General features: G+C 41.5%; 4 protein-coding genes across 4 annotated transcripts; 1 reads left to right on the forward strand and 3 right to left on the reverse strand.

Moving 5' to 3' along the window:
* Positions 1 to 18,030: 18,030 nt before the first annotated feature.
* Positions 18,031 to 25,312, forward strand: DYNLT3 (dynein light chain Tctex-type 3). Its single transcript, XM_083855459.1, has 5 exons — positions 18,031 to 18,121; positions 19,052 to 19,093; positions 20,875 to 20,998; positions 21,943 to 22,020; positions 23,089 to 25,312. The coding sequence occupies exons 1-5, from the start codon at positions 18,092 to 18,094 to the stop codon at positions 23,163 to 23,165; spliced, it is 351 nt and encodes a 116-aa protein (XP_083711585.1). The 5' UTR covers positions 18,031 to 18,091; the 3' UTR covers positions 23,166 to 25,312.
* Positions 25,313 to 34,238: 8,926 nt separating this feature from the next.
* On the reverse strand, positions 34,239 to 56,669 carry CYBB (cytochrome b-245 beta chain). Its single transcript, XM_083855769.1, has 13 exons — positions 56,573 to 56,669; positions 53,868 to 53,963; positions 52,255 to 52,365; positions 48,846 to 48,930; positions 47,775 to 47,920; positions 46,820 to 47,010; positions 43,147 to 43,276; positions 42,151 to 42,243; positions 40,582 to 40,835; positions 40,144 to 40,306; positions 39,187 to 39,333; positions 37,892 to 38,016; positions 34,239 to 37,176 (listed from the first exon to the last, which is right to left on the reverse strand). The coding sequence occupies exons 1-13, from the start codon at positions 56,615 to 56,617 to the stop codon at positions 37,050 to 37,052; spliced, it is 1,713 nt and encodes a 570-aa protein (XP_083711895.1). The 5' UTR covers positions 56,618 to 56,669; the 3' UTR covers positions 34,239 to 37,049.
* A 10,872-nt stretch (positions 56,670 to 67,541) lies between these two features.
* On the reverse strand, positions 67,542 to 82,565 carry XK (X-linked Kx blood group antigen, Kell and VPS13A binding protein; the record flags this gene model as incomplete). The annotated part of the gene is made up of 3 exons (XM_083855836.1): positions 67,542 to 68,989; positions 73,999 to 74,261; positions 82,321 to 82,565. The coding sequence occupies 3 exons, from the start codon at positions 82,563 to 82,565 to the stop codon at positions 68,163 to 68,165; spliced, it is 1,335 nt and encodes a 444-aa protein (XP_083711962.1). The 3' UTR covers positions 67,542 to 68,162.
* A 7,857-nt stretch (positions 82,566 to 90,422) lies between these two features.
* Positions 90,423 to 121,017, reverse strand: LANCL3 (LanC like family member 3; the record flags this gene model as incomplete). Its single annotated transcript, XM_083883945.1, has 5 exons — positions 90,423 to 90,728; positions 91,758 to 91,965; positions 92,922 to 93,119; positions 94,185 to 94,308; positions 120,472 to 121,017. The coding sequence occupies 5 exons, from the start codon at positions 121,015 to 121,017 to the stop codon at positions 90,569 to 90,571; spliced, it is 1,236 nt and encodes a 411-aa protein (XP_083740071.1). The 3' UTR covers positions 90,423 to 90,568.
* Between the last annotated feature and the right edge of the window lie 879 nt (positions 121,018 to 121,896).

Here is a 121,896-nt window from a genome sequence, read left to right on the forward strand (position 1 = left end):
ATATGTATTTAGCTGAAGCCTTCCAAGTTTGCATGTGTGTATAAGCACCTGTTAATCTTGGTATTAATATCCTATTTATTTTCTTAATACTGTGAGAATGGGAGTTTGGATCCTTATTTCCTCTATTTTTCTCTTTCCTGACTCACCAGGCACCAGGGATTTTGTGCAAATATTCAGGACAATGAATGAGGTTTTAGAACCAATAATAACTATAACGCTTCCCAAGACTGACCTTCTCTTGAGCTCTGCTATGTCTGCAGAGGTAAGGAAGTGAGCTCAGATTCAAAGCACATAAAACTGCTCAAAAAACCATCAGCTGTGTCATGCAGTAGCTGCAAATGAAAAATATACTCTCCAGGTGACAAATGGCTTGCTTTCAAACACCACTTTTTTCCAGATATTCAATAACAGAATCCTTGGGAACAATGTTCCTGTGGTCATGGAACATTTTCTTCCACATTATCCAGGTAACACTTGCAACACTTTTATCATACACATAAAAAAAAACCCCAAACATCTCCTCCAAGCTCCACTCCTGTTTAAACCCTGGAAACACACTGGTGCTGTACACAACTCCTGCATTTTCTCCATCTCTGTATATATTTTGTAAATTATTTAAAAATTTGGAGACCCTCATGCTGTGAACATGTTTTCTCCCACCTGTGGATGCACTGCCAGGCACAGTTTGTACAGGTGCAAGTTGGCAGAGGGATCCAAAAGTCATTGGAGCCCAGGTGAGAGACACAGTTACATCCAGCTGCACACAGATCATAATTCATCCCCACACAAAATGTTACCACTCCTAAAGAGCACAGGCTGTGGTGAAAGATAATCCCTCACACACACACACAAAAAGAAGTTCTATGTCCACAATGAGGGATGCCTCAGGTAATCTAAGTATTCCAGAGGTGCACTTAAGTGGAGGTGCAGAGCAACTCTCTTCAAAATAAATAAAACGTTCATTTAAGGAGCTTCCTGTTAATACTCATTTGTGGAATATAGTTCAAACCACAATGGAATTTTGTTTCATTTCTGATTCCATTTCTGTTTCTAAGCAATACAAAAAGCATACCCAGGGAAAAGTTATGAAGAAAATAAAAAGGTCTAGATTAGAGTAATTGAATATAGAAATTTCAGTGTAGGCAGAGAAAGATTTTTTAAAAACCCAAACAAATGCAGTTCTCAAGCAGTTGATTCTGTCCTGAAGCTGTGCCCCAGTACATGGAAAGCCCCATAAAATGGAGTCACTCAGTCACACTTAGGACAGACTAAGAGACAAACTTAAAACAGACCTTTTTTTTTTAGCAGACTCAGAGTGTTTGGAACAGAGAGAATGCAGAAAGCTTCATTGTTATTCATTGTACATATATGTTTATGCATTCCCTCAATATAAAGAGCTGAGAAAAGTTCCTGTGAAATTCAAAGAAATGCACACATAAGAGCTTCCTTTGCCCACCACAAATTATCCCTTACCTACCACCCTTAGAACCAAATTCATGCTGATCTTCAAGGTCTGTTCTTCCCACTCTGCTTACCTACGTTTCCAGGTTCTGGGACGACACACACACGAGTGTGCTCATCTCTGGTATGAAGGAGGTTTGATTAGAAGGCAGAGTAAATGTAGGCAAGGCAAACAGCAATAAAACACTGGGAGACAGACCTCAGCCACAACACAGTCCTGCACTGCAGATGTCTTCAGCCATCACTCTAGAATCCCCTCCTCCCTCCACCCCACAAGACCAAATGTCTTACTAGAAGAGGGTAGTTAATCATCAGATATGAAATTTATCTCTCTTGATAAGGAGACTTAGAACAAGTCCAACAAGGATCCATAGTACATTACGTAATGCAAACAAGTTTTTCAGACAGGCAGACAACTGAGTGACTACACCATCACACTGAAAATTGTTTAATAAGATCCTTCATGCCCACTGTCTTTCCACCACGAAAAATACAGCTCCAACCCAAAATTCACATAGAATTTTGGTTAAAAAAACATTTCCTCATCCCTAAAGAACTTAAGATTTCAACTACCATAAAATCTAAAAAAGCCAAACCTGCAACTAAGTATTTCTTCAGGGTAAACATAGTGCTGAAGGCTGCTTAGAAATGTTAACATGTTAAATAATTTCAAATGTTTAAACACTTTGATAGTGTCTGGGAATTGTACCCACACCTGATCCTTACAAACCATATTCCTCAAACCTTACTCAGATCTATGAATAGCAACCCTCATTTTCCATAATTGTGTAGATGGAAAACAGAAACATGGAGACCCCTGGATCTAATTGCACTTGGGGAATAACTTATATTAAAGATACACAGGAAAACCTATAGTGAAAGTTTAACCACTGATGTCACAGAAACACAGAATGGCTTGGGTTGAAAGGGACCTAAAAGGTCACCCAGCCCCATCCCTCCTGCCACGGGCAGAGATAGTTTCCACTGGATCAGGTTATTCAAAGCCCCATCTGACATGGCCTTCCACACTTGCAGGAATGGGTCACTCACAGTTTCTCTGGCAATCTGCTCCAGTACCTCACCAACCTTATGGTGAAGAATTTCTTCCTCATTCACAACCTGAACCAACCCTCTGTCAGCATAAAGGCATTACCCCTTGTCCTATCACTGTATGTCCTTGTCAGAAGTGACCCTCCAGCTTTCTTGTAGCCCCCTTTAGGTCCTAAAAGATGCTATAAGGTCCCCCCAGAGCCTTCTCCAGGCTGAACAACCCCAAACCTCTCAGCCTGTCCTCATAGCAGAGGTGATCCAGCCCCCTGATGATCTTTGTGGTCTCCTCTGGACTGGCACCAGCAGGTCCATATCCTTCCCCTGTCAGGGGCCCAGAGCTGGATGCAGCACTGCAGGTGGGGTCACACCAGAGCAGACAAGAGGGGCAGAACCCCCTCCCTGGACCTGCTGCCCAAGGTGCTGTTGATGGAGCCCAGGACATATTTGGCTTTGTGGGATGCAAAAGCACATGGCCAAGTCATGCTGAGCTTCTCATCTACCAACACCCTCAAGTTCTTCTCCTCAGGGCTGCTCTCAGTATTATTGAGCCCTTTTACATCAAGGAAGTTGGGAAGCAAAGGAAAGAGTATTCATGGAGATTGTGCTCTCAGAGATGATGGAGGTTTCCTGATCCTGCTCCTAATCGAGGCAATAAGGGTTCATTATGATCACTTGTTCTGGCCTCTCTACATATAGCCCAGAAGATTTCCCCATATAAAGTCCTGGTATAGATAAATCTGCCTTTACAAAAAACATCCCTGATTTAGTTTTTTAGTGATCAAAACTTCTAAGAATTTAATAGACTGATGAGTGCTTTTATTAAAAAAAAAAAAAAAAAAAATAAAATAAATAAAAACCAAAAAAATAACTGCCCTCTCTGTCTAGCCTCAAGAGGTCCAGCTTCAATTTTCCAGCACTGGCTGTTGTTAAACCCATTTTTTCTTAGCTAAAGAGGCCATTTCTCACCTCAACCTTTTTAAGGAAGGATCCAACCACTTCTTCCTTTTGGATCCACCAAAACCAACACATGCTCCCAGCATCTCTGAAACAAGGGTCTTTAAAATGCTTAATGGGCTGCACCTTGAACAAATCTCTGAGCTGAAGTGCACACAGCAGAACAGTAACACTTGTGCACCTCAGGAGTAATTGCCCCACCTGCTCCTCTAGCCTCTCTAATTGAAAGGGTTACTTCCCTGGCAGTCACATTAAATATTTCCTGCCAAGGCTTTCCAAGAATCCCTGACTCTGGGGTGCAGAATCCCTGGCTGTTCCCATGCTATGACTCCACACCTGGAATACTGAAATGAGTGGCAGTTATCTCAATTCAGGAGCTATCAAGTATCCAAAACTACTGTGTAATTGGTTCTCAGCCTCCATCTCTTATTCTTTTCTTTGTACAGCAATAAAATAAAATTAAAGTTATATATTATTGTATTTAGGAATAAGTAACTATACTTTTTAAAGGAAGAACAATTCAGGCAGCACACGGCAAGAGCCGATCTTCACTTGGGCGCCCCAGGAGCCGCTCAGCTGCTCAGGGGCGAAGAGAAAACTGCGCTCCCGCTCATTGTCATCCCTCCCACGGCACAACAACCCCAGACGGCAGCGCTGACGGGGAAGATCCGCCACCTCGGATTTTCACAGGAACACATTGTAGAAAGCATTGTTCAGAAATAAAAACCCAACCAGACGTGCGGGCATCCCCTACCAGGTTATTAACCCCAAAGCACCCGGTGTCTGCGGGGGGAGCCGGGCCAGGGCTGGAGGGTCCCCACCGGCACCGGGCTCAGGCTCCCTCCTCGGGGTAAAGAAAAGGGGGAAAAAGAGAACAAAACAGAAACATCCTCCCAAAACAGTTGCTATTAAGAATGATGGACTCACCAAGCACCTCAGCAGGAGAGGACAAATCACGTACAAGCAGCACCATCTCCGCCGCCGCCGAGGGCTCCTCCTGCTGCTGCTGCTGCTGCTGCCAACTCGGCAGCCCGGAGGGGCCGGCAGGTGAAGTCCCTGTCCCGCCGAGCCCTCACCGAGCCCCGACAGCCCCGAGCCCAGACGGAGCACGGGCAGCTCGCAGGGACCCCGCGGGTCTGTGACAGACCCTGCGACAGCCAACCTGTCACCCCTCCCGCAGCCCGGGGCTCCCGGGGGTGGCTCCAGCCGGGAGCGGAGCCGCCTCCACCGCGTCCTCCTGCACCTCTCCCGCTGCCGATCCCGCCCCGCGGCCGCGCTCCCGCAGCGCCTCTCGCCGGCCGGGAGCCGGGCCGGGATACAGGGAGAGAGCGGGACCGGGATGAGGGGAGAGAGCGAGACCAGGATGGGAGGCGGGAGCCGGGCCGGGATACAGGGAGGGAGCGGGACCGGGATGGGAGGCGGGAGCCGGGCTGGGATACAGGGAGAGAGCGGGACTGGGATGGGAGGCGGGAGCCGGGCCGGGATACAGGGAGGGAGCGGGACTGGGATGGGAGGCGGGAGCCGGGCTGGGATGGGAGGCGGGAGCCGGACGGGGATGCGGGTGGGAGTCGGGCCGGGATGCAGACGGGAGCCGGGACCGCCGTCCCGACCTGCTGGGAGCGCCTCCGCAGCGGCACCTCTCCTCCCTTCTCCTTCCCCCCTCTCCTCCCTATTCCTCCTTCCCCATCTCCTCCCTTCTCCTCCTTCTCCCCTCCCTTCCCGCTCCCCTCCGCTGCCCGCCCCGGGCTGTCACCGCCGTCCCGTGCAGGGGGGACAGTGGGGACCCAGGTCAGGCCGCCCCATCTCCCCGACGGGGATGGGAAGGGTGCGGATCCCCTTACTCTCATCTCCTCGTTTTCAGCGGGGGTTTAGTAGCGCGGAACTGGCAGCTCAGGGGGTGATTCTGTGATTTCTCAGGAAGGGTTTGGAAAAAAAAAAAAAAAAGTATTTACTTTACAGTTTTACGGGTTTTCAACCTTTATTAAATGACAGGAGTGTCTGCGCCAGGTGAGGGAAGTTTCCAAAAGGTAGAACTGTATTTAAGAGTGAAATAAAAGGCACTTGTCATAGCTGTCCTCCTTACACCCATAGGCAACACTTATTAAGCTTTATGGCTATCGCTTCCAACAGTTCAAGTGAGCTGGATTTATCAAACAGCTACGAGTATTACAAAATATTCCAAAATTCAAAAGTAACACAGTGAAAACCACATCTCGATTAATCCAGATGAATTGAATTATTCATTCACCCTCAGGTACCTGAAGAGCTCACATAGCAGGCACCTAAGAAAGATAAGGAAACTAATTTAGCACTTACATGCACTTCCCTACATGTTAAAATACTATTCTGAAATCGTTGGAATAAACAGAGCTAAGCCACATGGAAATAGTTGAGCCTTTCTTTTTCACAGCTGTGAAATTTTATCACTTTTAAAAACTTCTGATGTGTACAATCAGAATCTCTGGGTCAGGTTTCACATTTAAAAAATCAGCATTAAAATTGTAGTTTATGTTCAATAGCAACGTGATGTTGCTCACTGCCCTCAAACTATTTTTAAAAATTTGCTTGCTTTGTGTTATTCCAAATAATGCATGTGTAGGAAAAGTTTTATTATTGGGAGGTACAATAGTTACTTCCTAGTATATAAATACACTACCTTTGGAGCATCGTTTGAGTTTGCTACATGTTATACTCACAACATTGTTTTTGAGTTGTTCAGGCAAGGCTATAGACGGGACCTGCTCTAAATTGAATGCTCAAGTACATCCTCTGCCTGCAATTACTAGAATAACACATTGCTGTCTATAACAGAGAGTATGAATCATTATCAAAAAAGCTACCCAAGTGAATATATTCTGTAATGCATTATTTAATTTAAAGTATTAAAGCAACAGCTCCAGATTTACATGAGGTTTTTTTACAGTTTCACCTCATAAATGTTGTTGGGGGGGCTGGTGAAAGGAAGGGCTGACAGCTATTTGCACATCAAGGGCTCAGGTGCAGCATCACCAACCAGATATCCAAGCACAAGGAGAATTTCTTAGAAATATCACAGAGCTTTTCATGTTTCTCTTGGGACAGAGAGCAGCCACTCATAGAAACTGAAGGCCCCATATAATTTAGGCAGCACTGCCCATACCAGCCCATATTTATTAATCATTCTCTGTGATCCATAACAGACCACATGAACCAAGGGATTTGTAAACCAGGATTACAGAAATCTGTGGCCTATTTAGAACAAAGATAAAGTGTTCTCGTTGCTGTTTCTTTGGTGACTCCAATCTCCATCAGTAACACTTGCATTGCTGTACAGAATTAGCCAACTGTGGTCCCAGGCTGCAGCTTTATTAAGGATGAATTGCTGTGTTCATGGCCCTTTCCTAGAGTACTGTGACAACTATCTTGTCCTCTGGGACAGTCAGTTTTTTCCTCTGGATACAGAGCTGTTAATTCCATGCACCAGAAATCAAGGAACATCACCATTTATTGATATCCTGGTTCACACAGCCACAAGTTCTTCCAAATGGGAAGAACTTGTGCAAATTACACAGATGTGAGTTCAATAATATTAATGAACAAAACCTAATTTGCTTCCATTTCAGGTAGCACTGAGTGCTTCTATTTCTCTTCACCTTCAACTAATCTACCAGTAAATATCAGAAAAATAAGCTATCAGTGCAATTTTCTAAACTTAAAGGTTTCAAGTAAGAGATCATGTGCCATGAAATGGAAAAGAGATTTTTGATAAACACCCAGAGCTGTTAGCAGTAAGAATTACTCTGGAATATTTACATTCTTCTCCTGGATAACACGTGTACTAGGAGCAGAATTTGAAAACAAAATTAAAAAAAGAGAAAGCATTTGTGGAGGAAGCTGATATATGCAAGTTCTCATTGTCCAGTTGAACACTCCCTGGGCTACTTTCCAAAAGTGTAATTGCAGTCATCATGGAGAGAGGAGTGTGCATTTTGCCAACTCTGTGCTCAAGGTTTTGAGCTATCACTTCCTGGAGGTATCAATAAAAAATTAGAGACCTCAGAAGTACCTTCTAGCAGTCAAAAAATTAAGGAAGATATTTCAACGAAAGTGTTCTCTTTCTGTGGTTTTGGTTTGTTGGTTTTTTTCCTGTGGTTTGAGATCTTGTATGTTCTGCATTTTAAATTAAGGACTTTTTGGCATTTCTGTAAAAAGACTGTTAAAATTTTAATGTGGCCTGTGATACTGATGTGCTTCTTTGCACTTCCAGCTAAAAGGGGGAAAACCTCAAATTTGTGTTTGGAAAAAAATCCCTGGTTTGATGCATTAATTAATGAAAAGGCAAGATAACATTTCTAAAAGAAACACAGGAACTGCTTGAGGAGAAATAACACCATGCTTCTTCAAACTATTCATCAATTCACTCAGAGCTCCTTCTCGAAAAAAGCTAATTTAATTTAATCAATGTTATTATGCCTGCTGAGTTAATTTTACTTAAAAACACATTTGATTTCATTTCAGACTGCTCTTTCACAAATCCTGCTTGGTGAGCGTGTGTCATACAGGGTTTGTTGGAATTTGACATAGCCCCAACAATCTTTTCAGTGTACTTCATCAATCTTCATGTGATCAGTACAACCAAGTAGAATTGTGATCCAGACCCACCTGCTTTTCTTACGACTTGGATTTTGTCTTTGTTACATTGGCACTGGGCTGCAAGCCAGGGGTTCACTTGTCCCTGAGCTTACTTGACCCACTGTTTTTACTTTTGTGACATGAAGATGTTTTCCTATTACAAAACCAAGCTTCCTTCTGAAAGAAAATGGCATTTTCCAAGCTTCATTCCAGTTATTCACTGCCACCTCAGCCTTCTCTTCCTCTCCATACTAAGCAAGCATTGTCAAAACCAAGATGCAGGAGATGTTATACAAGAAGAATGAAGCCTCTTGTACAGGAGCACAACATTTTGAAAAGGTTTTTTTAATGTTAGCTACTACACCAACAGAAAAATTTCATGTCACAGACTTAGAAATGAAAAAGGGAGAACTGGTGACATTAGCTCTTCTGAGATAAGGCCATTTCTGTTTCAGCCACTGAAAAGATTTAGAAAAGCAGGTGTTTACAAAAAGCTTTTCAGAGTAATTACAACATCCCCTGTTTCTTTTAAAGGAGAAGTTAAAAGCAGACTCAGAAAAATAAAATGCAGCAACACATTTGTGCTTCCCTTTCTCACATAATAAAATGAGGAATCTATTTAATTTCTCCTGCTTTTCTTTAGTACATTTAAAAGAAAAAGAGAAGGCACTAATTAGTTCCTCACTGTGCTGCATGAAGCCAATATTTGAATTACTGCTTAGAATGGACTAGAATGCAAGCTAAGGGAATGCTCTTACAAACCCCATTACTGTGTGTACTATTTATTTAGACAATTATTTTGGTGCCAGCTATACCTTTTTTTTTCCTACAAGAAAGAACTGTGCAAAGTGAATCAGAGCTGTGGAATGAACTGCTGCAGAAAGAAGGGTTCAGTTAATATCCAGGTACCTGGTGTTCCATGTTGAAAAATATTTCTCCAGGCAACAGTGAAAAAAAATTGAAAGAACATTTATGATGCACCTGCAAAGCATAGACTGAGACCCAAACATATAATTTAATCCTAAATGTATCAAAGTACATTTTTAGATTTACCATTTTACTTCAAAATAGCTAGGTAAAATTTCACTAATTAGCAAATTAATCAGTAAAATAATTGTGTTTTTCCCAAATGTTTTATTGCAATTAATTTTAATGGCCTCTACAAACTTCAGAAATGTTTAGTGAAACCAGCTGATTCCCTATATATAAAATTTGTATGGTTCATCAGGAATATAGTTCAAGACAAATAAATGTTAGTTATCTTCTAACTGTCAGTTGACAAGATTTAGTACTTTTTAGAAGATGCAATGGAAAAAAAACCCCAAAACACCTCTAAAATTCCACACAATAGAGAATGAAGAGAAACCGTTTTCTCCTAGCTCCCTAAGTTTTTTGGGTTTTTTTACACTTAATCTCAATATTTTTGCTGGACCCATGAAGGGTTATGGCGTTTCTTCTAATAAAACCTCCCTATAACTCTACAAGATGACTACAGTTACTTTGCTGAAAATGCAGACACAGACCTTTAGAGCCTGTCAATAATATCTGGATTGCAAAAATTTCTGGGGATTCAGACACAACTCTTCCTTTTCCTCTGTTTGCTGCTACTGAACTACTCTAAAGCCAAGATATTTCACCAATGTCTTTGCATCATCCTGACTCACTGAAATACTTTGGTGTAAGCCAACCAGAAAATGAGTCTATAGAACTGCAGGATTTTATTAAATTAACATGGTATACCAACTCTTTGATGCTAAATTTTTCTTTCTTTGGAATTATTCAAGCAAAGGTACTTGTTAACATCAGCAACAAACATTTAAGACAAGTTTTATTCATCAATGCTTCTCATTCTGGTCAGAAACTGAAAGGACATTTTAGCTCAAACAAATTGACTCAACTTGTCCTTGACAAGAAACACTGCTTAGGAATGGAAAAACTGTGTTCTGCATTTAAAACAGGGTTTGGAAAAATAATTAGGGTTACAAACACACATCTGCACAGCAATAGAATTACTCTCTGTAATTTTTTTTCCTTTCTTCCATTTATTTTATAAAATAATTCTTCACCATTTAGAAAGCTCAATGACCTGGAAAAACTCTTTAATTTGTTTTTATTTCATTTGCATGATGTTTTGCTAAATGCACTTGTTCATGGTAGTACCCTTATGAGGTGATTATTGCTAAGAGAAAAGCTGTACCCTTAGAAGGGGCTCTGAGCAACCTGATCTAGTTGAAGGTGTCTCTGTTCCTGACAGGGGGTTGAAGCTGGATGGTCTTCAAGGTCCATTCCCAATCAAAACCATTCTATAATTCTGTGATTTTACGATCTTGAGTCAAGTGCTTCTTCAACGTCATTTAAGTGACTTATAAAAACAGCCCAAATGTGTTGCCTTGAACACTTGTAGGGGATGCTAGGTACCCATGAAAGTCCCTCTGTCACTCCCACCTCAGCTGGACAGGGAGAGAAAATATAACAAGAAGCTCGTGGGTCAAGATGAGGACAGGGACGGGTCACTCACCAGTTACTGTCACAGGCAAAATAGGCTCTAATTGGGTAAATTAATTTATTTCCAACCAAATCGGAGTAGAGAAAGGAGAAATAAAACCAAATCTTGAACGTATCTTCCTCCCATTGATCCCTTTTACCCAGGCTTAAATTCACTATTAATTTCTCCACTTCCTCCCCTCCTAAGCAGCACAAGGCAGGGAACAGGGGCTGGACCACTCTGTCTGTTGGCACTGAGCCCTCACTCAGGTTCTTGTGGTGTTCACTCCACCTTAAAAATAATGTATGTTTGGTGTTTTTCCCAAACCACAAGGAAAAAAAATAAAATCACTGATTTTAAGTGCATCCATGTAACATTCTTGCCAGTTTTTAATTCAGCATCTTGTGGTATGGCATTTTGTATCAGCTATACCAAGAAAATGTCAGAAGGGCATCCCTGTCCTATAATGGTTATTTTCCTGTCAGTAAAGCAAATAACAGTGTAAAAGATAAGTGCACTGGTCATGGTAAAGAGCAACATGTTTTATTTAATTTTCATGCAATTAAGGTCTTGCATTCGGAACAGGATAGCAGTGTGCCTGCTTTTAATGCTGATACTAAAGCAATTATAAAAGATTGAGATTAAGACTGAGATTAAGATCTTTTTATGCACAGCACATTATAACAAAATTCACAGGCTGGATGTTTTTAAACAAAACCTTTTTAAAACAGTCCCTATTTTCACTTAAATGTTTATACATCATGAAATCTGGCATCTTCAAACACACACGCTGTGGGAGTATTTGGGTACAAGCTCTCAAAATTTATAATATTACAACAGCATTATGATGACCGCTTAAATAGCATTTTAAACAACACCATATTCCATGTATTTTAAGATATTGTCTAATATTATTTACCAGAAGGAAATAAAGAATTATAAACATGTGAATAGCCTTGGTACATTCTGATGTTTGCACAATGAGGTCACTGAAGGTCATTTTTTTTACCACACATGACTATTTACAGAAATCATGACAAGCAAAACAGTTGTCACAGAAATCATTCAAATTTATCAGCTTTCATATGAATATCCTCAATAAGACTTATTTCTGGTTCTCTGACTTGGGAGGCTACTCTTGTATTTAAGTAAATCAAATAAATTGAGATTTCAATATGGAGATCACACATTGCTCCTAAACCATCTGTGGTGAATTTGGATTTGTAGGAGGAAGTAATTGTTCATTATTGTTCATCATCAAATTGTTCAATACATTTTGAACAAATAGATCTGGAGCCCTTCTCAGTTGAAATCAGCCAATTTCTGGGTTAAAAAAAAGTTCATAAACTCATGGAATTTATTTGTTTTAAGACATTTATTTTTAAATTTTGGTCACTAGAAATTTCCACTAAATTGCTTTGCGCATTGGTTTGCAAATGGCTTTGGAAAAATAAAATATATTCTATAGCACTCATTTAATCTACCTGGGAAATAGTGTCTTTTCCAGCCACACATACAATCATATATTGAATTTCTGAATCCCAAGTTACAGCTATAATTGGTCCAAAAATGTTAATACACTATAATACTTTACCATAGATGTAAAAACTAGTAATATGTCTGAAATGTTTGCTTTGGTGAGATATATTCTCATTTCATTATCTTACTGGAACAAAGATGTGACTTTCAGAAAAAAACCCCAAGTAATAGGATGGAGAATGCCTAGTCCTGTGATATGTGCTAGGCCTTTCCTCCAGCATCCTGCTCCTGAGCTGCTCCTGCTGTTCCTGCTCTGCATTTATCCCATAATGAGGAAAATGACTGAAGTGGAACAAAAGATAATGCATCTTCCTCTCCTGCTCGAAGAAAGTTGATATTCAAAGGCCTTCAAGTAATACCTGCCACCCTGCTGCCTTTTTCTGTCTTTAACTGCTGAGTATCAGTGAATAAAGTGCTGCTGACAGGCAGCAGCTTGGAGAAAAGTGCTGCTTTCAGCTGTGATGTGCAGAGGGAGCTGTGACCTGCCCTGTGCTGGGCTGAGGCTGATGTGCCCAGCTCTGGGCAGTGCTGAATCCATTTCCAGGGAAGCTGGAACCAGCTGTGCCTGACATGGAGGCAGCTCCTGGCGTCTTCTCACAGAGCCCAGTCCTGCAGCCCCCCAGCCTCTGCCTGCACATTACCAGGTGAAGTCAGTACAGGAGGTTTGTGCCATTATTTGGGACCTCTATGCCAGCACAGAAGGGAACAAAGTGGGAAATCCGATCCCCGTGTTAAGCCATAAATTTGTTGTTCTCTCTGTAGGCAAGAGTTTGCCTATTTCCTAAAAGCAAGGGAGAACTGTTCTCAAGGACCACCACTGACAGTATCAACAACCCTAAGACCCTCTATCTCTTTATTTGAAGCTATACATCTATATTTGTATAGATTTGTATTAATACATCTATATTTGAAAACTGGAAAGGCTGACATCATCATCAAGACACATCACTAAATTTTCTTCTGTTTGGTGCCAAGGTAAATAATGAAGAGCTGGTTCCCAGGGCAGCTCTTCTTCATATCCTTTCCCCATTTTTTTCTCCTCAACTTTAGTTTTGAAGATGCTGGAAGTTTATATGAACATGAAAATCCTGAGAACATCTTTAAGGACAAGTAACAGCTTCTCCTGAGGTAGTTCACTGCACTGGTTAATCACTGCCATGCACAGCAGCAATCAGTTCTTTAGACAATTTCTTTCTATATCTTGTTAGTGCCTTGTCCTACCTCCATCCAACACTTTTTCTTCTTCATTGCCATATTTGCTTGCTGCTGGCAGGTGGCTCTAGCTCCAGTGTGTGCCTGCAGTGTGAAAGAGTGCAAGTTGCTCTTATCAAGGCTTGTTTTGTCCTGTCATGGAAACCACAACAAACATCTTGCCTTCAGTGAGCAGGTGAGCAGTTCCCAAAAAACAGCATTTCATTCAAATTTCTGCTGAAACTCCAAGATCTGAAATGTCAGCATTTCCTGTGAAATAGAAATTTAAAATACCTATTGGTTTTTATCCCCAGTGTTTGTACATATTGTACATCCCAGTATGTTTGTACAGTTTCCTGGACAAAAGGACAAGACATGACTCTGTCCACTTCCTGCTAAATCAAGTTTCAAAGCTTAGGAAGTGATGGAAGCTGTGCTCTGCTCTTTCCCCCCTCCAGCTCAGTGGTTTCTGTTTCAGTTGTCATGTTGTGTAGCAATAATGCTTCTGACTTGCTGTGTTAAAACCAAGATTTTTTTCTACACAATTGTTCAGTGGTCATTCAGCTCTTCAAAGAACTTCTACCAAGTCACTGCACTAACACAAAAACAACTCTCAGAAAAAAAAAAAAAAAAAAAAAAAACAACCACAAACAAACAAAAATCCCACAAAACCTCAGAAAAGCAAATAATTAAAACTTCTGCTGGGGTCAAGCATCCCTGATCTGGGCAGCAGAAGGAGTGCCATATAGATTATCCCAAGGGCCCATCTGATCCCCTGTTCCAATCCCCGTGGTAGTGAGTGTGTAGGAAGAGAACAAAAACAAGAGCACGGTGATTCTTCTTCCAGCCACGTGTAGCTCAGCAACTAAGTCAGAAAAATTAAACAGAATTCTACTGATTTTGTATTTCACAGCTCAACGTGGATGTGGAGGTTTAAATGTTTGCTACAATGTAAAGGATAAATCCAGACAGGAGGCTGATGATTTTGGCTGCTTTAGTATTCACAATTTTTCCTGGCTGTGCTCAGGCAGCGTAGGATCTGCATAGCCTGCACAGACTGCCACCTCTCCAGAGCAACAAATCCTCTTCAAATATTTGCTTTTTAATCAACAAGTAATTTCAACCTCACTGTTTGTTCTCTTTCTTGTTAAAAGCTCCTGTTCTGCATTTGCAAATTGAAAGCCTACAGTTCTTTCACATTTAGGGTTGTATTTCTGAGCCACTACTTTCAGCACTTTTCACATTTCCTATCACAGTTATCAGAACTGATTATACTGCCAACCCATTTACATTTTCCAGTTTGCAATTTACAGTAGTGTAATAAGGAATTAAGCAATGTTATCAGGTAATTCCTCCTAAGGAGAAGTGTGCTAGATCCTTGTTAATTTTTCTTTATTTCTCTTGTGAAACCACTAAGAGCATTAGTCATTCTCATAAAAAAAAAAAAAAAAAAAAAAAAAAAAAAAAAAAAAAAAAAAAGGAAAAGTAACAGTGATTTATGGATTTATGTGATTGAATTTAGATAAGAAATAGTGAATTTATTAGGAAAGAAAGGAAAATAACCCCTCAATAGTTGTGAAAGTTGAATAAATTTGTGTCTAAAATTAGCTCAAGCACTATTTAATACTTCCTCCTCTCTAAAGGCCACCTAGATGCTTGGCAGATGTTAACAATATGTTATTGATCCAGAGGAGGTGATTTCAAAAGCAGGTCTGCTTCAGTGCTTTATTATTCTCATCCTTTTATTATTTTTTTTAAATATTTAACATAAATCTCCCTCAGTTCTAATTAAAGGCATTATTTCTGGTCCTACCTTTCATTGCACATCAGCCCGTTAATCACCTTTTGCAGTAAATCTGACTGTGCAGTCAGAGTCATCTACAAAGAAGTCTGGGCAAGGGTGATAAAATAAATGCAGTTCCTCCACAAATCACATTTTCTAAGCTTCCTCTTGGTGCTGCCTTCAGGAAGAATTACTCTTCTGTCTGTCCCGCCATCACACTGGGCTGAGAGTTGCATTCAATGCCTGATAAACACCAAGCAGAACAAAATGACTGCTTTCTGTGCCCTTCATGGTACCCTTCAATTTATTTACTTGTTTATAACATCATACTTGGATTCCTTTTTGTTGTAATTACATATTTTTCTCTGCAGCACTGCTGCCTAGACAATTAGGCCCCATTTTGTAGTTGTGCATTTGATGTCCTGTTTTTTATGAAATCTCTCGTTGTTGTTTTCTCCGACCTATTCAGTATTTTTAGTTTTGATCCTGTCATTCAGTGTGCTTGCAACTTCTTTCAACATGCTGTCAATAACAAGCTTTTATGAGCATCTTTTTATTCCATTATTGAAGTTATTGTGACTAATACTAATTAGCCCTTAGAGCAAAAACCCACCCATCTTCTTGCATTTATTCCTCCTACTTTTATAAGCCTTTATTAGCAATGATTGGTTAGTTTTTCCCCAGATTACACATTCTTATGTGGGAGAGCATAAAAAGACAAATTTACTACAAAACAACACACCTATTCTGCATTTCCTCTTCATCCATTGAACCAGCTGTCCTCCCAAAGAATAAAATCAGATTATTTGACATATACTCTTGACATATCCGTGTTGGATGCTCATGGGTGATGCTGGGTGTTTATTTGTAAACACTTCCTGCATTAATATTGTTTTGTCATTTTGTTATTTTTCTAGTGGCTCTCTGGATATGGAGCTGAGCCTGATGGACTCTGCATTTCCTTGGACCTCCTGCTATCCCCTTATCTACAAAGTGTAGCTGGAGAGGAATTTTGCATTAGAATCTACAAACACTCACATATACACACATATTCATAATCATTCAAGAACCCTTTTTATTTTCCATGTGATTCAGTGGCATAATTATTGCTAATATTAAAAAAACCCCCAACCTTTATTTCAATATTTCTAAACAGAACAGAAAACCGCCTAGGAACTCTTTTTGTTTTATACTATACTGCATCTAAAGATGCAGATGTAAAGATGTGAGATCTCTAAATGATACAAAGGATAAAAATATCCACAGAAGGCAAGGATAAGTTATTTAAGCACTGTTAGCTTTGTCTACAGGATGCCAATGCATATACAACAAATGCTTCCACTAGCTTTTATTTCACTAAAAGCCAGCATGCAATTTCATCCCTAGCTTAGCTCACAAAAGTACTGCAGAGGTCACAGAAAAAAAGGAAACTTTTATACTGCAGGAGATTTTCTTTCCTGTGTTTTCCTATGACCACATCCCTCTGCACTTGCTCATAAAGATTTGCTTTTGAGGAGGTTTAGTCTTCACCTTCAGTTTTCTCCTTCCATGGCCATTAGCAAATACTAAACATGAAAGCTATGTCAAGAGCAAGGCAATAAAAATGGCTTAATTTTACTTCCTTCTGCATTTCATGCTTTTCAAACACAATCTTTCCAATGAATGTATAATTAAGACTAAACAAGAGACCCTTTTGTAAAGTAAGTGTCTACATGTCCAAACATATTCCACTGACATTGGAACTAGAAACCTAGGTCTTCTCTGTCATGTTTAGTCTGGTTTGGAAGTACAGGAGAAATGCAGGAGAAATCACAGGAAAAAATCTCCACAAGATTCCCAGATCCTCCCCAGTAAAAATAATAGTAATCATTTAAAAAACCCACATTAGAACAACAACAAAAATCCCACCCTTTGAAAACTCTGCAGTTTTGTAAGAGGTGCCTTTCCTGTTTCCCAGGCAACTTCAGAGACACAGCAAAGATATGATGTATTTATATATATATGTGTGTGTCTGTGTCTAGGTATTGAGTGAAATGAAACTCAGGATCAATTACTAATGAAGTAGAATTTAAGGAACCAGAAATTAAGTTAGCCCTTTTTTTCGTACCTTTGGTGGCAACATTATTGGTAACTAATGGTAACTTTGTATGGATTAATTGACACTGATTCATTCCAATCAGAGGGAAAAGGGGGGCACAGGAAGGCAGAGGGGTGTGACGGCTCCATTGGAGAACCCACTCCTGGGGGAGCTTTGCACGTCCAGCAAAGGATTTCCCAAGAGTAACAACACAGCAGAGAAAGTTTATCCGCTCTTGGAGGGACGGTGCTGACACACGGCCCGGCAGTGCCGAGGGCTCGGAAGCGGCTGCCCCGCTGTGGATCCCGGGGAGGAGCCCTCGCTCAGTCAGTCACAGAATCATAAAATGGTTTGGGTTGGAAGAGACATTAAACACCGTCCTGTTCCAACCACCCTGCCATGGGCAGGGACACCTTCCACTCGAGCAGGAGTTCGGAGCCCCATCCAGCCTGGCCCTGAACACAGCCAGGGCTGGGGCACCCACAGCTCCTCTGGCAGCCTGTGCCAGGGCCCCTCCACCCTCACAGTCAAGAATTGCTTCCTAACATCCAATATAAACCTACACTCCCAGTTTGAAGTCATTCCTCCTCGTCCTGTCACTACACGCTCTGTAAATAGTCTTGCCCCATTTTTCCTTCAGGCTCCCTTCAGGCACTAGAAGGCCGCAATGGGGTCACCCCAAACCCTTCTCCCAAAGCTGAACAACCCCAACTCCCTCCTCCTCTCCTCCATCCCTCTGATCAACTCGGTGTCCACCACTGGACTCTCTCCAAGGACATGTCCCTGTCCTTGCTGAGCTGGGGACCTTTCCACCCTTCCCTTCCCTCCCCGGCCCCTGGGGAGCCCCGCCCGGCCCGGCCCGGCCCTGCCCGCCCGGCGGAGGCGGAGCCGCGCAGGACTCGCTGCCGCTGCCGGAACCGCCGCCGCCCGCGCCGGGGCCATGGAGGAGTTTCACCCCCACAACGATGAGGTAGGAAGGGCCGCCGAGTCTCACCCTTGCTGAGCCCGGGGCCCTCCGTGCCACAGGGCCCGGGGGGTGGATGTTCCCTCCGGGAAGGAGCCGCTGCCGCCGGGGCTGTCAGGCTGCGGCCATTTTTCCAGGGAAAACTCCCATTTCCATGGGAAAATCCCAAGGAGTGCCGGGCCCGGTCAGCGCCGCGGGCTGGTCCTGACAGTACGAGCCGAGGAGCCGAGCCCTCCCCGGGAGCCGCTTCGGGGCTCTGGCCACCGGTTTTCACATAAAAATAAATCAAAACTCCAAACAACTTAAACGTTAATGCCCTTGAGGTTTCCGCCCCTGCCCGAGTGTTCGGAGTTCATGGCTGTGAACACAAGGGAACGTGTCACGATTCCTTTGTGAGCCAAGCCAGGTGCCCATGGGCAGGAAGGGAAGGAGTAGGAAATGCCATGGGCAGGAAGGAGTAGAAAATAGGAATTAAAACCTGCGCTTGACAAAGGTATTTGGGTACGGTAATGACTGTGCAAACCAGTCTGTCAGATATTGGGTTTGTTAACTGTGTGTTGTTGCCCTTGGGAAACAAGAGGTAACCTGTGGCTTAGCAAGTTTGTGACTCCAGTAAAAACACAGATTAGGACCCAGAGGAAAAAAAATGTCGTTTAATTTTTACTGGAGCATATTCCTGTGACAAGCATAGATATGGTGGAATTTAATCTTGACAGAAAATGTAAAGTAAACCTGTTTCAAAGTTCACTGTGGTCTGAGCTTTTTGGCCTCACTTAAACATCACTAGAAGAGCAATGCTAAATAACAAATGTATGGAGCCGAGGAAAAAGAGTAATATTTTTAAATTGTAATAACAGACTACAATGCAAATAACTAATCATTATGTGTAATTTGTTTACTTTTCTGACAAATAATAATAATTCACTTCTGTTGCAGATGATCTTCAATGCTGATGAGGCCCACAACATAGTTAAGGAGGTAGGTTTTAGCTAACAGCTGTATTTCAAAGAAATTCTTTACCATACTTTGCACAGTAGTAGAAGTAGTTATCCTTCTTGACTATCCCAGATAAATATAAAATTAAATAGAATTAGTATTTATATAAAGACAGAATATAACTTGGAGCTGCTTTAAGCTTCATCTTATTGCTGTCTTCAACTACCTAAAGAGGAGAAGGTAGATGAGAGTCACGATGACAGTCACAAGCTGCAAGGGAAATTCACTCCCAATTTACTTTTTCCCATTTCTTCAGCTACAGAATCACTGGAGAGGTTGCAGGGACAGCTTGCTGAGTCTTCATCCTTAGAGATTTTTAAAACTTGACTGGACAAGGCCTTGAACAATGTTATCATACTTGGAAGTTAGCCTCGGCATGTGTGGGAGGTTGCACTCTATGAGCTCCTTGTTCTAGCTTTTAAAATATTTTTTTGACAGAGAAAGAACAGGGTGAAAGTGAGTAGCCTGATAGTCTAAATTAAATACCTAGTAACTAAAAGTGATTAATGAGAAGCCTGTGGCTCCCAGATGCTCTCAGGTTTTGCAGGAAAATAGTGTTTTGAGATGGAGGTTTCTAGAGGGACTCTGCAGGTCCTTTCCCACCTGCACTTTCTGAAGCTGCTCCAGTACTCTACAGCCAGCTCTTGGATGTTAGATAAACAACAATTTAGCCCTTTATGTAACTGTCCCTGCCTTGTAAAGCCAAACACGGTGTGGCACTCCAGACACTGGGAGTAAAGCCAAACGTTTCTGCCTCTGATTGGAGGCTTCACCAGGGCCAAGGAACTCCAGCACTGGGTACATCTCTGGAAGGACCAAAATCTCTGAGGGGTCTTGTCCCTCTTCTGTCTTCCATTGTGTTTTGTGACTGTTTGTTTCCACTTTGGCCAGCTTTGTGCAGTGTGGCCAGAATTAACTGGGCTTTTCAAAATCTGGGACACAGGTCTCTTACACAGCCTGTTAGTGGGGGATTAGTGCATGGGATACATCTTACTGAGTCAGAGGAGAGCACAGTTTTATTTCTCTTACCTTTTCCAGGTGTGTGTTTCTTAAGTGAATTCCTCAACTTTAAAAAGCATCCATCAGCACATAGTTCTGAATTTCTCAGGAGCAGAGAATGCAAAGGTTACAGTTTGAGAGAAGGATTTTTGTTCAGTCATTTTAAGTTTAAGCAAGTGTTGGCCAATCTGTAGCTGTGGGAGAACATCCAATTTTCAAGCAGTTCAGTTGTTTTTTATGCTGCAAGATACGACCCATGAGTATCTTCCCCATCTTTTAACAGGGACGTGCATTTCACTGTTGCCACTGTATCCCTGAAGGTTTTGGAATTTTGCTTAAATGCTCTGAAAGGTTGGCCAGCCCAGGCTGATACTATTGATTTGAGTAGTGCCATCCCCATTACAGCAGTTTCTGAAAGGCAAACTGGGGCTGGCAGTCATTAGGAACAGTAGGATGTGTTAGGATCTTCACTGGTAAATAGATCCATTCACTTGGTATCCAAAGTTTATGGCTAAGGTCTTTCCTGCACGAAATGTTTAGTCAGACCCTCATTTTTATACCTGTAATATTGTGGTAAATATGTACTAAAGATAAATTTCCAAGAAGGGTAATTTTACTTCCCATTCAGCAGCTGATACCTAATGAACTCAAGTGATTTAAGGTAACTTAACTGCCAGAAAAAAATCCCTCAGATTATGCAAAACATTTTATAATTCTACATTTTAAAGAGTGTTTACTGTAAGTATTTTTTCCCTCTGTTCTAGTGCATAGAAAGTGTTTTAGGCAAGGCAGATTATAATCAGAACAAAGTCAACCAATGGACTGCTGCTATAGTGGAACAGTCGCTGACCCATCTGGTGAAACTTGGGAAAACCTATAAGTACATTGGTAAGTACAACAGCTGTACTTGTAGCACAGGCAATCACAATAAATAATTCCTGAAAGGTTCAGGGGAATGCTATAAATAAAACAGAGCAGGTACCTGAACTCTTCTGTTACACAGATTTTTAGTAATACCTATGGTAAAGCTCTGGCAGTTTTACCTGGGCTGAGCATGCTGGCAACACTTAACACAGAAGATTACATGTTACATGGTCTTTCCTGATTGTTAAGCTACTCCAAGACAATTATATCAACCTATTAGTATCAGTTCAGGAAAAAAATTGCTATCATGAATAATATTTCCAGTCAGATTAGGCCTCCTCTAAATAGAAACATCTGGAAGACTTTAGACCTGTACACAGAGTCATGTCCCATTCATTTATGTGCATACCTGTGGAAGGAAAAAAAGGTAAATAAGAAAGTAACCCATTTTGGTCCTTTTGTGGAGTTTTGATGTAATAGCAAGTGTTTGCATTCTGTTCTGTTTTGAAAGTCTTGGATTCAGGTTGTCAGTGGTTTTTTGACTGTTGCAGGTCAGTCTAGAAAAGCTGCACATTACTGGGCTGTGGTTTCAGAGAGGGGTCAACAAGTATTTTTGGGAAACAACTCTCATCAAGTGTGACTTCTGCTGTACCTGTGAGGATAACACCTGCAATCCCATTCCGAGGGGCACAAGCTATATCTAAGTAGTTTAAAAGATAAAAACCATAATCCTATTAGCCAGTGTTTTGTTGAAGCTGTTGTCTTCATGTGGGTAAAAATAATCATGAAATGAATAACAAGTTCTGGAGAAAAATACTGGGGCCAAAGGGATTGTCAAAAAAAGGTTTTGCCTTAGCTGAATGCCACATGCCAGTCCTCTGAAAATGTAATACAGGCTCGAGTTAGTAAATGCTGAATGATTCACCTCTTCTGCTGTAATTCCCTGGTTTTGTGCCTGTGCCTTGCAGTTACCTGTGCGGTGATGCAGAGGAGTGGAGCTGGTCTCCACACAGCGAGCTCATGCTTCTGGGATACCACAACTGATGGTGAGTTTCCCCATTCAAACAGACAGTTTGTAATAAGAGAAATGTTACTTCTTGCTCAGTTGTAGTAGTTGGGTTGAACATTTTGGGAGTGACTGTGGAAGCAGTAGTTTTGAGGATGAGGTGTTTGTTTACCATCCCAGCAAAATGTTATCAGTCAGTGCTGGCATTAGGAGCAGTTGTTTTGTAAATTATGAGAAGCAGGAATAGAAGAGCCTTTCATTCTGAAACAAGAGTCAAAACATTTAATCCTCTCAGCTGAAGAGTCAGAAAACATTGCTCACAGTAAATACATGTGGGTAGCCCTAAACATACCTGCTTGCTGTGAGGGGACAGCTACTTTGGAGGAGAAAAGAACTTAGTGAAAAATAGAAATAGTTTGACTTACTTACGTGTTTCAGCTGTGTAACTGTCAGCCAGGGTTTGGATACATTGTATTGCTTCAAAATTAGTTCTAAATAGATTTTTTTCACAGGTTGAGAATATTACAGGCAAACAAAATTAAAATAATTTGTTGTCTGTCACAGATTCAGAAAGATTGTTTTAGAAGAGGGTGCCATGGTTTAAGTTTAAAAGAGAGAGGGCCTCAGAAAGTCAACCAAGCTTAAAAAGAAATCATAATATAAAGTTAAATAAACACAGTTTAATCTCCATGTTTCTTTTGCTTGTAAGGCGTTGATACAACAGAAGAGCAAGAACAACAGAAAGTAAAATACACTGGAATATATTTGATCCAGTCCCTTTTCTGATTTCTTGTCTGATTGTTATACCAATTTCAGTATGGGAATTTCAAGGATTTTTGCAATTTCAGCTTTTAAAGAAAGTTACTGGAATGGTTCTGTCCTGTTAACTGTCTTAAGTTTACAATGCTCACATTAGGTAGCAAACAATGTATAAATTAATGAAAATGTTTTGAGGATTTTAGTTTTTTTACAGTCAAGCTGACATACTACTATTTCTCTTAAGTTACGACTTAAATGTACATAGTAATCTGGCATAATTTACACTTCAATAAAGTGACTGTAGTAAAGACAGTGGAACTCTATTTTAATTTGTAATAATCTCTTCCAGGAACCTGCACAGTGAGATGGGAAAACAGAACCATGAACTGCATTGTCAATGTGTTTGCTGTTGCTATTATCCTGTAGCTGATTGGAAGAGAAATAGGAGCAACACCGAAGCCTTTAAAAAAATAAATCATCCTAACATATGGCTAAATATTTCAAACTATTATTTGTTTCTGTATGAGGAGCATACAGAATTTCTCTACAGAGAGCATACAGTCTAAGCCAGTTCTCATAGATTAGTTATCTGAAAGCTAGCAAAAGAAATGTAATATATATATATGTATCTATCTAAAGAGAAAAATTTAGTAATTTAAATATTTACAGGTATGTTAATGAAGAGTTGCCACAAAGATCAGTAGAATTTATGTCAAAGCTAATATCAAAGATATTTTATTCCAGAGGATAAAAACACATCAAAGGAAATGTCAAAGGGCAAGCAAGACCTCTCAGGATTATGATGCCTTTGGGAACAAATTATGAACACAATTCAGAGTGGATATACTGTAAACAATACTGGTTCTCCATGCTTGATTAAACAAAGCAGACTCTCCTTTGGAATGCTGGTGCTTGTGAAATTGCATGAGCATCACTTTTTGGTCAAGCATGGATGTTTACATGGACACCAGATCCAGGTAAGCTTTTCCCCTGGAGGCAGAGGAGAGTTTTGCTGGGACAGAGGTGAAATGTACCCAGTCCTAGCAGAATTCTAATTTGTCTTCAAATGAAGAGCATAATATTTGTTAGCAATTCAGGGAAATGTGCTGGGGATCCGATACTAGCCCTTAATTCATAATTTATAAATCTGAAAACATTCTGAAGGTACTTAAATTTGATTTTATTCCATGACTACAGAATTTGTGACAAGCACTTTATTGATTCCTCATGCAGTAGCCAGGAGCTAGGGCAGTATGACTGCACCCATGCTCCAAGTAGGATTAAAGTGATCAGTGGGAAGGCACACACATTTCTAGAGGCTCTTGTTAGCTTTGAAAGTATTTATCAAAGTAATGTATATGTTCTTTTATATAAGAGTTTTCCGATGTTCTCTAAGTATAGAACTGAATCTTAGTCCTGTGAAATAAAACAGTTAAGTTTTCTGCACTAAGAATTCCCCTCCTTTAAAGATTTATGCAAGTGCTTAACTTTGCTCATCTGATGAGTCTTAACTTGAAATATTCCACGTGGAAAAAAAAAAAGCATTTGCACACCTGCAAGTATTTGCTGGATTGGGGCCTACATTTTTGTTGATAAATGCACAAATTATATGATTAAGAGATGTATCAATACCAAAAATGCCTAAATGATTGCTGCCACTAAGTGGCAGCTGCATTAAGTTGTTTTCTCAGATGCTGCTTAAGGATAGAATTTTTTGTTTATGCTGTATGTCTTTGAAAGAGACTGGTAACAGCCTAACAGTACTGTGGGACTGTTTTGAATTTTAAGAAATGAATATTAAAGCACTATCATGCAGTTTGGTTTGGTTTGGGTTGTTTTTCAGGTAACTGACTATTAGGGTATGAAACAAGTGTCCTGTGCAAAGAGCAAGCTAAAGAATATTTTACTGCTTAAATTGTGTGTATGTGTAGCTAATGTGACACTACAGAAGGAGCCCTGTGTATGTGTAGTTTACAAGATGTTCAAAATATTTTGCTTTGCAGACAAATAAAATTCTGCTTTTACCGAAGTGCAAGTAAAATTAATACTGTAATACTGCATTTGCCAAAGGCAAGTGTTATGTGAAAATGTGTGTGTATATTGTACTGACCTTCAAATGTAGATTAATAGTTAAGCATTATTTGGATTATGATAGAAATTTCTGAATTAGGTTCCAGCATCCAAGAGCAAATTGTGGAACTGACAAAAATACAGTAATTTCCCTCATATTTGGGATTGTGCAATGTGAAAAAGTATGTGGGGCAGCACCTGGAAAAAGTTTGGTATGATCAGTATGGTTAAAGAAATGGGTGAGTAAAAGCAGTGGTGGCTGTCATGTTCCTGTTGTAGGTATTGAGGTGCAAGTATCAGAAGAAATATTCCACATAGCCACTTGTAATCTTATTTGGTATTTTTGCTTTACTTGAAAACCAGATGCACTTACTAAGACTATCAGTGTAATGAGGCCGGGTGAAGATCATCCTGCAGGAGAACCCTGGAAAGTACTGCTTAATTATATGACTGTTTCATTTTTCTTTTGACCAAAAAAAAAATAAAGTTTTGCCTTAGTTGTATTTTGCTTTGTGTTCTTGATCAATATAAAAAGTACCTGAGAAAAATATTCTTCTTACTTCCCTTCACTTGTCTACAGTAGTGAGAACTTGGAAAATACATTGAAGATGCATTTTAGAGACAAGATCTTGTAGAAGTCCTGTTCCAGGCTTGGCTTAATTTCTTATACTTATATTTCTTACACCACTATTTCTCACACCTTTCCCCTATTGTGAATCTTGGTGGTGCAAATTAAAGCTTTTTTACTACAGAAAGGTTATTATGAAACTCTGGGCAAAGTATTTTCATTCTGCTTCGTTCCTAGTAAACCAAATTTGTTTTCTGCCTTTCTTTTCCCCATCCTCTGTGGGTACACAAAGCTACTTTTAACTCCTAACAAATGCTGAACATTATTACCTGCTTTTCCAAGTAGTCCATTTCAAGGATAAATCTATGAATTGCAGGCTATGAAAGCCCACAGCATTTCACTGGTATTTTCTATCAATACATATTTTCTTTGTGGTGGCAATCAGGGGCATGAGTTAACAATGGGGATCTTATTATTGGTAATAAGGTACAGCCCGTGTAGAGGGAGCTCTGTGTTCCCATGGATGATTTCATGATGAAAGACACCTGCTGTTCTTCCCACGCAGGTTTTGTTAATGTAAACAGAGAAGTGCGAAAGTAAGGGAGCAGATTTGTTACTTTCCTTCTTATTGCCTGCTGGGTGTCTGCCAGCAACTCGTTATCTTTCTGACGGCTGTGATCCCATTACACTCGATCTGTGCCACCAGTACAAAATCTGGTGTGTTCAACTCACATTCATGCAATCTAAAGCACTCACAGAAGCCTCTGAAATCCCAGCTTACAGCTAGGCCTTGTGGAGTTGGACATGAATGTCAGCACATTGATATTTTAAATACACCATAAAAGAAACTTTTAGCTCCTAGTAGCCTGTATGCATCAGTACAGGCAGCTGGGGTTTGTTCTAATCCAGAGAGCAGTTCCTGTAATGAGCAATTCTTACCTGGTTATTGGGATGTGCCTTTCTGCCTCCTGTGAGGTCTGACAAGGTCATTTTGTTCCCATTTAATTTGGAGAGGGATGTTTTAGCACTGTCATGGTGTTAGTGAAAGCACAGAGCCAGTTACACCCCCATGAGAATATCCTGAGTCAGCAAGTTCTGTCTGTGTGCTGCAGGACCTTCCAGGCTCAAAGGCAGCAGCAGTTTGTGTCTCAGGGAGTATCAGCTCAGAGGTGATATCCTGTAAATGCAGCCATAAACCCAGTTGTACCCTGCCTCCAAAGCTGTGCAGTCACCTTTATATTTTGTTACTTGTGAGCTGCTCTGCCTGCTGGGTCTGTGCCAGGTAAAGAGTCTGTGGACATTGGCTGTGTATGGAATGGTTTCTCTCTCCCCCTTCCTCAAAGCTGCAGCCAAACACCACGAGCCCACCGAGGGGGATTTTTCTATTTCAATGAGTAAATCGCTACTGAGTAACTCCCATATTCCACCAAGCATCTGTTTTCAGACACAGGAAACATATGTAGCAGCAGCTTTATTTCTTACATAAAAGTTTTCTAAAAAGAAACAGGGTGGTGTTAGAGAGACAGCTGCAAACACCCCACCCAACATCGATCTAAAGTGACTTGAAAAGGGGAAAAAGAGTCACAGAAACACCTCCCTGATCATTGTGGTTTGTGTCAGGCACCCTCATGCAAAGTAACTACTGGGGTCACAGAGCACAAGTACTTGAAGCAGAAGAGAGGTCAAGGCAAGTTTTGTAGAGACACTAATATTTTAAAAATTTACAGTTTTACTCTATTGATCAGTTAATAATGGAGTTTGTAATCTATGCTTATGAGACTTCACAGCGCAGAGACAACAGAGTTCAGCATCAAAGCCATCAAAATCCCCCATCCAGAGGGGAAGGTGGGGAGATGGACTTGGCTGGCTCAGTTGCAACACATTCAAACTTCTTGGTAATCAGCAGGTTCTCCTCCTCATAGGCCTATATTGGATGTGATTAAAATAATTTCTAAACAGCACCTCCTAGACAGAATGAAATGTTATCATCCTACCTACAAAACATCTACACATGTGTAATCACATTAGGAAGAAATCAAACATTCCCTGCTCTATGATTTTGTAGAGTTTACTGTGATTTTTGAGGCATCTGTTATTCAGCGTTTATTCATGACCAGCTGGGTAAATTTAGAGGTTGGGGGAAGGGGGATGAATGAAATTAAGTCCTTATTTGACAAAAAGTAGTATGATCTTTCTATGGAACTTTAATACACACACACATGTATATATTTCTAAGTGTGTTCATCCCTTTCTATTTATTCATATTCCAAACGATTTTGAGTCAGATGGAGACAATATTTTTCATTTAGAATTTCATCTCTTGCTGCTTATTTCCACTTCACCAATGTCTAGGTATCAAGACAAGTACTCCAACAGTGTCCATAAAAACAAATATCCAAACAGAGATAATACAATTCAGCATTTAGATATTAGCCAGCAGAAGTGAGAGGGTGAGGTAACAGCAAATTTGTGACTGCCTTTAATGGCGCTCACAGCACTCTGCTCCAAGCAGTCATAACTTTATCCAACCTCTGTCAATAACTCTGCGGACTTTTTTTTTTTTTTTTTTTTTTTTTTTTTTTTTTTTTTTTTTTTTTTTTTTTTTGGTGTGTGTGTGTGTGTGTGTGTGTGCTTGTGTGGTCTTCTACAGCAACTGTTGAAAGTGGTCTGGCCAAATCTCACAAGAATCTGCTGCAGGGTTTCAAGTGAGGTAATTTGTTAGTCTGAAATATATTCATGACCATGTAAGAACCTCACACAAGAGTGCTGCAATAGCTGTATAGTGTTCATGCCTGAGTTAAATGTTTTAGGAAATTAATCTTACACAGTAGGCACAGTTGTAGCTGGGTGGTGTGGTGATGTTGTGAGCAAATTGTAGTTGCCTATTTCATTACAGATCCTCTGAGCAGTAGTTGAAATGACTTTTTGTAGGGGAAAAACTATGCAAAAGCTGGCTTTAGAAAGGAAGGAACTGAGAAGATTTAAATTAAAATTTATATCTGGATCATCTGAGGCTTAGGGATCAGAGCTGAGATCTTCAAAGCTCATCTCTTTGTAGCACTGCTTTGACATCATAAGCAACTTACACAGTTGCCTTAGGGGCGTGTGTCTGTGCAAAGTTCAGGCTTTGTTTGAGTAACAACTGGAAAATGCATGCTTTCCATCTTGGTCTCCATGGGTTGCTTCCCATGAAGCAAACCCAGACCCCTCTGAACGAGCAGTTCTGCTGCTGTTCCAGGGACAGCTACAGCAGGAGAGCAGTGGCCTGGGGTGGCTGGTGTGGGGCCAGGCACGGAGGAAATGCCCTGGCTGCAGGCTTAGAAGTTGTAGTTATGGCAAGCAACAGAAATTTGTTACACAACAGCCAGGGGCAGTTATGGTTGTGCCATTCCTCTTGTAACCCATATTTTCTGTGAAATTGTCACAGCCTCCAGGAAACACAAGGCTGCCAACTGCCTGTCTTTGCTGGCTGGCAGATACCCCACAGATGCTCTTCTTCTTTCCCCTCTGGGAATTCCGGAGTCAGGGCCACAGCTGCAGCTGTGAGCTGGGTGTGACAGTCACCCACCCATCTCCTGACTTGGGCTGGTTTGGTATTACCTCTTGAGCCCAGTAAAAGTTTTTGTACTCATGCTTAACTACAGATGTGACATACTTTTGGTATCAGCTTTGCTTCTATTTAAAATGCCCTCCCTTGAGAAGAGACACGGGACTAACATTCATGTGTTAGATCACAAGAGTAATGATATCTATTGATGCTGAAGAGATGTCAGTGAATTAAATATAAATCTGGTGTTGCATATTGCCAACCTCCTTCATTCACCCACTGCAGCTGGTCAAGCAGCTGCACAATCTCCTAAATACTTTCCCTTTTATAACCCAAACTTGAAACTGATAAAAGCAAAGCAGAGAGGCAGTGTGGAGGGGCAAGGAAAACACCAACAGCTGAAACAGAAACTGAAGAAAGAATTGAGCTTCCAATTTACTTCTTATTTTCCACACTCCAACTCATAGAGCCAACCCTGACATGCATCTGAATTTAAAAAAACTGGTCTCTATCCCTCCCTTTTTCAGTAATCTGTTCATTCCTTCAGCTCCTGCCTCATTTCTTTAGGAAAACAGATTAAACGAATAAGCCTAACTTGGTAACTGATCCTAATCAAACTGTAGCCACTGGAATGTGTGTTTCTGGTTCTCCAGAACAGTAGTAGCTGTAGCAGCAGTAGTAGTATTGTTATTCTCACAGTATTATTACTGTATCATCCAGAAGCACTAAGTTTGGAACAATGCCCAGCTATGCTGTATGTTATCTAAACATAAAAGAAAATCCCAACCGCAGTCTCAAAGCCATTCAGTTTGACTGTGGAGAGAAAACCGAAATGGATGGACACAAGAAGTCCTAGGAACACAGAGAAATAATATCAAGTGCTCCAAATCTGGTGGTCCTAGGAATGATTTTGAGTCCAGCAGTTGTCTCAAGATGAGGACAGAGATGAAGTCTCTGAGAAAGGACAACTGCTGAACATGTTGGTGCTGACTGTTGGGAGCAAAACAACTGAGGGGTAGGAACTTTGCTACTTGGAAAATTTATTCACAGCACTGAGAGTCACACTGAGCTAAAAGTCAGACAGAAGAAAGTTCAAGATGAAAATGGGAGAATCAACAACACTATAAAATAATTTTCAGGTATAGATGGAAGAAAAGAAATTTGGTAGTTGTATTAGCAAGAAATTGTTTCTATTAGCTTTTTAAAAGATGAGAGCATTCTTGATTTGGGTGGGGAACAAGACAATGAGGTGAGAGATTCCCTTTGTAGCATGTGTGACATTTACAAGGTATGCAAAGTCCTGGGCAAACTTTCCCATGGACACTTTCCCCAGCAGGAGTAAATACCTACTCGGCATGTAAGGGAGCTCTTTGCCAGCTTGCCTTGCCGGTAGTTCTCTGCTGATACTGTTCCTTAAGCAACTACAAAATAAAAAAGCTGTCGCCATTACCTGCGAACAGTGTAATGTTTTGGTAGGGATGAAAAAGGATGAAAACCTTTTTTTTTCTTTCAAGCTACCCAGTAGCTTAAAAGAAATTAAAGGGCTGTGGACATTACCTAAATAAGGATGGAACATCTGTTACTTCTAAAGGGGAAGTGACATCTTAATGGGTTACAGCTTAGTCTTTGCAAATGACTTGAAAGTGACATGAGGACTTTCATAATTTTCTTGGCTTTGGGGCTGGTTTCTGTTGCTTACATAAATGCAAGTGTGTCTGGTAAATTTTCCTAGTAGTCAGTTGCCTGTATCATGCTCTGACTAAGTCTGAGAAATGCAGATTTTTTAATGCAGTGTGAACAGTTGGGGGATGCTGTTTTTTTTCTACCCAGCCTCAAAAGCTCAGACTCATACAGTATCTGTCATCATGTCAGCCATATCTGGGCTGCATCAACAGCACCGTGGGCAGCAGCTGAGGCAGGGGATTCAGCCCCTCTGCTCTGCTTTGCTGAGACCCCACCTGCACAGGAGGTTCCAGCACAGGAAGGACATCGACCTTGGAGAGAGCCCAGAGGAGGCCACCAGGATGATCCAGGGGAATGGAGCACCTCTGCTATGAGGAAAGGCTGAGAGAACTGGGATTATTCAGCCTGGAGAGGAGAAGGCTTTGGGGTGACCTAATTGTGGCCTTCCAGTGCCTCTAGGGAGCTGACAAGGAAGATGGAGCAAAACTCTTAACAAGAGCCTGGAGTGACAGGAGAAGGGAAATGGGTTCAAACTGACAGAAAGTAGGTTTAGATTGGATATAAAGGTGAAACTCTTCACTGCAAGGGTGGTAAGACACTTTCCTCTGATGGTGGTAAGACAAGTTGTCAGAGAAGCTGTGGCTGCCCCATCCCTGGAAGTGCTCAAGGGAGCAGCCTGGTCCAGTGAAAGTTGTCCCTGATCATGACAGGAGAATTGGAATGATGATCCTCAAGGTCCCTTCCAACCCAAGCCATTCTATGATCATCTCTCTTCAGGATCTCTCCCCAAATGTTACTAGAAAGATCTCCTCTCTAATCTGTCACTGCTCCCTGTACCCTGCTCACTCACAGTTAACCCCCCCACCACCATGGGAGGTTTTAGAACATAAAGCACTTACAGAGGGAAGCTGGGCATAAAGGTCTTTAATAGGATATTGTCTTTTTGCAGAATATAAACAAAGAACAGTGGAAAATGCTGTAAATGCACCAATATATTGGCTCTGTACTGCAGTGCTCAGGCCACACTCACATCACTGTGTTTACCCAGGGGAAAATCTTGGGGGGTTCAGAGTGTTTGCCTGGGGTAAAGCTGCTGGAATGGCTCAGGCAGTGGTGTGAGGCTACACAACAAACCTGCAGTCCCCAGACTGTCAGTCCATTCAATGTGATGGCTTTTACAGTGGGACCAGCTGATCATCTGACAGATTAATGCAAATGCAGGCAATGGGACATTCATTAAATTACCAAAAACAATGACTAACTTGATGCAAGATTCCCTGGCTGTGTTTGCAACACAGATTCAGCTGCCACACAGAGGATGTGAAATGGCAGGGAAATGGCTCCCTTCCAGGTGCAGCAACAGCTGTGGCAGAGACTATAATTTTCAGAGGTTTCCTGTAAAGTGAATACAAGCTAATGCTGGGACACTGAGCATCAGTTAGTCCTCTGTAAGCAGAATTTCACTGCAACTCATGTTGCTGTCCTTTACACACTGTTTTTAATCATAATTTCCTTTGGCTTGTAGCCATATGTCTTTGCTATCAAGTCCTTTATTTATGCATGTGAGATGAACAAGAGTGATGGACAGTGATCCACATATTAACTTAACCATTTGCAGCCCTATTACAGTGAGAGCATTGCATGCATTGCTAACAGTTATTGAGAGGAACTTTCATAATTTTGAGTCAGAAGATGGCTGTTCATAACCTACAGGGCTCTTTTTCTGTCTCCTCAGGGGAATTTGCTTTAGACACTGTTTCTCACAGTTGATTTGCAGTCTTTGCTGATTATTTCCTTTCTGCTGCCTGACCAAAGGTAAGGTTTCAGAGGGCTTGAGCGAATTCACCACCTGAAAAGAGGCTTGAGCTAGCACTGGTTGCTCAGATGAAAGGGAAGTATGAGAAACAGGCAAAGGGTGATAAAACCTCAGCAGCAATTACCTTCATTATTGGTTCATGGGAGCTAGTACAGCTTTGGGTTGTCCTGCAGGGAAATTCACACATGCCCTGGCTCCATGGCATTGCAGGGTAGAAAACTCTTCTGTCTATAGAGACAAAGAGTCCATGATATGAAATTGGACAATTTCTGTGCCAAAAGGCCCTGCTATTTACACTGGTACTGACAGCTTCATTTTGGCCTGCTAACTGCAAGGAGATTACAGCAGTTGCCTTGTTCCTGCTCTTCCCTATGCCATTCCTGCACCCAGGAAAATTCCACCTGAATTTTCTCAGTGCTGTTCATCATTCAGGGCAGATCCCAGACCTTTGCATGGTCCAGTCTAACTCACAGGAGTATAAAATGACAAAACCAACACAGGAAGCATTTTTACTTCAAAAATGACTTGGGCAAACAAGTCTCTGCAATTCCTTTGTTCCAAAGGTCAAAACACTTAAGGTGAATGCTATTTGCGTATTTTCTGGTCTTAAACCCAGTTGACCTACAAGTATAAGACAAATTCAACTAAAGAGTTATTTGCAGGACACTTTGCTTTTAGATTGCTTCCAGAGTAACATCACTACCAAGGGGGACAGATGGTCTGATTCTCCCTTCATTGACCTTTCCATCCTCCATCCCTTCTTCCCTCTATGATGATGATTTGCAATGTGGCTCAGTATTTTGGGGGCAGTGAGGTGGTTTTTTTGGCCATGTCCCTCGTTTCTGAGCAATCAAAATGAAATAAAGGTCAAATGCAGGGTTTGTTTGTTTTTTTTACATAATAAATGTACAAATGTGCTCACGCATGCTGAAAATCTAGAACAGAGCAGTTCATAATTTTCTTTCTAATGTTAAATTTTGGAATTTAACATTAAAATCATTAAGCAGAAGGAGAAAATATTATTGGAGAGGTACAAGAGAGTCTGATTTGTCAATCCAGAGGTGGCTACTGCCTTGGTCTGTAGTGACAGGGGAGGTTGCAGCAGCAGAATCATGTTTTGTGAGATGTTCACTCCAGTGGTTGAGGCTCGGGGTGAAGCTCTCGTGTCTCTCCCTGAACTTGCATTGGGCACAAGAATTTAAAACATTGACAAAAACGTTGTAGGAGCTGGAGGTTTAGAGGAAATTTGCAGAGATTGGGAGAAGAAAGAAAGTGAATGAACAAGAGAAGCTGGGGCAGCAATTAGTAGAAGAAATGGACAGAGAAATGGACAGAGAAATCATTGGCAGCTCTCTGGGTAGAAAGTCACCAGTTTGCCAGGCAGAAGAGTTCCAGAGGAAAGGGAGGGAAAGGGGTCATCAGAGGTGCAGAATGGGACTGGAAAGCATTTGCAATCTTTCAGCAAGTCTTTCAACAATTTTCCACTCCACTATGATGAATTTTGCTCTTAGTCTGGGCTGGTTTGTGTGTGGTGAATGTAAATGAGACCAGTAGGTTGTTAGGGTGTGTACCAATTGCAAAACTGAATGTTTGGTTCATGCCAAGTAGCTACTCTGGCTTGTGTCTGTGCAACTGATGCTGCTTTACACAGTCAGGCATGAGGATCTTGATCCTGCCAACATTTACAACTGCAGCATCTTAATATATGCTCCTAAATGCCTTTGAGCATAGATAACTATGTGTTCAGACACTTGGCTCTGAATTCTACAAGGAACTAATTGAAAAATAAAAAAATATAAGCACTCAACATTAACTTGCTAAGAGAACTCCAAAATAGAGCAGGATCCTCAGAAAAAGTGCCATAATGGGACTCGAATATTTTTTTTGTTGTTGTTGTTCAATAATACCTTGTGTTTCACAGGCAGCTTTTGGCTAGGTGTTTTTTTTTTTTTTTCTAATTTAGTTTAACCCACCATCTGAGAACTGAAAGGCAGAAAATCCCCACCCAGAAGGAAAATATTACAAGACTTCAAAGAGGAAGATCCATTTTGCAACTGGGGTGGTTTCCCACCATGATGGTGAACAGGCAGAGTAGCACTTTTTTTGTAGCCTGGAGCTTAGGAAAACTTGGATTTCATTTGCCCATATCTAAATTTGGCAAATAAGTAGTAGAGAAGTTTTTCTTTTCTTATTTTTTTTCCTTTTCTTGCCCTCAGCAGAACATTTGTCATTTGAGTAGGTAATTTTTCAGCCAAAGACCCAGCTGATAGCAATAGTCAGATTGCAAGCAATGGTATTTGGCCACAAAAAAGGAATGTCCTAGCTCACCTCTAGCCCACTGCCCTTAGGACAACTAGTGTGTTTCTTACATTTGTATTTCAGTGCTATCTATTTCACTCTTGTATCCTAGATTTAAGAAAACGTTCATATTCAGACCATGACTGATAGTGCATGGCTTGCTATTTTAGCAGGATTTAATATAATTAAATTTGAAAAAAACAAAACAAAACAAAACAATACAAAACAAAACAAAACAAAAAAAAAAAAACCAACAACAACAACAACAACAACAAAAAAAAAAAAAAAAACAACTCTCACTTATTCTTTCATATGTTTTATGAAGATAATGATTTATTAACAAACACAGAATTACTATATCTGAGTTCAAGATGACAAATAAGCCCTGGTACAAGTATACAGGTGGTCAGGGAATGTCACTGCAACTGTGTAAAGAAAGAGCGCTTGTGTTTTAAGAACAAACATGGCAATGATTAATGGTGAATTAAAATACATCCCTCCAAAACTCTTATTATAATAAATACGCTGTCTGCATGTGACTCCTTGCAATTCCTCTTTGCCCACTTTATAAGATTATAGAAGCCTGATCACATTTCCATTAAAATCAAGGGCAAATATATCAGTGCTCTTTGCACAGGATGAGACTCCTACTATATTTCAGTTGCAATATTCACTCCACAGAAGAAGTTTCTTTGGCTATACTGATGTTCTGTTATGATTTAATAGGTGTGTTTCAGATAGAATTATGTGGACTTGAATATGGCCTTCTGAGGGAAAGAACTGTAAAATTCCCCACCAAGAGTTGATCTCTGCCAACATTCATTGATAACTGATATCAATAAATAGGAACTTTCTGAAGTAGCATTCAGAACCTGGATAACATTTTAAAATGCTGTAAAGGGAGAACACATATCCTGTCTGGCAAGCTGAGGTGTAAAATATGCTGCATGCAACCAGATGGCTGCACAAAGTTGTCTGAAATTGCAGAAGGAGACCACAGCTTTCTTCTGTGGCTGCAAGAACCTGCCAGGAAAGTCTTGTGCTGTGCAGGAGCTATTGCAGCCCTTTGCTGGGGAGTTTAAATGTCACTAAGCAGGCAGCTGGGATGAATGGAAGTCAAACTGTGACCTTTTCAAGGGTCTTTGCACTTGCTTTTTCCTTTTTTTTTTTTTTTTTTTTTCCTATGCTGCTAGCTTTAATACTTGATTTTTTTTTTTTTGCTCTCTTACCAGTATTAAAAGTTTTGGTTCCCTTTTTCGTTTGTTTTTAAGAACCTGCCACCTGTAGTGTCCACACAGAGGCACTGTGCTGTCTATGGGAGTCTTGTGCACATCAGAAACTTTACTCACAGCAATTCCATAACAGTGAATAAAGTGACCATTGCTTTCTCAAAGCCTGTTTCACCATTAAAGAGGAGCAGTCGAGCAATAGAGCCAAAGGCAGTGTTTGCATCTAAGAGTTCATCAGAAAGTACCCATTAAATAATTCAGCTTTTTTCATCATTCAAACAGCTTTTTTCTGCCTTAAAAACCAGAAATGGCAGTCTTGAGAACACAAAACCCCTTCTTGTATGGGTCTCTGCAGTGTGGGCCTGAAGATGTGGAAGTGAGGGTGCTCAAAGCAGCCGAGCAGTGACTCATACACCAAGTGTGGGAGTTGGGTTGAGTCCACCCTTGTCATCCCTCTGCAGCTGGGCTGCTTCTCAGAAGCCCAGGTGGTTCCTTTTCAGTTCTTTACTTTCCTGAGGAGAAGCAGCTTCTTTTCAGCTGCATTTCTGCTCTCCTGGAGAAGGTGTTTAAAGTTTCTCTTGGAAGCTTGGAAGGTGTTGGTGCTCAAAGCAGTTTTCCTCTGTAAGGAATTAACTTTCCCAGTCACCCTTTTCCAACTCCCCTTGTTCCAGGGACTGACTGCAGCCAGGATAAGCGGCCTCTCAATAGCAAGCATTATGCTAGAATGCTTTATTGTTTAATAGCACTAAGCTTTACGAGTGTGAATTGGGTCCCAAAAACAAATGGCAGCCTCCACTCTTCAGCAGTCATGGCGAATAATAGGAGGATAAAGGCATTTAATTGAGGGAAAATCCCCTCACACGGACAAAGAAAACAGATTTCTACTAAATAGCCAGCACATGGAGGGCAGTGAAAACTCCCCTAAGTTAAAACTTGATTCTTTTATTCTACCAGAGACCCAAAGCATTTCCCAAGAAGCAAAGGGACCTGCGTTAGTGTAGCTGAAATTTAGAAACTGGGCTGTCCTTCCCAGACTCCAAACAGAGAAACAGATTCAGTCTTTCTACTTTGCATTTAATGACTCTCACATGCTCGGAAGTTAGAAATTTTCTTTGTTAAAAATGAAGTGTACTCCTCGTGGATCAGCTTCTGAGTTGCTGATGCTCTGCTTGTTGAGTGTGTCAGCCAGGCCCTCAGGGCCACAGAGAAAAACACCTATTCTGGAGCTGTTAAGAAAATGAAAATATGGTCAGAAACTAGATGTGGAGCAGTTGGATATTCTCCATGTAAATCATTTTTATGTTCTATAGTTACAGGAACTGAAGTAGAACTGGATGTCTATCCCCTAAACCTTATAACCCCTTAAAACTTACTGCTGCTTCTAAAACAAGTGCTGGGCTAAATCTCAGCTCAGCCTTAGTCAGTGAAGACAGTTTTATTGACCTCACTGAATCAAAGAAATAGAGGTTTAAAGAGCTTATGGCACAAATTCTTGAGAGGACCTATTCTCTTTTTTCCTGCAAACTTTGGGTGGTTAACTAAAAGTTCTCCATATTCAGGTTTGGTTTCTAGAAGTAGAAAGTTGTTTTGGAGGCATTTAGACACCACCTGACATTCCTATCTACTTCAGCTGGAAGGATAGGGGGTTTTTTTTCTAAATCTTCTTCTAGTAATTAGGCACTCCAAGAAGTATCTTGTGAAAAAGGTATGATTCTTTAAAAAATTGTAGGTCAAAATAATTTGGTCAAGATCATAGATCATGTCCATGGCTGAAAAAAGAATAGAAGATACCTGTAGGTATCTTTTTTTTTTCTCCTACCTGTAGGTAGGGAAAAAAAATTCTCAAAATTTATCAGCCAAAGGAACAAGACTGTGCTGTATGGTGTGTATGGCTATTAAATAGAGGAAGTCCACAGACACTATAAATTTGCAGAGATTTACCCAGGATGGTTCCCTGCAATTGTTTTGAATTCATTTTCCCAGTTAGGTCTTCCATACAAGGTTTTCTGTTTCAGTCCTGTAATCACATCCTTCTCTTCTTCATGATGTACTGCAAAGTGAGTGGCCTGTGGGAGATGAAAGACAAAGGACAGTTAAATATGGCAGCATTGTGTTCTGGTTAAAAAATAATAATATCAATACTGATTGAATTATTTCCTCAATGAGATTATGGGATTTACAGTGTTTTGCAAGGAACGCTAAGACTGATAAAATCCTGACTATCAGTGTCTACACTTTCTTTCTCCCCAGACTGGGTAATATCAAGAGTTAAAGCTATGAAACATTGATCACAGCAATTAATTGTAGGGTTTTCTTCAATGACCAGGTTTAGTCTAAGAACTCTAACATAGGACTACAAATTTAAAAAATCCTTTCCCTTCAAATACAATAATATGAGTCCCTTAACCACAATAAAATCCTACAAATTTGTTCTCTGGAAGGTTTGATCTGTATGAGGAGGTCTTGCCTGTGTAACCTCAGCTAGACCAGCTGAGTTAAGGAAAGCAAGGAACAGAAGATGTGGTTAAAGGCATAAGTTCAGGCCTTACAGAGTTCTGTAGCCTTTTTATATGAAACCAAGGAAGTTTCAGGTAACTTTATCCCCAAGGAAAAAAATGTGGGACTTTTCATTCCTTTCTGTTTTTTGATATTGCATATGTGATAACTTCCTTGCTGTTCCCCCTCCCTGTCTGTCCCGCTGAGCTACAGCTCTTCACATGGTGAATTTTGCAATGGTGAGATAAATGTAACATAAAACATCACTAAAAGTAGCAGAGTGACAGCCTTTCCTGACTCAATCCCTCATTCTCAAGTGCCTGCTCCTTTGCATCCCCACAGCAACCTACCAGCACATGACTAGAGGACTCTTTAGTCTGAAACTAATATGCTGCTATTGCTCAAATTTTGTGCATTGGCCTCCCTGGTTCCTAAAGCTCTTAATTACAGGCTTGAGGCAGCATCAGCTGTTTTAGAGACTGGTACATGGTCAGCTGAGGTTCCTCCTGTGAGCAAAGCCTGCTTCCCACAGAGCACAGCCAGAGGAAACCAGAAAGGAAGTGAGTGCCCATCAGCAGCTGATCCCATGTAACTTCTTATGGATAACACTTGCCTGCATTCAAAACCTCTGTGAGCCAGATGGATGCCCAGGATAAAAGACCATTTGAATAGTTATGAAAACAAATTTTCTAACATTAACCTCAGTTTTATGGCAGTGATATCCTCCACTGTGTGCTTACCTGAGTTTCATCCCAGCCTGTAAGGTAGATGTTATAGCTCAGAAACTCTGCATTATTCCTCTCCTGCATTTGAGCCTCCAGAGATTGCAAGAGGTCAGCAAACCATTCAAAGGCATGAGTGTCCCTGCAAAGCCAGTAAAAATAAATCTGGAAGAGACCAGAATGAGCTGTCAAGGGACACAGGCACTTATGTGTTCTGGGTTTATGCTGTTGACAGATTAAGGATTATAGAGTTCTTGTAAAAATGTCCTGAAGACTTCAGTAGATGGATAGGATGGTATTGAACTATTCAGGAATTTTGATGCTGAGAATGTTATAAAGCTGAATGACTGACTGCAAGAACAAGGAAATGTCTTCCTATTTCTCTTCCTCATTTTTAGTTTGCAATGTTTCCCAACTTACCTCCTTGTAAAACCATTTGTTAGGACATAAATGATTTAGAGGTGAACTCTCTTTCTGTCTGCTGGCAGACAAGGTAAAGAAGTAGGTAACAAAACCAGTTCTGTTCTCTAAATATGACCATAATTGCAAAGTGTGACCCCCACACCCTGCACAGGGAGTTTTCAGGGACAGGAGGGGAGAGGAAGATGCTTCCATTCCTCTTCATTTATGAAAAGCCTTTCTCTTTGTGCTGGGGGAAGGAATGCAATATTTTCCCAGGCTGTATTAGTGCCTCGAACTTTGTGTTTCTCGAGTAGATGAACACAATTTCCACTGCAACTGGAAATTCCCATGACCACAGCCAGGATTAGCATGTGTGATGGGGCTTGTAGGCTATTTCTCCTTTCATTATATTTTGCTTTAGATCCTCCTGCTTTCCTCCTGCTAACCTTGAGAGGCATCTGGACTCTTCCTTCTTTTAGGACTTGCAAAACTGGAGCCCAATCACCTTTGCTGTACCTGCTTTGATTTGGGCCCTTGGTCTTTGAACAGTTACAGGGAAAGAAGACACAATACCTTCTTGAGCTTTAGGTTGGTGGCATCATGGCAGTATTTGTACCAGACAGACTTGAGGACAGATGCAAAGGGGGTGACCCCTATTCCAGCTCCAACCAGCATCACAGTTTCATAACTGAACACGTCCTCACTTGCTGTTCCAAAGGGGCCATCCACAGCTATCCTGAAATTGAAAGTATGCTTATTAAATCAATAGTGAATGTTTATTAACACTATTTAAAATAACAGTGGAAAGATATTTGTCTGCTACAATGCATATTTGGACTGAATACTAGTCAGCAAAAGGAGAGGTGGAGTTGATAGAAAAAAAACTGTAAAGAGGCATCTAAAACCCACATCTATGTCACTGTTTAAGGTTTATGTCACATCAAATTGCTTGAGCAAAAGTTAAACGGGCATAGGTGTTTGTTGACTTTATCATAGAGACTCTGTACATACTTGGGCAACTTCCATGCCTCCTGGAATTCTTGTTTATCACACCCACAGGCATTGAACAAGCCCTCTGTCCAGTCTCCTACAATACGGACGTGAATGCTGAAGTAATCCTCTTCTGGAGCAGAAGTCAGTGTAAAGGGATGCCATTCCAGTTTAGACACTGCTGGACATTTGACAAAAATGTATTGCCCAACCTCCATCTTGAAGCCTTTTTTCATCATCTGGAGCTCAATTGTCTTGAAGGGATGAATGACCACCTACAGTGAGAAGGGCAATGGGAAGAATAAGGAAAATAAAATTTCTGTATTCACTGATGTATTTGCATCCACCATAACTAACATCATCCTCTGTTATGAGAGCAAGGTAAGCAGGTGAAACTTTACTCCCAGCAGAAGAGAGTGAGGAACAGCACCTGACAGGCAGATGAAAGCCTGCAGAGGATGCTGATGTTTTGGTTGAAGTATTTCTTCACACTACATTTGCAGTCACCCCAAAGGGGACAGGCCAGGCTGGCACATCTTGTAACACATCCCCAGATCTGTGTGTGCATATTGTGAATTCCAGATGGGCCTTACCCAGGGGCACAGAGCACAGAGTTAATGGGCCTGACTGAAAATATAGGGGCAGAAACATAGGGCTGTCCTACAGATAGATAGTACCACTGGAAATAGATGTTTCTTATTTTAGTTGGGTGGGACCTTGGCTATTCTTTAGAAACAATATCTAAGCAAAACCAGTAATTCTGTCACTATAATTTTTAATCCTAAAATTGTCTGCCAAAATTATTTTCATTTTTCAAAAGAGATTTGCAAGAGGGAGAATCAAGTCTTTCTGTCTGTTAATTTTGGTATTAACAGTGATGTTCAGGATTGTGAAGGGAATATTCTGCCAAGAGGGTGCTAAAATAGACACCATAGAAATACAGTGTAGAATATCACAGGATATTTTGGTAAAATTACCAAAAGCACATGAATATTTAGGAGTCTTCCAATGTGTCAGAATCATTACAGAGCATGGTAGAGACACCTAATGTCATCCCCCAAACCCTGCTGTGGTTTGAACAGAGTGTGTCCTCAGGATGCAGGACAGTGTCATGTGAGGAGATGACACTGGGAAAAGCCAGGACAGTTTTCATATGTTTGAGCTTAGTGCTGTGCTAATTTGGCTCTCAGGCTTTCAGGATCAGTGTTAATATCTCTGCAACACACCATGGGAATGGAAGCTCAGCATTACATTTGGATACATAAAATAAATATGCCCTAACTTGTTTTCAGGGGTCACTTGTTCTGTGTCTTAAATTAGTCTCAAGTCTGTGGCATTTCTGCACTGTATTTCACCCAATACAAAGAAAATTCATTTTTTTGCTTAGGATTCAGTCCTGTGCCTTAGCTGACATCCTCCTCTTGCTCACTTTCAGAGGCTACAATTGGATTTTAGATGTTGGCATCATGACAGCAGTCAGAACATTTCTTCCACTGGTAACTTTGGTATGTAGGAGCCTCTGCCTTTGCTGTACCATTTGGAAAAGAAAGTGATGCCTTCCCTGGTATGAAATGCAGCATCAGCACTTACCTTTGTGATAACAACCTTCTGCTGTGACCTCCAAAACCGCACCAGCCGCTCACACAGGTACAGAAACATTGGACCTACCACCCATTTCCATGTCTGTAAGCAGAGGAAAACAAGTCAGATAATAAAGATCACAGAATCGTAGAAAGGTTTGGGTTGGAAGAGATCTTAAAGGTCATCTAGTTCCAGCCCCCTGCTGCCGACAGGGGGTTGGAACTAGATGAAATGGCAACTTAGATCAAATCAAATCCTGGAAATTCTATAAGCAGAGGTGAAGTTCAAGTAATCTGTGTTCAATATCAACAAGACTGGGGAATCCTTAAGATATATGATAGCTTCAAAATTCTGGTCAGAGAGGGAATTCCTTTCCCCATTGAGTGTTGCAGCTGGCTTTTCAGTTTCTACTAGAATTATAGCAAGGTATTTTCCTGTAGGTAATTTTGTCTCTGTCTAAAAAAGAATGTAACCAAGTGAAATGTGGAGTAAAACTCTTAAGGTATTATTGACTCGGGTCTGTATTACTGCAGGAAAGGATGTGGTTTCTGTTAACAGATCAGTCTGAAACATGAAAAAAAAATCAGTCTGGTTAGTCAATAAGAGCTGAAGTTTCAAATTCATATTTCCAGAGGTGTTATTTTCTGCTAATGATCATTAGTCCACTAATAATTTTAAACTATTCATTATGAGAATTATAGCATTTTCTAAATATCCCCAGGAGCCATTACTTTGCAGTTTACTTTTTAGATAAAAAGTTCTCAGATACCATTTGCATTTTTGCTTTGTCTGTCAGTTGTACTTATTTTACAGCACACTGACAGTGTGTTTTCTGTCTGGAGTCCATTTCTGCTCACAGCCCCTTGTGTCAAAATCTCTTGCTTCATGCAAAGAAGGCTGCCACTGAAGAGTGCTGAGTGCTATATGGCTGGTTTTCTATAATTTAAGAAAAAAAATAGCAAACTGTAAACATTTTCAATTGGATTTACACACAGCTGTTCTTACCATAGGAGGATTCCCTGCAAACTGTGGTATTGGACAAGCCTCTGTCTTGCCCCAGTGACTGAAGTTCTTGTGGCAGATCTCTGGGTTATGTTCAGCCAGACTTTCAGTTGTCTGTCCCCGTACAATGCGACTGGGAAAAAAGTAAAGGTCATTAAGGTGATGAAATGAAAATTAAAGTATCTCTTCCTTATTTTTATTCTATTTATGTACTACTCTATTTACATAGAGTTCTTGACTTCTGCGCTGCTACAGCTTTACTAGAGATTTACGGCTCTAAACTACCCACAAAGTTACCATCAAAGAAATAAAAATGGAGAGGGAAGTTTGTGGGATAAAATATTGATTTCAAGATTAGGTAAGGAACTGGGAGTTATGTCCATTACCACTTCCAGGGTGTGGTCACAATTAGAAACTTCATTCTTTTCTGAGTTTTTCTACTTTTTTCTTCAATTAAAAAAACTGACCAAAAGAAACAAACAAACAAAACAACCAAAACCCAAGACCTGGAATAAACAAGTAATCAATTTGCTACTGACCGCTACAGAGATTATTTCTGCTGTTTATTTTAGGAATGTGGAGATCCCTTTCCAACACACATTATTCCTTTGGCCCTTCCTCTCCCTTTAATGCTGTGGAGCAGCTGTTCAGGTGCTATGAATGAATACAGATGCTTTTGACACAAGCAGCTATTGCAGCTGTAGGAACTTGCATCAGCTGATTATCGGGCCTCAATATTCTTGATTGGTTTGGTTTTTGTTTATTTGGTTGTTGTTGTTTGTTTTAGTATGAAGAATCCTGACTGATCCAGTACAACTGTATTTCCAGTGGCAGAACTGATGCAGAGAGGTATTTTCAGTTTCGAGGGTCAAAAGTCTATTCTCTTTCTCTATTTCCTGCCTCTCCCTGGAATTCTGCCAACCTCAGGATCTTAGTAGAAAAATTCAGATTTAGATCTGCTGAATTTTCCCTGGAAACAGTCTGCTTCTGTTTAGGCTGTTCAGTTTTATGCCAATGTGACTCTGATATCTTCTCCCCATGACTTCTCTTTCTGCTCTTCTAGCTCAGTTTCTGTGGACTAGACTACATCTGTGATATTTCAAAAAAACCCCATGGTATCTAAGCCATATGCATGCCTTTAAGTGACAGATTTTTCAGAGGATTGTTAGAAAGCCCCTGCACAGTGTTGAGAGATAAGATATTGCTCATGAATATTACTAATGAACCTCTTCTTCATTAAATGTTTGATTAATATCCTGTCTGAAAAATAAAGGGAAGCAAGTGACACTGTCCCAGCAGCATCACGAGTTGCAATTTGCAGGATCATCAGCAGTTACAGTTCACTTCCCCATTAATGACAACGGGTTCAGCTGAGCCCCCTCTGGGATGACTTACAGGAACAGGAGGAGCCCATTTCCTCCACTGCCCACCCCATTGCTCAAGGGAAAGAGGGCCTGAGGGGTTTTGCCTTGCCCTATGCTCTGTTCAAAGTTTGACAATGTCAGTAGCCTGTACAAGAGAAAGAAAAAGCTTATTTCCCCTTATCAGTAAGTGTAGATGATCTTTCTAGTACTGTAATTAAGCATTCAGCAGTATAGCCTTATAATTACTTCTTTTTTGGCTGAAGGTTTTCCTTTAACTTCAAAAGAGTGAACTGCACTTCTGTACTTCCTCCTCTTTACATTTACTGTGTTGGGAAATCTGGGACATTTTTCTGTGACATGCAGCTCATGCACAAATATACATCAGTGCTTTAGAAGTACTGTAACAGTTTGTAACAGACAAGAATTATTGTAGAGTCAAAGAATTAAATCACACAATGGCTTGGGTTGGAAGAGACCTTAAAGATGACCAAGTTCCAACCTCCCTGCCATAGGCAGGGACAACTTGCACTGGACCAGGTTGCTCAGAGTCCAATCTAACCTGGCCTTGAACACTTCCAGGGATGGGGCAGCCACAACTTCTCTGGACAACGTGTGCCAGTGCCTCAGCACCCTCACAGTAAAGAATTTCTTCCTAATATCTGATCTAAATCTACTCTCAATTTGAAGCCTTTCCCCCTTGTCCTGTCACTCTGTACTCTTGTAAACAGTCTCTCTCCACCTTTCCTGAATCTGCCCTTTTGATGTTATCAATAACCTTTGACTCAGCTTTCTGTATAAACAAGGATGTGTGTTTGTATAGATATATGTGTGACAGCCTTCCCTCCCCTGAAACAAACTGGCATTTATACCTCTAACATGCTGCTTTGAGACTGTCAGTTCATGCTCATTCCATGACATCCACCTTTGCACACTTGAGATGCCCTCTATGAGTGTAACAAGCCCATCTCATAATTATTAGCGTATTTTCTCTGAACTCAATATGTCATTATTACCTTGAAGGCAAAATAAGTGAGGTCACTGAGTTCACAGCTAGAAAGCATCTTTCCCTCTACAGATGAGAATATTCCTATGTATATCTGCCTCCAAAGGATAGCTGAACTTTGCTGACAAACAACTGCTGCCCAAACTCTTTTCATTCCAGTACAATTAAGATGGTGGGAGTACAGTGAACATTGAAGGAAATAAAAATTCAACTTTTATAAAATATATATTCTCCACCAGCCTCTAGAAAGGGCAATGCTTTCTTTCTGATGGCATTGTGTAGTAACTACTGGCAAGTTTGGACATTGTGTCAGTAGCTATGCAATGTCTGCTGCAGACATTGTTGTTGTTTTCCTTCCACAAGTTTTGCTCAAACCATTTCCTTGTTATGAAAGTTGGAATGGACAAATATGCTGGGGGTGATTCCCATCTGCCTTCTATTTTTGTTCTTCCTGTTTTACTTTCATTTCTGTCTTTTTTTATGGCACTAATGGACTGTAAGGAAGTGGTTTTGAATAGTCAATTTTCTTGGCATTTTTAAATCACACTTTCTATTGCGTGTAGTATTTCCTTTAAAATGAGCAATGTAGTGAAATTATGAACTATCAAACTGTAGCTTGGATACTTGAGTCTTTTTTTTTTTTTTAAATTCATCAGTTCTTTGGTTTTATAAAATGGATCTAAGGTTAATTTTTCTAAGTGCTAAAATCGTGTTTGTATAGTACCAAAATTGTTTCATTAGGGTTTTCTTTCAGAAGAAGATATGGAATGAAGCAAAAATGGAAAAAGATGTTAGGCATTTGAAAGTTAGAAAACTTTACAAATGCCTATTTCTAAGTTGAAACAGTTAAAAATCTATTCTTAAATGCTGCTGATATTACAAGTTCATCCAAGCCTGAAACATAAATCTATATTTCTATAGTTTTCATTATCCAATGGAATTCTAGACTCTATGTAATTTTTATACTGAGATCTCCTTACATGTATGTGTGTGATGCAATTCATTTTAGGAGAGAAAGGTAAATTAACAATTAGAAACACAAACCTGGATAAAAGTGCTTAACAGTTAAGATATCAGAAGAAGTTGCATGCCAGTGAGCTCAAGTATGCCAAAGTCACATGAAACCTGCTGTGTGTGGACAGCACATATCAGTGAGAGCCTCTTGACTCTCAGAGCCTCTATTGGCCCATCATTACCATCAAAAACAACTGCTGCTCAGTGACAGAAGTCCCTATACTCCTCCGTGAATAGGGCTTTAAACAAAGATTCAGTAGCTATCAGATATTTTGTGGTAAGTGCAAATACTCACCCAGCACCATGGATGACAAGGCCAATAAAGAAAATGACAAAGAGATGGTGGGTGTACCAAAATACTTCAAAATACGACCTCCGGATGGTTTTGGTGGATGAGGTGATGATGAGGATGAGGGCCAGAGTGATGACAACCCCAGTGATGCCAGCCAAGTATGTGAAAGCCACATAGAGGCCCCCAATGGGATTCTGTGAAATAATTGCACACATTGGTCTAAGGAAGGGGTTGCACCAAGGCAGAGCCATTTGAACCACCACTCACCAAACCCTTTACCTTGTTACAAGCAAAGTCATCTGATGCCAAAATCCCACTTCGTTTTTGTTGCACTGCACTTTTACCTTTACTAAGGTAATTGGAAGTAGAGAGAAAGGGTTTTCCATTAATTAAATCACCAGACATGGTTTCTTACTCTGTCATGGCTCGCAGGATTGGTTTGGGAAAAGTGAATACATTTGCACAGCTCTGGTGTTAAGAGCTCGAGTCCTATATCCAAATTTCAGGAGCTAAATGAAAACTCTTCTCTGGTGTTGCACAGCTGTAGGGCTCATAACTCATGCTGAGTTTGGATGCTCAGTGCTCTTCTGAGGAGCAGAGAAGTCCTTTTCTTTTTCTCCACTGATCAGAGCTTAAGCCACCCAATTTCAAAATTTTGCCTTTATTTCTGCATACTCTTCTGAATGCCATGTCTAAGTCAGAACACTGCTTTACAGGGTATGTTTTTACATAATTTTTAAAAACTGCATTGAAATCCTCAGGGGAAAAATTTAAACTACTACTAAAGTTCGTCAATGATATTACTGGCAAATATAGAAGAATGGATTCTACAAGGTTTTTCTGCAAGATGGACCAAACCCAGACTGCGGACACCTGAAATAGGAACTCTGCTCAAATGATCTTATATAATCACCTAAACAAATATAATGATGACCATTCAGAGTCTGATATCACTTACCCCAATGGTTTGTCTGTAAAAGTTGACATAGCTTTCCCCTGCTTTGTCTCCAAGGCCAGAAAGCACAGCTGCCAGAGTGCCTTTCTCTTCCACACGGGCTTGCACACTCCACTCCACATTGAATAAGTGTGCAATGGTGTGAATTGCTAGGAGGGGCATGAAAGGAATAATCAGCACTGACCACAATTATTGGGTGGTTTTGGGTAACATTTGAAACTTTGTCACATTTGTCAACTGCAGCTTAAAAGCTTTGCTGCTCTTGTCCTCTTAATCAAATTTTCAAATCATTGACGTGTTTAACTGCTTAAATTTACCACCTGAAACTTACAGGGTTTGGTTGGGGAAAGGAAAGAAGTAAAGTGAAATTTCCAGTATATTTTTGTTCAACAAAGGTTTTCAACAATTCAAGTAGTAGTATCCTAACATGCGGGAAACTGAAGCATGGAATGGCTTAAATTATTTGTCAGGATCATCCTCATCCAGAACTCTTGTAAAACAGTCAAGAAGTGAATCTGGGTTATTTTGAGGTCACATTTGCTAGTGCTGCTTTGTTCTCCAGTTTTGCTAATAATCATTAGTAATATTCTGCCTTCAAAAACCTAAACCAGCTGAGGTGTTCACTCAAATTTCATCACATGTAAGTAGGTAAAGTCATACTATGCTTTTCAAAATTTGAACTACCTTCTATAAGCAGATACTTATTTACCTTCAAAACAGGTCCAAGTTTTTTAGATAATTTTTTTTAATAATTTCTATTATTTGTTTCAGACATGCCAGATAAGAAATAAATCCAAACAAGAATTAAATACAGCATATCTGTTTCTTGAGGCATTGCTAAACACCCTTTATTAAACTATCAGAAATAGTACTGACAGTTCAATATAAAGGTATTCCTTCTTATTGTTTGCTCTCTGACAGTTGGCACATATCTGGAAACTGATTTAAGTCTTGGAACACACTGACTGTAATGAAATCAGGTCTCTGCCCATATCCTTAAGAACTTGAATGGCACCTGGATCCCACATAAAATACACAAGGAAGCAATAAAGAAAGAAACATTAGAGTACAAACCCGTGTGAAGGGCGATCATCCAGGCCACCATCTTGTGAAAGGTGAGGTTCCTGTCCAGCTGTCGCCTGATACGGGTAGAGCAGCACTTTGGGTTGAAAAAAAAGGATATTTGAAGACTATTTTTGTTGTCTATAAACACTTTTTAAAGACAGGGACAAAAACAGAAGCTCTGAGCATATTTGTGGTATCGCTAGGAAAAGTTTAAAATTCCAAAATATAGACAAAAAAAATTTCTCCCTGTCTTTCATAAAATTATGTTTTAACACATCCCACTGAAACAAAGTATTTGATAAGGAGAAAAACTTTAACATCTGGTATGACAAAGGAATACCTCTTATCTGTTTTAAATTCCATGTTAAAAACAAAAGGAGGGATCACAGTCTGCCATGGCAGAGTGACTGCTTTGGTAGCACCAAGATCTTATTGTGGTTCACAGTCTAGCAACAGGCTGCAAATTTGGGTGTAACTGTCTCAGGGAGCTGCCACCCCAAATGTCTCCTAACACCTATCATGGCAGTGATATGAAGGCATTCCTTCCCCAAAATACTGGGTTTACTTCCCAAGCATTCACTCACAACCTGGTTTTGGAGTTACCCAAAAAAACCCCAGTAAAAATCTCTGCAGATACAAACCAAAGAAATTAATTGTCAAGAAAATCAGGATGATGTTTTAATTACTAATGATGATGGCCCATCTGAACTGTGCTGCAGTCATTGGGAGTTTTCCTAAAACCTTAAACTCTTGTAAAGCTGGCATTAGTTGTCTCCACACAGTAGAAGGCATGATTGTCATGTGTTGTATGTTTGCATTGCGTTTGCTGACTGGATAAGGGAAGAAAACACTATGCAAACTACCACGAATATTTCCTCATAGGAGGCAAACACTCTGGGGCTGTCGCAATGGCTTCAGACTATAATAATGACCAGGAGACATTTGGACTTTCTGTATCACCTATATTGAGAGACAATACAAAAAGATTGTAGAATAAAATGTAACATAGTGAGGCAATGCTTGACTCCCTTGCAAAAACGACTTGATCTAAGAAGTGAAGGCCAAGCAATGTCAGAGGGCTCCAGCTGCCTTCAGTCGTGAGGCTCATTAAGAACAGTGAATACAGCAATGATGGGCATGCAAAACACAACACAGCTATCCTTTCAATTAAAACCAAGTAATTTTATAACTTTTGATTTCTGTGTGGCAGGATGGAGAGGGCAAGACTTTTCAGTACATCGCCATTGAAAGCTGGGTTTGAACAGTTCTTTCCTCTTCTTGACCCTAATGACATTGCTGTTGGGGAGGTCATTACTCTTCCAATAAGTTATTTGACATTTAAATGATTTTTCTCATAGACTCTCACAGTTGTTACCTGCAGAGCATAGCTAATTAGAGACAACAGCACAACAAGCATAAGCAGCTATGCTAGGGCCACCACAGTGCTGCCACGGCCAGTGGCTCACTGGGCCGTGTGTGTTTTGCTAAAGATCTAAAATTACATCCTGAGGTGTAAATTTACTGCAAAAAAAAAAGCAACTGGAGCTAAACAAGCACCAGCTGTCTAAGAGTCTTATTCTATGCCCCTCCCTGCCCTCCTTGCTCACCCTCAGAGCCCTTTGCTTCCTCATTCTCAGCTATCAGGAGAGTGTGCTGCCAGCCGCAGCAGCAGGAATGGAACTGTATCTCCCTGCCTGGGACTCACTTTTATGCTGGGTGTAGCCCAAGTGACTCTACCACAGTGCCCAAGGCAGAAGGACTGACTTTGTAGCTTGATACCAAGAGGGGCAGCTTTCCTAAGATCTTGGTTAAAAAAGTTAAGTGATGCATGCTAGGAGAGGAGCAATCCAGGACAAGTAGCACAAAGTCCCAGCTAGAATACAATTTTCATTACCCAGAATAAGGTTTTGGCTTTCCAGTTGTCTCCATATGTATCCCCAGCTCTTTCACTGCTTTGAGGTCAGAAGACCTCTGTCCAGCTTGCTTTCACCTGCGCAATCTCAAAAGTCCCTTACATGATCAAGAGCTCGTCATTATTTTCCAGTTGCATTCAACCATAGCAACATTAATTCTTTCTAAATTTATGTTCATTATTGACTTCTGCAGCCGGAAGATTCAGCTCCAGATTTGAGTGATACTTGCTGATCTGCCTTAGGGCAGGGCAATAACAACTTTAACCCTACATATTTACCCTTTTTCCTTTTACATGAATGGAGGGTATGGCTGCCTGTTTTGTAGCATCTCAGAATCTGAAAGCCTGACATGTATTTCCAATTTTATATTCCCAAGTGTTATTCCTTAGAAAGGCTAGAGCAGTGGCCTTGTTCCTAAATGTAATTTAAGAGTTTAATGCGGCAGGCGCATCCCATTTATTCAGCCACACTCATTGTGGGGATTGTGGGGACTAGATGGAAGTACAGCCTGTTTTGTCTCTGGTTATTTTCTTATTGCTTCATATCCCACTTTCTTCCCTTATGAAGGACTCCTGAAACACTGCATCTATTTTATCACTTCCTCTTCTGCTCTGCCTTTTCAGCCCCCACAAGCCGTCTCATTTGCATAAAAAAGATTATACTGGGTTTAGAGATGAAAAACAACTTCTGGGAACTGGTTTTGTTGATTGTGTTTATGTTAAAAGTGTCCAGAAAGAAAGGATCATTATACATTTTGAAGGACAATTTATGAACTTGAGGAGAATATTGCTTTGTCACTGGACTATGGCCTGCATTATCTGCATTATTTCTGCTGTAATAGCCAGAAATCTAGATTTTGGCAGTCTGATAGAGTCAGTACTATCATAGGAAGCCTCTCCAGCTGTCACTTAGGATCAGTTGTCCTTTTCTTAGTGTCAGTTCCTCAGTTCTGTGTATAACATTTGCATTTGGGAGCTAGAAAAAGTGAAAAGGCCTGTGAACTATTTAATCTGAGATGGAAATGCAATTCAGACAAGAAAGAATGTAATATATGAGCCAGCTGAAAAAGTCTCATTCTGAAAGTCTATAAAAGACTACACTTACCGTAAGGACTGAGTATGCAAAGACAGACAGAGGCTAGTATTTCCCTCTCTAAGTGGGTGTAGCATCAGTGACAAACAGTGGACATGTGTAAACACCAACAGTTTCTGCCAGCCAAAAGAGGGACTTTGCATCCAGGGCAGGACTATGCCCAGGAGGCAGCTAAAAAGGGAGGACCCAAAGGAGACTAATTCAAGGCTAAACTCTCAACAGAGCTATAGGTGCCCCATGGGGATTAGACCTCTGTCTTTCTCATAGCAAACTCCAGGCTTATCTGCTGCTTATAAGAGGACATCCTCAAAATACACTATATTTGGGGAACTTGGACTAAGTTTCTCGGTATATTTGCAAGTCTGTGTAGGTTATTATCTTTCATGAATTTTGAAATTCTTTCTTCATCTTACCGCACTTGATCCTCTGAGGAAAGAGAGCAGGTTTCGACATACTGGCAGCAGAATCAGCATGCAATTGAAATTCAGGCAGGCTGCAGGGGCCCTTGCAAGAGCCAGAGCACGCTGTAATTAGAGAGATGCTGTTATTAAAAGCATTACCTTAGACATTATCCAGGGCATGGATAGGCTCAGATTTCATTTATGTATTATATCACAACTTGTACAGAGTGTGAGATCTAGAGTTCACATTTACACTGTGAATGTTCAATGGGATCATGCTCTGGTCAAGTCAGAAACACATGTGCAGGCAGAACACACTCCTGCAGACAAACAGACACCTCCTGTTTGCAGTTTTGAATTACTATGGTTGTATAAAAAGCTCCCTGTTACATCTGGCATTCAACAGTCAAACACAGGTGCAAATCTATGCCATTAGTAGAGTTTTGTGTCCCAAGGCTGCAAAGTCTGTGGTTTCAGTTGGTGGGGGTTATGGTAAATGGACAGCTTATAAGAGAAGTGGTTTAAGTTCTCTGCCAGTAAAGCAGTCTAAGGAAATTTGTTGCCCCAGCTTTCAGGAATCTGTTTCCTTAATGTTGGTCTTTACCTGAACTATTATTATATTGGTCTTATTATATTGTTCTGAATTATTATTATATTTTGGTCTTTACCTGCATAGTTGTTGTATTATTACCTATAACCTGAATTATTTAAGATTTTTTAACTGTTTGAAATGAAGGAATAATGACTATATTAGTCAAAATGCAATGAAGGGAACAAAAATAATGTTTGCTGTCCTTGCATGGATTGAGACCCTTCTAGGTTTTAGACCACAGCTATTTGGGGTTACACTGAGCTCTACTTATCCAAGAACAAGTCTCTGTGACTTCAAAGGCAACTGCACCATGATTGCAAAGGACAGCATTTGATCCACGGAGCAGAAGCCTATGCAGAGTGGGATTTCATGCTTTGTAGAATTAAACCACGGCTTTGCAAACCTTCAGCAAAAAGCTGTGCTCTGTAATCCGAAGCTTAGGCTGATTTTTATGTCTATGATTAGGGTTTTAAAATATGTGAAAAAATATCTTTTTCCTGTCAATTGGTCATGACCTGTGGTAGCTTTGGAAGCAAGTTCATGGTAGGACACATAATGCTGCATTAACCACTTGGATTAGATGGAATAGCCCAGGATCCAGGATCACTTCACTACCTGACTACCCCTCAATTCCTGATGAATATAGGAATGATGATTGCTTTTCAGAGCCAATATCTTTATAAACTATTCACACTCTGAAAAATAATTGCAAGGAGAAATGGCTGCACAACAGTTCAACGGCAGTATTATATTCATGTTTTGCTTAATAAAGTAGCCACAATTAATGCTTAATTTAATTACCAGGAGGATAGTAATTAACTGAAAACATCTTTAGAATGGGATCTATCTATTTTGTTCAGAACAGCTTTCTGTTCAGAAGCACTGGACCTCTGCCTGCATTCAGTTATCTGCTTGCATGTCACTTCTACACTACTCTGCTGCTCCAGCCACTAGATCCAGTTTTGATCAGCAAAAACTATTGAAAACTGTGGTGTGTTCCGTCTGTGCCAAAATAAGAATGTCTTGTACTTACGCCAAGGAGCACTCTGGTGTAGAAGAATTTTGGTGGGACATCATACACAAGATAGTACCACCAAAAGAGGAAGACATTTAAGCCCAGCCACACAAGCTGAAAAAGAATTAAACAGGAAGCTTACAGTTTGTTGTTAGAAATAATCCATCTGAATTTACACATTTCAGATAAGAGTCAGTTACTTCCCTGTGCTCCAGCTTGTGCACAGAGCTGTAATGCAGGGTGTACAGTTTTCAGCAGAAGTGATAGAAATCTTTCTGGTATAAATAGGCTCTGATCCGTGAACACAGGGTACAGGAGGGGCAATAGACCAAAATACAGCAATGTGCAGCTGAAATGTTTCCATAGGTCAAGGAGCTTAGGGTTGGTTTTATCACAACTGTCATACTACAAGTGTTTAATTCTGAGTCCAGTTAAATCTCCAGACACCATTGAAGCTTAGGGACTCTTCCAAATGGCAGTTCCATAGACACATTAATCTATGTGAGAGGAAGAATTGGAAGCTGTGACAAAGAAGCTTGATATCTGAATTTAGATGGGCTAAATTACACATAGGGCTGAATTCAGGAAGAGGGTCTGAAATCAGGCAGCAGGGAATATTCAACACAGGCCCTTTGGTAGCATGTAGACTACTCAAAACCAGTCTTCTCTGTAGCTGTACTGCAGAATTTTCTCCCACTTACACATCCTGAGGTGCAGGTTTTTAGAGAAAGATGTTATTAACTCTTAGGCAACTACAAGATCATCTGGCAAAAAAAAAATCATAACGAATCTGGATATTTGCCTTCCTGGAGCTGGTTGGCTGATTTCACATTCCATATTGAAACAAATCCGTATCACTGCACTCAGTCTAAGTAGTTTTACTAAGTGGTGCATGAACACAGAGAGAAGGTCTGAGAACTGGGAGAAACCCCAGCAAAGGCGACATTACATCTCCTTGTCCTTCCTAACCCATACATTTTGCTAGTTCTTTGGCTCAAATAGCACTGTAAAAAAACTTGGGATTATTTCAGATCTTGAAAATGTAAATAAATACTGGGAAATAAAGGGATTTCCATCAGGATAGGGCAAAATAGGAAATCCCCAGTCCTCATAAAACATCAAGCTCATCTCCAGATTAAGTGCTCAGGATATGTATTAAAAGTGACAGTGGCACACCATGGCAGCATGTTTCTGTTTTGTTGAGGTACATCAGTAGGAATTGTGTCTGTCCTGTTTCTGTCAAGCACTGGACAGCCCTGTGCCTGCTCAGTGTGCAGTAAAGATGTAGAGGCCAAAGCAGAATATTTAGGTAAGGTTTCCAGTGTTAGTTTCCTTCCCTACTACCATGACCTTGTTACAGCTTTGAGGTTCAAAACCCAAATTCCTTATTTGAGCAAAATAAAGGCCTCTTACTTAATTATTTTAATAAAAAAAAAAAAAAAAAGCCAGAATTCACCTCTTGGCAGTTTCAACTTCCTCAAGTCACTGAAGGTGACAGCAAACACAGTCACTCCCTTTCAAAGCACTGAAGTGCCACAGCCATGGGATTATGTTCCTAAATTACAAGGTCATACACAAGTACTGATTGCTCATAAAGCAGAAAGATTTCTTGGGATAAAGATGCTCATATTTCAGTCACCACAAATATGCAAATTCTATGCCTTATTTTTCTTCTGTTAAAAGGGGGAGCTGAACTGAGTTCACCCAGGGTCACTCCCCAGAGGCACAGGCCTGGAACCAGGGGCTGCCCCCTGAGTTACCCGAATAAAACCTTTTCTCCCTGAGCCTCCGGAGTGTCCCCTCTTTTAAACCACGGCCGAGACAGCTAAGGCAAAGGGGCTGTGGAGCCAAAAACCCACGCGAAGGTACTGTTGGGGGTATCACAGCTAGCAGGGCGGCCCAGCTGACGCTGAGCTGACCTGAGAGACAGATACGCGAAGCAACATTCTTCCTCTCAGTATTTACATCTACTAACAACAGGCAGCCACAAAACCTGAACTGCTCTTAAATTTTGGTTTTGTGTAGGTTTTTAATACATATATGTACTTGTACATATTAGATGTATAGAGGTATACCTTTAGCCCTTGTATCACACTGTGAAGTAAAAAAGAAAACACTAGAATATAAACTTAGTTTTCTCCAAGGACTGCTCTTCTTACTCTTTAGCACTTGTAAAGTCAACCAGGATTTTCCATACTTTTAAATCTTGCTCAGAATTCATTTAACCTACTTTCACAGCCCCTCTATGCAAACTGTAAACAAATTCAGTTTAAATACTAGTTGTCTTAATTAAGGATTCATGAATCTCCACTCTAAATTCTTGTATCTGAAATTAATAAGCATTTTATACCATCAAGACACTGTACTTCCAGTTACATCCACTTCTATTCATGAAAGTGCAAGAAAGGGTGATTGTTTTAATTGCTTTCTCTGTTGAAGTGCACATAGTTAAGTGAGTTTAAAGTTATTTGTTTTGCTTAACTAAAGTATTTCTAACAGAGTGAAGTTAATACATGATCATCTCTCAGTTAACAATGAAGCCTATGGGAATTGAAATACCAGAGAGATCCTTGAAAATTATTCCCTTGAAGCATTTCCCTGCATTTGCTGCCCCAGTTTCAGCATAATCAGGTGCATCTTCCATGGGCACAGTGAGAACTGCTTAGCACAGCTTTCTGTAGAACTTTTCACTGGACACAAATCACAATAAAAATTGTACTTACAACGACGAAGATGGACAGTCCTTCATTCTCCACCCAGTTCCCCATGGCTGCCTGAGATGTGTGTGCACAACAGCCCCTCTCTCTCTCTGGGACAGCCTCTACGTCTTCTCTCAGGAGGAAGTGAGAGCAAAAGGTTGCAGCACCCTGTTTCCTTTCTGATTCATTTGGGCAATAAGTTAACCATTTAATAATGACCGCAATTCTGTTTCAAATATGTTTTACCATCTTTACCTATAATGTTTCATAACCTAAATACATATAAACTCTTGAAACAGACTTTTTCATTGTGATACAAAAGATAAAATAAATTGTACATTTGGTCAGGTTTTCTGCTAAAAATGTATCACCACTTTATATAACTTTTAATGCTGAAGTGTAAAGTAGAAAGCACAGAAGAGTTACCTTTGCTCTGACCTGTCTCTTTTTAATCATCTCAGGACTGAAATGTAGTTCATGCTGATCTTTGCTGATAAATAATCACTAGCACTATTTCTCTTCCAGTAATTCAATGTCCACAGAAACTTCAAAGTGTAATCTAACATTCCTCTTTGCCTGGTACATTCAAACCTGGATAAATTCCTTCCAAAATTCCTCTCTGTTCTGGCCAAAACTGAGGACATATGTCACTGGATAGGATTTTTTTTTCGTGGTTTTGAGTCTCACAGAATCCCCCTTGATGGCCATCCCAAATAGATTCCAGAATTATAGAATGATAGAATGATTGGGTTGGAATGAACTTTAAAAATCATTACTTCCAACCCCCTGCCATGGGCAGGGAGGCCACCCACTAACTCAGGCTGCTCAGAGCCCAAACTAACCTGACCTTGGATGCTTTCAGGAATGGGGTAACACTTCCAGGGATGCTGGATGTCATCAGAGGGTCTGGTGTCCATATTTTTGTTTATGGAGGAAGCCTCTGGAAGTTAAACAGTTGGAGTGGCCATGGAAGGAAAGGAGGGGGGAGTTCTGATTCATGGATATCTGTTCTTGCAGAGAAGACAAGCCTTCTCTCCCTGACTGGGAATAGCAGCGTTCTCACTGCCTTTTTCTTCCCCATTCCCCCTTCCTCAGGCACCATAGCCCCTGAAACATGGATTTATTGGCTCAGGAGGTTTCTGGCAGGCTACAAACACAGAAGGGGCTGATCTTGGATCAGTCATAACAGTTGCAAAGTTTGAGGTCCTTTTGACAGCCTGAACAAAGACCATGAAACAGACTATATTTCAGCTGCCCTTGGCCTAGCAATTACCAAATGCAGTAGCTGATCTCTTTGCCTGAACTCAAGAGAAAGGAAGAGGTGCTGGGCCTTCCACAGCCAGTGAGTTCTGGAGCTCCCTGATATTTGTGGGGTTTTTGTTAACTCCAAAAGTCACCCGACAAGCTCAGCAAAATTCACCTGTTGCTGCAAGAGACAAATTTGAGTAGAAATGGAACCAAAACCACCCACTCATCACCCCTGATTTAATTCTGTTTGTTTCACCTTTTAAATGAATGACACATTTTTGCTATTACAAAAACCTGAAGGTTTTATACTTTGTACTAATTTGGAAAACACATCCTGTACAAGAAAAAAAAATGTTGTCGGCTGTGTATTAATTATGTATGAGTGTAAAACTGAAGAAACGGAAAAACTGTAACAGAAAAAAACTGAAGAAACTGTAAAATGGAAAAAATTAAATGCTATCTCATTCTGTTTATAAAATTTGTTTCAAGTTACTTGATTACACAGAGCACTTTTCATCCTTCTTTATGCTGAAAAGTTCAGTGAACACTGATCTTTTTGCAGCATGACTGTATTGCAAAAGCATTCATGTCTCAGGGTTCTTCCTTTCCTCACAGTAATTTTACCTCATTACTTAGGAGTTATTTTAGCTCCTCTCCTGCTCTGCACAATAATGGTCTGTGTATTGCTGCACAAATTTAATGCCAGGTGTTTGCAATAGGTCTGGGGGGTTCACAAATGTCCCTAAAAGGGACAATGAAAAATTCTGCAAGTAAAAACCACAAAAGAGAGAGTGATGTGAAGAACAGAGTGAAAGATCCAGATCCTCCTTCTCATGCAGCAGGGGAAAAGCCAAGCAGAGACCTTGATTAACCTTTTTTTTATTTTGTAGCCTGAAGTCTTTATTTTGAATGCTGTGCAATCACTGTTTACCAACCTTCTCTTGATTCTACTCCAAAGAGGAAGAAGCAAACAAGGGACTTGTCAAGCTGTCTTCCCTGAAAAGACTCTTCACATGCAGCCTGAGGCTGTCACTCTGTGTGCTTGCCTTCACTCCAGGGAATGACACAGTCTGAAGCTTCTGCTCTTTCTGTTTCCTTTAAAAATTAAACGATTCCAAACTGAGAGAGCAGAAGAGGGGATAGATATGAGCCAGGGAAAAACATGTCGATGAGACCCCAATGAGGACTGGCAGATCCTTCTACCTCCTTGCTTTACACTGTAACTCTCAATTCAATTCCCTGCTCCAGTACTTCCTCATGCAGTCTTTCGCAGTGATCATGAGATACCCATGTGCTGTATTAAAAAAAAAAAAAAAAAAAAAATCCATGTCTGATCCAGATGCTGCTTGCCACACCAGTCTTGGCTTGAAGTCAAGCAGCACCACCATGAAATGGCCAGAATGGCTGCACACTGCTGTGTTATTGGAAGGAAGAGACATCACCAGCAACATGTCCCAAGTACAGACAGAAATTTCATTTCATTAAGCAGTCAGTAGATTCCTGGAAGAGCTGGATGAAGCTGGAACAGCATAACCTCCCACGTAAAAGGCAGAGATAAAATTAATCTACCATTGCATAGGACTGAGGGAAAGGGAGCCCAAAGATGGCATTCTTTGGGCAGGGTAGCAGCTTTACGATCTGCTAACGTGGCTCTGGAGCACAACCACTCTCTATTTGCGAGACTTCTCTTCCCAGGGCTGCAGATCCACTTCGTTTACAGGGGCTGGTGACAGCCCAAGGTAACTTTTCTCTGCCTGGAGAGAGGGACTCCAGCAGCGATTTCCCGCTCAAGAAAACATCTCGAAAGATGTGAGCAGAGGGACAGCAGTCTCTCCTGCGCCAGCCTCACCCGGGTCAGCGGTTCAGCAGCCCCGCGGTGCCACCCGCTGGCAGCTCAAGGGGAAAGGAGCTGGAATCGTGCTCAGTCTGTCCCCGGACCTTCCCTCCGTATGCACCTGCCCTCGTGTCTCCTTTCCTGCTGCATTCCTGTTCAATACCATTTTCCTGCTTTTCCCTCTCTCTTTCAGCGCTGGGCTGTCAAATCACATTTCTAATAAGCAAATCCTGATCACAGTCTGGGAAAGGACTTCCAGAGATCGTCAGCTCACTTCTGTTCTTCCTAATAGGATCTGCTGAAGCTGCGTTACTCCTGACACACGTTTACATCCCTGTGCCACAACCAGAAATAAAGGAGGTGCCTCCCAGCCTGCTAGAGCTGTGCTGTGGTAGCTCATGCCCATGGTATCAGTATAACTCCACATTCACAGAATAATTTCAGCATCATCCCCCTTCACACCCAGAAACAGCCCCCAGGTGTGAACACCTGAGTGCCCAAACCCTGCAACACAGGGTAACATTACAGGTCTTTACAATGCTGCAGTTTGTCTTGTGAAATACAAAGGAGTGCTGTGGGAATTCTTTTGCTGATTTTTCTCCCTCCCAATCCTCAGTGTGGAGGTGTGGGGGTGACTCAGCTCTGTCAGCAGATCTGGTCCACAACCAGAGACCGGACACAGCTTTGGTTTTATGTTAATTTTCAGTAATATCAAGAGAAAACACTGAGGAATGATGTCATGTTTAATGGATATGTCTAACCAAGATAACATGATACAATAAATTATGTTACCAAGGAAGAGGCTTTTGCTTTAAAATTATCCTACAGCTGGATTACTAAAAGAGACTTTATCCCTCTGCCAAGATGCAGCATGAAGCCTGTATGCTGCTAAATCATACCTAAATTGCCTTTTATTATAGAATTACACTGCTCCAGCCACACAATTGCTGGATTTATATGTTTCCCTTCAGTCATTTGTCTTGATAATGCTTGTTTACTTCTGGATTTTCCCTGATAACTTGGGCACTTGCCTGAGACTATCTCACAAACCCCTACCTGGCTTAAGTTACACTCAAGAGAAGTTTGGAATTATCCATCCATCTCTTTGGGAAACCCAATGAAGACACAAGCCTCACATAACTTGAGCTTTGAACTGGGATTAATTTCTTCCAGGTTAAATTACCACTGGATGAGTAGTTATTAAAGCCTCCTGTTGCAAGAGTGTTTACTGCAGTTCATTCATACACACAGCCCTCTCCCTCCTGGCACCCATTTTTAGCACTTCCAGAGATGTCACTATGAAAAACAAAATTTTAACAAGTGTGTTAGATTAGGACTACAATTTCCACAATATTATTTATTAGTTTGCTTTCTTGTATTTATGACTTCTTAAGTTTTGATGGTTTTTAATCATATTCTGCTATTTTCACTGTTCGGGCTTTCATTTACCTATTTTTTTCTCATCTGGATTTACAGATCCTCTCACACAGTTTTCTGCCAAAGCTCGAGGAGCTGTGTCCACCTTGATCCAAGTCAGAGCTGTTGACTGCTAATTACAGTGACTCATGGCACTTTCTTTTGCATTAAGGGACACAATGTCATCTCACTGAGACTTTTGCTACCTGGCAGGGAGAGTCTGCCAAATCATACTCTAATCCTGTCAGAAATTTTTCTCCCCATACAAATACACTCCTACACATGCTAAAATAGCACTTAGTTTTCTATTACACTAGAACTTCTTTTGAATGAGTGATACACTTAAGACTATAAACAGTTTGTTGTTTTTTATTTTAGATCCCTATTTCCCTAGTGATTTTTTTTTCCTTTTCTTGCTTGAAGAGACAACTGCTCACTTGCTTTTTGCCCTGGGAAGAACAGTGATGTATGGACTATTAAGATAGCAGCTTAAACACATAAGCCCTCAACTGCTAAAGGACACTATAGGGCAAGTGATTGATAGGTAATGGCTAATGGATTCCTGCTTGGTGCCCTTGGGGTCTTCCATTGCATTTTGGGCTAATGGTAAATTACGGTGAAGAGTCAGCTGTCACTGGCATCTGAGTTGTCTGATGAGTTAATGCTACAGCACCCTGCAGCCTTCCCTGAATTCGCCTTACCATCAATCCTCACTGCACAACACCAACATCCTTGCTGAGGCCCATATTTCATGGCTAGGCAGAAGTAATTTTTCATTTATTACATTCCTTGCCTGTTCCCATCTGATAACCTGTCTCCTGCAAAGTTTTCCCTTCCCTCTGAATCTGAGGAAGCTTGGTTCATTTCTGACCCACACAGCCAAATCACCGTGAACAAGGCTTAGCACAGGCAGTGTCCTGGGATTCTCCAATCAATTACCTTTTATCTTTCTGTAAAGAACAGGTTTTTTTTCTGCACATCACATCTTGTCAGCTCATGAAGAAAACAAGATCAAAGCAGGAACCATCCAGCTACCATGTAGTTTAAAAAAACGACCTGACATATTGCATGATCCATTGTTTTTCTTCCCATGCATAAGGAAGGTGGAATTGTGTAAGTAAACTGCACATAAAATGTCAATGGTAACATCTCTGTTCTGACCATTAGCATTGAAACTGCCTATTTGGGCTCAGATGCAGAATCACACTGATGTGTGCACTACAATATATATCATACATAAAATGTACATAAAATTACATATTTCTATATTTACACGTATTACATATACACAAATACATATAATATTACATATAATTAAGTCTGCTGGTACTAAAGCAGTCAAACAGAAAAGATAGATAATGATTTTTTTTAACATGATGCTATGTCCTAGATCAGGATGACCTTCACAGTTTCTGCCTCACTGTACCTGGATTTCTTTCTGGGGTTTTCACTATGCCTCTCCAAGAGCATCAGTGGAGGAATCTAGGCTTATCCTCAATGCAACATGGTTGTGAGTTGCCAAACACATTTCCATATGCAGTGAGGGTTTTTTTCCATAAAGTATTTCTCTTTCTCTTATTTGGTATTTTTTCTTCTTGTTGCTTAAAACATAAGAAGGGCAGGGAACACCACAATAAACAGGCTGAAAAAAAAACACCTTAAACACCTAATTATTGTGCTTCTGTAGGACTCTCTTACTTTCCTTGTAGCTCCAAAGGTGAAGCTACTTCTTTTAGAAAATTCCATTTCCTCTCTGTTTTTTTTAAATGACACCTGGATGCTTTTGAGTTACTGCACTACCCAGCATTATTAAAATATTTTAAATGGCAATGAAATATTGGTGCATTTCATGAGCTCAGCCCTTTTCATTGCCAGGAATCTTTGGCTCCAAACGAGCAGCCCTACTGAAAAATCTGGCTAAGCATTTCATAGTGCCTTGATTATTGATTTCTATTTAAAATGACCCCCATGAAGCAGCAGAGAGGGAGAAGCAGTGGCCAGGACACACATTCTGAAGAATGTAACTGGTGCTGTGAGGGCCAGTGACAGCAGAATTGAAGCAATCACAAGCACCTCTCCTCTTCTGTTTGCAGTCGAGTCCAGCACACAACTTACTCCATCTGCAAAACCTGCAAATCCATACATAAACACAACAAAATGCAATGCTGGAACCTTGTCTGTAAGGTGCTGTGCTACTGTTTTTGACATATGCTTCCCACTCTAGAAGGCAGATGTGAATTAATCTTCACCTTGACTACCTCTGGCATCGCTCTCCATCTAAATCTGCTCCCGATCATTTTCCAGGAAGTGTCTGTGGCTGATTAAAGCTCTGCACTGACAAGGCACATTAATCAGATGAAATAAGTAGCTGATGAGAGATATTTCAGAAGTTAAAATATCTAACATTTATCTGCTATCATTTTGTGTGCTCTGTCAAAATAGGAATTTCAGCAATTATGAACATGAAGGCACATACCCTGTTTAAGACAGGCTGTTTCTAGTTCATTGAATCAATCACGTCTCACCTTCACAGCCAAAAAGTTACAACTGTGATGTTATTCCAGAAGGATCTCAGTAAGCAACATCCAACAAATTAGCATCTATCCTCTGCTTAGGTGTCTTTTCTCATTAATGCTAGTCTGTGATTAGAAGCCTTTACATACAGATGCATTCACATCTTAATTTCCCACCTGAAAGGTAAAATTTTTATACCTGAATACAGACATTCATCATTTCTGTAAAACTTTATTTCACTGGCAAGAGGCTTTCCGTGTATGTAATTAAAAAAAAAAAAAAAAAAAAAAAAAAAAAAAAAAAAAAAAAAAAGGATACAACTGTCCTTTTTTTCCCAGGATATGAAGTTGTTTATTCAGGGCTGAGATTCAGTAAGCTTCATATTGTAATTTTGAAACACTTACCTTTCATTCAGAGTCTAATTTTGGGATGACCTCAAGACTTAACAGTTTTATTATACTTTTTTTTTTCTTGGTCAGTAGGAAATTCCACTATCCTGAATACATTTTACTTGTCAAGTCTTATAACTCTGGTAAATCAAAGTTACTATCTCTGGCTGTATGGCTTATCATCATCGTACTGTATGTTCGTGTTTCTATGATGATTCCCAAGTGAGTTGACGCTCTCACCACAACTTCATTTTAAAATGCAAGATTATAAGTACTATGATGTCTAGCCTGCAAACACCTGAGTTCAAACTCCTGTTTTCCTTGCTCAAATAGGTAAATAGTGATAGAAAATGGTTAATTGTTTTAGGCTAGATATTACCAGCTACTATGGGGAAAAAATAAAGGAACTGCTTGTAAATGGAAAAAAAATTAAATTAAAATTACAGTTTAGCAGTTCCAAGTATCCACCAATTCCATGTTGTAGGAGTGCAGCTCTTACTAGCATAGAGTAGTACCACCACCAGAACTTCTAAAATCTTTTCTCAATGCTCATGTAAGCAATATACATACATCACAGCTTGTTGCAATGTGTCTGTTTACACTCATATTTAAAAGATGTGCCTATTTTATCTATTTATATTTAGAAACACTTACATGTGTCACAAAGTTTTTGTGCATTCCTATCTCTCCACAAGAGTCCTCAGCACTTACTTTGCTGGATATTCCCAGGGTCAGATATAAGGATATGATAAATCCAGATGAATGTAAAACAAGTGTGCAGAAAAGAAGTTAAAATATTCTTTATATGGTAACAATTTCCTCCCAATTCTCATTGTAAACCAGGAAATACTCTCACACTGACAATGAATAACCTATACTAACCTTGTTCCATACAACACTGGTCTCTTAAACTGTCCCCCTCTTACAAAATGTTCTGCTAAACAGCAATGGAAATGTGGGGGTAAAGAGCTCCTAAATCAATCACCGATTAATTCTTCTGTCAAGTCTTCTTGGAAACATTTCTGCTGCTGCATGGTGACAGATGACAGTGTGCTGTTACCTCTACTTTGGATTTCTTGAAAGCAGCACACTAAGAACTGACACCAACACAACTTGAGGGATAGTTTCAACGTTTTAATTTGTGTTGTTTTACAAGTATAAAAGAAAACTCACGTGTCAGATCTTGCATACTTTTATGCACACAAATAACCCTTGCTGAGCCACCCTTTGTGTGACTCAAGACTACTCAAATGAGTACAGTTTTCAGCAGAAGCCCTAAACCCTTCCATGGAACACAAAGGCCTCTCTAACATTCCTAGAGGAGAGTAAAAGCACAGTGAACTTGCAGCAAGAGATCACTCATTCCTACACAGACAGACTGTACTCACACTGTCCTCTCCATGCAGCCATTGGATGTACTGATAAGAAAACCCTCCAGATTATCATTGTCCAAAGAAAAACTGCCTCTCCCAGCTTTACAGCACACTTCAGAAAAACCAGCTGCTCCTTTAAACCCCTCCTCTAACACAGTATCGTTGTGTCTATGGCTCCTCCCAGCACCTTTACCCCAGCAGTGGCAGCACGGCTGGAAAACCTCTCAGGCTGGATAAACCCTCGGGCTGGTGGAGTATTTGAACTGTATTTGGTTGTTCTGCATGCCTAAGGCAAAACCATAGGGCTGTAATAGAGCCCATATAAATTATATTTTTTTTTCCCTCTCATTAAAGTGGTTTAAATATTCAGCTCTCTATGCATGCACTTCAGGAGACTGGTAAAAAAAACTAAGAAGAAATATGGCACACACTCTAAATATGCATATACAGTAGTCTGTGAGGTTTAATGGTACTCACTGTGTATTCATTCTGAGCTCCTGGCTCTGTAACTCTCCTATACTTGACTTCAGCATTTCACTGTAGCACCAACCTGGCTGAGATTTGTGTTTCACTGTTTCCAAATGGCGCAATCACAACTGCACCACATAGTGACAGTGTCCAAAGTCTGCTTTGTGCCCTCTCTTTAGATATAAACTACTTCTACATATGAAGTTACCTTTTAAATTTTCCCCCAAAGACTAACATTTCAGACATGGGTACATCTGTAGATAGGCAGCCACTATAATTCCCTGATTATTGATACTGATGAGTGTCCAGCTCTAAAGATACACTCAGTTTTGGCTAAGAACATCAGAAAATCTGAACCTATGGGCTGAATGCCACAGGTCTGGAAGAATGGGTTACATTCTCCCTTGCTCCTTTAACTCACTACTGGAAAAGAAAAACCAATAGACTTTTACTTCTAGAAAAGTACAGAAAAATGCTATACTGTACTTTTACATAAAAAGGTACAGAGAAACACAGTCGTGTCTTCAAGGAGTGTCTTCACTATTCTATTCTCCTCAGAGAAATTAGAATGGAGGTGTTTGGTGTCTTCCCCAAATATGAGGTACATTCCCATGGCGAAATCAGGCCAAAAATCCCATTACCACCCACCAATAATTTAATGACATCTACATATACATACCATACACAGACACATATTAAACAAAATAAAAACGTAACTCCATAATAAAACTGAAATATTAAGACATTCATTTACACTTTAGTAAAGAAAAAATAAAAGCAGGTTATGTCTGCAGCACTGTAGGTGACATATTTGATTAAAAATGACCCCAGACCTGAGTTTGAGACACTTCTAAAACAATTATGATGATGTCATCCCTATTAAGAGCTTTACATCCTGCATGATGACAGGATGGAGGCCAAGCTTCTGACACTGGGAGATACTTTGGGTCATCAATTATTTGTTTCCATGAGCAGCCATAATGTGTAACACTCAAAAGAAATGTTAGGAAGGTGCTAAGCAAACAAAGTGCAAAAAGCTTTCACTTAATTTGTGAAAATACATATGGCTTTGTGTATTTTCACTAAATTCTTAGGTGTCCATCTGCTAAAGGTTTCTCAGAAATTTGCAAAATACTGAAACACTTTTATTTGTGGTGATGTATTGTTGAGAACAAAAAGTCAATGACTTCCATTTTCTCTTTCAGACTTCAGGCTTGTGATACTTCTGAGGTAAAGAAATCAGAGGGTTTTGAATTAACGATATTAAACTAATCATAACAAATCACAGCTCAAAAAGAAGGAATCAGCATCTTCAGCATCTTCTATCTCAGTACAAAAAATCAATGAGCTGCCTATCTGATGCACTACCAAACCCCTGATAATCAGGGTAGTGCTCATCTCTCTAATTTCAGCCATCTAAGAGGAAGATGGATAGTCAGAACTAATTGTGAAGGCATCTGGTTAACACTGAGTAACAGGTCTCCAGAGAGTGATTCATATCCCCTACATTTGGAGATGGGGTGAGTCACTCCCTGGAGATGCGCACTGGAGAGCACCTACAGGACTGGGATACACTGTCTGCCCAGCCTCTGGGGGTTTACATAAAGTGAACACCACCCTGACAACAGAACATCACAAAGTATTAAAGAAATAGTAATGAAAGAAAAATGAGCTGTTCCAGACCATCACAATTAATGTGTTAAATTTAATTCCCTTAACTAACAAGAAGTAAACATGAAAGGTGAAACAGTGCAAAGCCAATAACCACTCTGTCCATCCTCAGTGACAGTCACATTTCTGTGTCAGTGCTGGCTAATTGGCTGTTTCATGGCAACCCAGACTACAGTGCATTGTGCAAGTCCAATTCTTCTACCACTGAGAGAAGTATTATCTTATTACTCTGATTAGAGTGTAAAATAGTCTACAATTTGATCAAAGCAGACCACAGCTACAGTCCATACATAGTCCAGGTCTGAGCTCTGTTTCTGTGCTAGGGTGGCATGCTATGGGACATTCTATCTGAAATAAAATTCATTGCCTTCCATCCTTACTCAGACTTCCTGAGTAAGATGAGCATCAGGACAGTTTCTGAGTGTCTCCAATAATGACCTAAAATAAGCATGTGACAATAAACCTATGTGCAAAAAAGCTCTGAAATAGAAATCTACAAACAACAATTGCTCTCCGTACACAAACACACACAGACACAAATACTCATACACTGTCTCCACAAAAACAGGCATGTCAGCCATCATGCAGTGCTACACCTGCAAGAAAGAAATCCTATCCACAAGACACAATGTCTAAGGTACATAATGTTCCCAGCAGGTGATCTGCCACCTTCCAAAGGCACCTACTTGCTTCCAGTTGTACTAGGCATTGGAAGAAACACTTTGATGCATACTCCTGTTTTGAGAATCTATTGTCTTGCTACTGCCCTGTGCCTCATCAGTATTTTCAGGCGATTTCATGGCCACCTTGCCTTTCAGTAGGGTGGATTTGTGATGCTGGCAAATAAGGTAGAGGATATTGAAACAGGACAGCAAAGCTTCGGTAATGCTGGAGGAGAAAAGCTTTTTGCACGGGTGGCAGAACTGGTAGAAGACCAGCATGAAGAAGATGCCCATGCAGTACCCTATGAGGAGCTGCAGGAACAGCATTGGGGCACAGACATAGAGGTAGAAGTCAGTTCTGTAAATGTACCAGAGGAGCAGCAGGAAGGCGTTCTCCATCAGCCGCACGATGTAGTACACGGTCATGCGGTACCAGTTCTGGGACTTGCTGATCAGGTCGGGGTCGCTGAGCTCCACCTGCGCCGCCGACCAGCAGAACATGTTAATGCCGGCGTACAGGAACGTGAGCAGGCACAGGACAATGGTAGTGCCCACCCTGCTCAGCTCCTTCTCTATGTTCTCAGGAAACGGCGACTTGCTGAGCCAGAAGATAACCCATGGGTAGAAGAAGAAACCCAAGAAATTGAGCAGCACGATGAGGAAAACCCAGATGCGAAGGACTGACCCGAAAAGCACCAGCACCGCGACGCGCGTGGCAATCTCGAAGCTCCTCCACATGAATATGCAGAGGTAGGCAGCAGGTTTCACACGGATATCGTAGTCATCATACTTTATCTTAATGGCCAGGATGTTGCAGCGTAAGGCGCCGTAAACAATCGACAGCAGAGAAAGCACCATGAAAATACCTGCAAAGAGAAAAGGCAAATCAGGACCTTCAGCTCAGCAGCAGACATTGCATTGGGGCTGAGCAGGTGCAGTCATCATCACAGGACTCCTGGGGATTGCCAGCAGGGTGTAATGCCACAGGAGCCATTCCCAGCCTATACCTGTGTGAAGGAAATAATCTCTACCCCAGTTAAAGCTAGTACATTACTCTAATCCTATCTCATATTTTGGTCCCCCTTTGATACTTATTCAAGTAGCTAGCAAGAGAAAGAAGGCACTCAGCAGTCATAAGTGTCTCTCCCTCCTCGCCCTGCCAAGGGCTGTTCATTCACAGGCTGTCCTTGGTAATTTCACAGCTCAGTCATAAGAGTATCCAGCTTGCTCCCAAACTCCTGCAGTACTCCACAAGGCACGGGGAGCTACTCCCTTTCCATACAGAAGAGGAACTGCAAAATAGAAGCTGAAACTTCGGAGTAACTTGGACATGCAGATAACTTGGTGCTTGTGAAGTTCTGTGTTGAAGCAAACCACAAATAAGGTATGTGATACAGCTAAAAATTGAAAGCTGAAGGAATTTAAACCCAAACCTGTCTGCATTGTCTCTGACTGTGTATAGAAATATTTACTCACCTGCCTGCATTGTATTTTCCTATATATCAATTTTCTTTATACACCCATCTGTATCATGCATTAAAAAAACCACTCCTATTAAAAATGTCTTTAAATTCAGACCAATCAATTTTCTGTACCTACCCTGAATCCCTGAAAGGAAGGTTTCACATTTAAATTCTGCAGAAAGTGAAGGCAGAGATCAGATGTTACTTGGCACTGCAGGAGGCATCCTGTCTTGCCATATTAAGGTTAAAAATGTACATGAATACTGGACAAAGAGAATAAACAAAGTGCTAACTGCCCACAGGTTTTTTTAGTATTTTCATACACAGTTATATAAATATTTATTCACATTTTTTACTAACATGCTTAATAGCTGATATTGCATCAGATAAAATAATCAGAGTTGGGAATTCTTAATTATGTCAATTACATTTGCAATGGTTAGCAACCAGTGTTTTCTGCAGCCTTCAATTAGTTTGTGTGCCAATATCCTACAAATAAACTGGATTTCCTCTTTTGCTATAGCTATATGGCCAAATTTATCAGGATTTGGGCTTTTTTCCTAATTATAAGTCATCAATTTCTAAGCAATCCTTTGGAAGAAACAAGCATACTTTAAGTTCTCTATCAACTTTCGAAGACAATTTTCTCTATTTCAGCTAATCTCTTTTCTTTTATGATCCCCAAACACCTCTGAATTACTTTGGAAAATAATGAAATCATTGTATCTAATTTTCCAGGGCACTCAGTAAGGTGAAAAGCATTTATCATTTTATATGGTAATTTTGTACATGCCAGTTTGGTGGTGCATATATTCTTTGAAAATGTTTATGTTGAAATTGTTAGTAGGTAGCCAGTAGATTTTAAACAACTTTCTTACAGCACTGAATAATGTCTCCAATAATGACTTATTATAAGCATGTGGCAATAAACCTGTGTGCAAAAAGGTACATGGAACTGGGCATTTTAAATGTTATGTCTTGGAAAAGCATCTGCTGAAAGCAGAAGAGCAGGTGAGTTCAGTCAAGAATATTGCTTGATGTGCTATGGCTTTTTACAAAATCTTTCCTATAGTTTTGAGCTGTGAAAGAACATAAATTCCAGCAGCTAATGAAGCAAAAGAATATTCTCAGAGTTAAAGGAACATAAAGACGTACCCACCAGGGACTGAGTGCTGCTGTGCTGGAACTCTGCTTGCTTTCTGCTTTGACAAGCTGAAACATTGATCTTATTCCCCTATTTCACTTCAGGGAATCAATATTAATATCAAACCTATCTTATAAACCCAAGCTTTCAAAAGAGGCATTTCTCCATTGATAGAAAATAGGTCATGCTGACTCTGATTTAATAAACTAGTCCAGTCCTACTCTTTTCCTAAAACCTCATTATTGTCACCGAACCTTCAGTTCAAACATAATTTTTAACTCTGTGAGAAAGATGGTTTGAAGCAACCACAAAGGGAAGTATGAGAGGGTGACACTGTTGCTTTTACTCATCATGAGCAGGCAAAGAAATGCAAATTTAAAAAGCAAATATCTTTCCCTGGAACAGTTCCAAATCTTTTAACAGTCCTTATAAAGGTGGCATTTTTCTTCTTCCTTCTTCCTCCCAAAAGGCTGTCTTTTTCTTACAAAGCAGAGGTGGACACTCATCCAGGGAGGGAGGCACTGATTTACTTTGTTATGTTTTGTTATTACATCCAAAGTCCTTTTAAGATCTGGTCCTTCCCACTTCAGAAACTGCTGGGACAGTGAATTCTGCTCTAGATGAGCTACCTCACAAGTACCACTAAAATCTATTTTAGATACTGTAGTTATATGTATTCAAGATAAAACTAAGACTCAGATTAGGCTAATACATGTGGATTTCCAATATTGTATTACATCCAACATTTTTACACTTTTGATGATAAACCGTCACCAAGTTTTATGTCACTTTCACTAACCTCAAGAGTTGGTCCTGCTTTTGCAGCTCTCTGATTGTCTTGATCTTACATTCTTGGCAGACTTTGAAATGACAGTTTTGAAAAATGCCAGACACTGGCAAGACCCAAATAATCCAGAAGAAAACATCCAGAGAAATTAATGAATGCCATGAAATACAAGAAATACCCAGAATGGCTCTGGCTGACAAAGGGCTAGGCAAGGATGCGTGCTCTCTTCAGAAGTTTTCAAGCCAGAACTGGAAGCAATAAGGAGTTTCAAACAGATTTGAAAGGGATAAGCCATGCCCCCAGCATGATGGTAGTTCTCAGGTGATACCAATCTCTACCCCTGAACAAGCAGAATTTACACAGAATGATAGGGTATATAGGAATCCAGAAAAATAACAGACCGATGAGGAGATAAGACAAAACATGTGGAAATCAAAATGCAAGACAGTGATAATTATAACAGATACAAATGGAAGAGAGCCTGAAATTTGGAGGGCTCAAATTTCAAAGAACAGGGAAGCTGAAGACATCTGAAGTGAGGAATAAGAACTGGGCTGGCTGATAAAGAGATTGCAGAAAGTTTCAGTATATCAGCAGCTACAATACACACAAGAAGAATATGGTTGGGACTCTGTTTTTCTGATGAATGACCTCTAACAGACACTGACACAGTTGCTAACTGTGTCAGTTGTTAACTTTTCTTTCCTTTGCATTTCTGTATATTAGAATTACATCTGTATAGAGACTCTTCTGAGAAGCATGAAAAAATTGCTGCATCTTCAAGTGGGTTCACCAAACTCTCTGATGAGCCAGCTTATCTCTGGTCATTTCACCCAAGGAATGTCACTTATCAGTTTGTGATTACAACCTAGCAGTGACTGAAAAAGCTAGAAGCAATAGACATTAGAAATTATCATTAAATATGCAATTCTCTGATCATCTGGAACACAGGACTTCTCTTTGGAAATCATGACCAGTAAGGTAAAAACCAGCAATACAAAAAAGAATAAAAAGGTGACCTTTCTCAAGTAAATGCCATCTACAGCAAAGTGACTGGAGATTTTGCTAGTTGCACCGTTCAGCAAAGGATTCAATCACATTGTCCTGATCACACATCACAAATGCCATGGTTATTTGAAGGACCTACCTTAGATATGAAGAACTTAGGAACTGAAAGAAGTAATGTCTTCCAAGAAATTACTGCTATGATATGCTGGTTTTGGCTGGGGGAGAGTTGATTTGTTTTCTAGTAGCTGATACACGGCTGAGTTTGGATTCAGTATGAGAATAATGTTGATAACACACTGTTTAAGTTGCTGCTCAGCAGTGCTTTAAGTCAAGGACTTTTCAGTTTCCCATGCTCTGCCAGTGATGAAGTACACAAGAAGCTGCGAAGAAGCACAGCCAGAACAGATGATCCAAACTATCCAGAGGGATACTCCATTCCACTGGAATGAACTCGGGGGAGTTGTTTGGGAAGGGCTGATTGGTGCTGGGGCATGGTTTGTGCATGACTTGTCTTTCTTGGGCTTTATTCTTCTCCTTCTCTCTCCCTCTGCCCCTCTCACCCCTCTCTATCCCCTTCATTACTACTACTACTACTACTACTACTATTATTACTATTACTATTATTATTATTACATTTTACTTTATTGCAATTATTAACTTGTCACCTTAGCCTCAGCCTCCCTAGCTGTGAAGCTGGTAAAGATCTTCTCAGGGTTGTAGAGATACAACAAGAGCTATTTAGTGTATCAGCGGAAATGCTCCTTCAAGTTCACACAGATGCCAAAAGTAGTTTCTTACATTAAAAGCTGTTTGTCCCATGACCAGCTGGAGATGGTTCTCCATTTAGCAGTGAGCCAGAAAATCAAGAGCACATCATTGAAGTAAGATGCAGAATCCCACAGTAAGAGTGATGTGTCCTGGTAAGTCCATGTTGGGCAGTGCTACTTGGTGAAGGCTTAACAGGTTGGGGCCAGAGATGAGATGACCAGAGTTGCACAGCAGCTTACTGAGTCCTGCCTTTTGATTCCAGAATCAGAGTCTGGCACAAGTAAAGATGGTTCATGTCCTCAGTTCATATTTAAAACTGCATTCCTGAAAGTACACCTTCCCTAAGGCAGCATGACAAAACGTGCTCTGCAGTGTCCCCCAAGGAATTTTCCAGAAAGTTTTGCTCCAAAACCAAAATGGAACGGAGGTAATTTTATTTCTTCTTCGGTCCCTCCAGCTGCCTCCCTCTCATACCATAATGGTCACTTTATCAAATCAGTGTTTTTACAGCAACCCAAGTGTGCTACAGAAGGTGTCATAGTCTAAAACATGATGATATAAACTTGAAAGCAACATCAACTTGAAAGCAAAAGCTATCAGGGAGATGAAACCCATTGCCCAATGCTTGGCTCTTGTGCAGGGCAGCTATAACTGACTGCCCTCCCACCCAAATACCAAAAAGGTCATAAAAACAGCTCCACCTACTTCTGGCAACCGTGACCTCCTGCTGCAGGATACAGATGTAGAGCTGGAGCGTGAGCTGGGGCGCTGAGCCGAGGAAGGCCTGGATGACTGAGGCCCTGCTGAAGGCAGACCTGTGTGTGCGCAGCTTCCCTTCAGCCTGCCCCACCTCCTTCTCAATCTCCTCTGAGTACCCATCCTTGGGCATCTGCCTCTTCTTTGTGATGCTGACATAGGGCTCTTCAACTCTTTCAGCACGGAAGTAAATATAAAGGGCTTCCACACACCTACAAGCAAACAAGTAGATAGAGCAACAGGCAAAAATGAAAGAATGAAAAGTCTCCCCACTTTCTGGTATTTTAAGCAATCACATACTAAGTCCTAAGCCATTTTTTCACAGAGCAAAGCCTGTAGGTTTTCTCCTCCTGGTAAACTTGGAATATGACAGATTTTATGTTTTTAAACATGAACTACATGTTACTAGAGAGCACGAACCTGGAAGTGCCCTTTGCGCTGCTTGCAGTACTCAGACTTGGAAGGAGGTTTAATTATTTTCTATGGGGTGCCCTTGCTCTCTGGTGTCCCATTTAAGTCCTTAACTGCCCATCCACTACAAGGATGCCAAATCCAGGAACCAAACTGGAAGTGTGTTTCTTCAGATTGTCATGTTTTTTTCTTCTAGTTATCTATACATCTGTGACAATGCTAAGGGGACATAGCAATAAACTCACTTTTCATACTTTTACCTTAAAACATCTGAAGAGAGAAGCTCAGAGTACAAGCAGGTGCACACACCTCAAAACTCTACCAAGCAATTGCTCAAAACACCAATTACATGCTAGAGCAGTGAAAAGGAACAGTTTTAAGCCTAAGAACCCTTGAAATCCACATTTTTTTAAAGGCACAAAGAAAGGAACTTTAGTTCTTAAGTGTGTTTACATTTATTGTACTGTTAAATAAATATTAAATATAATCTCACAATAAGATTCCAAGTAAGAAGATACAGTGTTTCCTGTTGCTGCAGCTCTCCATACTTTAAACACAGCGGGAGCCCAACCCTCTTGTTTATACAGGTCTAACCTACTACCTACTGACTTCCAAGGAACAAACTGGTGCAGCCCATACACTTCTCCTCGTAAATGACATATTGTTACACTGTTTGCTTCCTTTACCCATGCACAGAGACAAATCCATACATTTGGGAGGGAATAGAAAGGATTGTCTCCAGAAAATGCTGTAGCAACAAGGACAATCTGGCTCCTGGAGTATTAAAGAAGATAACAGCCCCAGAGAGATATCTGCAAGGAAGGAACAGCTCCTGCAACTTCCTTCCAATGACTGTTTTTTAATTGGCTAAAACATTATGAAAACTATTCTAAGAGAACTACTTGGGTATGAAGGTGTCAAGGGCAGGCCTGGGCATCAAGCAGGGCCCAAAACAAACAGGGAAATATTTGTCCTTGTCTGGGAAGGAATAACAAGAAAAAACGTGGGAACAGGTGAAATCACAAGATGAGGGGGAGGGGAGAAGAAAGAATAAATTTATTTCTCTTTATTTTAATAAACTTTATTTCATTTTTTGCTCTAACTGGACCACTAACAAGTTTCAACTGCCCTAGATGAAGAGCAGTTTTGGGACTGTATAGTACTATTCCTGATTCACTAGGCTTCAGCTATCATTGTGACTAAAGTTATTCAACCTTCCTATTCAAAGCTGCTCTGGATGCTCCATTCACAGAGGTGACTTTCTGTCTTCCCCTCATTAATCTTTTCACTCCCTGTCAATCTTGTTCCACGTGAAAGAATCCATACAGCCAAAAATAAAGTGTGAAAAATTACTAAAGTACTGTGGCTTTATGGAGCCAGCATAGATTCTGAAACCAACAAATTGATTTTATTCCAAAAAGAAAGATCCCAGACCATTTTTGTCTCATTTAGTATTCACAGCCATGCATTCGCCCTGAGCTGAGGGCAAGTCTGAGTATATTATGGAAAACTGTATCTCAGCATCAGGCTCTGAACTCTTGCTGTGTGTGATTAGAAGCAGATATAGTCTAGGGACCTGTCTAAAAAATATGGAGTGATCCCATTAAAGAGATCAGATTTATAAGACTACTGACATTGCTATAACAGCAAACATTATAATCAACCAAACACTGAGTTTTGGAGCAAGCATTTGATTTTTATTTATTAGCTGGGTATTAAGTAGCAGTATAATGTTTATGATGGGGATGTTCTGTCCATACAGAAAAGCACACATAATATGAAATGGTCTGATGAGCAAACCTGAGAGCCAAATGGGGCTTTTACCACTACAACAGAGTAATAAAAAATGCTATTATGCAAGCATTCAGATTACATTGATAATGATGCCCATTTTCTCCCAGGCCCTGCCAGTCCCATGCAAGAGTGTTTCTGGAAGTCAAGCCTTCTGGGAAAAATAACAAATGCATTCAAGATTCCAGCTGGTGCCACTGCCCAAGCAACTGGTTCAAGCAGGAGCAGACTGGCAGCTGACACACTAAAAAGAACAAGCACCAATCTAAAAGTTTAAGGAACGGAGTGTGAGAGGGGCACTTGAATGACCATCCAGGTGAGAAAGGTCCAGAACTGTGATGAAGAGTCAATGCAGATCATGTTGCTGTGTCAGACTGTGACTTTGCCTATGAAGTACCTGCTGAGGGGTTGGGCATCTTGTCTTTAAATGAAACACCTGGCTTGCTCTTTTTTAGCATGAAACACAACTAAGAGACAATGCAAGAAGGGGATTGCTTCATGGCAGCTTTCCTCCACAGTTACAAGCTCCTGCAGCGTGGTGAATTCCACAGAAGACCTCACTGCTGCTCTGCCCCAGAGGGACAGGAGTGAGTGAGAGATCCCAACTTCTGCACAATCCATCTCCTGCAATGATGTTTAGGGCCCCTCCAAAAGCCCTTCACACGGTATCATGAGCAGAAGGAAAGCAGCTGGCTGTCTCCTCTGCATGTAAGGCACTGACAACCACAGCACAGGCTCTGAAGGAACTAAAATTGCTCCAAGGAAAAAAAAGACAGATCTACTTTCTACAGTGAAAGTTAAGAGGTAAGAAAAGGATGGTGCTGTTTTCTCCCCTGCTGCCATATCTTGGCAGAAAGAAGAGCCATGCTTTTTCAGGGATCCTGATGGTGCCCACAGAGAGTGATTCAGCCGCAACACATTTGTCTTCTCCACAGTAAGTAGGAGGAATAATCCTACCCTTGTGTGCTTGCAGAGAGTGAGCACCTCATTTCCTCTTTTAATCATGGATGTGTGGGATTGGAACACAGGCAAAATAATGGTGGTGTGAAGAGGGAGAAGGCAATGAAAACAGGGAACTTTCCACACCCAACCAGCACTCCAAGAACAAACAGCTATTTCAGACCTATCCACACACACCCTCTGCAAATGTAGGGGCAGATTTCTCTAATACTTATATTTTACTAATCCTTCTCTTCAGAGAAGCTTGCAAAAGACTTCTCAGTCCTGCACATTCACTTACCTGCATCAGGCAAAGATCTGTTCCTTACTCATTGCTCTACCTTTTACCCACACTGACTTTGTGTTCATCTCATGGACACCTAACACATCTGCTGAAGAATAAAGGAAAGAAAATAGCCTGAAGAGAGTCTAGACGTATTCTTCCCATCTGGAAAAGAGAATGGTGCATCAACAGTTGTAAAGTTTAGAGCTAGCAGGATCTCCTACAGTGAGGTCTGCCAATGAAGTCCTACAAGGAAGGGAAGTTTTTAGACCTGTTCTATTTTGAACTATTAAGCAGGTCACTAGCAAAGACAGGCTACCCATGAGAAACAAGGCTTCTGCACAATGTCACTGAAGCAGTATCTGCACCATTAGAGTTTATTAGATTTCAAGCTGCAGAATTAGATGCCCAAAACATGAATGACTATTAAAAAATTGGGGGGGTTGTTTTTTCTTTTTACTTCCTGCAGGTCACAGAATCAAACTTTGGCCATAACAGCAGCTCCTCTGGCAGTTTGATGCAAGCTTCTTCCTGCATTTGCTGTGCTGCTATCTACATGGTACATTCAATTGTTTTTCCTTATGCCTTGAGAAACAAAGCCCATTAAAAAAAAAAGAAAAGTCTATTGTTTACATCCTTGTCCTATTATGACCTGAGGAAAACAGTTATTAGTGTTCTATATAGGGGATCTGTTATATTTATTTGAGAAATTTTTTTGCAAGAGTTCATCCTTCTGCTGACCCAGCCCTCCCTTGACTGCATCTCTTCACACAGAACAGGTTGGGCTCACAGTGCGTTAACAGAGCACAGGGGAACAGAGCTCCAAAGACACACCTGCAGTCACTCAAACTTCCCACTCCATGAAGTTGGTACCAGAAAGAAGCAGTGCCAGGTGCACACCAGTTGGTTTTGATGATGCCACTTTAGTACAGCCTTCAGTAAATCAGCTGGGAGGGAACACCTGCATCCAGCAGACTCATGGTCCCAACACCACCAACACCCCCAGTGTGTGACTGCAAGACCCAAATGGCCAAGTCAATCTCTTGGAAATCTGCACTTCAGCTCTTGATCTTTTTATTATTTGAAGAATTGAAAAGGGCAAGCAAGTTAACAAGGAATTCTCTGATGCCCATCATGAAGGGTAAGGACAAAAGGAGGATTAGGGGGAACATTATCACTCTCCACAACTCCTCAGGAGGTTGTAGTGAGGTGGGGATCACTCTCTTCTCCCAAGATAAGAGACAAGACAAGAAGAAATGGCCTAAAGTTGGTCCAGGGGAGGTTCAGGTGGGTATTAGTAAAGGCTTTTTCATTGCAAGGGCAGTGAGGCATTGAAATAAGCTGCCCAGGGGAGTGGTGTAATCTCCATGCCTAGAAATATTCCAAAGGCATGTGGATGTGGTGTTCATGGACACAGTTTACTGGTGAACACAGCGGTGCTGGGTTATTAGTTTAATTCAGTGATCTCAGAGGTCCTTTCTAACCTAAACAATTCCCTGATTCTCTGAGGGGAATTGTTAACACGTTGAAGAGATCTTTAAGTGTAGAGCAGTACATCAGCAAAGCTACATCCAGTAATTATGAATTGGAATTGTAGCAGCACTTAAAATCTCAAGATGACCTTGGTGCTACAAGTGCCATCCAAATGAAGGGAACAAAGAGGCAGGCTCTAGCACAGGAGCAGCCTGAGCCAAAAAGCTCATCATGACCTTCCCTAGAGAAAAGACAAAAGTAATAAACCTCTTGTTAACACTGGCTACTGTTTTAAGTATTTTTTTCCTATATTAATTTACCTAACGTGGTTAAAGAATCTCCTTTTATTAAATAAACCCCAAAACCAAACCTACCCAAACAACATCTTCTAAGCATCCAGACAAATTAGTGCACTCATAAGAAGTGGCAGTGACCTGAAATGCTGCAGGAATCCCCCATGATGCCCAGAAACCTGCAGTCACTTTGTTCCAGCCAAGTCTCTGCAGAGCCTCTGGCACGCCCTGCATCCAAAGGATCACAGCCAGGCCACTAAGGGAGAAAGGAATTTTGCTCTACAAATTGTTCTGAATTTAAAAAAACTCCTAGGGAGTGAGAGAAGAAATTAAAAAAGGGTACATTACCAGCACACCAAAAGTCCTCTCCAGGAAGAGAGATGCTACCTAATTTTAGCCCTTCCAGTGGCAGCAGCAGGACAGCGAGTGCCTCCCGAACAGGTGGAGTGTGGGTGTTTGGGGAAGGTGGTGGCATGCACGAAGGTTCTAGGAGAGAAAGTACTTCTCTCCCATCACTCTGATGATTCAAAATAGGCTGAATCATTTGGCTTGCAAGGCTAAATACCCTCCTTCCCTGCCAAGATATTTCCAAACCATTCCCCAAAATTTTAAAGGGTTTTTTTAAAGGAAAAAAGCAAGGGAAAAAAGATTTCTAGATTTTAAGATGATGAAGAAAAACTCACACAACACACATGGGCTGACAGTAAAGCAGTGCACTGATATCTGAGGATTTAAATCTGAACAGATATTCTGTATCACACCAAACCAAACAGAGATAGTTAAAAAGTTGTTGTTAAGGTTCTTTTAAAGCCAGCCAAAGGTGCCAGCCCTCTGTTGCAGCATGTCATCACACACAGCCTCAAGGTTCTTAAACACTTCATTCCCATGGCACAGGCAGACAGAGCCTGGGGAGGCTCTGCTGTCTGTGTCCTATCTGAGCTAACTTGACCCAGCCCTCCCTAAGCAGCCCCGGCTGTGCCAGTGAGGCACAAGGGTCCAGGCACGGAGGATGGAGCCAGGCTTCACACGGGGGAAGCAGACGAGTGAGAGCAGCAGGATTCTCTGGAGCAAAGGAGCAGAGGTTTGCCTGCAAGGATGGCGCCAAATGCCTCCAAGGACAATGGTCTTCTTCAGCTTACAAAAAGTTGAAACTACAGAGCAGTGATGATACAGCCAAAAGATGCTTTGCCTTCCAGATAACACCTGAGCCCTGTGTGCATGCCAGTCCACATGGGGTAGAGCCTCCTGTGCAAAGCAGGGAAAGGGAAGGTATTTTGTGTGCTGAAAACACAACAACATTTACAGAGCAGAGCTATATCTGACAGGAAGCAATCAGTTTCCTCTTCTGACAGATACAGCAATCTTTAGTTGCAGGAAGGCAAGGAAGGAAAAAAGCCCCAAAACCTTTTACTGTCTCAGATCACTCTGCCTTCCCAGACTTTTGTGCTGTATCTTACTGACACATTTCCCTAAAAGTAATAAGGGGTTCTTTTGTATTAAACTCTTAATTTGTAGAGTTCTTCCCGCCTTTAGCAGAAAATAATTTTTTCAGGTAGCATGAACGTACTAACCTATTTAATAAGTAATTATAATTCCAGTTATCCTGGGTTTAGAGAGAGGTCAACATAAATCACTTTGTCATGCCTAAATGATGCCACAGGGACTGTGGCACAAGTATGCTGCAGCACATCCAGAACATCTCCAAACCTGCTGGAAATGCTAAATTTGTGTATCTTTGAGACAGGAAGAAGTGCAGAGTCAGCAACACATCAGAGGAGAGGGGAGGGCTTCCATATGCTCACTGATTTTACAGCAGTTTTACAGAGATTGCAGCTGGGAGTTCCCCAGAGAGCAGGAACTGTGATCTGCACAAGATAAGATTTGTGTTGTAAACAGAAAACTTGATCTTGAGAAAGAAACAGAAAGTCAAGTCAAGCTTGGTGCTTGAGGTCAAAATATAAATCTATGTTCCTTTCATATAATTAAAAAGAAAATCCTTTCATTTCTTTTTGTTGCTTCCTTTGCTTCTTCACATATTCTAGTTTGACATTATTCTCTCCTTGTCTGACCTCAAGAAATTGATTTAGAATAACAAAAGTAATGTACTTAATATTTGACTGTTTCTTTCTCTTTGGTTCCTCTCTAATTTTCCAAAAATGTGGAAGCATTTTGCTCTTAGCTTTTAGAAAATCAGAGCTCTTTAAGAATTGTTAAGCCATAACTTAAACATCTTTAAAATAATAACAAAGCAAGCAAAAAAATCCATGCATAGTTATAGAAGAAGTCAAGGTTTTTGAAGTTTAAGGTATTTTGTAACATCTAAAGTATTCACCTTTCTTAGCGTGAACAAATCTTTCTTTTACACACTATCTAGGAATTTCAAAAAGTTGGTGATACTTCCCCTAGCCTCTACTACAGACACACTGCATTTAATTCCCTTTCTTTTTAAATAAGAGATTTGAATATAAATTTAAAATTTATGCCCCCAGGAAACATTTTCTCTTGGAGTTGCACACCGCTGTAACTTTTCCTCTAAATATTTTGATTTTCTTTTTCCTAAGGGTATTTTCAGTTAGACACTGAATAGAAAAAGACTCCAAAGCAATTTGGCTCAGGAAGCTCACGTTTGGAAAGAAGAGACAGACTAGAGCATCACTGATGTTCCGAGATGCACGGATGGGATGGGTGTTCTAAACTCGCAACCGAGTGAAGAATCTCCCGTTCTCTCTTGATCTGAGAGCGAAGCGCTGTGGATGAGGCAGCAGCGAACAGACACAACCATCCGCAAGGAGCCACAGGGATGCAAACCCAGCGCAGAGCGGGATGCGGAGGGGCTGTGGTGGCTCCCCGCGGCCCGGCAGGGCTGAGCTCCTTTCCCCAGGGGTCACCCGCAGGTCTGTGCCCGAGGCATTCCCGAGGGACGCCGCTCCTCCCGCGGCTACCGCAGGACGCGCCCGGCGGCGCAGAGCGGGAGCGGCCCCGCCCGCCCCGCACAAAGGCCGGGGGGCTCCGGGCGGCCCCGGGCTCGGCCCCGGCCCCCGGCCCGGCCCGGCCCGCTGGAGGCGGCAGGGACTCACCGACCTGACGAGCGGCCCGAGCTGCAGCAGGTGCAGCAGCAGCACCAGCGGGCGGTCCCGGCTCACGTCGCGGTGGATGAAGACCAGGCTGAGCTGCACCAGCGCGCAGGGCGCGAGGGCGAAGATCAGCGTCAGCGTCTGCCACGTGTGATCCCCCGCGTGGCGGTACGAGGCGCTCAGGCACAGCGCGGCCGCCGTCTCGGACATGAAGAGGACGAGGGAGATGAGGACGGAGCCCGGGAATTTCATCGCGGCGGCCAGCACAGCCCAGCCCGCCCAGCCGCCGCCGCCGCCGAGCACTGGGGCCCAGTCCCCGCCAGAGGGAGCGCCGCGCCCGCCGCCGGCCCGCGGCCTCTGCAGCCCGGGGCTGGAGCCGCGCGGGAGGTCGATCCTGACCGGGCTGGGATCCTGCCTGGCTATGGATCCTGACCGGGGCTCGGCCCTGGATGGGCTGGAAGCGGAGGAAGGTCTCCTGGCCGTGCGCGGCGAGTTCCCCGTCATGGTGTCCCTTCAGCCGTCAGACACTGAACTGAACTGACCTGAACCGGACCGGACTGAGGGGGCTGGCGGGAAGGGCCGAGCGGGGCCCTCAGGGCGCTCCCTCAGGCCGGGGGGATCGCACAGCCTCAGGCGGGGAAACACAACACACCACGGCCCGAGTGCCATGTCCGGGCTTTCCTGAAACACCTCCAGGGACAGCCACTCCACCGCCTCCCTGGGCAGCCCGTTCCAATATCTAATCATCCTTTCTGTGGAGAAGTTCCTCCTGATGTCCCACCTGAACCTCCCCTGGTGCCGCTGAAGATCATGTCCTCTACTCCTGTCACTGTTTGCCTGGCGAAAGAGACCGACCCCCACCTGGCTACACCCTCCTGTCAGGGGCTTGTAGAGTGATAAAACAGAGATCGGAAAGGAAGAGGCAAGGGCAAAGTCTGTATCAGGAAGAAAATCAAATAAATAAACCCCACAGCAACACCAAGGAAACAAAAGGCAGAAAAGGAGTTAAGAGTGCAGGGGAGCCTCCCCTGATGCACCCAGCTCAGATCCCTGAGTGGAGTGTCAGAGGTGCCCTTTTATCACTTTGCCAGCTGCCTCTCCTCTTGCTTGCCAGACCTTTCCCTTCAAAGGTTCCTTGGGCCACAGAACCCATGACAGCAGCTGTTGACCTGCAGCATTTTCCTGCTGTCCCTGGCCCTTCCTCCCTCACCACCAAAATTCTGGACTCTTTCTGGAGATGTGTACAATCACCCAAGCAGTGTCACCAATGCCTGCATGGATGAGCAGCACAAGGTGACAGTCTGTGCAAAAGACAAGCCTTTGTAGTCCCTTCATGAGATCCTGAACCTGAGCACCTGGCAAGGAACAAAAAGAAGGTGCTTGGTTGGCAGATGGTGCCTCTGTCTGGCACAGGAGTCTCCTGTCATTGCTTCTCTCCTCCTCTTGGTGCAGGTGCTTGGTTCACGCTCAGCTGGCTCTGGTGATAGATCTTGTCTCTCCTTGCCTGTTCCCAGGTAATTGCTGATCTGCATGTGGGGGTTAGCTACAGACCTGGGACCTACAGGAGCACAAGAGGAAGGCAAGATAAGGAGTCTGAGATATTATTAATGGGATAACACTACTGGCTACTTCTGCTTATCCACTACTGTTCTTTAATGCAATTTAGGGTGTCACCAGAGGTGCACAAAAATAGCCAATGAACACTTGGCCATTTTTTTCACTATTGCACTGGCAAATCTGGAGTCCCATTGCTCAGCTCAAGTTGAGCTCAGCTCACGATGACAAAGATGGAAACCTTTGCTGTGGGCAGGCCTAGGTGATTTAATGCTTGTGTCCTTCTCTGGGAATGGAGGGGTGTTTCTGGAAAGGGAAGAGGCCATGAAAACTGAAATTTAAGCATATTGACAATAAATACCTGGAGTGGGAAACTTTGATCTACAGGCCAAAAGCACCCTGTCTTGTGTCATGGGGAAACTACCATGAGGCGTTTTATCTAAGCACTTTGTGCAGCCTGGGTGATTTATTTTACTTTTGATAACCACTGAGGTGCTTTCAGAGCACTGAGTTATGACTATTCTGGAAGGAAGACTTGTCACTATGAAAGATAAGTACAGAAATAAGCAATCCAATGCAAAATCATACTGTTCAAGGTTGGACTTTTATTTAAGGCAAAATATAATCACAGCTTTAATATTCATAATATGGATATACACAGTTTGTTCTGCCACTATGAAGCTTAGTATCACTGCTTTTAAAAAGCTATAAAATCTAGTTTCTATCATAATCTACAATACAAAACTAATACAATAAACACATTCTTAAAGATCACAGTGTTTAAAATATTAGAAAAGCAGGGGTCCTGCTTTCAAACAATAAGGTGCATCTCTAAAGAATCAACTCAACCTTGATTCTACAGGCCTGTTACCACATCATGGCTGTGAATGGCTGTAACACTGAGAAACCAATCTAGGGTGTGGCATGTACTCAAGGAATGAATGTCACACACTGGAATATACTGAATAATCAAGTGGCACCAACACAAACTAGACATGAAATAATGCCATTTTAGTTCCCTGTACTTTTTATTTGTATTGGTATTCACGTATATTGCAGAGATATCAAGATAAAATGTGTATAAATTGCTATCAAATAGGGCCCTGCATATGCAAACACCTGTGCTTTCTTCATACTATGCAAACAAGCCTTATTAATTCCATGGGACTCGTGTACAGGAAAGTTTGTAGCCGTGGGGTCTGGAATGATATAGTTTTACCCCTGTGTCACACATGTGGAAGGAGCTACCTTACATGCCTGGAATCAAGTGGAGGTTCACCACTGACATCAGCAGGTGGCCTAATCAGGCCCTTAAAATGAGTGCAGGAGGCCAATTCAGTGGCAAAACCAGACCACTGTTAAAGGAAATCCTTTTCTCTTGTGTGGTCGTGGTAATGAAAACAGAAGTAGAGTTAAATTTCTGGTCAGACAGCCTTTCTCTTCCAAATGAAGTAAAAATATATGTTGGACAAAAATCTGTTTTCTATTCCCTATAGGATATAATTGACTTAAGGACTTCTACATAGTCATACAATGCTGTTGCTGAATATCAGTACCCTATAAAATCTCCTGTATTCAAATATCATTATACTACTGGGCAAAATGAGGTTTTAATTAACTTTCTGCCATTCTAGTTGGTTTTGCTGTTCTTGACCTAAATGCCTCCATCTTCTCTTTGAGTCATGCAATGAACAAAGTCAAGGGACTCCATTCTAAGCATTTAAAAGAAATATGGCCTTATGTATTTTCAAGCAGACTGCTATTTATAAATTAATTTTTTCTGAGAGCAGGATGTAGAATTTCAAATATATGGGCTGTAGGACCAACAGTGGCAGTACAAATTAGTCAAGTTTAATAACTCAAAGGCAGTTTGAAAACTTGGTGCTTTTGGCTTCTTGAATATATTTTTTTAAACTGCCTCATCATGGATAGTGCACATCACTTCTGTTTCATTAAAAGACAGAAGTAGGCACTAGGTTCAGCTACAGGCACCTCCTTCACAGGCAAATGCTTTTAAACATTTGATGACTGCTATAATGGCAATGGAGTGCTGTTCAAGGCAGCTGAAGCCTGCACAGTGCTTGCTGTACCACTACCTGTGCCATGAAACTGTGCTATTCCCTTGGAAAATGCCTGTTCACATCCCTAAATTGCTGTATTGTTTTATGGGCCCTGAGCATTTTTGGCTTATGGCTTTGAAGTATGTTGTTCCCTTTATAGTGGGATTTTTGGTCATTCTCTTACTTGTTTTCAATTTAGCTTTCTGCTGCTACTACTTAGTCTAAGACATATTTATATGAACTGAAATGTCTTCTCAGAGCAGTCCAGGCTGTGCTGCCAGCCAGCAGTTGTTAGTTCTTCAGAGCAAGATTACTCTTTGAAAATCTATAGGGCAATTTTAGTCCTGATATACTAATCTCCCTACAGATTAGAATATGCACTCATGCCAGTGAATATTCAAGGCATGTAGAAGATTACTGCACCTGAGATTTACTTGGCAGACCTCAGAGATCCAAAGAACAAGGATATATTCCCAAAATGCATGCATACACTAAAATAGGTCACTGTTGGCATAAAACATGCAATATGTTGGCAGATGCTGTAACTGTATATGCAGAAAACTGTGTGAGTACAAAAACTTGACTGCTTATCAAAGTTTCCATTTGCACATATTGCCCCTCTACGTTTTTGGATACAGCAGATACCTACGGTTCGATTTTTTTCCACAGAATTATAAAAACCGATCAGTATTCTTGTCATATTCCTTCCATGTCCATATATAATCACTATTAGAACATCAAAGTGGCATTATGTAATTTGACAGAGTAGCAATTAAGGTGATCCCTTTACTTGCATTCCCTTATGTATATTTCTTAGAACTATTTAAAAATGTATTTTGGGATGCTTAGCCATTTCACTTGGTTTTGATTGTCCTAACAGAACTGAAACACTGGAGAAGTGACCATGCTCCCTAGAAAGTCTCTGTTTTATTTGATGAAGTAAAACACCAGTGACAGTTGTTATACAGGATAATGATTTTTCCTTAGCAGGTGGGAAATGGCACAGCCAGTGAGAAGAGACCATCTGGGAGAATAAAATAATGTAATGCAAGTTAGTAGAACACCCTGCTAAAGCAAAATCAATCAATCTTATTTTCAAGAACAAAAGACATGGGCTGCTTCTTCAGCCTCCTCAAGTTATTCATAGGTTGGGAAACAAAGGCAGGGAAACTGAAGGCAACAATGATGCAAACAAAGCATATGTTGGAAGCAGCGGCATGAAATGAACATCTTATCATGATGAGAAGTTGTGAGTAGCAAGTAAAAATAAAGATATATTTGCTAGAACTGTACTTTTGATAAAACTTATTGCATCGGGTTCTATGAATCCTGAAATCAACAAATCTGGACACTACAGATCTAGTTTCCCTCAAAATTATTCCCTGACAGTAATCTATGGATGGCAAGCTAAAAGTCATGAACAGTATATAGCTCCTTAAACTGAAGTGTAATCTACAGCTTTACTCACAAATAGCACCACACAAACACAGGTACATCACAAATAAGCACCAATACCCACATAATGCATCCTCTTTGCTTTAACAGCATAATCAGAAATACTATTTTATCACTTAAATTCCTATTGCCTACACTTTAGGAACTAAACACAACCAATAAACTAATGTGCAAACATGACGTAGTTACTGTGTTTTACACCCTGAAAGAGGCTTCTTGAGTTTCCCACAACACAATCTTTTGCCACAGCACCAGGGCAGAATCTGTTTAGGAATACATTTTTCAGTCAATAAGGGCCCAGTTCGGGAGGAGGAGGAGACAGCACATCCCATGGAGAATGTCTAGCAAAGGTTGCAAGATTGATTTCTCAAAGCAGGAAGAAGGGTACACAGAGGACCTTACTGTTTATTACACTGAAAAGTGCTGACAGCTCTACTCAGGTTGCTCTTCCGTCAATATCTTAAAAGCAACAAATAAGGATTCCAACAGCACGTTTGTAACAGCATACATAGTACAGAGAAGAGATCAGTAAGACAATGAAGAGGGGAAAGATGAAAAAACCCTGCTCATTTAATGAGTGGCATTTTCCACAGAGCCCTGGGGTGTATTTGCACTGTGTTCAGAATCTGTGACTGCAGCACATCTAGAGGCCACCTTAACCCAGACAGGTCAGGTAAGAAAAGCCACAAATCTCTGAGCGTGAGCTCAAACTGCCATGTCTGATGAAAGAGATGAACAAATATGTTCCAAGATTTTTACCAGATGTATCCCATGAGACTGGATGTTTGTGTGCTGCCCTTGCTGGAGTCAGTGCTGAACTCACATAACCTGCAGAGATGTTTTGACCTAGATTTCAAAAACTGGGTGGTTTCATGAGTTTTCTCATTGTTGAATGGACTAATTCTTACTCAAATACCAGTTTTCTTTCTCTCTCCAAAACATGTGGCTTCATATGCAAAGAATGGTTGTGGGGAGGGGAGATTTGTTCTGTGTGTGCTGTTGATCACAACACAGGGAAGATGAGAGAATCCTCTGAATGTGAATTGAAAGAAATTCTAGAAAGAGAGACAGGACAGGAAAACCCACCAGAAAACTGACACTGAGCTCAATGTTTATTTCCTGGCATTTGTGAAGAATCACATTTAAAAGAAGTGGATAGGCCAAGTTTTACCTTCCTTAAACTTTTCTTTAAGAAGGTTCCAGTTACAAAATATAGGAGCCAAATGTGTTACAGCAACCAACTAGATCAAAAATCCTAATTGATTTGGGATCTTCACTACTGACAACTGGCTTTTCTCTGATCTAACAGAAGCATTTCCACAGGGGTGGGCAGAACACACTCCCATCCATATCCATCGACTTTTTGATTCAGCCTGGTGTACACCCTCCCTATGGAATTCATCCCTATGTGCACACATCTCACTGCTCAGAGTAACCAAATAAGTGACATTAGAGGCTTTCTTAAAAGACCATTTAACCTTTTAACTTATGTGTTTTAATAAATATGTTATTTCTGTGATTAAGTAATTAATTAGAGCTGTACAGTGCAAGACAGAGTAACGGAAATCCTTATCTGCAGCTCATAATAATGCAAGCCATCTCATTAAAATAATAGTGGCAAGAGCAGGAAGGGATTATTATATTAAAATGTGGAAGGATTGCAAGACCCAGCTCCAACTTATAGCCTGATCAAAGCCCACTGAAATGAAATGGGAACTTTAATCCATTAGGCATTAAAAATAAAGAATTTGTAATCTCCTCCAGCTGAGAATGCAGGAAGAGGGACTGCATTGTTTGGCAGTGCATGTACAGCAGCTTTTTCTTTCTAACCTCAGTTTTTGACATATTGGTTTTCCCAATTTGTCTTTACAGATATTATTCCCATATAAATAAAAATAAATAAATATTAAATAGGTTTTAAATACAGATATTCCTTTTCTATTTTTTAGTACAAATCTATGTTAGTATTTTCTTTAGCTTTCAAGTACCATGTCATCATGGCTGTATTACACAGAAAACAGCATATAATTGCAACTATATGTGCTAGTGCAACTAGTATTGAGCAACCCATTTATTTCTATCTAAATGATCTTCTAGCTAAAAATCATTTGGGCATATACATTATTTTGCTAACTAGGAAAAAAAGCAATTTTGAGTTTTATTATCAGTTTTTTTATGAGGATCAGTTTGCCATCCCAGGATTGTATTCACTTTGCAGGGTTTGTAGTGAAGAATTCATCAAGAAAATAGGCTTTCTATTCTGAAAAATTTAGGGTACTGTTCAGAAATGCTGATAAAAGTAATTAATTTTTGAAGGAAGCTTTTGTATCACTGAACAATACTTATCTAGCAATGCTGTAGAAGAAAGCATCTGCCTGCTGTATCTTTGCTACAGAATTTTTCAATCCAAGTCTTCTCCATGGCTCCACCCATCTTCCAAGTGACTGGGAAAATACTGACAAGACACAGTTACAGTAGATCAGAAAGGAGACCAGCTCCTTGCCACTGACTGAGCTCTAAAAGGAAGGGTCCAGTTCAGTGCTCATTTACACACGAGACCCAACTTGCTGAAATGAACTGTGAAACTGCAGCCTGAACACACAGCTTCTACAGAACTGCAATTATATGAGGACCAAAGAACTCAGAGATACAGATTTTCCTAATTCATGTTACTAAAACCAGCAGATGTGGTTTAGGTAAAAAAATCCCAGATTTTGCCTTTGTGCAGTGCAGTGACATGTCTACAACACCCTCCCCAATTACTGCATTGCTCCACAAATGGTTTTTGCAGGACTCTTTTTAAAACTTCTAAACTTTAAAACTTTTAAAACTTCTGCATCACTGTTTATTCATTGCATGTCCTTGCAATTCTAGATTGCCTTTCACCAAATGAAGTTTGATAATGCCCCTTTCTCTCTCACTTGAATAATTAGACAAATATCTACGACATCAAATTCAGTCAGCTCCCCCATTTTTTTTTTCCCCACTGACCCATTTATTTTGACCACACACTTTCCCACCCCCAAGCCCCAGTGTGTGTTGTTTTTGATCTGACTCCCAGCTACATTAAGGCTAGCATTAGTGGTACCCATCTCATTTTGTAAATAGCCTGTCTTGACAAGTAAGTGGAACTGCAGGTGCCCTCTCCCACTGCCTCCGGGATGTGGCCCTGGAGAACATCAGTCTTTAGACAAAGACACTGAAGAGAGGAAACTCAGCTTGGTTGGGTTGCAGCAAGTCAGTCAGGAAACACACAGTTCCTGAAAAACCTTCATACAGACTATATACACTTTCTAGTGCCCGGGAACCAGACTTAAATTCTTCTGTAAATAAGAACTCTGCAAACCTAAGAGAGAAAAAAGAGAGTTTGTTATTACTTTATGTCCCTCTCTGTCTATTTGTTGTTTGGAAGCATCATTTTAACAACATTCAGTAATTAAAAAAAAAATAAAATAGAATGTTCAATATTTAACCATTTCTGAAAATTTTACACTATCCAATTTCCACAAGAAACTGAGGTTCATTAGATCCAAACGAGACAAACCTTTGCAATCTGTGTGTGCGTTATGCTTGTTTAAGAGCTATAAACATTTTCTGATTTCTGTAAGATGTATCATTAAACAAATACTTTTTGATAACTTGTAGGATGCAAGCAATGTTTCACATCAATGCAACAAATTCTGTATGTTGAAATAGCTACAAAGTAAAAAAATAAGCAAAGGGCTGAAAATCAGTCATCTTAATTACTATTCCACTTCCCCTCGTTATTCTGTGCTGTAAGGAAAACAATAACAAACATGGAATACTGTTTTTAAACATTGTACAGTAAACTGGAGATACATAGTTAAAAACAATTGCAGCACTGTGACAGAATTTTCACTGGACTGCATGGGCTTGCACCCAGACAAAATAGAATTAACACCACTAGCTAAACTGAAGGTGAGAAAGATAAGTTAAAAAAATATAAAATAACTGCACACCACATCCTATACTTACTTTCCACTTCTACTAATATGGAATAATGTTAAATGCTCTGAAAAAATCTAACAAGTCATGTTGTACTCTACTCCTGGGCTTGCGTAAACAGCTAGTCTGAGTTCTGCCATCACAAGAGGATGAGACCTGGATGCACATGATTCCTCCACATGCAGCCCAGTTCCCTCTGAGGGAATACAGGCTCTCGGGCAGGGAGGGGAGAGCCCAGGCAGCCTGGAATGAGACTGCAGAGCTCCCATGGAGTGCCCACCCCAAAACTCATGGCTAGAATTGACCTTACTCGGGTTACATCCGAAGGTGGTGATCACAGACTCTGCTTTATAAAATGTGCCTGAAACTTTCTGGTTTTACCCTCAATCCAGAAGACAGGAATGCTCACCTTTGTGCCCTGTATATGTATTTGGAGTTCCCAGTGAGCCTGTACAGCAGCAGGAACACATAAGCACTACCAGCCACCCCGTGGCATATTCCAGGGCCCTTCTTCAGCAGGCCTTTCTGCCAGGTGAGCTCTCCACAGCGGATACAAGTGTCCAGATATTGAGGCTTCTTGGAAACCAGGTAAGCTTTGGCAAACAGATAGGCAATGCCTAGGAAAACAGCAGTGAGACTGTCTTTTGTAATAAGCACACTGAGGGTTTCACAGAACACATAGAAAAATAAAGATTAATACACTAAAAAACTGCAGTTTGGTGCTCTACACATGTCAGTGTAGCCTCTAAATGCTCCATGTGGAGCAGAGAGTTTAGCTATGCTAAAAATACACAGTAAAATGTACTGATCCACCCCCTGTGACAACACCACTTTCAATCTTTTCAAGTCATTATTGAATTTCAGGGTCTACTGTAACATTCCCAGACTTCCATTATTTTAAAAGAGCAGTCACATTTTTGCCTTTAAACAGTGAACTCTTAGCACTGTCTTCTATTGGCTCCAAATCCCCATTCATCTCACCTGCTTACACTGACAGAAACACAAGGATGGGTAAAATAATTTCTTACTCTGGCAACAAACTTTTACTAAATGAGAAACAGAAACTCACTTTTTTTTCCCCAGTGAGGCTACACTGCTTTATTCTAGTTATGCACAGTTATGCATAGTAACTTCTGCTAAAAAAAAAAGCTATTCAGCTTATTTTTAGAAGGGATTTAAATAAATTAATCATAATCTTCACCAGAGCACTGCACAGCTCTGTTCATGGCAACCTTATGAGAATGCACATGACACATAACCAACTCAAGTGCCTAAGGAAATGTTTAGCTGACTTTTGGTCTGAATTTAACAAACACTGGAGTAGCTGAAGTGTTCTTGTAAGCTACAACTGTGTTATTACCCAAGAACAGTGATGGGATACAGTTTTTTCTGGGGAAGAACAATAGCAATTAATGAATTCCCACATCTCTAAGTGTAACTTCTTTGTGTCCTTTGGGGTTTTTTTTCACTTTGGTGGAATTTAACCTGAGATTATCCTCTAGATGGAATCACCTAAGGTGGAAAAGCAATGTGATCAGCATCTGGCTATGCATAGGATCAATGGGAAGAGAACCTGGAGCTCCATGGCACCAGTGCACCAGCTCGTTCTCCCTCTCGATTGTCTCCCCCAGCTCTGGGGGCCAGTTGCTGTTCTGCTCCTGGTCCATCAGGAAATCCACACTCTGCCACACGAGCTCCTGATCTGCTGGCTGCAGGTACTCGTAATAGGAGAGCAACATCTGCAGGATTGAGGAAAGCCCATGAGCTGCACCTGGAAAGAACAGGAACAATTCAATTAGAGGGTGGGTTTAGGTGCTGTCTGCACCTCATTGCAACTTTCCCTTGGGACAGATTTCCTTGTCAAGAGCATGGTTCCTTCATCTTCTTCGTGCATACTAGAAGAGTGCTTGGAATAAAAGATTTCTAGGTGCATGACACCGTATTTTACTATTTCTGTCATTTCTAGTTCCTCTAGATTTGCAAAAATATGTATGAATTCCTTCTGCTCTCACTCTGATATGACTGAAATTCACTGTATGAACTCAATACTGCTTCAAGGTGTTACTCTTCTTGACACACTGTTGAATCTTGGCCATATATTTGCATTTGCTGATGCAAATTGAAACTGGGCCATAAATGGGTATTTCCCAGTTACTGACTGACAGTATCAGTGAGATAACACCTAAATTTCAGTGCAAGAACTGTCTGTACCCACCAGGGTCTGTGGAACACACTACTCAGTGACTGCTCTCTCTGTTCCCCTGCTAGACCTGTGAACTGAGAAGCGTGAACAGGGAACTGTGAACCAAACTCACACTTTGTGCAGTGATATTGTGCCTTGAGAACCCCACGAGGGCCCTACTCAGTGCTTTCACCACTGCTCCAGGTGAGCTCCAGCCAAGCTGCCCGTGAGGGGAACAGCTGACCGCATACCTGAGTCACTGCTACAGCCAAAACCACTCTGCCAGTCCTGGCACAGAAAGAGCAGCTCCCAGGGAACATCCCTGACAGTGTCCTGCTCCACACCACATCCCTCACCTTGCCTCTGCTGGCAAGGCTGATTTATTTACCAGGGCAGAAAGAAGAGGGAAAGAAGCTGCTCCCCTGCTGCAGCACGGGCACCTTTGCATTCCCCAGTGCTCGGCAGCAGCAGCAGCCCTTCCCTCCAGCTCCTCAGTCCCACTTCACAGTTTTAGGAGTTCTGGATGGTCCCAATGGGTTCAGGAGAAATCCCACACTGTAGATTTTATTGTTTTTTATTTCTGAAGTGCCTGAGCCTACTAGCTCAGCATCTCCACACAGCACACTCTCAGGGGTGTTGGTGTGTTTTACTCACCAAGGTACTCTGTTCCATAGTAGGAATACATCAGTGGGACTGGTTTCCTCTTCTTCACTGAATACTGTTTTCCTGATTCTAGTATGGCCAGGCAAATTGATTTAATTTGTGCTGCAGTCAGCACCTAAACAGAAACATCAAACAAACATCAAGTCTATTATAATTATTTCATTTTTAAAGACATTCTTCAGGGCTCTGCTTTTTTGCCAGTGCACAGGATGCAGTACTGCCTTTAATCTTATAAATATGCTGTAATGTACATCATTATTAGTAGTTCCTTACATAACACAGTTGATTTACATAATGTTTCTCAAAACCAGAGTTTCATCCTGTCTCAGGAAGTGAATGTCAAATCTTTAGCTGCAGAGATGAGGTGAAAAGAGGCCCTCTAAGAGTCTTTCCTTCCCAGAGATCCTTCAGTCTGATGGAAGCTGACAACAAGCAGCAGGCAAACTGCAGAACAGCAGCCTCCAGACTGAGGCAAAAGGCATTAGGAGAAGACAAAGGAAAAGATTAAAGAAGTAAATGTTACAGGCTTTATTGGAACATACTGACCTAGACAGATTTTTCTACAGACAAGATTTTTAAAAAGGAAGCAAGGAAGAGTTACTAAATTGTTCCTAAATTGCTGAAAATCACTATTATGTATGAGGGTTCAGAAACCTCTCAGTAAAAGAATCGGCCTTTCTTAATACAGGAAAATGCTAAGAAAAATTAAGTGCAAGACAGTCTTCTGTGAAGATAGGCTAGCTATGCTTGTGGGACTTAATATCACAAACAGGTTAATGCAGTCCCTAAAAATGACTAAAGCCTTACTCTTAGAGGTGTCAGAAATAACACTGACAAATCACATATTTCACAGACATGAACTTTTCCATGTTAATGATTTAAAGCATTCAGTGAGAAATCAGTTTTACAGGTTTTAACTACAACTCTAATTAAATGCAATTCACTGCAGTCACCAGCAAGGTCCTGTGTCAGCCACACCTGGACATTACTGACCAACACCCAGGCTAATTAAATAATTCAACCAAAGTACTGGTTTAGCTTTAGGGGAAATCCCATACATCAGCAGTACTTTGAAGAAATGTATTTCAACTTGTGCAAGGAGAACTGAGAAAGCAAAAAGGGAAAAAATTATACAGAAAAAAAAAAAAAAGGAAAAGGCGGTAGAAATAGTCTTGACAAGATAAACAGGAATGCTAAAATTAACTGGAATATCAGAATAATGTCTTTGAAATGTTTCTAAACATATTTGGGTTTGCTATAATTTTATTGTCATAGGACTTACAATTACTTCTTCAAGTTTAAAAAATACTGATAGCTTTAATATGGAGACAACATCTGTTATAAAGTATATTTTCTCATTTGGACTGTAAAAGATGCTACAGATAATTAATGTCACTTAAAACTTGACTAATGAAATGAAAACTAATGGCTGAAAGATCTTGTTTGTGTGTCTCACCTTGCTCCATGATAACAAGGGGGTTTTTTTACAGCTGCTCCAAATGACTCTGGTATTTGTACAACCTGGAGAACAACCTAGTTCTCATCTTGATTAGTGTTCTTTAATGTTACTGCAGTAGAATTAAATAAGCCATTAACATCTGGAGACTTCACTCATTTTCAGTCATTTTTAAATTAATTGTTTTAGCTTCACAGAATTTAAAGAGATTATTTGAATCATAAATATATGACAGCAAAGACATGGTGAGAAACGCTGAATTCTCTTCAGAGCTCTCATTTTACTGTCTTGAAATTTGGGACCTACTTCTCCTAATTCCATACCTTGTAAAAGCATTAATAAGGTCATCCTTTAAAAATAAATATGAAGGGTAAGTTCTACTAATTGTAATTTGGAAAGGGAAAGGCATGTGGGTTAGAAAAATCTTAACCGGTTCATTTTCTATATGTAATGATTCCTTCACTTAATATTAGCACAAACAATGTTTTGCTAGGTTTATTTTTATGTTCAGCAAATATAATTTTTAAATGACTGTTTAAAATATTAATTTTTAATTTTTTAATGACTATTTTAGAATGCTGATTGTGTATTTTAAATGGATATAAACTTCCACTCAAATCCAGCCTTCCACAGTGGTGCATAAAGAAGTATCAGCTAGATAAGAATGCACTGGTCACTGGTTTTTAATATAAAGTGTAAAAAGTCAAAACACTTGAGCACTATAAATATGTAAGTCTATACATAGTACACACTTCTGGCTGCCATAATGAAATATGCTAACGAATGTCACCTCTTTTTCAGCATGCAAAAGCAGCCCACATGCAAAGACAGATGAAAAATGGTATTTAAAAGCATGAATGAACAGTAGAGATCAACCCACCTGACCTACTTCCTCATGACCAAAGAAAATGGGAAAGCAAATGACCTGCGTATCTTGAAAACAACCTTATTTCTGGCCTCTCTGACTGATCTGAGGGCTTACACCAGGTAGATGTGTCCTAACAAACAGCTAAACAAATAAATCTTTATGTTGACTATAAAGAATTCTTACCAAGTTACTCAATCCACAGTCATTGTAGGGTTGTTGCCTGTTTCCCAAAACACCTAAATATGAAGGATTTGCATTTGTTCCTTATTCTATGAAGTGGTTGACTGGAACAGAAACTCACTCACCATCACTATTAGTGGCCTGCCAAAAGCTGAAAAATCAGCAATCACATTTAAGATCTCCATTTGTTTGACACATTTTACTCCTAACAATTTTGTGTTAAAACCTCCTTAGATTTCTGTCACTTTACAAAAAAAAAAAAAAAAAAAAAAAAAAAAAAAAAATCTGTGGTATGGTCCCTCACAGACAGTATCTTTAATAAAACAGCTAAATCTTATGATCAAAACAACAATCATAAAATACATTAACCATAACCGCAGACAACCCAACTGTGGTCCTACACACTTCATTTTCATTTCAGAGTAGTTGCAATGCCTCCTTTCCCCTGGGAATTACTGAAGTAATGTTTAATTAGGGACAGAAAAGAAACAGACTGATCATCCTCAAGGCTTTGAAAGGATAAATGGTATAATGATATCACACCCTCTGGAGCCATCAGATGCTTTGATGCAGAATGAAGCCAATACGAGAATATATTACCTAGAAAAAAATTTCATGCTTGAGATAAGATACACATTTTGAGCATATGAGCATAGGTAAAATTACTCTTTATCATGTCAGTACTTGAATGGAAGACTAATGACACAGAAAGATATATTGCTAGTGCTTTAAATTTTCACCTGATTCCTTTTTGTATTCTTGAAGACATCACAACCTGTTCTACCACAGAGTTACAGAATGCTTTGGGTGGAAGGCACCTTAAAAACCATTTAGTTCCAAGTCCCCCACGATAGGCAGGGACACCTTCTCCTAGACCAGGCTGCTCAAAGCCCCATCCAACCTGGCTTTGAACAGCTTCCCCACAACAACCTGTTCCAGTGTCTCACCACCCTCACAGCAAGGAATTTCTCCCTAATATTTAGACCAAACTTTAGACCAAACTAGCCATTCCCCCTTGTCCTGTCACTGCATGCCCATGTAAAAAGCCCCTCTCAAGCCTTCAGCTATTTATCAAACACAAACATCATACATGTTCCTTTTCCAGCTGAAGTAGAGGTGGCCTGCCCACTTTAGTCAAAAGAGGTGATTTTGTCTCAGCTGATGTTAGAAATGAGCACTTTAGTCTCCTCACTAGATTGCAGTTTGGAATACATGCATTCCACATTCTCCCTGCACTTTTTGTATCAATTGGTTGCTGGAGTTCTTTTATTTTATTTTATTTTCTATTCTACATCATTGTCCAGTGATGCTAAGTGCTGCCAAGTAACTTCTCCACTCAGGCTGGTGACAGCTACATTCCAGTATATGGGAACTGTTACTTTAATCACAACACACAGGCAGCACTATAACACCTTCTACTTGTACCACTGTCTGTGTCTAGGAGCCTGACTTGCAGTAAAAAAGCCACTGTGATTGTTCATAAAGTCTCTCCATTTTTCTCTGGTGCCACTGCAGACAATATGCCTTTTCCCATAAAGGCACTCCACAATTTTGTGAATTATTTAAGGCAGGTCCTTAATTCAGTAAATTCCTCTTAAAAGCCAGCCAGGAAGTGCTATGTCAACAGCAATCACACAGCATCGTTCTGGTTTTTGTTGGCAATCTCTCACCCTCAGATTGTTTAGTTGGAAGTCAATAATTTCACAACTCCTTTTAATCTACTAAAAGAGATTTTGCAATTATTGGTTGTGACAGTGCTAAGACCCACATATGTATTTTGAAAATTGCAGACAGAAATCTTGACCTTGAGGATTAGGCAGAAAGCAGCAGGATGAGCTCTTCTGATTAGAGTAACGTTCTCAGCACTTTTTCATTCCTCTGAATGCTTGTACAACCCTCTTGGCTCATTTTGAAAACCACTGCTACATCAAACTGCATACTGTATGGAGTGCATTTGATGACTGTAAGCTTTTAATTCTTTTAACAGGTCTGTATTTATTTCCTTAGAGCTCTTTCCTGTGACAGGAGGCATTACTGAAGCCAAGTATCATTATCTTTTGATAGATGCATGAGCATTTTCAGGAGGTAACAGCTACAGTTACATTATTATGGAAAAAACATTCTGTGTACATAAAAACCATTTAATTATGCATCTAACACATCAAATCTCTCTCTGATACACTTCTAAAAAGCCATTTACATGAATTTCATCGTGCAATTCTTGTGATGCTGAACAAGTGTCAAAATAAGCTAAAGAAAATGTGTCAGTCTGCAAAAAATCTAACATGAGTTTTGCCATTGCCCACCTATGCTGGTAGGCCAGCAGAGGGAGCTTGTGAATTAGTTATAATAACCCAAAATGCTACAAAAAAAGACATATTTATGTTTAGCAGTACAGGAGACACTGTAGTCAGCTTGGTAATTCCATGATATTTACTGCAGCACATGGTATTTAAGGTCATTCCTTCAGCTTGGTCTTTTCCTGCCAAAGGCAGGGACTGGCATTGTTCAGGAACCTTTCCATGCAATGTCACAGCCAGGTTTTTGCCTTTCAGATGATGAGAACACCTGAAGCCATGGAAGAGAAGCAGGTACAATACCAGGCTCTGCCTCCCCTTAGTGTTATTCCAGTTTGATTGATGTACCTCTCCTGTGGCACAGTGGGAAACCCAGCTCCAAGTACACAGGCATAGAAGCTCATGAGTCTGCTTCCCATGGGAGCATTGTCAAGTACATCCTGCTTTAAAAGGTAAAAAATACATGGTTTTAAATCTCCTGAAAACTTTGGTCAATAAATTATATTAGTTCCAGAAGTACTGTTCCTAATGCAGTCTGTTTGATGCTGTAGTAACACCGTGTATTGTCTTGAGAGTGTACTTCCCTGAATTTCTCATACTAACACAAGCATGTGACAGTGTGGTCACACTCAGAACAACTACTAATGTGACTCTGCCAGTTCACTGGAAAATGATACTTGACTGCAATCTTGAGTAAGTCAGACCTCTCTATAGATCCCATTGGCATTGCTTGTTTTTAACAGGTAAATTTGGGGGGTTTTGAGGCTTGCTGATTGCCTCAGCACCATGGAAACAGCAAAGCCAGTTCTGTCCTCTTTTGTGGGTCACTAATCATGTCTCCAATCAGAAACTGAAGGCTGCCTTTATTCCTGATGAATCTGATTACTGGTAAATGACACAATGCAGAAGTTTTGTTACATTAACAGAGGACAAAACTTCCACAGGTCCTGCCTGACACAAAACTTACACACAGTCCTGCCTGTGGAGCACTAAACCCATCAAATTCTGCTGTTAAACCTGTCCTTCAGAAGGGGAACATGAAGTGTTGCAGAAAAGGATGGAGCACAACTGTAGGCAGGTGGCTGGCTCAGAGCAGCTGGTGCTGCTGACACACTTGGTCAAATGCAATGAGCATCTCAATCCCTTATATCTCCACTTAAAAATTGAGTTCCAAAGAAAAAAACAATTGGCCCTTTTGTGGTGGGTGACAACATTGTCTTCTTGTGATTGTCCCTGATAGGCATTTTGATTTGTCCTGATGTAAGAACACCAGGTGGGAATTGGAGGAGTGCCCAGTTGGCCCAATATCCAGCAGCATTTTACACCCTTTTTGCAGGCTGTGTACCAAAGTCAGTGGCAATAATCACAGCATCCCCCATCCCTGGAATGCATTCAGCTCCCTGGCAGGAGGGTGTACCCAGCTGGGCATTGGCCTCTTCTCCCAGGTAACCAGTGACAGGACAAGAGGACAGTGTCTGAAGCTGTGCCAGGGGAGGTTTAGCTTGGACATTAGGAAGAATTCCTTCACAGAAAGGATGATTAGGCATTGCAATGGACTGCCCAGGGAGTCACTGTCCCTGGAGGTGTTTAAGGAAAAACTGGATCACACACTACAGTGCCATGGTCTAGCTGACATGGTGGTGTTCAGTCGGAGATCCCAGAGGCCTTTTCCCACCTAACTGTTTCTGGGATTCTCTGATTATGCAAGGAATCACACAGTTCCTGCTGCATGGTATTTTTTTCTTAAAACATTTCTCCCTAGGTGTTCTCACCTTGTTGCTGCTGTACCTTTTTTCAAGCTCCCTCTATTCTGGGCCAATGGAGAGAGAGGGAAACATGAGTTTCTCCTAGTTACACTCAGGCTCCCAACACCTCTTACTCAGCTGCACCACCTGGCTGGATACACCTATCTGGCTGTAAGACAGTGGCTCTCCCAGGTCTTGGGAAGGAAAAAACAGGTTTCCATCATTATCATGACTTGAAGAAAGTAGGGAAATGCCACCCCCCTGCTCTCTGCTGCAGGAGAAATGAAGCAGGGAGGATCAGAGATCCCAGATCAGAGCAGTTCAGGTAATCACCATGATTGAGGAGGCAACACTGAGAGCTGAGGTTCTGGTCAGCAGCAAGTCCAGCAGGGCATTTCTCAGGAGGACAAGTCTGATCACAGGACAAGTGAGGTATCCTGGGATGCACTCCTGTGCTGAGGCTTTTGAACTGCAGCTGTCTGCACCCCAGCTGCATGTTCTCTGCTGCCTAGTCGAGGGTTAGAGTTACCACAGAGCACAGAGAGCCAACAATTTAATTTCAAGCATCTCTCCCTAGAATTGCACCCAAATTCAAGAGCATGAATTGAAAAGCGTGTTTAAAAACATTAAAAAGATTTGCAAATTAAGTGAGAAACAAACCCAGCACTGCTTGGAGAGGCTTTTTCTTACACTGCAGAATTCTACCCCAATATTTTTCAACAGGCATGTAAAATTCTTTTTTTTTTCCTTTTTCATTGTTATTGACTAGCCATATAACACATGGCTGAGCAATTATGGGGACATGGACCCTGGGAACTGGCAAAAATGGATGTATCAGAGATCACAATTTTCTGCAATCTAGACCCTTGTTTGGAGCTCCTGTGTATCAACCACTCCTTCACCAGACACAGGAGCAGTTCATGAGAGCTGCAAATAAACAGAAGATTACTCCTGCAAAATGCTTTCCTTCCCATTCTCCCCTCACAGGTAGGAAGAAGATTATTCATGTATAAACTTCATCAGTGGGAAATCCTTTGACTCTGTTTAGTCTCAGTCAGAAAGCAAATCGGTGCATGAGCTCTGTAATTAGCTCATGCCAAAAACACAGCACAGAGTAGTCAGTTCCTGATGGGAGATTTATCCTTCTGCACTCCAGATAGGTGTCCCTGACAGTGCTGCATTATGATGACAAACACTTCCCAAGCTGGGCCCCTTGCACTCTTGTTGGGGGAACAGGCAGCCCAGTGTGCTGTAGCTGTGCTGCCCCAGGATCCCATCCCATTTATAACACTACCAAGGCAAGGAACATCTGCTCTGCCTGTGTATATTGGATCAGCTTCCTGCCCCTGAACAGCGGGTCTCTGCTGGTTCTCTGGAAGTGATTCCACACCTTCAGCTGTCCCACAGACATTTCTTGTGGTAGCAAAGCTGTCCTGGTGCTTGGGCTGGTTCATGAATGCAGAGGCATAAGGAGTACTATCCATTCTTCCAGCTCCAGAGCAGTAGGAAACAGGATTCATGAAACAGCCCTTGCAAGAGACAAAATCTTTGTAACCAGGAATGAGAGACCTTCCCCTAACACTGCATTAACCCATGGCTTTAGTCTGAATTTAAAAATGATCCAAGTCCAGTTCATTCAGGCACCACCATTTGCTACCAGGAACTTAGGCAGGTTGCTTCTTGGAAAAAGGAATTTATTAGTGTTTGTACACATCTGCAGGTTAGCATGAGATGGGCAGAACTCAATTTCCAGTCAGTCATTAAAGGCTAACATTAGTCAAAGGGAAACTGACCTTTGGCTTAGGTCTAGAGTTCTACAAATGAAAATGACAACTGTATCTAGAGACCAAAGTTGATGAGCCATATTTGAAGATGACTTGAAGGTCTCCAGAAAGAACTTGACACTTCTCTTTCTTCATTCTTTTACTTCATTGATAAGAGATGTGAGATCTCAAAAAAAATAAAAATAAGATATTATACTTAAAAGCAACTATGTAACAGAGAAGGCAACTATGTAATACAGCAAATTAAAAGTACAGGATGAGGTCAGAGAAAGACTGATTGCTGGTTCCTTGAGAATATTTCTAAGGATGCTCATCATTCAATTCATCTTAAGTAACACCGTATCTTAATCACTCACAGTAATGGAAAGAGCCTTTTCAGCCTCATGCAGCACTTTAGTTTTTCAATTTGTCAAAGTCACTTCAACTATTAGATCATTCTTATGGCTTTTAATATCAAAGTCCTCATTGACCTGAATGGCTCTTAACTGAGGAGACTGCTACTCCTGGCAAGTATCATGTAAGAAATGCTGGAAATTTTACAAGTTTGTTGGGGTTTCTTTGTCTTGCTAGTAACACCATAGGGCTGGCTCATGGTTTGTTGGGACTGATAATTCTGTCCAAGTTACCCCTTAAAGAGTGAGACTTCAGGAACATTAATCACTTGATGGAGTAAAACGCTGACCTCACTTGCAGAAGCTGAGCAAACATCCAACTCTTCAAACATTGATCCTACTCTCATTCCAGTCAGTTTGGAGGGAACTGAGTAGCACATGCATTGTGATTCATTGCTCTAAACTAATGTGGAGTGCATGACTTAGAGACAATAAAAAATACTTGGGGTTTTTTAATCACTTTTTTCCAAGGCTGTGCATACTTTATGCCTATTGAAAAAAACCCCTGCATTTATAAGCAGTAGTTCTTCCTCAGACTCTCAAAGAACTGTCAAAAAATATTCTCAAGAAGACTGTCTCCTGTGATGAGCCAGGCAACACAACGTCTTCTGCATCTTAATTAAAGAGACTAAAAGTTTCAGTTGAGATATGAGGCACCACTCCCCTGAAGCCGGAATTCCAAATAATGGTCTGTATTTCCTGTGAAGGCAGAGCTCTGCACTTGTGCTGTAGATCTTCTTTGCTACATTGTTTGAAGATTTAAAATAAAATTAATAAGTTTGAAAAACTAAAATAAAGGACTGCAGTTTATATATACACCAGCAAATTGTATTGGATGAAATTATCTTTCATCTTGCTTAATAGTCAGTTTAACAGGAATTTACTTGCCTTTCAAACTAATACCCTAGGTCATGGTTCATAGATGCAGCTGAGACTGTCAGACATTTACAGTTTTCCATGGGGAATCTTTTTTTTTCTGTCAGGACTACAGGATTTGGCCTGGACTACCTACACCTGTCAAAAACATTTTACCACTTTTCAACTAATCAAATATTACAATGTAAGCAGTGGTACATCCATTTAGTTTTACATATGAAGTGGTTGCTGGGTGTCATAACTTATTTCTTTCTTCTTTTTTTGGCTCCCTTGGTGTTTTGTTGAGCACTGTTTACACGGCCGGAACTCAAAACATGCCAGGGACATTTGAAAATCAGGGACAGCTAAAACTCAAGAAACAGGCACTTCATTCTATACATTATTAGGCAGCCTTATATTTTTCCCTCTTTATGTTAAAAATACTGCATTCCTTATCTGTCACCACCATCCAGTCCTTTCATCTTCCTCCTGCCAGAATTCCCAGTCTACTTCCAGTGCCTGCAGGCTTGTTTTGTGAGCCTTTAGACCTCCTCCTTCTGTGCAAGTGAACGTGCGTCATTCACAGCCTTACCAAACTAAATAAGAAAACAGATTCATCTCCTCAAAGCCTCGTGGCAGGAGTGTTAGAACCAAAAAAAATTGATGGAGGAGGAGGAGAGGCTGCAGAAAGTAGCATTTAGAAAACTATCCATAAAAGACTGTACAGCTTGTTACTGTTAAAACTTGCAGAAATTACTGCTCATTCCTTCGTTCCAAATTAAGGTTCAGAAAGAGAATGCAGTCACTGCCAGCATCAGAGGCTCCCAACTACAATGCCTTCAATGCAATGGGGTTTTTTTCCACATTTGGAACTAATAAAAGCTTGGGCTTCCACCATGACATGCTACCTGGAGATGCATGGACTGGCCCAACAGTGGCTGTATGACACAGGTACAGCTCAGCACCTCAGAGGAGCCCCTGACCTCCTCAAAATCTGACACTCAGGAGGAGAAGGACTTAATCTGTGTGTGACAATTTGCCCAGTGCTGTGAACAGGTCTGCTATCTCTGCTCAGGGTTCTGCAGCAGTGCAGAAACCAAACAGAAAGTGCCAGGATGCATGAGAGTGAGACTGAAATGATTATTTAACAGCTACTTTAGCAGTGATTGTTTTGTTCTTTACTCGGATAATTCCCTGGGTCTGTTCTCCCATTATCGAAACAAGCAAAACAAACAGAACAAGAAGTCAAGCAGAAACAAGTACTTTAGAGGTAATTAAGAAATTCTTCTACGTGAAGCTAACATCTGTTTTCTGGACAGGAGATAATGTGTTAAAGGAGGTAATGTGTTAAAGAACACAAAAAATTATTTTATCTTGCAATGTACAAACAAAATGATAGCTTATGAAAAGCTGCAAAATATCTCTCTGCTCCCCCAAGACTCAAGTAAGCCAGGGAAATTATTTCTGCAAAATTTATCTGAGTCCACTCACACCCTGCAATTCTAACAAACCAACTGAGCTTTCCTATAATTAAGAATTTTTAGAAAAATCTTTGGTTTAGCTGCCCAAAGTGCTCCACTGCTCCAACTGAATTAAATTTGAATTCTTCAGAGCCCATGCTGCGTAAATAAATAATTTATCACCTTCCAGCTCATCCAATATTACAATGTAAGAACATTTATTCCTGACTGTGAAAGACTGGAATGTTAATGGTTAATGAATGAAAAAATTTCCCATTTGTGCTTTGCTGGGGCCGGGTTTGCACCCCCTGAGGGGCAGGGAGTGAGTTTTTGGGTGGGTATGTGGTGGTGAAGCCTCTGGTCTCCATAAGACTGAGGGTGTGAGCACCCACCAAGGACTATAAGCCAAGCTCTGAGCCAGGTAAGAGGCAGATCCTGCAAGGCTTTTGGTCATGCCAGTTGTCCTCCTTCAGTTGTAAAACTCCCTCTGCTACCCCAGGGAAAAGTCCTGAGGGTGTTCATCCCTTCTGATGGGGAGTAACGGGCTCAACTAGGTTGATGTGGGAGGCAAGAAGGGAGCATAACCCAGCAAAGACCCCCAGGCTCATTTCTGAGGCTTTCCACCAAAGGACTGAAAGCTCTCCCACCAGGGAAGGTACCTGGGCATTCTCACCAAGCCTAAGCCTATTTTAACCTTTGGTGTTTAAAACTTGGTGTTTTGGGGGCTTCCCCCACCCCTGATGCATCAAGACTGTGACCATCCCTTTGACCAATGGACATCAAAATTGCAACAATCAAATCTCATTGCAGGATCCACTGGTGGGATATCTTTCTATTCTTATGCTTTTTTCTTTTCTCTCACACATTTACTTAAGTGTTATTTTTATGCTTTTATATTGCTATATTACTATAGATAATAATAACCAAAATTATTATCTTTTGGGCACATAGCTGCTGTCCTTTGCAACCAAACTGTTCCAAAATAAGCCCTATGTAAATATATTTACAAACACCAATCATTCAGTGTTGCTTCATTCTAATTTTCCCCAAGGGATCTATTAACAAGAACCTGGGTTACTCTTGCCTTCAGGGATGGGTCACAACACTGCCAGATGTTGCAAGGCCAAGCCATAGAATCAACTCCCAGAACTTCAGCCCATCAGTTCTGGAAGAAAAAGAAATCCTTGTGTTTAAGAGCTTAATAAAAGCAGGTTAGGCATGTTACAGACAACACATTTCAGAATCACTTTCCATAGACATTTGTGTAACTGAGTCATCCAGCACTGGTACAAGACATTAAACCAGATGGAGCACTGGAAACAAATCCTGAAGGAGAAAGATTTGTTTATACACTATAGTGCTCCTCACTGCAATCAAGTGGAAGCATCCAACTGTCCATGCTGTGCTGTGTGTGAAACAGTTTGAAAACTGTTATTTAAACCTGTTGTGCAGTTACTGTGCCTCTGCTGTGCTGCAACAGTTTCTTCCCATGCTGTCACTTCAGGTGACAAGAGTTTAGGGCACTTCCCTCCAGGCCGTGCTCTGAAGAATGTTCGAGTATTAAATGGGAGTAATTTCAATCAGAGGTGCAGTGAGATGCTCCAGCCATCAGCACACTCTGCTTAGAGGCATCAGCTTAAATCACTGCACTGTGTCAGAAAAAGAAGGGAGGTGAATTTGAATTGCCAAGCCTGTGATGAAATCTCAAGGTTATTGCACATAAAAAGGAAGACCCCTACTTGTACTGTAATTTGCTCAGAGCCCATTTGGTCTTAAAACCTGTAAAGGTGACAAGAGGTGAACACATTCTGCCCTTGCTACTGGGAAAAGAGGAGATGCCAAATTTGCTTTTACTCTGCAGCAGGTCAGACCCTTGGGGCTCTGTGAGAAGAGCAATTCCAGCAAACTGGGAGGGATGAGCTAGGTGGGATGTGCTCCCCAGCTGCAGCTTTACAGCCTCCTCTGGAGGATGTAGAGATGAGTTATGGCAGGTGAGATGGAGTGCAAACTGCCACTACCTGTGGGAAGACTGGAAGGAGTTGCATAAACACCATGGAGAAAATACAGCCCTATAAATCTGTACCAGAGCTCCACAGATGGTGAGCGATGTAGCTGTTGGCTTATGAATTTTGGCATGGCTTATGTGACCCTCAACACAGCACTCCCAGGACTGGCATCTATCAAAAGATGCCCAGAAAGATTTACAGGGCATAAATCAGGTGCTTTGGACATTTGAGTGTATACAACCTTATTCACCAGCCCAGGAAAGTTTTGACTGCAAAACTTTTGATGTCTTGGCATCCCAGGTGAGTTTTAGGCAATGGAAAGGTCTGAGGAATCACAGAGAGGGAATACATAATATCTCTGCTGGATGGTACAGCTGTGAAGGGAGTCCAAAATGGTATTGACCTTGTGGATGCCATAATGGGATAATGAGAACTGGTTATGGCTCTTCATTGATCTTAGCTGTTCATTCCCATGGAGAATAAATGCAAAGGAATGTAAGAATTTACATTAAAGTAAGCATTGAACTCTGATGTACTCCAGCCCTGTCATGTCCAGCTTACTTGAATCCCAGTTTCTTCCTAGCATACAGGATAAATACTACAAATATTTCTTCACAGATACATGTGCTTACATTAAAAAATAAAAATAAATCTTGTTTTAGCTAATTTTTTAATCTCTTGAGCTGTTTTCATACTCTCCCTCTGCCTGGGCATAATGTCTGGCACTTACTTCAGTTTAAATGCCAAAGGAATTCTTATCCAGCTATTTGCCTCTTCTGGATCATTAATGAAGATAATAAATAAGGCTGGTTGCTACATCAGTTCCTTATTAGTACTTATGATTAGCTTTGCTTGTGGTCTTTTCTATTCCAAATCCACAAGGTCCCCATCCAAGCCAGCATGAATTAAGTTTTCAAAGAAGATTATCTTCGACACTGCATCAAAAGATCTATTCAAATGTAAACAAGGTATTGGCTACTTTCAACAGCCACTAATTTTATGATTCTGTTGTTAACAACAAGTGATCTTGCTTGTCTCAAAAGACTTCTTTATTCTATGTCATGCTGCTTTAGATGCACAGCTCTACTATGCAGATCTTTATGAGGCATGTGGCACCTGCAAGTACGTCTAAATATTTGCTGCTGAGGAACAGTGTGGCTACCTGTGAAATTAGTTAAATGAGGTAAACAACATGACAGCACCATTCACAGGCTAACTAAGGCATAAATCAGTGACTTTGAGGTAGCACCAGCACTGCCCTCAAGCTGGGGGAATTCTAGAGAACTCCATGCTGGCATCATGCCACTTTTACTTTGTGTGATGATCTGCAATTTGTGCCATGCCAATAAGCTACTGAATAGAAATATCAACTTAAGCTACAGGAAGAATGCTGACAACATAATGCAGGAAAACCAGATGAAGGTGATCAAGTCCTCTGAGTCATCTGAATTTTACTCTATCCTTAGACTGTGGTAGCAGCCTGATGTAGTAAAAATCCTGATGTTCTGTGTGTGGCTCCAGATACTCCGGGACACATTGACAAGATGGCTCTGAAGCAAGAGACAGTAACAAAAGAATTTCCAGTGGCATCCAGGGCCATTAGCATTGCCTGGAAATATGCCCACAACCCCAAGTCATATTTTAAATACAGACAGTTACTTATAATTCAACACTGCCACATTTCAAGGGCAGAGTAAGAGTCGTGGGATTTATTTGAGGAAGTGTGGAATACTGTGCTCTTTTAAAACGTAGCTTACTTGGTAATAATGGGATTACTATCTGTACTTTCCTCCTAGTTGAAAGATTGCCATTTGGTACTACAATAGAATTAGGAAAATTTTATCAGTGTTCCCTTTGTGCTACTTTTTCTCAGTTCTCAGTAAAGCAAGAAGACTTTAGGAAAAAGTGACTGCTGTGTCAGAAGGCACAGTTCAGATTACTCTAAGAGTTTAAACCTCACACAGCAAGGAGGAAAAATAAGAGCCATGAGACAAATCACACCACTGCCAACAGTAATAAAGAAATATTCACAGCACTTGGCTACTAGCTTGCATATTATTAACTAACAGGAATTACTATTACCTCATGTTACAGATGACACATGGTGCCCTGGGAGCCCTTAGTGCCATCTTCTCTTTTGCTGGATTTGTCATTTTACATGATTGTTCTCTGCAGCCCCACAGGAGGAACTGAGTGAAGTGAGACAGGAGGGCCCCACACAGCTACTATTTCTGGACCTACAGATCACAAAGTGTGTTTTCCAAGGAAAGCTTAAGTTAAAATACATATATTTAAAACTCTTTACCAGATGCCTTTCATACCGTATTTTATGTGCTTAATATCCTGATGCCCTTGGAATCAAACAGTTTCATTTCAAGGGCCCAGAAGGACACTGAAGTCTGATGTCTGTCACGCAGAATCTGTAAGAGATTCCACAAAAATAACGACAGAAAAGAACCTCCCTCGTAACCCCTGTGCTTGAGGGGTGTCCTGACCATCTGCAGACACTGGGAAGAATGTTTTATCATCCCCTGGCCCGTAATCCAGCTTTCAGAAAAAGGTTTTGTCTTTTTCCCCTGATGCATCCTTGGCTGCTCACACATCACACATGACAGGGAACTCTCCTCCTCCACTGGCAAACACCAGCCTGAGGTGTTTGATTAACACAGTCAGGAGATAATGTTCCTGCAGTGCAGGGGCATAGGCACTTTTAGTGTATTTCCTGTCTTCTTTCAATGGTGGGGCAGGGTCTACCTCCTACAGCCATCCAGGCATTTTCACCAACAGACACTCAGAGCTGCAGGGCTGTGAGGCCCTTGAGAAGCCTTCGAGCTGCAGAGGAAAAAGAAATCTTTATACCAAAACTTTTCAGATCCACAACCTTCCCAATTACCTGCCAGAATCAGGAACAATTTCATCAAACCTTAATACTCAGCTACTAGGAGAAGATTCTGCCCTTCCTTGATACAGCAAGACTGACAAGAAGACCATGGTGCTGAGTGGGTCCTTTTGACCCTTCAGGATTTCCCTGCTTGCAACTGCAAGAGAAAAAATTGCATTTCTTCACGGATTCAAGGTACTAGAGGAAGTCAGAGGAGGTAGAATGGCATTGTAAGGCTGCTTTTGGGGAAAAGAGGCAAATGGAGCAGGAATGACAGTGTGTTTTCTATGTATTAACTCAGAGATTGCCCAGCCTGGAGATGGGAAGGCTCTGGGGAGATTTCATCGATGTGTAAAAACACCTGATAGGGGAGAGCAGAGGAGACAGAGCCAGGATCTTCCTAGCAGTGCCCACTGACAGAAAATCTGCTTAAATATAAAAATAAAGCTTTTTACTGTGAGGGTGGCCAAGCACAGGTTGCCTAGGAAAGGCACAGAGCAGAGATACTCAAACCCAAGTGGGCACAGCCCTGGGCAATCTGCTCCTGTGGACCCTGCTCTGAGCAGGGGGCTGGACCAGAACATCTCCAGAGGTGCCGTCCAGCTGTGGCCATGCTTTGACTCTACAACTGAGCCAAATCCAAATGTGAATATGCTCATTCACTGTTCAGATAGATGGTGTGGATTTTATTCATTTAGGGACCCTTAGATTCAAGTCCAAGTTTGACTCAGCTTATTTGTGTGGGTTTTTAAAAAATATTTGTTTTACCAAAATAAGCTAGCAGTCCCACAGTGCTTAGAGAATAAAATCAAAGTAGGACATGTGCATTCACACTACATCTCTGTCTATGTTCTGTCTTCTGGATATGTAGCAGTTAAATGAGCCTTATTTCCAGGCATTTTTGATGGCATAATAAAAAACATGTATGGATGAAAATAGCAGCCTGACATAAGAAAGCTCATGATTGATTCAGCTTTGCAAGACCAAAAACAAACAAATCAATATTTATTTAAAGAGCCTGAACAAGTTTCTTTTTCTGTTCTACTGCTAAAAATTTTCCCTGAGTTCATATTTGACCATCTTAGCTCTGATCAAATTTAAACAGCTCCATGTGGAATGTGTATCTTGCAGGCCATTGCTATTATAACTGGAATTCTGACTACTTAATCAATGGCTTAGTCTTAGAAAACTAAAGCAAGTATAACATTAGCCATCCACAGATGGCAGAAAGAAGAGACAACACTGAGCTTTATCTTTACATTAGCAACTAAAGTAAATCACAAGAACAGACTAAATTTAACCTCCAGACACTTCAGATTTCACTTACTCCTTGATTTCTAATGCGGACAAAATAATTGACTTAATTCAACCCTCTCAAATATTGTTCCAAGTGTACTTCCACAAAAGAACTCTGATCACTTCACAGATGTCCCCTGGATATGTAATGGCACACCTCAAGTTACAATGCAGAATAACATATTCCCAGTTTCATTCAGGGAACAAAGGAAAAGAGATTCTCTAGTTGGCATTAATGACACAAAGCTCCTTCAGTTGAAGAAGCTTCTCATCTTGCACATCACAGCACAGTGTTCAATGATTCCCTGTCTCCACACGACCCTGAACGCTTCACTTGATCAGAGACTTTTCCTAAAGAATACCTGTCCATGAGCTGCAGCCCATTAAAAGGCTCCTGGATAATAGCAGGTCATGAGCTGGAGGTGAGTCAGTGCCTCGCTGGTGTGAGATGCAAACACCTTACTCAGCTGTGCATATGGAAAAAAGACCTGGAAGAAACAGAGTTATCTCTTTGCTAAACTAGAAAAGCATTTGCCAGAACTATGTGTCCAACTTCTGGCACTCTTCAAGAAAGGCTGGAGGGAGACTGGCAGAGTGCAGTGGGAGTGACCAGAGATGTAGGAAACATGACACACATGGGGAGATTGGAAGGATTAGGATTGTTTAGAGAAGAAAAACGAACGAGGGTAAAAACTGTAACAGTCTTGAAATTATAACATAAAGAGCTTCTGCAGAGAGGAACAAGTTTCTTGCTATTTCTCAGTGGAGAGGACAAGGAAAATCAGGCTGAAATTACAGCAAGATCCAGATTAGTCATTAGGCTGGACTTTCTAACAGCAGTGTGTCAGACATCCAGGGCAGACTGTGCATCCCTCAGCACTGACTGGGGTATGAAGACCACGTCAGGGAGGGGCTCCAGGAATGACAGGCACAGGTACACCTTCCTGCAGGTTAAATGGCAGCCTAAATTACCTCTCAAGGTCCCTGTCAGCTCTCTGATTGTGGCAGGGATATTATTTGGTTGTCAGGAGTGAGCAGAGAAACTGCAGAATGCCACCAGTATGCAATAAGCAATAATTACCATTTTCCAACTCAGCACTGACCCACCAGCACAGAGCTGATTTGTCCTGTGCTGCTTCTAGACCCAGGCCCACACACTTGAAAGAGCAGCCTTCATTTCCTTGATGCTGAAATCTAAATATGACCAGCACATCCCCAATCCTCAACCATGTTAACATTGTACCAATGAGGGAATGGAAGCATCTTGTCAAGAAAAAGATTAGCCACACAAAATAGCTAAATGCCTCTGACAGATAGAAGGAGTATTTATCTGCCACATTTTTTTTTCCTCCCAGATAATTCAATGCTATCAGACATCCATTCCATCTCCCTCATGATCCACTGTTCTTCAACAAAAGATACCAAGCCATTAAAATGAAGAATTCAGGAGTGCTGATCTACTGCAAAAATAGATTTATGGTTCTTCTCTCAGACATCAAAATACACTGAGCTGAGAAACACCAAATGACTCAGCCACAGCTTGGACTGCTATTAAAATAATTTTTGATCATGTTTGCCCAAAATGAAACAGCTATTTTAATTATTTTGCCTTGGTACTCCAGCTCACTAAGTTTCAATTGAAAATAAGCCTACAACATAGATAAGAAATAACGGTTTTGACAGGATATTGTCCCTGAGCTCTGCTGTAATGCAGTGGACAGAAGGTTACACAACATCACTCAGTGCTTAATCTCATGCTTGTCGATGGCCAAAGAACTCCCTGCCATGACAGACAGAAAGACATGTTTTGACAGATCATCTTATCAAAAACAGTGACCTGATTGCATATACTGAATTCTGTTTTCTTTTAGTTTTGTTTTAAAGGGGTAGAACAGAGGAGAGGGGTGACAGCAGGACCATGGGACTTGCCTATTTTGAGTGGCTCCCTGATCCTCTTGACAGAGCTCCAACACTGCTTGGAGGCAAGGCTGGGAACCTGCTCTGCAACCCTCACACCGCCTGACAGTGGGGCTGTAAGTTGATTTTAAGACTGTCCACCTGAATTAACAGAGAAAAGTGTGATCTACTGATTCAATGGAGGTGAGACAAAAGAAGAGGATCTTCTTTACATCTGCACCCTGCCAGTTGTGGTGCGTAGCTGTGCTACATCTTTATGTAAAAATCTAATGTTCTAATGATGTGTGTTAAGTGGCTACTGAGGAAGTTACAGCTTACTTTTATCCCTCCATTTCAGTGCCATAAAGTGCTGGAGATGTTACACTATTGCAGAGTAATTGTTGTCAGCCTAGTGCTCTTTTCTTCCTCCCTGGAGCAGTTCAGCCCTTCATATTCCTGCTTCTTCAGCCTGGTACCAAAGTGAAGTTTACTGACAGCATTACTGTTTAGGTTATACACTGATTTATAATATTATATGCACGTAACAGGAAAATGTCAGTGTCAGAAGTACAGCAATGCTCATGAAAAAGTCTGTATTTGCTTCCAGACAGCAGTAGTTGTCTCAGTTATTCTTTAAAGAAAATATGGAATATAACACAAACGGCTGTGCTCTGATTTGAAAGCACTGAATGTGATGACAGCTATTTTTGTAAATGTATGAATGTATGCAAAAAGAATATGGGGATGGAAGACTGACAAACAAAAAACAAGCACACAAAAATAGTAATTTTCCTCAACAAAATGTAGCTTACTCCTCTGCCTGTTCTCTTCTTCCTGTGTTTACTGTTCTGTTGAACTTTTACCTTCTTCTAAATTGAGTACATTGGCCATCAGATCTCTACCAGATAGAAATCAGATCTGTCAAAGAACCTGATTTCAGTTTTAAATCTCCCCTGCTCTAGGGACTACATTATTCTTTGCCTTTTTCCCTTCATCCTTGAGTTCTGCTACTGCCTTCACCTTTCCATTTTTCTATTTTTGCCAGCAACTAATTCTTTCGCTTTTAAAATAATTTTTAAATTGTCTCTTTCTTTTCCTCTCTGTTCAGCCTCTGTGAAATCTTTTTTCTCCTGCCTGTCTCTGCCTCCACACACTCCACCACATAAGCATGTTTGATATGCACACTCTTCCTTTCTGCTGTGTCATCCAGTGCTACCTGTGAGTTAACACAGTTAACTGTGGCTTTTGGTCCTGTGTAAGAACCAGGCCAAAAAAATCACGAGGGGAAAACATCAATGTCAAATTATTGCCACCTGTAGAAACACAGTATTGTAATAAAGTTCTTTGGTGTACTCATAAAACACAACACATAAAAATCTGAAAAACCAAGGCAATAGATTTAAGCAACTTGTGTCACCAAAGTGACCCCAAGTAATTAATGCTGTGAAAAAGAGCAGCCCCCAGCCCAGCCCTGCAGCTCTCAGCCAGAGTGATCCCTGTTTCTCTGCTTCAAACACTGATGGCTCCAGATGCTTCCAGAGATTCAGTCACCAGACACCCTCCACAGGTCCCAGTCACTGCCCAGCACCTTTCCACAAGCATGGCCTCATTTCAGCTTCTGTGCTTTGTTCTACAGCTCTCACCTTCCAGCCAGAGGCAGCACTGCAGAGGGCAGGGACACTGCCTTCCACACCTCTGCTTCCAACAAACTCCAAAGGGTGACCTCAAAGCTCTCCATGGGGATAAGGAGGAAGGTGACTGAACTGACAAAGTTTAAGAGTTAATTGCTGGCATATGAAACTTAAAGGAGTCAGGAGAAGGATAGGGGAGTAGAGATCTATTCTGGATAAAAGAGATGCCTCTGCATAAATATATTTCCTCTTTTTTTTGTTAAAATCCCTTATTATAACATCAGTATTAGTGCTTGGGCTGCTTTTTCAGCACAAAGATGCTGCTGCATAGGCAAATGTTCCTCCAAGAGCACAAAGAGGTACAGAGATACAGCAGTGCTTTTGTACAGAACTGTCTTTTTAATACCACTCTTCAGCTGTAAGTGGCTGAAATCCCTATTTCTGCAGCAGAATACATAACTTATGTCACTAAACTTGTGTCAATCAAACCTCCAATTCCAGCAGGATCCAGTCTGTATTACAATGCTTTTTTGCTGACTGGTAAATAGTGCACTTGAAATTCAACATTTTCAACCTCCAGTTTTCTACTTTGACTCTACAACTGAATATTCAGGGTCCACTGCATTGAACTGAATCCAGCCATTATCAAGATGTCCCCATCTCCCAGTCTGAAGGCTGTTAAAAGGATTTACACTGTCTTGCTGATGAGAAACAGGAGAATACTGAAATGTATACCCAAATTATTTCAGATTCCTTTAAAAAAAAATCCAGATGCAAATAATTCCCTTTGTTTTATTGTTTACTTTAGAAAAACCTGGTTTCCAACTCCTGGTTTAAATTCCTCAATTTAAGCAAATTAATGCAGATTTTTTCCCCTGTGTGTAATTTTGGAAACCATGGCTAGGAGACTCTACATTTAAAAGAGGCAGGCTAGAATAGAAAGATTTTATCTTTACTGTTGACTCATTTTAATCCCCTGGCAAAAAAAGACATCCTGGCTGTGTAGTGGCCTGTGTGAAATGAAATAATGAAATCAGCACAGTCCCAGCTAGCACCACCAATGTCTGACCTTTAAAACACCACAACGTTTCACATAAACTGGCAAATTCTTCCACAGAGAGAAAGGACTTTACTGGCCACAGTGGAGGAATGAAATCTCACCTCAAAGGCCAACCCTCCCCTTTCAGGAGAGATGAGATTAAAATCCTTACATGGGGATTCTGCATTACAGCACTTGGAGGGACATTGGTTTTGTGGGTATTTTGCAGATCTCCCTTCGAAGACCTTTAATATTTATGTCTTTCAGAAACACTATGGCAAGCATTAATACATCTACGTTCCATGTTAAAGAGTTGCAAATGAACATGTTCTAGGCAGGGCTCCAGAAGATTCTTCCTCTCACACTTTACATTTTTTTCCTAAGAGACTGAAAAAAAAAAAAAAAGGAAAAAATGGAGCAAAGTAGCCTACAATAGCCTTTAAACACTCGCTGACTATCTGGAGGGAAGGCTCTAAAGAACCAATAACATCATCTAGATATGTTTGAGGAGCTGAAAGAAAACAGTTTTCATTCATTTGTATCTTCTCTCTCAGAATATTACAAAATACACACTGGTTGGACCTGTCACGTTCCACACACTGCACATTCCATTCTTTTAAAATAATTCCTGACACTTCCCTTGCTCTGGCACCCCAGACATCCCACAGCAGTGCTATTCCTGCTTTCCACATACCAGGTGACTTTTTTAGCTTGATTTACAATGTCCTGTGGTCCCAGACAAAAAAGGCTCTGGTGATAGATGGCAGCCAGGGCAAGAATGGTTGTCAGTAGGGCTCTACCCTCAATGAGGTCCTGCTAGAAAGACTATGGCCCTTTCTGTGCAGGATATCAGAACTGTGCACACTGTGACAAGATAACGCTGCTGGAAATGCACACCAAGTCATGAGCTAGCATTGGCTGGAAAAGGAAATTGAGATGCCCCTCTGCCACACAGACAGGAAGCTTTGTGGCATGGGAGAGCCTCTACAGGCTCCAAAGACTCCCCAGTGCCTCAGTCCCTGAGGTTTGGCCACGTTGCTGCCACTGTGTTCTGCTTTACCTTGTCACCCCTGCAACTGCAGCAAGGGTCTCTCCCGGGGTCCCGAAAGTATTTTGAAACCACAGTCTCCAATGGAACCACAGCACCAGGCTGTGCAAAATGCTGCCCTGTCTCCTACAGGGCACCACTGCTGCCTGTGCTGCTGCAACCCTGAGCCAGGGGAAGTCAGTCGAGCCCATTCACACAGCCAGTTATTAAAAGATAACCCAAGCTGTGCTAAAAGGCAGCAACATCTTCAGCAGATGGTAATACAAGGAGCCACTTGAACTCCTGTACCTTTTTCCTCTGTCATCTGACAGTTACATTGCCAGAAGGGTGTGCAGCCACCGAGGCACACCATGCTCCATCAACCACGAAATGGGACAGAAGCATCACGGAGAAAAATTGAGGAGAGGATAAAATATCATCTGAATGGAGGGATGGGACCACCATTTTAATGGTGTCTTGCTGCTGCTTGCCCAAGCACACAGAGAGGGAGTGAAGGTAATTAAAAGCAGGACTGACAGATTTCCCCAAGGACACACAGTGAACCAACACTACGAGCATTAGAAAAGGATGTACTTAAGAGAGAATAATTTTTTTTTCCCCTGAATAGCAAAAACACAGCAGTTAAGGACAGCTAAAGTACATGCACCTTATACAAATGACACATTGTTTCTGCCAAAACAATATTTTACCTATCTCTGGGAAGCACTGACTGTAATATAATGGAAATTAAAGAAGGGATGAAAATAAACATCTTTGCTATTGCACAGTGCATCATGAAAGTAAAATCCTGTTAAGCCTTGACTGCTGAAGTAATCCTTACTCATGCAAAAAATCCCAATTAATTAATCAAGGGAAAATGCTGTATTAGCCTAAAAATCTGAAAACCAGCTGAATGCAAATGCCTTTTTCACATGAGGTCAGTGCTACCCAATAGACTGGATCCTTCAGGACAGTCCATTAACTTCATGAAGAACATGTGGAGCTTAAAGACACCAGGACTCTTTAGCAAGAAATTGAAGTATTGGGGCACAGCAGCTGAGCTAAACTCGTGTTGGCTGAAACAAAGCTGTCTCCTTCCACCCCTGCTTAGATTAAACAAAAAAACAAACCCAAGAAATAAATAATAAAATCTCCTCAAAAGGCTTTTTCCAAGGACAAGCTATTTCTCATATATAGGTCACCATTTGACTCCTTCAGAGGAAAAAACCATGCGGGCAGCAGCGGCTGTGCTTCAGCCTAAGGAATGGATTTCACTTTCTGCTGTAAATATTAGCACAGTGTCCTCCAAAAAAAAAAGGAAAAAAAAAAAAAGAAAAAAAAAAAGAATGTGGGTAACAAGAAAACATGCTGCAATAGCCATGTGAGGCTGTGCACAATCAAATTACAGGAGGTAGCATTTTCCAGCGCTTCGAATCACAAGATATTGCTTCTATTCTGGGATGTACCTGGCTTACAGTTTGACCTTGGGTAATAAATGACATGCACTCTCTCTGGGCATCCCTTTCTTCATTTGTAAAAAGATGCAGGGTTTGGTCTGGCAGTGTGCTAATTAAAATAATTCTGTACTAGGCTGGGAATATTTATCAAAGGACACAAATTTTGCTCAAGCTTGAGTACACATAGATCAGAAATCATAATTCTCCTCACAAAGAAGCAAAATATTCCAGTTGCGAGTTTTTAAAATCTTTGTTAAAATTAAATAATTAATTTGATTTTATTAATGATTACTGGTGTGCTTTGTTTCTTGCACTATGCATTTAAAATTACAATGAATTTGACAGAAGAAATTACACTATAGAAGGACGTTATCTTATCAATGAAAACATCAGCAAGGAGTCACAGGATATGTTTTATTGGCAAAATAGCAATTAATCCACCTGGTACATAGATTCCACAGTAAGTGCATACCTGTGCTTATCTGTGGGGATGTTTAACTCTTTACAGCTGCCTTTGGTACAATTTTTCACCAAGAAAGCAAATAGAGGAGAGCTCTCACGCTGCCTGTGAGAGGTGACTGCACCCACTCTCCCAGTTGTTCAGCAATTGCTCTCAGGGATGTAAAGCAAATGGAAAAAGCATTAAATAAAGCAGCAGAGTGCAGGGTGCCACCTCCTTCTGCTGGAATGTCACAACACCATCAGAAGCACTGACATGGTGCTGGACACACTCCCCCAGCGCAAACTGCACCAACAGGGGTGGCTTATTTCTCCATGAGAAACCATCCCTTCAGGCAGGCACTGCTGCACAGTGGATTGTGATGTGTCTACAAAACTTTCCTGTTGTGGGAAAGGTCATCAAATGAAAAGTTTGGTTATGTCATGGTTACAAATAATATAACCATGTTTATGCTTATGATTGTCAGACAATCCTGTACAAAGAAACAGCAGGCTTGGTATGCTACTTGAAATGCTTAGTGTGGTTATAAATTCTAGTTCAAGGCAATCACAGTATTTAACTGACTTAACATTCTTCCTGGCTTCTCTGGATCCCCTCCAGCCTCCTGAGACCTCCATTAAGTGAATTTCCTCAGACTCCAATTGCAGTGACTGGTATTGGATGGGGCACAGCCACTAGTTCTTACATCATTTATTTACTTATAAATACATCTTGCTTCCTCTCCTGGGAGGGAAGAAAGCCAGAAGCTCATGAACTTGCAAATCAGTGATTAACCGAGGAAACACAGATTGGACCTGACAAGAGGACAGGGGGAAAAAAATCTACCAACTGCCTGCTCAGATACCACACTGACCACTTGGTAACAATCACCACAGCAAACACAACCACTTGCAATAATTATTATATCAGTGGAAGCTCTGAATTGTCAGCTGAACTGCACTGACAATGACAATGTCCTGGGGTAAAGTCCCGACTACTGAAACCAATACTATGTTGAACCAAAACCACATCTCACGCTTCCAGCAAAAAAAATTCCTGCTCTCATTCATGAAAAGCACCAAAATACGCGGCCAGATTTCCGAAAGTCTGTATGCTGGGGTTAGCAAGACAAAATGCTTCTGAAAATCTGATAAATTACAGCACAGGACAGCTTTGTATTACAAGGTTCCTCACTCTGTTTTACTCAACGCTATTTCTTTCCTTACCCACTTCATTTTACGGAAACACTCTTGAAAAGCTCGGGGTGGCTTCTGCCAAGCAATTCACCCCTCGGCACCCAACAGCGGATGCTCCCGGCGCGCCCCGGGATGCCGCGCTCCGCTCCTCAGCCCGGACCCAGCCCGGACCCTCCGGGCAAAGCCGCATCTTTGCATTTCGGGCAGCAGCGAGGAGGAGGAACAGCTACCGCGGAACTCGCTCCCCGGGGGCTCTGAAACAGCCCCCGAAAGCTCAACCCGCGGGCAGCCGCATCCCCCTCCAGCACCGGGGGCCCCGTCCGGGCCCGGCATCAGCGCGGTGCCCCCAGTGACCGGCCCGGGCCGCCCTTACCTCCATGCCCAGCCGCTGTTTCAGCACCAGCGCGGCGCACAGGTACCCGGCGCGGCCCACGAACAGCTCGTCGGAGCCGCACTCGAGGAAGGAGAGCGGCGCGCACACCTCGCTCAGCTCCCTGAACTTGCCCAGCGGCCGCGCGTACTCGGGCAGCCCCAGGGCTCGGTAAACCAGCGCGGCCACCGCGTACACCCCGGCGCCGCCCAGCAGGAAGGCGGCGCGGGTGTCGGCGTCGGCCTCGCCGCATCCCTCCTGGTAGCGCAGACAGGCGTCCACGACGCGGCGGGCGGCCCGCAGGTACGAGTCCCGCGACGGCGCGAACAGCGGGCACTGCGCGACGTGGTAGAGCATGTAGGCCACGCCGGCCACGCCGCCGTACAGCCCGCCCGGGCACCCGCGGGGGCCGCCCAGGGGCGGCAGCTCCCGCAGGATGCGCTCGATGGTGGCCGTCACCAGCGGCACCGCCGCCTCCCTGTCCGGCGCGGCCGCGGGGCTGCCCGGGTAGTCATCGAAGCGGTTGGCGAAGCAGCGCTGGCTCTCCATCCCCCGCCGGCGCGGCCGCTCTGCGCAGCGGGGAGCGGCGGGCGGGAGCTGCCGGCACAGGGGGCGGAGGGAGCGCGGGGGAGGCGGGCGGGAGGCAGCGGAGAGGCGGGAAAGGGGCGCTCCCACCGCCCGCGGCTGCCGGACGGGGCGGGCGGGGGCGATGCCGGGGCGAGAGCGGTGGGTAATGCCAGGGAAAGAGTGATGGGTGATGCCGAGGCGAGAGAGGTGGGTGATGCCGGCCGGGAGCGGTGGGTGATGCCGGGGAAAGAGTGATGGGTGATGCTGGCCGGGAGCGGTGGGTGATGCCGGCCGGGAGCGGTGGGTGATGCTGGCCGGGAGCGGTGGGTGATGCTGGCCGGGAGCGGTGGGTGATGCCGGCCAGGAGCGATGGGTGATGCCCGCCGGGAGCGATGGGCGATGCCGGGGCGAGAGCGATGGGTAATGCCAGGGAAAGAGTGATGGGTGATGCCGGGGAAAGAGAGGTGGGTGATGCCGGCCAGGAGCGATGGGTGATGCCGCCGGGAGCGATGGGTGATGCTGGCCGGGAGCCCCGGCGGGGTCCGGGTCCGGCACAGCGCGTTCAGTGCCCGCCCAGCGCCCCTCGCCCGCCCCCCGCCCCTCCTGCGCTCGGCGGGCGCTTCTCGGCGGCCGCCCGGAGTGACTGTGATCTCGGGACCGCCGGGCTCAGACACTCGAGGGGCCGACCCGGTTCTGGTGTCCGGCTGGTCCTGTCATGGGGCTCTTACTTCGCTCAGTGCATCACCTCTTCCCGAGCCGTCTGTGCGTCCCCGAGGAAAAGGGGTTAGTTGGGTTTTCCATCCTCCCCCGCCCCGCTGCTATCAGAGATGCTGCCGTTTGGCTCAGGGGTGAATGCTGGGT

The sequence above is a fragment of the Zosterops lateralis genome (genome assembly GCF_965231275.1).
Source record: "Zosterops lateralis genome assembly, chromosome: 2".
Taxonomy (NCBI): domain Eukaryota; kingdom Metazoa; phylum Chordata; class Aves; order Passeriformes; family Zosteropidae; genus Zosterops; species Zosterops lateralis.

Excerpts from the sequence above, each read along its gene's own strand:
- CYBB (XM_083855769.1), bottom strand. The coding sequence starts at position 56,617 with ATGGGGAACTGGGTGGAGAATGAAGGACTGTCCATCTTCGTCGTT. Across the intron at positions 48,931-52,254 it reads TCCTCAGAGGATCAAGTGCG|TGCTGCTCTACCCGTATCAG; the intron begins GTAAGATGAAGA and ends TTCAACCCAAAG. Across the intron at positions 40,307-40,581 it reads GAGGCATGGAAGTTGCCCAA|GATAGCTGTGGATGGCCCCT; the intron begins GTATGTACAGAG and ends TTTCAATTTCAG.
- DYNLT3 (XM_083855459.1), top strand. The coding sequence starts at position 18,092 with ATGGAGGAGTTTCACCCCCACAACGATGAG. Across the intron at positions 18,122-19,051 it reads TTCACCCCCACAACGATGAG|ATGATCTTCAATGCTGATGA; the intron begins GTAGGAAGGGCC and ends CTTCTGTTGCAG. Across the intron at positions 22,021-23,088 it reads CTGGGATACCACAACTGATG|GAACCTGCACAGTGAGATGG; the intron begins GTGAGTTTCCCC and ends AATCTCTTCCAG.